General features: G+C 47.1%; 1 protein-coding gene and 1 long non-coding RNA gene across 15 annotated transcripts; one reads left to right on the top strand and one right to left on the bottom strand.

The window, feature by feature from the left end:
• Positions 1–29,614: 29,614 nt before the first annotated feature.
• BCAS1 (brain enriched myelin associated protein 1) lies at positions 29,615–130,140 on the top strand. 13 transcript variants are annotated; one of them, XM_061437996.1, is made up of 13 exons: positions 29,642–29,799; positions 41,747–41,823; positions 43,052–43,130; positions 62,511–63,082; positions 85,350–85,493; positions 86,720–86,764; positions 89,092–89,226; positions 96,203–96,367; positions 107,305–107,346; positions 114,334–114,507; positions 121,368–121,433; positions 127,408–127,677; positions 129,118–130,140. In XM_061437996.1, exons 2-13 carry the CDS (start codon positions 41,752–41,754, stop codon positions 129,190–129,192), a joined length of 1,839 nt encoding a protein of 612 aa, XP_061293980.1. In that variant the 5' UTR covers positions 29,642–29,799; positions 41,747–41,751; the 3' UTR covers positions 129,193–130,140. The 13 variants fall into 13 exon arrangements, with proteins under 13 accessions (XP_061293991.1, XP_061293986.1, XP_061293988.1 ...); XM_061437997.1 differs by lacking the exon at positions 29,642–29,799 and adding an exon at positions 39,460–39,693; XM_061438007.1 differs by lacking the exons at positions 127,408–127,677; positions 129,118–130,140 and adding an exon at positions 127,286–127,401 and having other exon boundaries at positions 29,615–29,799.
• On the bottom strand, positions 115,416–138,348 carry LOC133259922 (uncharacterized). Of its 2 annotated transcripts, none has more exons than XR_009740592.1 (3): positions 137,835–138,348; positions 116,618–116,713; positions 115,416–115,989 (listed from the first exon to the last, which is right to left on the bottom strand). It is a non-coding gene; the product is annotated as an uncharacterized LOC133259922 (long non-coding RNA). The 2 variants fall into 2 exon arrangements; XR_009740591.1 differs by lacking the exon at positions 137,835–138,348 and adding an exon at positions 118,807–119,962.
• Positions 138,349–143,591: the final 5,243 nt, after the last annotated feature.

The raw sequence follows: 143,591 nt of genomic DNA, 5'->3' as shown, positions 1-143,591 counted from the left end.
CCAATGATATTATGGCTACCATCTATTGACACCTATTAAGTGCTGAGTTAAATAGCTTAAATTATTACTGTAATTCTTATAGCCTGTGATCAATACCCCCATTTTATAGATGAACTAACAGAGGTTTAATAAGAAAACCAGCGGAGCAGGGACTTGCCTCTTTGAAAGCCCTGGTCCTTCTAATTATGGCAGTACACTAAAAAAAAATTCCATCTCAATTTACAGGTGCTGGAAAGACTCCGAGACAGAGTAAGCCAGTCTCAAGGTCTCACGAAAGTTGCAGGCACAGCCTGGCCCTTGCTCTAAACTTCTACTTTTCCAGCACAACAGGGAATGTCTGTGCCATCTACGCGGTCTCCCAGGCCGGTTTGTAGCATCCCAAGGGGGAAGCAACTCGGTTTTGGTGGCAGAGCTAGGCTCGCACCCCGGGGCCACCCCGGCCTGGTGAGGTGCCCCCAGGGACGTTAGGGATCCTTTCTGAGATGCGGTTTCCTTGTCTGCAAAGGGCACAGGTTGTGTGACGCTTGGCACACGACTGACCTTCAGCGAACGGCCGCTGTTTCCGCCGTGCCGCCCCTGGCGGTCCTCCCCCACTGGATCCCCCACGGCTGCCGCCGACAGCGTTCGGGCCCACTGACACGTGCCCCTCACCGCGTGGGCACCGCGGACGCAGGCGCCTCTTCAGTCCCTCGGTCTCGACCAGCTGCAGGCGGGGCGCTCCGCCACCTGTGCCCTCGGTGCCCACAGAGGCCTGACGAAAGGCGTGACTCAGACGCCCTCAGCGACCCCCCAGCCCGAGCTCACCCCAGCCCGAGCTCACCGCCGCGGCCTCCCGCCTGCGGAGGCGAGGCTGTCCGGCAGCTTCGGAAGATCGAGGCGAAGCTCAGCGGCCGGCCGGCGCTGATCCCGGGTCTTCGGGAGCCGCCCGCCTGGGATGTTCAAAGAATCCGCTCAGTCTCACGTTTTAACGTTGTCCGCCGTGTGAGACTGGTCCCCTGTGCTCTCAATTCACTCAGCCTAGAGCTTGGGACAAACAGCATCACGTTCATCACGTCTGCATCTTTAGGTGACACTTCACTCAGCTTTTGGGCTGTTAATTTTTTTTAATTTGTATTTTGTTTTTTAATTGAAGGATGATTGCTTTACAATGTTGTGTTGATTTCTGCCACACAACAATGCTAACCGGCCATAACTCTATATAAATAGAGAGCCATAACCACACACACACACACACACACACACACACACATCCCCTCCCTCTTGAGCCTCTCTTCCACCGCTGTCCCATCCCATCCCTCTAGGTCCACACAGAGCACCAGGCTGGGCTCCCTGTGTTATGTAACAGCTTTCCACCAGCTAGCTGTTTTACACACGGTGGGGTATATACGGGCTTCGCAGGTGGCGCTAGTGGTGAGGAATCCACCCGCCAATGCAGGAGACCTGAGAGATACGGTCCGATCCCTGGGTCAGGGAGACCCCCTGGGGGAGGGCATGGCAACAACTCCAGTATTCTTATCTGGAGAATCCCATGGACAGAGGGGCCTGGGGCGCTACAGTCCTGGGGGCACAAAGAGTTGGACACAACTGAAGTGACTACGCACGCATGCACGCACGGACTAAGCGCAGTGAATCCTCACATTCACTTATCAGGGCTTCTGCTCAGAGAAGTCAGGTAAGGTACCTAAGGACGCAGCTGGTCAGCAAGGCTCCTGGGGTTTGGATCCCGGTCCACATTATACAGAGCTTGAGCTCTTGAACCACATGGCACGGCCAGCAGCAGCGTCTCAGGGAGTCCATCATGGACTGGGCTCTCATGGTCTGTACTGATGAAACAGCACAATGGAACCCCATTAAATCATGGCCCATGCGGTTTAGTCCCAGAAAGCACTACAAGAAACACAGTCTGCTGTTAAAAATGAATTTCAGATTTTTACATAAATGTCTCTACTATAATTAGGGAGTTCAGTCAAGCAGGGAAGACAGATGTGAAGTTGAGTTTGGCCGCGTAGATGCTGCAGTGTGGAGCAGACAGGAACTGGCAGGCAGAGAGGAGGAAGAGATAAATCCCATGTGCCAGAGGCAGCAGACATTCCAGCAAGACCCTACCCATCTGCCCACTCCTCTCTACCTTGCTGACCTCACCACCGGCTTGCTTTCAATTCTTTTTATGTCCCGCTGCTAGATTCAAGTTCGCGGCAGAACACACACCCTCTCAACAGCATCCCAGCAGGGAGGCAGAGGAAGAGATTCTTCCTGTAAAAATAAGCACTCAGCAGACGTTCCCAACCATATACCCACTGGTCAGGCTGAGTCATCTGCCCATCCCCAGACCCCTGAGCGACTGCCTATAAGGACTTCAGGTACCCTGCATCCCCTGACCAGTTTCAGCCAATGGAGGACCACTGCAGAAGGTCCTTGTGAGAAAAGACAGTGATGGAGCAGGGGGATATCCCCCAGAGGATGTCTTCCCCAGGCGTGCCCTCAGGCTGACTGTGGGCTTCTCTCCTCTCAAGAGGGTCCCCCCCACTCGCATGCTAAGCTGCTTCCGTCATGTCCAACTCACTGCAATGCTAGGGACCGCAGCCCGCCAGGCTCCTCCGTCCAGGGGATTCTCCAGGCAAGAACACTGGAGTGGGTTGCATTTCCTTCCCCAGAGGATCTTCCTGACCCAGGGTCGAACCTGTGTGTCTTACATCTCCTGCTTGGCAGGTGGGTTCTTTACCACGAGTGTCACCTGGGAACTGCCCCCCCCCACCCACCGCCACTTGACTCTCCTAAATTCTGTGATGACTCTCCTGATGCCTTTAGCCTAGGGAAGGTACCGCTCTGTCGCTACTAGCCTGTAATTGCTTCACTATCCCTTGGAGTCACATATGTTCACACCTCTATAAATATTCTATTTGAAATAACCCCTCCTAAATCACTTTGTACCATCTGTTGCTTCTTGGGGTCCTGATTTTCTACAACTTGTCATTACCAAAAAAGAATCATGATTTAGACCAATCCTGTTTTGTTACTGAATCCAAGCTCGGTCTGCTTGCCACATAACAGCCAATAATCAGGTTATAAGGTATTGAGGCATGGAATAGTGACTTTATTTGGAAGACCAGCCATCTGAAAAGACAGTGGAGGAGTGTCCTAGAGTACCACCTCATGGGGGTCTGGATGCAAGGATCTTTTATAGAACAGAGACGGGGAGGAGGTGAGGAGGTAAAGTAAAAAGCCCGTAAGTCTTGTGGAATATCTCCTGGCTTGGCCAGCATCAGGAGGGGATGTGTTCATTTTTTTCTTCTCTGCATCTGTTCACAGGTGGGCAGGGTCAGAATGTCTCGCTCAGAGCTGAATAAAGGCACTTCAGTTGAACATTCCAGCAGAGAGGCCATTCAGAAGTTATAATAACAAAAGCTACGGAGAGCTAAGGTTAAAGAAAAAGAAGCAGACAGACGAGGAGTCAGATTCTGTCCTCTCCTGTCACAGCTTCACCCCCGGGTTCTTTTACTTGTTTGGCTGCGGGGTCTTCCTCGCTGCACAGGCGTTTCTCTCGCTGTGGCCAGTGGGGTGACTCTTTAGCTGTGGTGGGTGGGCTTCTCACTGCAGGTGGTTTCTGTCAGCGTGTTTCCCCTAACAGAAGTTGCAAGGTATTTTTTCTCTGTTTGTTGGTACTTTCCTTTCTTGACAGCTAGCATGATGGGGTGGGGGGTGGGGGGGTCATGGCTTCACGGTCAGAATTGCTGCAGGAAAAGGTAAGAAGTGGGACCAGCCAAAAGCAGAGGAGGGGGCGGAGATGGAAAAGGCAAGAGAGAGCGGCTGGGCAGAGCCTCTGGGTAACGTGCAGATCCTGGTCAGCAGGAGTGCCTGGGTCCTGAGACCGCACGTCTAACAGCTGCCTCACTGCGGTCCAAACTGGCGGTCCCCGGACTCAGCAAATGTCCTGTCTTGATCTACTCAGCTTCGAGTCAGAACCAAGACCTGGCCGTCCTGGGTGTTGCCTTGGCAGGGAGAGGCTCCCGCCCAAGTTCATGCAAATCACACATCACTGGACCCAAACACCCCCACACCCAGCTTTCTGACCCCAGCCCTGCTGGGGAACTTGCATTTCTAACAAGGCCCCCAGGTGCTACAAATGATGCCTGACATTTTGAGAACCAGAGCTCTTAATTAGTAGAACTTTTTCTCCGCTATAGCATTAAGTGGGGGCTTCCCAGGTGGCGCCAGTGGTAAAGAACCTGCCTGTCAATGCAAGAGACGTAAGAGATGCAGGTTATATCCCTGGGTCGAGAAGATCCCCTGGAGGAGGGCATGGCAACCCACTTCAGTACTCTTGCCTGGAGAACCCCATGGACAAAGGAGCCTGGTGAGCTACAGTCCATGGGGTCGCAAAGAGTCGGAAACAACTGAAGCGACTTAGCAGCAGCAGCAGCATTAAGTGACCAAGACCAGTGTTATTTATCCTAGATGCTAACGATTCAAAGTGTTGATAAAGAAAAAGACAAATATTGATTGTTTCCCAAAGCCCCCAGCTGAAGGCGCCCTAGGCCCTGACCATCTAAAATACAGTCTAACTCCACCACCTCCTGGCGATCTTAGGAAGTGCAAACCATGTCGTCCTATTTGAAAATGGCTCGCTGCAAATTAACCTTGGTAAACACATTAGATGGGAGACAGTAACCACCATCCTCCTCGCCTTTATTAAGGACATAAAGATGATTTGTGTAGTTAAGAAGTCGTCCCTCAGTTGACACCTAAATGGGGCCAGGCACACGAAGATAAAAGCAGCGATAGCTAAATATCGCTTGTACGGCGCAAAGCATCTGCGCTTCAGCAGTGCTTGGTTAGGACCTGTACTGTTCTGAGCTTCCTGTAGGAGCCGGGCGCGGGGAATTTAAGGAGCTTGCTCAAAGTCACTCAGCAAAATGTGGTGGAGACAGAATGCAAAGCAGGTAATGTGCCTCCCTAGTCGCCTGCCCTAAATCTCCATTCTATGCTCCCTCCCAAAAAACAGCTGGAGGAAGTCAGGGAAAGTCGCTCAGTCGTGTCCGACTCTTTGGGGCCCCATGGACTATACAGTTCATGGAATTCTCCAGGCCAGAACACTGGAGTGGAGTAAAGTCCCCAATAAATATGTTTTAGGTTAGTTAACTCACCCCTCCCAGAAAAGTAGCCCTGGAATATGCTTCAGGCACGTTTTCCATCCCTTTCATTTCACACACAGTAAACAGCCAGGGGCACAGACAGGTGAGGCGACGCCTGAGGCCACACAGCTCCTCGACAGGCCAGCAAGGCCACCTGAGCTTCTTCAGCCTTTCACCCTTGAGGGGGAATTGCCACATCTCTTGCACAGGTGGTGTCCCACGGGAAAAGCAGGACCGTGACTAGACCCCCAGTTTTGGACAATTAGGGGCTCTGATTATATTTGAGGACTATGATTCTAGGAATAAAAACTCATTAAAAATATAATCTAGGGACCACCACATTCTCCTCTACCTTTTAAAACATTATTTTGTAGCCATTCCAGCTATTAAAATTTTTGACATGCACTTGCTTGCTTGCTTACTAAGTCACTTCATCTATGTCCGACTCTGTGCGACCCCATAGACGGCAGCCCAGCAGGCACCCCCATCCCTGGGATTCTCCAGGCAAGAACACTGGAGTGGGTTTGACATGCACTAGCTGAAGCGACTTAGCAGCAACAGCAGCAGCTGGATGATTATTCAGGTAGTGATTTTCCTGTAACCCCTTTTCATTTGTCCTTGTCCAAAGTAATATCTGTCAAAGCATGTGTGTGGAGTTACTTGATAAATCTATTGTTTGATTTAGTTGTTTAGAATACACAGAATTTATATCTGTAAAGCCGAGAAGCATCTTTCTCTCCATCCCATCATATTTGGGGGATGTGACTGAGTCCTCAGGAGCCCTGGGACCTGATTCTTCTCCTGGCAGTGACACCTGCGTTTGTGTGATGGGGGGCAGGTGACTAACATTACTGAACCCGTTTTATCATCTGAAAAGTGGGGTTATCAATTCTCATCTCATATAATTATTGGGACTAAATGAGATAGTCCAGAATTTGACAAGATGCCCCATTCATAGGGGGCTTCCCAGGTGGCGCTAGTGGTAAAGACCCTGCCTGCCAGTTCAGGTACGTAAGAGACACAGGTTCGATCCCTGGGTGGGGAAGATCCCATGGAGGAGGGCACAGCAACCCACTCCAGGGTTCTTGCCTGAGGAATCCCATGGACAGAGGAGCCTGGTGGGCTACAGTCCATGGGGTTGCAAAGAGTTGGACACGACTGAGCAACTAGCATGCACCCATGCACCCATTCATAGCAAGTATCCAGTCAATGCCAACTATTATAAAAAGCCCTCAACACTGTTCTTAGGAGCATCATACGGCAGCTTTTCAAAACGAAGAACCGTGAATCTCAAGGCTAGTCATAAAATGTGGCATTTCATCGTTTTCTTTGAGAATATAGACCTTTCTTTGGAAGAGGGACTTGTTACCCATTTAACAGGTGGACACACGGAGACTCAAGAAAAAGTCATTCTCATCAATTCCCTACAGTGTTTACAGGACTCAGTCGGCAGAAGGGCCTTTCTAAATCTTGAAATTAGTAGGAGATTTTCATTTTTATTTTATAAATATGTAGCTTGGGAGTTTATGCTGTTAAAAAGGTGCATCCTTCTTCCATATCAGGAAATAAACAAGCCATGAATTCTTAATGCTGCGTCCTAAAAAGACTGAGAATGGTCTCCTCTGTGATTCATGGAGGACAGTCATGACTTCAAGAATAAATTGCTCGCATGGAGAACCCACTTAGAATTCATAAATTCATCCATCTTTTCAGGAGGAGGAAATTCAATTTGACCATATTCTTTGAGCTGCTTATGCTGTAGACATAAAAATAAAGCAGCTTTCCAATTTAGAGGGGGCCTTATTACCCAGAGTGTTCAAGTGATTATATGCAAACCGAAAAGCTGGAATTAGTAAAGCAGATTCAGATTCAAGCTCCAGATCCCGTTCAGTGGGGGACCTTGTTCTCTGGTTGAGAGAAGGTTGAGTGAAGGGGGTGCTTCCGGTCGAAACCAGGAGAGCACACTCCACTTCTTTCCTGCCCACAGCCGCTTATGCAGTGGCGTTCCAGACTTGCGAGCCCGCCGGAGGAAGAGGGAGACAATCGTGCAATTGACAGAATACTGTTCTGCACACACGTCTGATTTAACACCATACTCTGTGGTCTCTGCTTCTTCGTATTATTTGCTCTTCTCTGGTTAGAAACGCCCGGGCGAATGAATAAAGCTGCATGCTCGTTGTTGGTGGTGGGTCGCCAAGCTGTGTCAGCCTCCGCGCCCCAACAGAGGGCAGCTCGCCAGGCTCCCTAACATTGCAGGTGCCCAGGCGCTCTCAACCCCAGCAAAACAGGACAAGCCAGAGCCTACCAGGGCCCCCGACTCCAGGCTTACCCTGGATACAGGTTGAAAGTACTTGAGTAGCCCGAGAATAATACAAAGCTCCTCCTCGCAGCCTCACCCGGGACTTACGGCAACTTGGTTGCTGGGGAACCGCGGAGCCAGCAGGCGTGGTGGGGGATGCTCCCGGACCTCGGCCAAGCCATTGGTCTATTTCCAGTCTGACTCCAATTGCCTGCATTTCTTCAGGCCTTTTCTGTAACCTGCCCGAACTTTTCTGAACATACATTCTGTCAGCTGAGGAGAAGAAATCGTTCTACTAATGATTCTGAAAATCAATATTGTGGCTCACCAGAAATATTTTTTAATTGGGCCATGATAAAATACAGTAGAATATAATTGAAATAGAACATACCACATAGAGTAAGGAAGAGTGTTTGTTTGTTTGTTTTTCCCAGATGTGTGTGTATCTCAATGTTTGAGGTGTGCCATGGAAACACATCACTTTCACAGACACTGTTGGTTCCCCACCTCTTTGCAAACAGAACCCTGTTTGTTTTTCCAGACAGCAGTGCCTCCGGCCCCAGGGAGGGAGCCATGCTTGCCTCAAGCCAGTCACCACATGTGGCAACGCATTACAATTTGCCGGTGATCTGTCTGCAGGTGAGGGGCTCTTGGAACTAGTTTTCTCCCTGAGTCTGAATATTCATTGGAAGGACTGATGCTGACCCTGAAACTCCAATACTTTGGCCACCTGATTCGAAAACTGATTCATTTGAAAAGACCCTGATGCTGGGAAAGATTGGAGGCAGGAGGAGAAGGGGACGACAGAGGATGAGATGGTTGGATGGCATCACTGACTCAATGGACATGCGTTTGAGCAAGCTCTGGGAGATGGTAATGGACAGGGAAGCCTGGCGTGCTGCAGTCCATGGGGTCACAAAGAGCCAGACATGACTGAGCGACTAAACTGAGCTGAGTCTGAAAGAGCCACACAAAGATGTTGCCCTGTCCTACTGGAAGCTTCCATGAAGGAGGTGATGCTCAGATCAGGGTAACTGGAAGAGAGGCCAGGGGTGAAAGTCAGCATTTCAAGGACAGTTCAACGGAAAGTGAAACTTTCCTTGATGACTTTATTAAAGCAGTATCATCCCTGGGGATGCAAATCTGTGTACTTATGTCATAAACAAGTGTTGCTGCTGCTGCTGCTAAGTCGCTTCAGTCGTGTCCGACTCTGTGGGACCCCATAAACGGCAGCCCACCAGGCTCCCCCGTCCCTGGGATTCTCCAGGCAAGAACACTGGAGTGGGGTGCCATTTCCTTCTCCAATGCATGAAAGTGAAAAGTGAAAGTGAAGTCGCTCAGTTGTGTCCGACTCTTGGTGACCCCATGGACTGCAGCCTACCAGGCTCCTCTGTCCATGGGATTTTCCAGGCAAGAAAATCCCACCCCACTGGAGTGGGGCGCCATTGCCTTCTCCAATCAACAAGTGTACTTAGGGTCTAAGCACTGTTTATTGGACATTCTGCTTCTTGTGGATAAAACGGTTTCCTGCAGAAACATGAACCATTCAGGCAAAGGGGAGAAATAAGTCATGAGAAAAACCTGAACAGACTCTAGAGTACCAGCTTCCTTGACTTGACAGTGCTGCAATCTTTTCTGCCTTTGCTGAAATTACCAGACTAGATCTTCCAGAAGCTTGGTCCCCGAAGCTCCTTCAGGTTTAAAGAGCTGGGATCATATGTTATCACCTAGAAATGCATGTCTTTGCCTCTTTGTGTCTCTGATAACTCTTCACAAACTTTTAAGATTATTCCACAAGCATTTGTTTTCCTGAGGGTCCTGGATGATGGGGCATGGGATGTCAGGATGCCCGAGACACAGTCCCAACCCTCACGGGGCTCACGGTCTAGTGGAGAGATGGGCATGGAAAGAAAAAGCCGCAAATATAGCCTGGCAAGTGCAGAAAGTCCCAGCTGAGCAGAGAGATGGGCTGCTCTTAATTCAGTTGCCTCAAGAATTTTGGTATAAAGCAGAAATTGTCAGAAGTGAAGGGCTTGTTACACTTCAGTTCCCATTATCAAGTCCCATTCTTGATAATGTTAAGAGATGAATGAAGACATTTTTCCAGGTGACTTTGAGGTTCAAAAGGGGGAGAAGAATAAGCAAAGTATTTGGATAAAAGGAAAAGGATGTTGGAGATTTCAGGAAATTATCAAGGCTTTAACAAGTGACTTCAGAGCAAAAGTTTTTGCTCTTTAAAAAAAAAAAAAAAATCCCTCAAGGCAAGAATATCTAAAGTCTGGCTATTAGCTTGAATTGAGGGCCAAGGGGAAATCTGAGATTGGCAACCACAAATTACAAATAGATCCTTCCAGATTCTTGTTTTGCCCTTATCATTCATTCACTTGTCCGTGCCCTTATCATAAACAAGTTGCCTTGTTCACTAGTTTGACAAGCAGATTTTTTTTAAGCTGTCTTTTGCTAAGGCTTTCCCCCATCCCCCACCCAAAGAAATTTAACTAAATTTTCACTGAAGCACCAACTCCCTTTATTTTCATCCTGACGTGTGGGCTAAATCACTTCAGTCGTGTGTTTTTCCCTTTGTGACCTTATGGACTGTAGCCCCCCAGGCTCCTCTGTCCATGGGGCTCTCCAGGCAGGAACACTGGAGTGGGCTGCCATGCCCCCTCCAGAAATTGTCATGAAATGCCATGTCAGAAATGCCATGCCCCCATTCCAGAGCCAGGGATGAACCCACACCCCTTTCATCTTCTGCATTGTCCAGTGGGCTCTCTACCACTGGCGCCACCTGGGAGACCCCTGATCCCGCTAGTTTACTGAATTATTTATCATTTATGTCAGTGATCACTAACAGGTACTACTCGTGTCAGCAGGTGTGGGGACAAACGTAATTGAGTCCTATAAATGTAAAATCCAGCAGGAAGAAGAACAGGAAACCCCCGGACCATGAAATAACCAACTCCCACGAGCCCTGGGATGCGGAGGGCATCTGAGTGTGTTTTCTAGGCTCTGTGTGTGCAATAAAAGAACCATTTATTTACAGAGGCAATGGAGGAAAAGTTAATCCAGAGGTAAATAACAAGATATATTTTGCTTTGGTCAATCATTCTGTTATCTGGGCTTTGAAAAATACTACCCTGAAACAGATATGGTGGTTTGTGGACTGGAATGCAGCTTGATATTCTTGTTTTAAAAGACTTGCCTGACTTTAATCGGTACCTTCCGTCACTAGCCCAGTAGCTGACCAGCGATACCATTGGTCTTCAGGGCTACCTTCTCCAGAAACGTCTCATCCAGGCCATTCAGGGGCCTGACCTCTCCTGGGGCATCTCTTCCGTTTCCGCCCCTCCACCCGCACGCTGCCTCCAAGGCCAGCCTGTGTGGGTGATGTTCACACATGGTGGGCGTGGTGCTGTGTGCGCCTTGGCGCCCCGCTGAGTGTGGCCAACAGGGACTCATTCATGTGTGCTCGTCGTGACCGACTCTATGTGATCCTGTGGACTGTAGCCCTCCAGGCTCCTCTGCCCTTGGGATTTTCCAGGAAAGAATACTGGAGTGGATTGTCACTTCCTCCTCCAGGAGAATCTTCCAGACCCAGGGATTGAACCCACGTCTCTGGTGTCTCCTGCGTTGGCAGGCGGATTCTTTACCGCTGAGCCACCTGGGAAGCCCTCAGTGGGATACCAGCCAGGACATTAGGGACAAGGGACAGATGAGGTGGCCTCAGGCTGGGCATGTCCCTCAGGAGGAAGTCACTGTTCTTCTTAAAGCCACCAGCTTTCTCCCGCCATCTCTTTCTTTCTGGGCCCAGGGCTGCTACCCCTTGGGTTTCCAGGCTGAGACCCACCCACACCTTGGGGATGAATCTCTCGGGAGATACAGTTCCCCTGAATCGTCCTCATTTGACCGTGCCAGCTGGAGCCTTCCGACCCTGACTGGTGCCCCCGTGGAGGGCTCCTGGATTCTGGCCATGGCCGTAAGATTCCAAAGACATGCGAAGACAGTCGGTGGAGGGGAGACCCAGTTACTGACACACCTGCCTTTTAGGAGGAGCAATTGCCAGGACTGGCAAGCTGCTCTTCCCAACAGCAACTTGGTGGCAAGGGTGTGGGATTGTTTGAGAAACTCCCGACAACACATGCTCTCCAAACAGCTGTTCCTGGCTTTTAAACAAGGCAGTGTCCTTTTATGAGAGTTTGCACACTGTAACTTAGGGAAAAAACAGGATTCCCAGGAAATCGGCAGCAATAAACGATAACACGAGAGGGCGGGGAAAACTGTAGGTTCCGGTTTTCAAAACTTCTCTTCTTTTGGAAACTTGGAGCCGCGTTTCCAGCGTGCTGAATCATGAGAGTAGCACCAACGGCAGTAAATTAACCATTGCAAACCTCCATGCAGTGCTTCCTGGGCCCCAGGCAGGAGCACCAAGCTCCCTGGGCTCTTAATCTTCACCAACTGCCCCGAGAGTCGCTGTGACCGATCTTCGTACTTTAGAGATGAGGAATTTGCAGGCAATAGGAGAGCAGTGAGACACAGTCCGTCCTATGGCTGGCAAAAGGCAAAGTGGATTCAAACCCAAGTCTGTCTGATTCCAGCACTGCCCGGGGCTGCCAAGGACTGGTGGGGAGGCAGACACCGGCTCAAATGCTGTCTTTGCTACTGAGTGCTTCGGTTGCCTCGGGCAAGTCACCAAGACCCAGGATCCATGTTTATACAATAAAGCCAATATTATCTGCATCCCAGGACTGCTGTCTAGATGGACCCAGGTCCTTTCTGCCCCCTACAGAGACCCCTGCCACATAGTGGACACTCTAGAACCTGCAGGAGAAGGGCAGGGAGTTGGAATTGCAAGGTCATCTCTTGGCAAATTTGCTTTTGTGAGTTTTCATTTGGCCAACTCACCTAGGGCTCCAGTTGGGGAATAATGATGCAGGTGGCTCCAGTGCTGAAGAATCTGCCTGCAATGCAGGAGACACAAGTTCGATCCCTGGGTCAGGAAGATCCCCTGGAGGAGGAAATGACAACTACTCTCGTGTTCTTGCCTGGGAAATCCCATGGACAGAAGAGTCTGGCGGGCCACAGTCCATGGGGTCACAGAGAGTTGGACATGACTGCGCACGCGCACACACACGCGTGAGCATTTATTTTGGAGGTCTGTGCCAAGAATGCTGTGTGCACGATCTCGTTTCAACCCCACCTAGTCCTAAGAGGGAGGAACGATCATTACCCGCATTTGAGCAGTGAATAAACTGAGCACCAGAGACGTGAAGTCACTGCCCAGGGCCGCACGGCAAGGAGGTGGCAGAACCCACACTGGCTCCCACGTCCGCCTGGCTCAGACACCTCTGCTCTAACGCCCTGTCCTAAGCCGCACACCTTTCTTTATTGCATTTGACAAACATTTCTTTGCTCACTCTGTGCCAGGAACTGTTCCGAACACTTCAAATATTAACTTGTTTCGTCCTCATAAAAACTGCGGGAGGCAGGTGCTAGCAGCGGCTCGTTTCCACAGGCGGACAAAACGGGAGCCAGAGCAGTTAAGCCACTTGCCCAAGGCCACAGCCTTTCCAATTCCAAAGCCACTTTTCCTCAAGTTTGCAAATGAAACCAACGTCAGGCGCTGTAGCATTTTGGAACTGACAAGTGTGAGTTGCCCATTGACTTAGCGATATGTACTCCTAGGTCACAAACGTGTCTTTTGCAAAGCAGTGAAGGAAGCAGACACTGGCTTTCAACCCGTAGCCTAACTATAGAACAGCTGGATGTGGGTACAGGGCGGCGGGGATCATGGCCTCAGAGGGGATGCTAAAACAGCAAGCCCTGTACTGGCTTAACCTCCAAGATCGGAGAGAACTTCTAAGCCATTTGTCTGCAGGCAAAATAATTCTGCATTAAATGCTCCCAACAGGCAGCCCTGAGCTGCCAGGAGAAATGAGCAAGGGAAACGCCCATTATCTTGTTGGACAGACATGCAGTGGATACCCCGGGCTGAACACTAAAGGTTAATTGCTCTGAGTAATATTGTAGCATTTAATCCTGGTGCCAAAGGAACTGAGACAATATTGACCGTGATTCAGCCAACATCAGAATGCAAATACGAATGGAAACCTGAATCCTCAGCAGAGAAAGTCCAGGAAAGAATCTGAGTGTCCAGGACGAGCAGCAGGGGCTGAGGGGGGTCCCCTTGAACTGAAATGGGGGGCCTTTCACACACCAACTCTGTGCCAGGAGCGACCTCCCGCGCCCACCAGAGCCCTGGCCTTCTCCTGATCGGTGCCGCTTTGCGGGTCCACCCTCTTGTACACGCTGCTTCCCGCGGGAGCCGATCTCCCCGCTGAGGCTGAGCCAGGGTCTCCTCCTCAGTCTGTGTTGTCACTTTTCTGACTGCTGTGTGAACACTGTTTCTACTTTACGCACACGCATAACATGTGTTTCTCCCTGTTCGGCTGTGGCTCGGATAAAACTGCACGTTTTGTATCTTTGTATCCTCTTGTAATCTTAGCGCTCGGTACAAAGCCTTCCCATGACAAGCGCTCAATCAATGTTGAAAGGAAAGAGGATAGACGGAAGGATGGACGGCTAGCTGGCTGAATGGATGGGCGGTGGCCAGAGGGAGGGGTGAATAAGTGGGAGAGTGGATGGTAGGCATTTGGTTGGATGGGCAGGTGGGTAGGTAGGTGAATGGGGGATTGAGGGGGTGGTTGGATGGATGGATGAGTGGACAGGTGTTTAGATGCTTCTAGGAGGCAGCTAATGAAGGAATGACAGAGATCGTCTTCTCCACCTATAACTGATCCATAAAGTGTCAGCTGCTCAGTCATGTCTGACTCTTTGCGACCCTATGGACATGAGCTTGCCAGGCTCTTCTGTCCATGGAATTCTCCAGGCAAGACTGCTGGAGTGGGTAGTCATTCCCTTCTTCAGGGGCTCTTCCTGATCCAGGGATCAAAACTGCGTCTCCTGCATTGCAGGCTGATTCTTTACCACTGAGCCACTGGGGAGGGCACTCAGTGTAGTGAGGTTGGTGGTTGATCTGAAGGGTTGGCGATGCCAAGTTATTACAAGTAGCATCAGGTCCAGGTTTGAATTTCAACTCTGTCACTTCCAGCTGTGAGAAAACTTGGTAAATTTAACTTCTCTAAGCCTGCCTTTTCTCATCTATAAAACGGGCAGTAGGAATGATTGAAAAATAGCGTGAAAGACGATCTGAAAGAGTTTTGTCAGGATTTGAGAAAAACAGCACAGTGCAGTAACTGTTCAGTCAGTAATAGGTGGACATAGTAGCTGGTAGGTGGAAGTAAACCAGGTGCTAATACAAATATTTTGAATTCAATTAATAAATGATTAATAGTGCACTAGGGTAGAGTTTCACAAATTATGGCATACTCACCAGGGGGGATAGAGAAAAAAGTTTCCCTTTAAATAAAATGAGCTTTAAATAATATTAACTCACCAAGTAAGGAAGTGGGAAAGTTATTCTCCATGCAATTTTATCTCAGGTGTGAATTACTGCTTCTAATTGTGCCAAGAAGGAAATCTTAGTCTGATGCTGGAATTTCTTGAACATCTTTTAACAGAACAAGGAGGTATGGATCTTCCGCAGGCAACAGCATCTATATATTCAGTTCAGTTCAGTTCAGTCGCTCAGTCGTGTCCGACTCTTTGCGACCCCATGAACCGCAGCGCGCCAGGCCGCCCTGTCCATCACCAGCTCCCGGAGTCCACCCAAACCCACGTGCATTGAGTCGGTGATGGCATCCAACCATCTCATCCTCTATAATCTAGCTGTTAGTAAAGGGTAAAAGCCTTCCTTTCACTTGTCTCGCGTTTATTTTTGAATGTTGCCTTTTCCCAGGGTTCTTTATTCATATACTTGCTTTCCTTTCTGCCGGCGCCGGCCTTGACGGCTGCGCAGGCTTGTCTGCAGTCGCGGTGGGCGGGGCCGCTCTCTGCTCGCGTGTGCGGGCTGCGGGCTGCTCGCTGCGGCCGCTTCTCTCCGGGAGCGGGGACTGTGGGGTTGAGGTCCTCAGTGGTTGCAGCTCGTGGCTCAGTAGTTTCGGCCCCTAGACTGCAGAACACGGGCCCACCAGCTTTAGCGCACCGGCTTAGTTGCTCCGCGGCATGTGTGATCTTCCTGGATCGGGGATCAAACCCGTGCCTCCTGCATTGGCAGGCACCAGGAAAGCTGAGCCACCAGGAAAGCTCTTAATGTTACGTTTTAATTGTGGGAAGTAATATTGGTTTTCCTTTTATGGTAGTCATATCTAATGAATCGATTTAAAAGAAATAGGTAAGTAAGAGTGTAGGTGGCAGGGGAGGCCTGGCACAAACCGAAAGTGAGCAACAGGAATGATTTTTTTCATCCAATACATAGCTACCATTTAAAAAAAAAAAAACTGAAAAGAATGCCTAGGCATCAAGCTGTTTTTAGATGGAGAGTTTATACCAACATGTGTATTACATACCCTGGTATCTCCGAACCTGCCCTATGAAGCAGCCCTATGAATTTTGGAAACCCTGTCATAGAAGGAAGAAAATATAAATGTGGCCATATGGATAATGTTAAATCTCCCTATGAAAAATTTGCCATCTCTTTGCCTACAGTATCTGTTTTAACCTGTCAGAGCAGTGTACGTTATAGGTCCTTAGAGATAGCTTTTCTCAGTTTCTCAGCTCTGACTCTTTAGAGAGGCTAAGATAACCCAGATGTCTAAACAGTGCATGGGGTGAACTGGGAAATGTCCTTCTCCTGAGGGAGAGAAAACACTCACAACACTTGACTTAGAGCTTCTACCTAAATGCAAGAGAAAGACGGATGGCCATCATTTGAGAGTCTTGTTGAGAGTCAAAAACTCAAGTGTCTACAGGTTCAGAGATACCAGGGTATGCAATACACATGTGGGTGTAAACTCTCCATCTAAAAACAGCTTGATGCCTAGGCATTCTTTTCAGTTTTGTTTTAATGGTAGTAATGTATTGGATGAAAAAAATCATTCCTGTTGCTTTAAACACACACACTTTGTGTACTAAATATACACAACTAAACGTTTCTATACATTTAATATATATTATGGGCTTTCCTGGAGGCTCAGTGTAAAGAACTCGCCTGCCAGTGCATGAGACACAGGTTTGATCCCTGGGCTGGGAAGATCTCCTGGAGAAGGAAATGGCAACCCACTCCAGTAGTCTTGCCTGGGAAATCCCACGGACAGAGAAGCCTGGTGGCCTACAATGCATAGGGTCCCGAAAGAGTCAGACATGACTTAGTGACCTTACAACAACAAATATGTATTATACATCACATTAAGTGCATTGCATTATAATGTAGTATATCAAGTCACATTAAACATGTATCCTATGAAATGTATGTAATTTCATTTTCACAAGGATACGTACACATTTTCATGGAAACAATGGAGTCTCCTACTCTTCTTTTTGGTACTCTTGATAGAAACTTGCCCAGAAGAAACAGTTCTGTTTCTTTTAAATTTACCCTCAGAAAAATGGCAGCACGCGGTGAGGACAAATGGAAAATGATGTGAGGAGGAGAGGAGGGGAGAGGCTGGGCGTCGGGGGAGCTCAGGGCCAGAGGAGGAGAGGAGGGGAGAGGCTGGGCGTCGGGGGAGCTCAGGGCCAGAGGAGAGGAGGGGAGAGGCTGGGCGCGAGGGGCGGGGCAGATGGGTCGGAACCTGAACAAGGAACACGGCTCTTTCTTTCTTTCTCTTTCCATTTCATTGTTCTGATTATGAAAGTATGGTAACACATTTACAGGAGACTTGGGAAATACAGAACAAAGTTACATACAGTTCCACTGTATATCACAATTATTTTTTAAGTAAGTAAATTAAGATTCCTATCAATAACAATATCAAACTCTCAAAAATTGATAGAATGAATATACAGAAATGTAGGATATAAAAGACCTGAAAAACACCATGAACCAATTCAGCATAATTAAGATTTATTCAATTTTCAGACAACAGTGGGATAAAAATTCTATTCAAGTTCCCATAGACTTTAAACTAGGAGACACCGGAACATATCCAGGGACATAAAACAAGGTGCAAAAATCTCATGGTCTAAAGGTGTTGAAATCATACAGAGTCTGTTCACTGTGGAATTATGTTAGAAATCAATATCAAAAGATATTTGAAAATAACCCGCATATTTTCAATGTGATGTGACATTTACCAAGAGAGGTCTTTGACTTAGCCACGGAAAGCCTCAATAAAGTTAGAAGACGGAAAAAGACACAGAGGGTGATTGCAGAGAAGAAAGCATGTAAATGAGAAATTAATATCAAAATGAGAAATTAATATCAGAGGTACTTGTAAAAACCCCATGTATCTGGAAATTAAATGCACACTTTTAAATGATGGGTGAACCTAAGAAGCCATACAAGGGAAATTTCAAAATGTTTGTATCAGAGTAAAAATGAGAAAAGAATTTACCAGAATTGTTGCATGCTGCTAAAATGGTCAGTAAAACTAAATACAACGTGGGATTTTGAATAAGGTGTGAAAGCAAAAAATGGCCACTAGCATAAATTTTTGTGAAATTTGAACACACTCTATAGTTAGTAACACCAGAACATGGCTCTTTAAAAAGGCACAGCCAGTTCCAGTCCATTCCAACAGCGATGAGAGGCTACTTTCAAGCCCTATCCCAATTTGAACCGTGAATTCTCATTTGAGGTTCCCTGATTGTTAAATTAATTCCTGCTTTTAAAAACTCTCTTCCCTTTAGCCATTCCTCTGCCGATGGACATCCAGGTGGCTTCCATGTCCTGGCTGCTGTAAACAGCGCTGCTGTGAACGCTGGGGTGCGTGTGTCTTTTCAAATTATGGGTTTCTCTAAATGTATGTCCAGGAGTGGGGTTGCTGGGTCATATGGATAAAGACATAGCTTCTCAGGTGGCTCAACGGGTAATGAATCTGTTTACAATGCAGGAAACACAAGAGGCGCAGGTTTGATCCCTCTGTTGGTTGGGAAGATCCCATGGAGAAGGAAATGACAACCCACTCCAGTATTCTTGCCTGGGAAAATCCAACGGACAGAGGAGTCTGGAAGGCTACAGTTCATAGGGTTGGAAAGAGTCGGACACGACCGAAGTGACTGAGCATGCCTGCATGCACATGTGGATAGAGATGTGACACACACATGTAGTGGAATATTACTCAGCCACTAAAGGGAGCGAAGTAACTCCATTCACAGCAGCGTGGCTGGACCTAGAGACTGTCGTTCTGACGTCAGATAGAGAAAGACAGGTGTCATATGACGCTGCTTATACGTGGAGTCTCAAGTAAGTAACAGTGATGTCGTTCTGACATCAGATAGAGAAAGACAGATGTCATATGACGTTGCTTATACATGGAGTCTCAAGTAAGTAAAAGTGATGTCGTACTGACGTCAGATAGAGAAAGACAAGTGTCATATGACGCTGCTTCTATGTGGAGTCTCAAATAAGTAAAAGTGAGCTTATCGGCAAAACAGAAATAGAGATACAGGCGTAGAAAGCAAACTTACGGTCACCTAGTGGGGAAGAGCGAGAGGGATACATTGGGAGATTGGGATTGGCATGTATACACTGCTATAGATAAAATGGAGAAGTAATAAGGACCTACTGTACCACACAGGGAACTCTACTCAGTATTCTGAAATAGTCTATATGGCTGCTGCTGCTGCTGCTGCTAAGTCACTTCAGTCGTGTCCGACTCTGTGGGACCCCATAGACGGCAGCCCACCAGGCTCCCCCGTCCCTGGGATTCTCCAGGCAAGAACACTGGAGTGGGTCGCCATTTCCTTCTCCAATGCATGAAAGTGAAAAGTGAAAGTGAAGTCGCTCAGTCGTGTCTGACCCTCAGTGACCCATGGACTGCGGCCTTCCAGGGTCCTCCGTCCATGGGGTTTTCCAGGCAAGAGTACTGGAGTGGGGTGCCATTGCCTTCTCCGAGCCTGTATGGGGAAAGAATCTAAAAAAGAGTGGATACCTGTGTATGTATAACTGATTCACTTGCACTTTGCTGTATGGCTGAAACTAACACAACAGTGTAAATCAACTATTTCCCCAAAAAAATTTTTTTAAAAAACACTCTTCTCTCTAACATCAGGGAGATGAATCACTAAGATCATGGCCCTCACATCACTTATTTCCACCTCTGCCCTGGTTGTGTAATGAAAGCTGATCAGGAAGGAAGCCAAATCCTAGAAAATAAAAGGAACTGGGTATTAAGAGTCAATTGTTTTGGCAGTTGACAAAAAATAAAGACACATGTCCAATAAACATGTGACAACATTTTCACCCTCGTGTTCACTGAGGAAAAATTACGAGGTGAAGTACTGACCTGAGGTCATCCTTTTTCACTAGGAAAATGTAAAGTAATTTTTAACTATGAATGTCCAAATTTAACCTGGACACAAAGAATCTGTCCCTCTCACACACTGCTTCATGCATCCCTTCATCTGTAGAAATACAGAATATAATCACGAGTGATGGAGAACCAGTCCCCGGCCTCACGGAAGCCTGTCTAGTGGAGAGGGATTTGACCATGTGTACCAGATGCCTTTAAAGCAGGACTACGCTTTGATTCCCCACTTCAACATCTGTGAAATGCTTCTCAGAGGAAAATCTAGGAGGTGACTTCGGGAATGTTGCCGTAAGGATATCCATCTCTGTCATGTTTATAAGAGTGGAAAATGTCACACTTAAATGTATAACGCAGCTAGTACTTCCCATCTGGGACACAGCCACACAAAGAAACCCCCACACTCTTTTGAATGACATATTTGGCAGGGTGTACAGTGATAAAAACAAAAACATGATGTCTTAGCTTCAAAACAGTATTTCAGAATCAGTAATATTTGTGACTGGAGAAGGAAATGGCCACCCACTCCACCATCCTTGCCTGAAAAAACTCCATGGACGGAGGAGCCTGGCAGCTTACAGTCCATGGGGTCGCGAAGAATCAGACACAGCTTAGTGACTGAACAGTATTTGTGAATTGACAGGGAGTGAGACAAACTCCAAAGAGAGTGCTTCCCAGTGACAAGATTGTAGATTATTATTTCTTTTATGCTTGTTCTCTGTATATTTTATCATGAACATCTATTCCTTCTGTCACGAGGGGGAAAGGGAGCAGTTTTTGAAGCTCTGTTCTCTTTTTTAAACTGTTAAAAATTGTTGAGGAATCCCAGAGTGCTTTTATTGATGCATATTAGAGCTACAGAAATTTGCTTTAGTAGAAATTAAAACTAAGGCTTTTAAGAACAATTATTTATAAATTCATTTTTTTAAAAAATGGTAAAGCCATACCATGTTAATAAAATTAACATTTTATGAAAAATAGCTCTGTTTCTAAAAGCTTCCGACAAAACGATTCGGTTTGTTCCAAAACTGAAACAAAAGGCAAAAGAAATGGTTTGCTTTTTCGTGTTTGCTAATCGTTTTAATTTCCGCCTTCAGAGGAGACGGCTGGATTCTCAAATATGCTCCGCGTCCGATGTGTCTCCATATGTTGCTTTGGTTAAAATACAGGAAGAAAATCCAGCCCCACACATTTCATAGTTGGAAAAGGAAAGCGTATTTCAACACCCCCTTCAGACAGTCAGAAGTTGTGTGCTCTGAAGCTGCACCAAAACTTGGCAAGGGAGTAGTTCCTTAAGGCTAGGTGTGGTGTGAGATCTAAAAGCACACTATGACATTTCTTCTCGCTATACCTGCAGGCAGATGAGCAAGAAAAAGGCACGGAGCGTCTGAGGGATAATCCGAACCCTGGGTAACCTCGTGGGCACCTGGAAGGCCGGAGAGGCCCCGCGGCCTGGACCGCGCCTGGAGGACCACCATCGTGAAGGCCCCGAAGGGAAGTGTGTCGCTCTGGGGCGCCAGCCCAGGAGAGCTGGAGGGAGGGCGCCACTTTTTCGTGTGTTTACTTTTGTTTGAACAACCTTTTGAATTATTTATTTCACTCTCCCCCAGGTGCATTTCAATTTAAAAAATCAACTTTCCTAAGGTCATTGGCATAGATCAGTTCCTTGAGAGGCAGACTCTGAGATGGAGACTTGCCTCCGGGGAGTTTAGTGGGCTGCACGCTCATAGCCATTGCTAGGGCGCTGGGGGCACAAATGGGGCGAGGCTGGGCAGAGGGAGGAGGGCACTCCTGTCCACCCGATGGGGAGCTGGGTCCGCCTCTCAGGGCTGCCCCACGGGGGCCAGGCGACCCGGTCTGTGTATCTGTACACCCCTCATGTGACGCGGACTGCCCAAGGAACATGCTGATCCGTGCTGGGTGAGTTCCAGAGAAAGAGACAGAGAGCGCCATCACAGCCAAGCCTCCAGAAGCTGGGATGAAGCCCTCAGTCCTGCAGGGGCAGTCTGAGCGGGCACTGCAGCACCCCCTACTTCAGTGTCAGAGCTGGGGTTGAACCCCGTCCCTCCAGTTGACTCTGGAGCCTCTGTAAAGGGACTCTGAACACTTTCTTCCTGCGATGCAGACTCTGTCTGCCCAGCCCTGTGGGTGGTGACCATCGCAGCTCACCCCTAAGTTCATGGCGCAAGATGCAGGGCGGGCTCTGTCCCCCAGCCTGTCCGGCGAGGATGCTGGCTCCCTGCCCCCTGCTCCTATCGTGGCGGGGACTCGCCCCGCTCCCCAATCACAAACACGACAAGCAGGGCAACCTGCAGTTCGCGCCGGGCTCTCAGGGGCTGGCTTCTGCGAAAGTGGAGGCCTTTTTCAGCAGGTTCACGCACTTCCCCATGGTGACGGGAATAAGCTAACAGACCAGGAAGGGGAAAGGAAACTGTAGAGACTGTGCCTTGAAAGACTCCAAAGCGCTCATGTTGATACAGTGAAATAATTGATGTAGAAATATCCATGTGTGTATATGCATGCGTGCGCATGCTCAGTCACATCTGACTCTTTGTGACCCCACAGACTGTAGCCCACCAGGCCCCTCTGTCCATGGGGATTCTCCAGGCAAGAACACTGGGGTGGGTTGCCCTTTCCTTTTCCAGGGGATCTCCCTGACCCAGGGATCAAGCCCTTGTCTCCTGCATCGGCAGGCGAATTCTTTACCACGGTGGCACCTGGGAGGCCCAGAAATATCCGTGTCCATCTCTAAAAGACCGTGGGTGGTGTCCCCGGCTACGGGGGCCACAGACGCGTCTTACGCCACGTGGCCGTGAGGAACGCCGTGCCGGCCCGCGCCTGTCTTTTCTCTGTTCCGGAAGCCCCCACAGAAAGAGATCCCTAGTTGGCCTCCCAGTCGTGGCTCACGTTCGCTGTCATGCAGACAGAGCTGAGGTGGTTTTCTGACATTCCTGCTCAGGAAACCCCATCCGCCTTCCTGAAAGCAGGAAAAGAAAACAAAGGAAACCCCTGCCTGCCCTGGAGTCTATATTTTCTGCCTCTTCTTTCATTCACTGCGAGCAGGAAAACCCTGTGAGAATTCACACGAGGAGGGAAAATTATTAGCCCCTCATAATACCATATTTCCAGCTAATTTGCCGAAGTATTTACAGATGCTTCTAATGTAAAACAGCTTTCTGACTGAAATCTCGTACGCAGAGCACGCTGACAGCAGTGCAATATCTAGGCAGCTTTAGCCCACGTTCGCAGTAACGAAGTCTTGGAACCAGCGAGAAAGACGGGAGAAAGTCAAATCCTATCATCCCCAAGAACAGGGGCTAACCGGGAAGCCGTTACTTCCGACGATGAGAAGGAAGATCCGGATGACCGAAGCTGGGGATCCTGCGAGGCGTGAGGTGTCCAGGGCAGTCCAGTGGATCTGCGCCCCTTCTCGGCGGCCTCCCTGAGCTGTGCGGTTCCTCCTGCAGCCTGTGTGTCCCTGAAGATTCTGAACAAGCAGGTGGAAACCACTGTGGAGCTGGTGTTGGAGACTGGTGTGCAAAACCAGGTAGGCCAGATTGTGAGGGCCCCCTTACCCCGTCCACACTCAAAATCGAATCCCCAGATCCAGAGTAGGATCCGTGAGGTCATGATTTCCCTTCTCATCAGCACTGTCACGTAGAAGATGATATCATCCCTTTCTCAGCCGTGCCCTACTCTCTGTGACCCCATGGACTGTAGCCCGCCAGGCTCTTCTGTCCGTGGGCTTTCCCAGGCAAGAATGCTGGAGTGGGCTGCCATTTCCTGCTCCAGGGGATCTTCCCGGCCTCCAGACCAAGACCGAAACTCTGTGCCAGGCACTGGGACAAAGTCTCTCTGTGAATGATCCCATTTGACTCCAGCAACAAGTCTATGGCGTGGGTGCTGCCAATACCCCCATTTCACAGACGGTAAAACTGAAGCACAGAAAGGGCAGGCCACCTCCTCAAGGTCGCACAGCTAGTCAGCCACTAACGCAGGATTCTTTTTCAGACTGCATGGCTCTAGAGCCTGGGTTTCTCTGCAAGACTGGGCCCTGGGTTTTGCCTTTTGCTATCTCCAGAATCAGTCCATGGTTTAATTTGGAGCAAGACGTGTGTCTTCTTTGAAACTCTGTTTCCTCCTTACCCAAGTGGGCACTTCTTCTTGTGTCGTGGGATTTTACGAAGGAGCATATCAGGTACCGTGGGCTTCCCAGGTGGCACTGGTAGTAAAGAACCTGCCTGCCAGCGCAGGAGACACAGGTTCGGCCCCTGGGTCAGGGAGATCCCCTGGAGGAGGAAACGACACCCCACTCCAGCATTCCTGCCTGGAGAATCCCATGGACAGAGGAGCCTGGCGGGCTACAGTCCATGGGGTCGCAAAAGTCAGACACGACTGAGGCAACTCAGCACACACACACATATATCAGGTAGAGGAAAGTGACCTGAAAATGCCAAGCAAGAGTGGACACAGAACGGCAGGGTTAGATTTACTCTCAGCCCAAGCAGGACGGGGCACGCGTGACTACACCGTGATGTCTGGGTCAGTCCCCCTCTCCGGGGCAGTGATCAAAAGCATGACTGAAATTGACTCGGAGTGAGTCGGGAGAGGTCTTCGTGTAGAAAGAAGTGTCTGCCACTCTGGCCCGGGGACGCCTGGAAAAAGTGTCAAAGAGACTTCAGATTTCCAGTGACTCTTCAACACGGGGACCACCCCCTGTCCACATTCCAGGGAAGCAGTCTGATAAGAGGAGCTGACAGCTTCATGAGTGTGTCAATATTTGAGGAGGGGTGGAGAGCATAAAGAAAGATTAGGAGGAGAAACCGGGTCATGAGATGTGATGATGAGCGCCAGCTGAAGCACGCATGACCGGGAGCGACTCCCGCCAGGTGGACAGCCAGAAGCAGACTCTTCCCCCAGAAGTCTGTGGACTTGCTGCCGCCTCCAGCCAGGGCCCTGAGCTTGGTTTAACGCTCTGCAGTCACCCTCTTGAGCTCACTAACCGTTTTATCATTGAACTTGTGTTGTGGCCGCAAAACAGCCTATAAGAAAAGTCAAGTCAGAGCACTGACGACATCAAATGCTGGGGAGCGCTCACAGGTGGTCGCGGGGACGGCCGCGGGGATGGAAGACGTTATGACCACTTTGGAAGACGGTCTGGCGGTTTCATATAAAATGAAACATGCTCATACCATGTGATGCAACAGTCACACGCCTTGGCATTTTCCCAAAGGAATGGAAAACTTATGTTCATACAAATACCTGCATGTGGATGTTTACAGCAGTTTTATCCATAATGGCCAAAACCTGAAAGTCGCTAAGATGTCCTTCAGAAGCTGAATGGATAAATAAACTGGCGTATCCAGACAATGGAATATTATCCAGAGCTAAAAAAGAAATGAGCTAGCAAGCCATGAAAAGACATGGAGGAAACTTACATGCGTATTTCAAAGGGAAGGAAGCCCGTCTGAAAAAGGCTGCAAACTGTACGATCCAACCATGTGACGTCCTGGGAAAAGGAAAACTGTGGAGACGTTAAAAAGATGAACAACTTCCCAAGGTTTAGGGGGAAGGAAGGATGAAGAGGCGGAACACAGAAGACCTTTAGGACAGTGACCTCATCCCGTGTGACACTTCAGTGGCAGACATGTATCACTGTGCATTTGCCAAACCCATAGAGTATGTACCATCACGAGTGGACTGTAACATGGAGAGAGGGCCTGTGGACGCAGCAGGGGAGGGAGAGGGTGGAGGGACTGAGAGAGTGGCCTTGACATATACGCCACCGTGTGTAAAGTAGACAGCTAGTGGGAAGCTGCTCCGTAAGGCAGGGAGCCCAGCCCGGCGCTCTGTGATGACTTAGAGGGTGGGATGGGGCTGGGTGGGAGGGAGGCTCTCCAGGGAGGGGAGAGGAGGTGTATGCGTAGATATATATAGAGAGAGGTCTATTTATGACTGGTGCATGCTGTTGTACAGAGGAGATCAGCACAACACTGTAAAGCAATTGTCCTCTAGTTTAAAAAAATTAGTTAATTTAAAAAAAATTCTAGAAGAGAGTGAACACAGAAGATCTTTAGGACAGTGACCTTATCCTGTATGATACTATCATTATCCCATATGATACGTCAATTCATCAAAACTGTGGATTTTAAGTAATTATAATGTAGGTTCATTGACTGTAAAAAATGTCCCGTTCTGGAGTGGGCTGCTGATAGTGGGGTAGAGCGTACACGTGTGGAAGCAGCTGGTGTACAGGGAATCCCCATACCTCCCTCTCAGTTTTGCTGTGAAGCTAAAAAATAAGAGTCTTAAAAAACCTGATGGAAAGGGGTGGGTGTGTGAACACAGGAAGGACACGCCATCACACGTCCACTGTCTGTTGCTGCCCGTTCACGGGTCTCCATGGTGCCCACAGGCAGGAAATCCCCGTGGACCCTGGTGGGCGGGTGTCTAGCAAGCCTCAAGGCAAGTAGAAGTGAAGTGTGTTACAGCTACAAGCGAGTTTGTAGGGGCACTGGAAGCCCTGAGCAGCCTCGGTTTCCACTCATAATCAGAAATGGGCTCAGAGCAGAAAGAAGGCCACGCATTCTAAGCACAGACAGCAGAAGGACCCGCGGTACCTCTTCCCCTTCATGCCCGCTCCCTGCAGGGATGGCTAAGAGGAGGAAAGATGCAGCAGCCAGTGGCTTCTTTCCCCTCAACCTGCGCTTCCTCCTCAGTCAGCTGAAGGCAGACAGTGCGGGTACAACGCGTGAGCGCCTCGAAGCAATGTCTACAATCGAGTCAGTGTGTGTGGCACTTACTCTGTTTTAGTAAAAGAGGGAATATAAGTTGTGTGAGTTGGGGTATCCCAAGAAGGAGTTCATTGCATTTAAAACCGATATTGCATGCTAGAAAATTGAATGGGAAAACTCATGCTAATAACTGAAATTTTCAATTTTTCTTTACTTAGAATGACTTAGAATAGTAAGTAAAATATATAACACGTAGTGAGAGGCTGTGGAAGAAAGGAAAATGCTTTCTGTTTTAGAACCTCTGCATGTGTGCTTATGCGTGCTCTGCTGCTGCTGCTGCTGCTGCTAAGTCGCTTCTCTGTGTGACCCCATAGACAGCAGCCCACCAGGCTCCCCCGTCCCTGGGATTCTCCAGGTAAGAACACTGGAGTATGTTGCCATTTCCTTCTCCAATGCCTGAAAGTGAAAAGTGAAAGTCAAGTTGCTCAGTCGTGTCCGACTCTTTGCGACCCCATGGACTACAGCCTACCAGGCTCCTCCGTCCATGGGATTCCCCAGACAAGAATACTGGAGTGGCTTGACATTTCGTCCTCCAGGTGATCTCTCCAGGGACCCAGGGATGAAGCCCTAGTCTCTTGTGTCTACTGCACCGGCAGGTGGATCCGTTACCACCGCACTATCTGGGAAGCCCTCCAGGACCTCTCCCAGCACTATTTCCTGCTTTCAGAACAAGGGTCTCTGGATTTCCCTCTTGCACGAGGTCCTGCCCATCACTGAGCAAGCCCTGCCCATGGGACCACTCCTCAGTAACACTCGGGGAGGGTCTGTGATAGACCAGACAAGCTCCCTGCCCAGACGATGTTTCTTCATGCTAAGACGCCATCCAAGGGTACTGCCTGTCACACATACTGACGGGGGAGCCGGTGCATTCAGGGAGGGCTTGCTGAGCCCTCCTCTACAGCAGGGAGAGGCCGTCCTGCTCTGCAGGGTGCTGGGCGTCAGAGACACAAAACCCAGCACACAAAAAACACAGAAGCCCCCGCAGCCAAGAGGGGCGACAGAGACTGAGGGCTGGGGAGAGCAAACCGCTGGCTCCCACTCAGCAGCTGGTCAGCCATGGGGTGAGCCTGGGGTCCGCTGTGAGCCTGGTGTCTGCTGTGAGCCTGGGGTCCAGGAGCCTGGGGTCCTCTGTGAGCCTGGGGTCTGCTGTGAGCCTGTGGTCCTCTGTGAGCCTGGGGTCCAGGAGCCTGGGGTCTGCTGTGAACCTAGGGTCCGCTGTGGGCCTGGGGTCCGCTGTGGGCCTGGAGTCGTCTGAGCCTGGGGTCCGCTGTGAGCCTGGGGTCCGGGAGCCTGGGGTCCGCTGTGGGCCTGGGGTCCGCTGTGGGCCTGGAGTCGTCTGTGAGCCTGGGGTCTGCTGTGAGCCTGGGGTCCGGGAGCCTGGGGTCGGCTGTGAACCTGGGGTCCGGGAGCCTGGGGTCCGGGAGCCTGGGGTCCGCTGTGGGCCTGGGGTCCGCTGAGGGCCGGGGTCTACTGAGGGCCGGGGTCCGGGCGCCCAGGCCCTCTTCCTGCTGGCCGCCTGACCCCGTGCCTATGTCTGTGTTGGCACGCTGTGCACGCCTGACGGGTGGAGTCCAGCTTATGGACCTAATTGCGGTGCATCCAGTTGTGAGTTGAGTGTTTATTTCAGCAGCACGTCTGCTCCTCACATAGGCCTTTCTCAAAGGGGCCTCTCTAGCTCCCCCTGCTTCTCCCTCCTAGCAGCCTCAGCTTTTGTTTCATAATGAGGATCCCACTCTGTGACTCTGTTTATCTGCAGTACTCTGTGTTTAATTGTAGTGAGCCTGGGCAGGGTGGGGCAGGGCCTCTAAGCATAGGCCTGTATACAGCTGGTGCTTGACAAGTATTCATGACGGTGCTGGGATGCATATATTAATGAACAAAGCCACGTAATTACTAGTTTTATTTCTCTGGAGTGTTTTCTCAAGAACACTGAATAACATAACTCACCATGTTTCCCTTTTTGCACTGGCTGTTAGGAAGCTCAAAGCCACATCTGAGCAAGTTTATAAGCCCAGACATACACTCGCCAGTGCTCTTACTCCCATTCAACGTACCCACTCTCATATTTCTATCTTCTTTTGTTCAGTTCAGTTCAGTTCAGTTGCTCAGTTGTGTCTGACTCTTTGAGACCCCACGGATTGCAGCACGCCAGGCTTCCCTGTCCATCACCAACTCCGGGAGCTTGCTCAAACTCATGTCCATTGAGTTGGTGATGCCTTCTTTGGTTATCTTTTTAAAAAATTTAAAAATTGACTTATAACTTACATACCATACAATTCACTTGCCTTACTTGCATAATTCAGTGATTTTTGGTATATTTACAGAGTTGTGTAACTATCAGCTTAGCATTTTGTTTTTGTTTGGCCGTGTGGCCTATGGGATCTTAGTTCCTGGACCAGGGATCAAACCTGTGCCCCTTCCTTGGGAGGGTGGAGTCCTAACCACTGGACCGCCGAGGAAGTCCCTGGTTATCTTTCTGTTTATGCTCTCCTGTTGTAGTGCATGTGTCTTTCCAAGATGTTGTAGTAAATATCCTTGCTGGAATTAAGTACATCGAATGGCCTGTCTTGAATTTCTAGCTTGCAGAAAAGAAGAATGCCCTTTCCAGTGCCAGGCCTTGTCTCCAGAGCAGTAAACCACCCTTATGTTACCCGCTTTCCAGTACCCACAGGCCTTTGGGAGGGATGTTTACATGACTGGAGGCTGTGGGGGGTGAGATGGTGTTTCCTCCCCCTTCCGTGGTGTCCCAGAAAGAATGAAGGTGAAAGGCAAGCAGAGCAGCAAAACCTCACAGGACGTGTTTTCCCGGCTTTCCCCAGGCCCCGTGGTCACTGGGGAAGGGAGCCAGCTGCCCGGGTCAGCCTGAGTGGACGCGGCCGGTGAGGACAGGACTCGTGGGGCCAGGCAGGTGTCAGCACAAGAGCAATCGGGGGCTCAGGTTCTCTGGGAGAGGCGAGGCCAGCCCCCGAGCCAGGAAGAGAACCTGCTCCTGCAGGGCGGTCCGGGAGAGGCGAGCTCCACCCAGGCTTGTGTTTGCCCTGCTCTGTGTATTCAGCCAGCAGGCTCCGGACGAGGAAGCAAAGGGCAAGAAGCTGGGCTCAGCTGACAGCCTGGCACTGGGCAGCACCAGCTGGACACACAGCACTCCACGCAGAAGCAGCTCCAGGAGATACCCGAGGACAGAAGACACTCCCACCGGGGGCTTGCAGGTAACTGCTTCCAGATCTTTTCAGCGTGGCCGGAGAGTTTGTTCTTTTTGTTATTTGCAGGCGATGAATTGTGGAAGCCAGAGGCCAGAGAGGGTTGAGCTTGACCCTGGCTCTGCCAGTAAGTCACTGTGTGGTGTTGGGTCTGCGAGGGCCTCAGTTTCACCATCTGTGAAATGGACCCAAAGATAGCCCTTTCTAAAAGGATACAAGGACTACATGATAATGTGGGTAGTGTTGAGTTCAAAACAGCAGGAATAACTCCTATTTGCATGGACCCATTGCGTGTCATTTCAAGTGTAAACCTTAGGGGGAGAGTCAAGTGGATGGAGGGGCATGCTGTGTGCTTGGGGGACCGCCATCAGAACTACAGTCCCCCAGTGCAGAGCCAACATTGAGTCTGTGTCTAGGGGAAGTCTAAGGAGGTGAAGGAGACGGGGAGAAGGACTTCCCCAGGGACTTTTGTGAATCTGGCTCTTGACATAAATTCTTATTTGACATTCAAGACCTCCCCTGGAGGCACCTGCAGGATTCAGATCCCAACAACAGACTCCAGAAATCTGCACTGCCTTCAGAAACTCCATTTACTGCCTTGAACAGCCATGGTGATGAGAGAGCAGGTGGTCTGGAGCCCGACTGATGCCCAATCCAGTCTCAATCCCACCACTGACCGGCTGGGTGCCCTGGGGTGGGTGACTTCATTCTCTGAGCTTTAGTGTCTTCATCTGTAAAACAGGAAGTTAATAGTCTCGAGATCTAAGTGACGTCCACGAGGGCTGAGGGACCAAGGCAGGGAACACCTACCGATGTGCTTAATGAGCATTAACTGTTATTTTTATTGTTGTCATCATCTCCATGTGATATTAGGAAAATGAGGTTGCGGAGGGGTGGGCAGGGACTCCTAGATCTCACGGAAGGGAAGCTGTGAAACTGGGCTCCTGTCAAAGCCGACTTCAGTGAGATGAGTTGCCGGGGTCCAGCCCCGGCTGATCCAGGGTATTCGAAGCGGGGATGGCATCGGCGACCTATTTATTTAAATATTTTATCAAAGATATAAAGAGTAATAGAATGAGGATAGCTCAGTAGGAAAATTCAGTGGAGAAAAGAGGCTGAGTAGCTTGGTTTATGCGGGAGACCAATAAAACTTCAAGACAAGAAGTTTGCACCACTTACGTAGGCCACAGGCATCCTTCCATTCTCCCGAAGGAGAGGAGACACTGAGGCCTCCTCGGTCGGATCTTAGAAGCCCAGGCAAAATTAGTAAGCATGGCGGGTTCCGCGCTCCAGATGGAGACTCAGCCAGAGTGAGAGAGAGAGCGACATGGGGAGACCAGTATTTCGAGAAACTGATCCCAATTCTTTATTTTCCATGGTCTACTTTTATACACTGAGATGTTATGCAAAAGTCACGCGGGGTCAGCAGTTCTGACTTTTATCAAAGTCAGGTGCTTCATACAAATGTATACAGAGGTCTTAGGGGTGTTACATCATCTTCTGGCCAAGGGGGCCTGCTGACAATTTATGACCCTCTCCTTGTGACAGCGGTCAGTCAACCAGGACACTTATTTCTCCAGGGGTGATTATTCTTAAAACAGACGCCACCCAAATAAAGTTACATTCCTATAGGGTGAGGGTGTAGTGGGTTTTAGTTAAGGAAAGAATTTACTTAGCCTAAGGTCTAACGTGATTAATATCAAAGGTTAATACTTATTTCTTCTATATATTCATTAACGTGTGTAAGGGCAGGGGATGTGGAGACTTAGCAACAAACATTGGCTCAACAAGTGAAAAACCCTTCACCAATACAGTTTCTAATCAGCCCACTATACTTATACTAATAGTTTTCTAACTTTTCTAAGGAACCTGTTTTTAGAAGGTTTAAAGCATCTCGTGCCTCTCACGGTTGGGAGGCTGTGAGCAATCACATGTGGCCGGACAAGCCTGTCAGGCAGGCCAGAGAACCTTCAGAGGAGTTTGTAGGTTAAAACACTCTTGTCACGCCCAGGAGTTTTTATTAACTGGAGCTCTAGGTTAACTCCTTCTCCGAAAGAGGTGGTGGGGGACAGCCCCCCCGTAAAGTCAGAGGTGTAGGTGAGAGCACAAAGTAGTAAAGTAGGCAGGCTCTGGTTATGGGGGTAGATGCTCGAGGATTTCCAGGGGGACTCCTGAGGCTTGATCCCGCCTTTGCGTATGTCGAGCCTCCTTCCTCATGACCTTTGCCATGGGCGGAGTACCTCACTCTGGCCCCCAACAATGAGTGAGGCTCTGTCCTCTCCTTGGGGGCAGAATTTAAGAGACACCAAAAAACTCCATCTTTGAGATAAATTATATTTTAAAGCAATATTTTTAAATTTCTCAATGAATGTGAAAACATCCACAATGAACCAAGTAACCACACATTTTGTAAAGAACCACTCCCAGCATTAATTCTGTTTTTTTAAGATAATATATTATTGAAATGTATATATGTACTATTTAATCTTGATGGCTGAGTTTTCTGGAATCCCCTTAAATTTTTCACCAGGAGGCATCTGACCCCACTCTCATCATGCCCTGCTAGAGCTGAGCTGCCTTAGAGGCCAGGAGTGTATAGATCCTGGGGGGGCGGTGTGTGTGTGTGCACAGGTGCACACACATGCTCCATCACTCAGTCCTGTCCGACTCTTTGTGACCCCATGGACTGTACCCCGCCAGGCTCCTCTGTCCATGAGATTTCCCAGGCAAGAATACTGGAGTGGGTTGCCATTTCCTTCTCCAGGGGAATCTCTCAGACCCAGGGATTGAACCTGTGTCTCCTGCGTTGGTAAGCAGATTCTTTACCAATGAGCCACCTGGGAAGCCATCTAGATCCTTGCTCTGCCCCTAAATTAAAACCAAGGGAGGGCCCTGCCAACATGGATTTCAACTGAAGGAGTCCCAAATCAGGGTGGCTGTTTTTTCCCAAAGGGTTCTGAAACTCGGGAAGGGTTGTCTTTGTAGGGAAAGGCATGTGCTTCAGGAGAGAACTGGGCCTGGCTGAACCCATCCTGTCTGGCTTCTGGTGGCGACGGGGACGCACAGGGAGGTTTGGGAAAGGCCCGGGAGGGCGGGCCCGCTCCTGCAGGCCCGCCCAAGCCGCTGGCGGCTCAAACATTGGTGGAGAGTCACCGTGTCAGCAGCCTCTCCTGCTGCCCAGAGCTGGGCTGGGCAGCCTGAAGGGTCTGAATGCCTTAGTCCTGTGGAACCAGGTTCAACCTTAGCTCTGCCTCACCAGAGCTTCCTATCTGATCAGGGTTACTTTACTCTCCTTTATCCATTAAATCAGCAGATATAACTTGAGGGCACACTCGTGCAAGCAGGATAAGTGGGGTACCTGCCCCCACGGAGTTTACATTCTCAGGGTGAGGGGCTTGCATCATTAAGCCTCAGTCTCTTCATCTGTGTAATGGGGGGATAACGGGCTGCTGTAAGAGAAAACGCAAACAGTGGAAGTCAAGTGCCCGGTGCTGGGCTCCTTGCAGGGGCAACGCGGGGAGGCACTCACTCTGAGGTGCCCACGGTACCTGCCCAACCTTGAAGGGGTCGCCTCCTTGCATTTTGCGCCCTGACGCCTCTCCTGCCCCACCCTACTCCTGACCCTGCCAAGCTCATAGTAAGGCTGCGGCTAATGTTACCTGCCATCACTATTAGCCTAAAGATGTTTGGGGCAACACTCAGGATAAGATACTGAGCTCCGAGGCTTCTAGGAACCGCGATGGGTAAAGGGATGCAAACACAAGAAAGCATTCCAGTAGCAGGATCTCAATTCCCAGATCTCCTCAAACACTCAGCAGTGCTTTGATAAGGAGGCCCTCGCCCTGAACCCACACGTACCAGGGCTCTGGGCGCAGGGCTGGGGGCGCAGAGAGGAACAGCTTTCAGCCCTGTCTGCACACAGCGGCCCGCCTCACGGTGCAGGACCACGGGGCCCTGCACGTCTGTTCTCGTCACTCACCTTGAGGCTGTCTTTGGAGCTGGGGGCAGAGGGCTTGTTCTGCTGGGCATGCCAGCCTGCTCCTGTTGGCACCGCCCTCAGTGGGTGGTGAGAAGGGTCGCCAGTTTACCTACGTTCCACTGCACTGATCAAATGTGTTCCCGTTTACCCAGTGACTAACTCTGTCACCAGCGCACCCTTTGAGGACTTCCTCCTCCATCTGACAGTGGCCGCTGCAGAAACGCTCTTTCTCTAGGGCAGCTGGTACCATGTTTGGTGTTTGATCTGTTTGGAGAAGGAGGACATATCATTAACTTGTAACTCAATGAAGAGTCAGTGGTGGGAGGGGTGGGCGGGGATAAGAGGAAAGGTGTTTAAGGGAAGGAACTTGTAAGGAGTAGTAGAGACTGAAGGCACAGGAAATGAATATAGACATTTAATTGCATCATATGGTTAATATCATTGTATTGGCAACCATATTACAATATATAAATGTATCAAAGTAAAACATGTTGCGCCTTAAACTTATAAATGTTACTTGTCAAAGTCATTCAGTTAAAACCCTTTAAAATTGATTAATTGACTAAGGACATTAAAGAAGGCCCCATGAACACCAATCCCTGGAGTAAAGGAGGAGAGATGCAAAAGAAACTTCCCTGAATGGCCAATTCACTTGTGGGTCAAAACAGAGCTAGAGGGATTACAACACTAATAAGTGAAATAAACAGTGAGAACTGTTTTCTCATCCGACTGCTGCCAAGCCCTTGGGCTAAATCTTTCCGAAGATTATTGATGACTTTTCAATTTTTTATTCACTTTAGGTCTGGCTATGTTCCTTGACTAGTTATGATTTTGATTTCTCATTGCAAAAACAGATATGCGATAAATATTTTATAGTCTATGCTGTATTACATTATATGCAAATACTTAATAAAATTTAGCATAACTTATATGGTAGAGGAGATAGTAAGAGTAAGAAAAAGTTTAGAGCTTGAACTGTGGAGCCAGGCTGCTAAGGGTTAAGTCCTGATGCTCCCTCTTACTAGGTGATGATCTGTATTAGTCAACTCAAGCAGTGTAACAAAAAAAAACAAACAAGCAACCCACAGACTGGGTGACTTGAACAACAGATATTTGTTTCCCCGCAACCCTAGAGGCTAATAAATCCAAGATGAAGATCCTTACTAATTCTGGTTTTGGTGGAAGTTCTTTCCCTCACTTGCAGCCCTCACACCTCTGACCTCTTGTGGGGTCCTCACATGGTAGAGAAAGCAAGCTCTTGGGTGTTTTCTCTTATAAGGCTGCTAATCCTTAGGATTAGAGCCCCACCCTTATAACTTCCTCTAGTCTGTCTCTAAATACAGTCATGCTGGGTTAGGGTTTCTACATGTGAATTTGGAGGGGAGCATAATTCAGCTCATAGCCTGGTCTTAGGCAAGGAATTCAGGCTCTCTGGACCCACGTGATGCATCCGTAAAGTGGGGACAACAAGAACACCCAGCTCAGGAGTTCCCTGCTGGCCTAGTGCTTGGGATTTGTCACCATCGCTGCCGCGGCCTGGGTCAGATCCTTGGTCAGGAAACTGAAATCCTGCATGCCATGTGGACAGTTTGGCCAAAAAAAAAAAAAAGTGCTTTGAAAGGGTTGCAAACATCTTCAGACTTGCTGAGATGGCTGTGATTTGTGGACGTTGAAAGCCAGTGCCCTTCCTCTCTCTGACAATCCGGTCCTTGGTTCTATGTACCAGGGGAGCCAGCATCTGGGGGAGTCCCTGGCCCAAAATGTCCAGGATGGCACCTCTCAGCCCTCGCCATCATGGAAGTCACCCGGAGATCCTGAAAATATTCTGATGCCCGGGCCCAGCCAGGAGTTCCGATGGGATGGGTCTGGTGGGGCCTGGACACAGGGACTGAAATCTCCCATGGGGTTGGAATGTGTAACAGTGTGAAGACTGGCCTCAGTAACAGAGCTGGGAAATGGAGAAGTAGGGAGACTTTCTCATCTGAATGACCCCCAGCCAAAGACCTAGCCCACGTTCTCCAAATGCTAGGCCCTTGAGTCTAATTTCAAAAACAAGCCTCTCTGCCATATGGAGACTCGTGCTTAATATCAGATTAAAGAACATTCATAAGAACAAAACTATGCACACCATCAGGTCATTAAAGGGCGTTTTGATACCACCTTCAATTTTTTTTTTCCAAAATAAAAACTGAGCTCTTTCAAAGAATATGTTTTTCTTGATGGATAAAACTCATCATCTGATTTATTCTTCTCCTCTGTTGGAGACTGGAGGAAGCTTCATCACAGACAGGAATGGTCCAGTCTGGACCACCTGCACCTCAGCTTTGCCATCTGCTAAATGGGGATAAAAAGGGTTCCTGCCACACAGAGTCCCTGACACGGCTTTCAGGGTGATGGACTCATGCTGGCTTGCCTAGGACTTCCCTGGCTGTAGCAGGAAAGGCCCGCCTCCCCAGAATGTCCTCATGCCCAGGACATCCTGGGGGCTGCTCTCTGTCACAGCCCCCATGCCTGTGTGCACTTGCTGAAAATACAGATCCAGGATCCCGGCCTGACCGTGAGGTGATCACGGGAATCAGAAGTGCTGCCCAGTTCTTCAGTTGCTTGTATCAGACAACTCTGGGAGTATCAGTGATGATCAAGGTGATACTTCTAATCATGAAGAACCTTCAGGGCGCCCCTTCACCACGTGCCACACCCTGTTTGCGGCACCTTCTATGTATTAGTGCCTTGAACTCTCACAGCGACCTCTAGAGTGTGTGCGCTGATGATCCCAATTTTACAGAAGAGGAAGCTGAGGCCCCGGGAGGCCCGGTAACTTGCCGGTGTCACTCATTGAGTAGGTGGCTGAGTGGGGACTCGCACCTGGGTGTTTAGTCCCCAGAGCCCACAGCCTTATTTGACGGCACTGCTCTCCACCTAGAGGTCTCAGCACTGGCACATCCCCAGTCAGCTGTGATCAACGTTACGACCTTATTAGTTGTACCGTCTTTGGGGTGGGTGTCCCTGGTGGCTCAGCCGGTAAAGAATCTGCAGTGTGGGAGACGCAGGTTCGATCCCTGGATCAGGAAGATCCCCTGGAGGAGGGCATGGCAGCCCACTCCAGTATCTTGCCTGGAGAATCCCATGGACAGAGGAGCCTGGTGGGCTACAGTCCATGGGGTCGCAAGAGTCGGACACGACTGAGCGACTGAAAACAGCAGCAACATCTTTGGGGTACAAAAGGACTTGCCGTGCTCGTGCAAACCTTGAACGAAAGGTTTAATTGCTGAACGTGAAAGCATTTCCTTTGATGTCCCCAGACATTTTGGCCTTACTGGCGGGCTGCGGTCGATGGGGTCGCGGAGTCCGACAGGACTGAGCACATGCACCGCAGGCCCAAAGCGTTTGCTTCGGCCAATACTGACGTTGACCGATAGGTGGCAGTCACCGCCTGTTTTCGTCTCATGGAAATCTGGCCCCTTGCAAAATTTGAAAGGCAGAAGCAAGTTCACAACACATATTCTGTAACTGCTGGCGGAAACCAATGTTATCTGAGTCCAAGTTGTCCCTGCAAAAGACGTGCAAATGGATTTTCCTTCTTTCAGGCCATTTGGCCTCGACACTGCCGGAGAGGCGCCTTAAAACCTGCAACGGTTGGGATATGGAATTCAGACGCTTTCGGGTTGAAAGTTTCTGTCCTGTCTGCACACACCTCTCTCAGGGCAAAGATTTTTCATAATCTCAAACATTTTAATTGAAGTTACCTCTCAAGTTGGATTAAATGTAAATTGAATAATAGAGCTTTGAAAGTTTATAAGCCCATTAGTAAATTATTTTTACTTTTGAAAAAGCTAGATTTAGATGGAGACATCATCTACTGTGTATCCATTTTTGCAAATGGCCTTGGTCAGCTGAGGCGTTTCACCTGCGAGTTCCAGTTTTCTCATCTGTAAAACTGGAGCGATGATGCCTCTGCCTTGTGGGTTTGTTGTGAGGAGTAAATTCATTTACGGCACGTGGAACTCTCAGGACAGTTTCCCAGCAGGTGATGAGCACTCACCAAGTTTGTTGTTATTATTATATCAGGGCGTCCTTGGTGGCTCAGAAGTAAAGGATCCGCCTGCCAAAGCAGAAGACACAGGTTCGATCCCTGGGTCGGGAAGATCCCCTGGAGAAGGGCATGGCTACCCACTCCAGTGTTCTTGCCTGGAGAATCCCATGGACAGAGGAGCCTGGCGGGCTACAGTCCATGGGGTTACAAAGAGTCAGACATGACTGAGCGACTAACACATGACTTAGCAACTAAACTACATTATTTTTATTAATATTACTATCGTTCAAACGTAACATTATTTATTGAAGCTGTGCCAGGTGTCTCTTGCTGTGCGAAGCTTTTCTCAGGTTGCCTGAGGGGCCTGCTCTCCAGATGCGGCGCAGGCGCTTCTCGCAGCGGAGGCTCTCGGGGTGAGGGCTCCAGTCGCTGCAGCTCATGGGCCCAGGAGTTGCTGCTCCCCGGCTCTAAAGCCCACGCCGAAGCAGCGGTGGCGCACAGGCTTAACTGCTCCGAGGCACGTGGGATCTTCCTGGACCAGGGATCAGATCCGTGTCTCCTGTACCGGCAGGCGGGTTCTTTACCACTGAGCCACCAGAGAAGCCCCTACTATTACTGTCTCATCATTACTATGGTTGTTAGAGTTGTTATTATTTTTATACACGGTGGGTTCAGTTCCTGGTCAGTCTTAATTTGGGCAACACTTAATCTCTCAGCTGCTTCAATCTCATTATTTGTAAAATGAGTATATGTTACCGAGGCTGATGTTGAGCAAAACCTAGAAAGTTTCTAGAAAAGGCCAGGCAGTAAATATCTTAGGCTTTGCAGCCATATGGTCTCTGTTGAAATGCCTCAACTCTGCCTCAGTACATGAAGCAGCTGTAGGTAGACTATAGATAAATGAATGGGCATGGCTGTCTTCCAATAGAATTTTATTTATGGATATCACAATTTGAATTTCATATAATTCTCATGTGTCACAATCTATGATTCTTCTGATTTTTTCCCCCAACCCTTTATAAGTGTAAAATCCATTCTCAGCACACAGGCCAGCCTAAAACAGGCGGTGGACTGGATTTGTTCCCCAGCTGTCATTTGGTGACCCTGGCCTTGAATATTCAATATTATTTTCGTAGTATCCCATTTATAGATGAAGCAATGGCCTATTGGGAGTATGGATATCTTGGATTCTATAAACAGAAAATATTGCAACATAACTGGGGTCCTGTACGTTTTAGCACTGTCCAGCTTTATTACCTGTTGTAATGATCTGTGGTTAATACATAAAATCCCAATTCTGATATCTACCAGGTTCCCCCAAGAAAGCCCTTTTATGGCCTCCCAAATTTCTGATTACTCAAGTCTCCTTCCATGGAAATCCTTGGAGATGCATTGGCTGCGTTTGGCCAGGAATTAAAATCCCTGGCTGTTATTCCAAAAGCCAGCAGGCTGATGAGTCAGCAGCCAGGTCTTTGGAGAAGGGCTACGTTGGAATCACTGTGGGTGTGAAAAAGCGGCTTTCACTAGTCAGGCAGCAGAGGGACTGGAGGAGCCCCGCCTCCAGAAGAGACGTCCTCCGGGTCAAGACCTCACGCGGCCCTTCTCTGGATGTGCGTCCTGGGCGCGTTCGGGAGACTCAGTGCCCTCCTTTCCAGGGGAAGGGAATTCTGCAGGGAACATCCCAGAGGCTGGAGCAGAGGCAGCCTGTGCAGGAATCTCCCTCTGCCGTCTTTAACCAGCTGATCTTTGGAAGGTGATTTCACCTCCTCGTGACTCAGCTTCCTCTCGGCTAGAGTGACATGACGGTGACACCTGTTCACGCGGGCATGCAGGGCCACGCGAGACGCCGCGGGATGCGCTCTGGGAAAGCAGCACTTGGAGCTGAGGACGTGTGAACAGTTGTGAACTCTCGTCATTAGTGTTGTCATGAGGCTCTTGAAGGGCTTAGGGATAACGTGGGTTAGGGCCTAGTTCAGTGCTTCGGGGTGAGAGATTGTTACTAATAATTATTCCCTCCACTCAACTAATAAGTTATAATTTGACACCTGATCAGTGCAGACGCACTGCTGAGCTATAATGGTGGGTAACGAGAGACAGTCCCTGCCCTCACGGTGCTTACAGCTACTGGGGACGGGAGATGGAAGTCAAGTGTTCTGTATTGCCCTCAGAGTTAAGTCTGGATCAGTTGTACTTCATTCAGAACCATCCTACCCAGTGTTGCCGCTTCCTGCCCTCTTCTGTGCCCCCGTTAATGTTCATATATAATAATAGATATGTTACCTATTACCTTCTTGTTCATAGCATTGAACCATAGGTGTTTGGATTAGCAAACACTTCTATATTGCTTACAAAGAACCATGCATTGTTCTAACCACCTTACAAGCATTAACTCATTGTGTACTTGTAGCAGCCCTGTGAGGCACAGAGAGGCTAATTAACTCATCCAAGGACACGCAGCAGCAAGGGGCAGGGAGAGCGTTCAAGCCCAGGTTGTCCTGTTTCTGGTCTGTGCTCACCACCACTGCACGTCCTGCCTTGAGCTATCAGATGTGGCCTGATGTGTGGATTTACTGTCTGTTACTGACTGTCCACCCAACAGATTTCAACTCCATGAAGTCAAAGGGGCTCATCTGTTTAATTCACAGCTGCAACCCTGGTGTCTGCTTCAGCATATGGTGCAAAGCTGGTGCTCAGCGTACATTTGGTGAATCAGTAAATGAATGAAAATATAGCCAAATAGATATATATAAATATAGGTATCTATCATATATGATAGATACATATGTAACACGTAGTGCTAAGTGCCATGAAAAAATGCCTGTGCTACAAGAGGTTTTAACAGAGGACTTAATTTAGTTTGAGGATCAGAGAATATTAAAAATTAGAAGTATCATTTTAACTGTCTGCATTCTAAAATCTCCTTGATCTAATAGCTGTGACTGGCTAAGAAGGACGAAAATGATACCTATGTGGAATATGTTTTTCATGATGATAATAATCCCCCAGAAATGAAACACAGTTGAAAATTGGGACTGCATTTTAAAGAAATCTTAGGGATCTTCCCTAGTGGCTCAGTGGTAAAGAACCTGCCTGCCAATGCAGGAAACATAAGTTCCATCCCTGGTCCAGGAAGATCCCACACGCTCCAGAGCAGCTGAGCCCGTGTGCCACAACTACTGAGCCCGGGCCCCAGAGACAGGGAGCTGAAAGTACCGAGCCCATGAGCCACAGCTGCCGAAGCCTGCATGCCCCAGAGCCCACGCTTTGCCCCAGAGAAGTCACTGCAGGGAGAAGCCACAACTAGAGGAAAGCCTGTGCAGCAACAGAGACCCAGCACAGCCAAAAACAAATCGATTTTGAGAAAATTTATGGGCGTATAGTTGGTTTACAATGTTGCGTTACCTCCTGCTGTACAGCAAAGTGAATCAGTTATACATACACATGTATCCACTCTTTATTAGGTTCCCAAACTCTTTATTCTGGAGAAGGAAATGGCAACCCACTCCAATATTCTTGCCTGGAGAATCCCATGGACAGAGGAGCCTGGCGGGCTACAATCCATAAGGTCACAAGAGTCAGACACGACTTAGCGACTAAACCACCAAACTCTTTATTACACTTTTTTTTTTTTTAGCCACGCCACACAGCTTGTGGGATCTTAGTTCCCCGACCAGGGACAGAACCTGTGCTCCCTGCAGCTCAAGTGTGGAGTTCTAACTGCTGCACCAGCAGTGAAGCTCCTGCATTTGACTTTAATTCTGTTGAATTCACGAGCCTCAAATCTTCCCTCATTCCTCAAAACAGACATGAGCAATTGGTCTCCCTGCGCTTGTGATAATACGCCCACAGATGCAGGTCTCTGCATCTTAGTTTTGTATGCAGAAGTGAGGCTCCCGTTTCTCTTGGGTTTTAATTTTCTGAGTCCCTCTTTTTCTCTGTTGCAGGAACAATGGGTAACCAAATGAGTGTTCCCCAAAGAGTGGAAGACCAAGAGAAGGACCCGGAAGCAGACACTCACAAGGTGGTGTTGTTACGCTCTCTGCGTTGTTAGCTATTGGTCGGGAGGGTCGGGGTGACGGCAGAAGGAGGAGCCTGCACAAGGCTCTCGGGGCGAGCGGTGCGGCGGTTGCTGCTCTCGGGGGTTGCTCAGTGGGACGCAAACCTCGAGAACCCATCGGGGAGCTGTTAAAAGTGCAGGCTCTTAGGGCCCCACTCAAGGCCCAGGGATCCAGAAATCGCAGGGAAGGGGCCCATGGAACCTGAGTCTCCGTGGTGACTGATTCCCATCCATCGGTGCACAGGTGCAAGTGGGTCTGGACCAGTGGTTCTCAACTGTGAGTGGTTCTGCCTCGCCACTGGCAGTGTCTGGAGACGTTTCTTGGTTGTCACAACTCCAGTATCCAGGAAACTTCCAAACACAAGCTTCTTTTAAACAAAACTGCTACAAAAATATAAAGTCTTCCAAAAGATGCGTATTTCGTCTTTTAGCTTTTTTTCCCTCTCTACACTTATTAACATATATTACACTATTAATAGTGTTAGCAAAATAAGACAATATATGCAAAGTACTTAGCATATAATCAATATTCAGTTAATGCCAACTATGAGTGAGATCATTTATTACGAAAATGACATCGGGTAACAAATATTTTTTTTGCAATCTTTTTTTCTTTCCATGTGAGTATATCTGTATGTGTATATATGTGTAACCTTTTTAAATGTCAGCAATAAATAACAGAAGAGAAAAAAATAATTCAGCAGTGACCTAAAATTGGAAAGGGGTTGCAACAGCTCGATGAAGGGAGTGGGCATGGAGCAGAAAAGTAGCAACGGGCGACTTCCTGAATCTGAGGAGAGTGTGGCCTGGAGGCTGTGCTTGTGTGCGGGACCCTGGGGTGTGGTTAACCTCCCAGCCCGTCCTGCTCTTGTCCCCTCACCAGGCGCACCAGCGCCCCCCCCTGCCCCCCGCTTTGCCCGGGAGTCCCATCTGTACGGAGGGGTCTGTCCTGCCTGGGCTCACGGGGCTTGCTGAGAACAGGCATAGACTGTGCAAAGCTCTTGTCAACCCGGGCATCCTGTCCTTTAGATCGGGGTATTGGTTTCTCTGAGGCGTCACAGAAATCAGGGTGGTTTCTAGAAGTGGAGACTTTAATTTGTGAGGCGCCCTTGTAGCCTTGAGTTTCTTTCCTGAGTTTTTCTGATTTTTCTCATCCAAGACTTGGCTAATACTGCCACACATTCTGTTCCAGGTCACGTCTGGGGACGCGTGTGGTCAAAACGGCCTGCCGGTCATCACGTCCGCCCGCACTGTTCAACTCTACGATGAAGGTGAGTGTCCCGGCGGGCTGCTCGTCCTGAGGGTGGGGATGAGGATGGGGAAGGGCTACTGGCCCTGCTCACGGTGAGGCAGATGCCGGGGCTGAAGCCGCGCGGAAGGCACGTGTGTCGCTCCTGGGGCTGCAAACACAGCGCCACACAGTGGACGGCTCAAGCAACAGCAGTGTATTGTTTCTGTGCTGGGGCTGGAAGGGAATTCAGGGCGTGGGCAAGGTCAGGATCTTCTGAGAGACCTGTGTGTGAAAAAATCTGTTCCCTGGGGACTTCCCTGGTGGTCCAGCAGTTAAGACTTCGCCTTCCAACGCAGGCGTGGCAGGTTCAATCCCTGGTCAGGGAGCTAAGACTCCCCCATGCCTCATGACCAAAAAACCAAAACAAAAAACAGAAGCAATACTGTAACAAATTCAATAAAGACTTAAAAAATTGGTCCACATCAAACAAACAAGAAATAGTCTTGAAAAAAAGGACTGTCCCCTGCCTCTGCTTTGACTCCCGGGGGCCTCAGACTCTTTGGCTTCGACACAGTGCTCCTCTTTGGTTTTCCCAGCATCTTCCTTCTATGAGCATCTGTCTCTGGGTCCAAGCCTCTCTCTTCTGTACAGACACAGGCACGTGGGGCTGTGCACAGCCCCGGCCTCTTCTTGACTTGATCCTCAGCAGAGACCCTACTTCCAAATGGGGCCGTAGGAACTGGGGTTAGGACTCCGTCATCTCAGCAATTCAACTCTTAACAGCACTCTCTGGGGTGTGTATGATGTCTGCAAGAGTCTGAGGATTTACAGCAATAAGTGAAAACCAACAGAATAGAAACACTGGGAGGCTGGGTTCTTTGGAGTCCAACAGACCAAAGTTAAAACCCCTGCCCTGGAACTTACTGGCTGTGGGACCTGGAGTGAGCCACGTGGCTTTCTAAGCCTCAGTTTTCTCATCTGTAAAGTGGGGATAATGATACCTATCTCGTAGAACTGATGAGAGAACTCGAGGAGATCAAGCATCTTACTTATTACCCAGCACTTAGGAATTCCAAACAGACAAGTGAAATACAGAAGACAGCGGAGGGCGGTGTTGAAACTGGACAATGTGCTTATCTATTTGATTTTATTCTGGAGTATAAGGCTATAACGGGGGAGCCTGGTGGGTTGCCGTCTATGGGGTCACACAGAGTCGGACACGACTGAAGTGACTTAGCAGCAGCAGCAGCATAAGGCTATAAGGGCTTCCCTGGTGACTCAGTGGTAAAGAATCTGCCAATGCAGGAGAGGCAGGAGATGCAGGTTTGATCCCTGGGTCAGGAAGATCCCTGGAGAAGGAAATGGCAATCCACTCCAATATTCTTGCCTGGGAAATTCTATAGACAGGAGGCTGGTAGGCTACAGTCCATAGGGTCACAAAGAGTTGGACACAACTTAGCACCTAAACAACAGCAAGGCTATAAATTCCAAGCATCAAAATTGACTGAGTTCTACTATGTGAAAATTATCAGTAAATCATATGAGAGCAGGGTGTCCCAGTGGTTGAGGGTAAGAACTCTGGAATCAGACTGCTGGTTTTGCCACCTGCCAGCTGTGTGACCTTGAGCCAGTTACTTAACCTCTCTGAACCTCAGCCTCCTTGTCAATGAAGTGGGATAATAACAGTACCTAAGCATAAGTATCAGATGTAATAAAAGCACACGTTTCAGGGCACGTAATAAGTGCCCTGTGCGTGTTGGCTGTGTGACTGTATGATGGTTACGGTCCCTGTCACTTGCACGAGAGTTTCTGGGCTTCAGTGCCCTTCCCTGCACAGTGAGGAGATGAATCACAGCACTGGTCCAGAAGCTCTAGAATTTCCCAGTGTAAGAGAAGACGCTGCTCTCTGTTTCCCCCGTCTACGCTCTGCTGCTCACAGCACATCTGACAGCAGTTATGTGGGTTTTCCATACCAAGGGGATCTGTGACACCAGCTGGGTGTCCCGCAGTTCAGTTCAGTTCTGACACCGTTTACCAAGAGTTAGCATCGGCTCGCACTGCTTATGGGCTCGGTATCATAAGACTACCTCCCACTAAAGTTGCCAATGGCAAGTGGGGAGTCCCCGGCTTACCCACAACTTCTCTCCTGCTCGGCTACAGAGCAGAGGTTCCCACGACTTCCCCCTCAGGTTCAATCATTTGCCAGAACAGCTCACAGAGCACAGGAGAGCTGTGTGCTTGCTAGATGGTTGCTGTTCAATCACTCAGTCATGTCCAATCCTTCTGCGACCCCCTGGACTGTAGCCCCCCAGGCTCCTCTGTCCATGGCATTTCCCAGGCAAAAATACTGGACTGGGTTGCCAGTCTCTTCTCCAGGGGATCTTCCTGACCCAGGGATTGCACCCATGTCCTCTGCATTGGCAGGCAGATTCTTTATGCTCAGGTACCAGGGAAGCCCCTTAGCAGGTCACCAGTTCATTCTAAGCAGATCCAACTCGGCGATGACGGCCGATGGAGGAGGTGATGGGAGAGGTGATGGGAGGGACCCTGGGGTGGGGAGCGTCGATGCTTTCTCTGGACAAGCCGCCCGTCCAGAACCTCCACGTGCTTATCAACCCAGAAGCAATCTGAACCCTGTTCTTCAGAGACGTTTGTGAAGGTTTCACTACGTAGGCATGATTGATTAGATCGCTGGCTATTGATGGTAGACCTCAATTTTCAGCTGCTCTCCCCTCCTGGAAGATTGGCCGGGGTGGTGAAGCTGAAATCCTAGCCGTCTGATCACATGTCTTGTTTCTCTGGCAACCGGGAACCCCATCCTTAGAGGGGCTTTTCCAAAATCACCTCATTAACATAAACTCAAATGTGGTTAAAAGGGGCTGGCTTGTTATCAATAACAAAGGTCATCTTCTTGACTCTTAAAGGTAAGTTTTAGGAGCTCTGTGCCAGGAACAGGGATGAAGGCCAAGCATATATTTCTTATTATATGATGTCCCAGGATCTTACCTTGGTTGCTTATTAAAAGCGTAGATGCCCAGGTCCCATCTTTCCAGAATACCCTCCAGTTGAGCCCTGGGGGTCTGAACTGCTGAACGTTTTCTAGAGGGTTCAGAGGCACAGGCAGGATTGGCAACCACAGGATGAGATTAAAGTCACAAGTCTCTTCCTGCCTTTCAACCTGTGAGTCAGATTTCTGCTCTGATGTGGGTGGAATGGACTGAACTGGCGGCAGCAGCTTTGGTGAGAGCGGCGTAAAGCTGGCGGCTGAGACGCACCCACTTGGACATGAGCTCGTGTCGTTTTTATCATTTGCAAACTGTCGACATTCTCGACTGATCTAGAGGCCCTGACAACCTAATGTGTCTTTCAGAAGTGGTTCTTTGTCGTCTTTCCATCACTGTTGTTGCTGAGGTTATGCCCCTATTTTTAACATGGGGCACAGGGTGAGGAGAGCGTCGGAAGCAGAACATGGGAGCAAAACGGTGGAAATCGAGACGGCCCCTCGTCTTCTCCCTCTCCTTGTTTCTCCCCCTTTCCGTACTTTCCTCTCTGCTCCCAGCGATTATATATATAGTATATACATACGTAATGTGTGTATATATTACATGTAACGTGTGTGTGTATATATGTAATTGGCAGGTCTTCCTGTAAAGAGGAAAACAGGTAACGAAATACAGGGTGACAATCTGGGACAGTGTGTTGCTGTGGGTACCTACATACCCGGGGAAAAAAAATCTCGTTTGAGTGACCCGTGCTTGGTTGTACCAGCTTATGTGCGACGCAGCCTTGCGTCAGCACCGCTGAAGGATCTGTAGCAAGTTTAAGTTAATCCTCTGAGGCCAAAACCTCCGCCTGCGTCCACTGACACTGTGCCCTCTGCAGCTCTCTTTGGACTGATGATCCCTTTGAATGGGGAAAGCAGCTTATCATCCTTGAGCTGTTTTCTCCAGGTTATTTATCACTTTCAGTGCAGTTTTTAGAGGGCTACACAAGTGGGATCCTGGGTGATTTTTTTTTTTTTAATCCTTTGGACAGAATTCTTTGGCCATGTCTTTTGGTGCATGTTTGGTTCATTTGGTGTATGCGTGTGTGTATGCACAGAGAGAAAGTCAGGCTTCCCTGCTGGCTCAGTGGTAAAGAATCCGCTTGCCAATGCAAGAGACACAGCTTCGATCCCTGGGTCGGGAAGATCCCCTGGAGGAGGGCATGGCATCCCGCCCAGTGCTCTTCCCTGAAAAATCCCGTGGACAGAGAGCCTGGTGGGCTACAGTCCACGGGGTCACAAAGAGCTGGGCATGACTGAGTGACTGAACAAAAACAGAGAAAAGTGACTAGAAAAATAGATATATGGGCCCTTGGGTGACTGTTTTCCTTCTTTTTATCTATACTTTTCCTCTCCTTTTTTCTCCTATTGAAGACGTTCACTGCCAGGCGGGAACATCTCCCATGAAGACCTACTGAGAAGCAGCGCCTGAGCACACAGCCTAGGGAGCAGGGTCCTAAACTCACGTCGTGGCTTTGCTGCGTGACCTTAGGCCAGTTGCTGAGCCTCTCTGGTCTCACATCTGTAAAATGGGAATCGTAGTAACAGTAGGACAAAGCTTTGAAGATTGTTGGGAAGCTTAAGTGAGTTGATACACCTGCAGTACTTGGAAGAGTATCTAACATGTGGTCAACATGTGAGGAAAGTTTATTTTTCTGTTTTGGATTTAATGTTAATAAAGGCCATCATTCGGGTATGAAGTTAACTGATTAGCTCATCTAGATAGCTCTTGCAAATTTAAAATATAACCTTGAAACTTTTTTCCCCCTGCATCCCTTATACTTTTTCAGTGTTTTATTTTTTGTCTTCCGGACACACTGTGGGAGAGATCAATCAGGCACAACCTTCTTTACAATCGATCCATGAAATTACATTCTATTTCCTTGTAGAAATAAATTTATCTTGCATAGTATTTTTTCTTGGTGAGGGTAAGAGACTAGGGATCTTGATATCAAACCAACATCAAGTAGTACAACTCATGTAGATGAGGGCTTTCTCTCCAAAGCTTAGCATTATACTTCATCTTCAAAAACAGTATCTCAGAAAATCAAAATGTCTGATGTTTATTTCCATATTATATTTCTAACTTCAGTTGCCAATTTCAGATGCCGTTTGAAAGTCTTGTTTCAGGGAAGCTGGTAATGGTGCCAACGCCACGGGCAGTGTGACTTACTGCTGTGCACAACCCCGTTTCTTGCACCTTTGGGTCAGAGGCTAATGTGTTTGCTCTGTCAAAAGGTGGTTGTTTAAATTCGTTTCTTCAGTTCTTCCCTTTCTTTTTCCAATACATGTTGATTTGAAATCCAGAGTAGCCGGGGAAGTACTTCCCAAAGAGCTACATGTCCATCAGGAGGGTGGCTGCATCAGTTAGAGCAGATTCACACGATGCTATACCCCTGTGCAGAGATAGGAATGAACCACCCCCGACTACAAAACTATCATGCCAGAACAGGAGGCCAGATGTCCACGTCCGAATCTCCAGGGCCTGGGAATGTCACTTCACATGTCAAAAGCAGGTTTTGTGATGGGATTAAATTAAGGATCTTGAGGTGGGGAGCTGAGCCTGGATTATTCAGGTAGACCCAATAAAAGGACCATAGGGTCCTTTTAAGAGGGGTATTACCAAATTGGTTGTAGGCAAAGAGATGTATAGTCATCATTTTGTGGACAAAGGTCCATCTAGTCAAGGCTATGGTTTTTCCAGTAGTCACATATGGATGTGAGAGTTGAACCATAAAGAAGGCTGAGTGCTGAAAAATTGCTGCTTTTGAACTGTGGTGTTGGAGAAGACTCTTGAGAGTCCCTTGGACAGCAAGGAGATCCAACCCGTCCATCCTAAAGGAAATCAGTCCTGAATATTCATTGGAAGGACTGATGCTGAAGCTGAAACTCCAATACTTTGGCCACCTGATGCAAAGAAAAGACCCCGATGCTGGGAAAGATTGAAGGCGGGAGGAGAAGGGGAAGGGGACGACAGAGGATGAAATGGTTGGATGTCATCACCGACTCAATGGACATGAATTAGAGCAAACTCTGGAAGACAGTGAAGGACAGAGGAGCCTGCGGTTCTTGGGGTTACAAAAAGTCAGACACGACTTAGCAACTGAGCAGCAGCATCTCCACTTAGGTCCTAGCCAGACTGAAGCCCTCTTCCTCGGTGGGGAAGGTTCTTTTTTAATTCAGATTCACACAATCAGAAAAGAAACTTATGCTGAGCCTAAAACAGCACAAGCTTTACTCAACGGCCAGAGAATGGAAAAGCGGGGACTTAGTTCGAAAATCAACTTCTCACCCTGACTTGGCCTGGGACACAATGTATATACGGAAGGTCAAGGCAAAAGGGCAGGGGCTGAGTGAAGAGAGGGAGGGGTATTCATGACTCACCTGCGCACAGGGGTATGCTACGCCCGGGGCTGGGCGGGCACCCCTTTTCAGTCCTTGTAGACAGTCTTTCAGCTGTTGCCATGGCAGTTGTCAACGGTCATGGCGCTGGTGGTTGTGATATGATACTTGTGTTGTTTTAAGGCACAGAAGTGGGGGTAGTTTGTTAGAATGGCAACAAGAAACTAATACGAGTGCCCTGAAGACCTGGAGGCTCGCAGACCGCGTGCTGGCTCTGTCACGCGTGCGCGCTAAGCCGCTTCCGTCCTGTCTGACTCTGTGTGACCCCGTGGACCATAGCCTGCCAGGCTCCTCTGTGCATGGGACTCTCCAGGCAAGGATACTGGAGTGGGTTGCTGTGCCCTCCTCCGAGGGATCTTCCCAACCCAGGGATCGAACCTACGTCTCTTACGTCCCTTGCATTTACAGGCACATCCTTTATCGCTTGTGCCTCCTGGGAATCCCGGCTCTGTGACTCAGTAGCTATGTAACCTTGGCAAGAAATGTGTCCTCTCAGAGACTCTCCTGGAAAGTGGAAATAATAATAACACGAGCTGTATAGAGCGACTGGCACAGGATAAGTGAAGAAATAAACACGACAGGGGAAAACCACACCGGGGTCCACAGTGACGAGTGTCCTTTACCAATGGCCTCTCCCCTGCTGTATGGCCTGACCAAACTTTCCACCTGTGTATACACCTAAAACCTCACCAGTTTTTAGGGAAATAAAAGTACCTCGTTTTCCTCCTTCTTTGATTTCTATCAAATTTATCACAATTGTTCACCCTTTTAAGAAAGCTGTTCTCACTGCTAATGAATGGCAGAGACTAAAGCATGATTTATCTGTCAGAAAACATCATTTTTCAGAAACAGAAGACCTGTTTCTGTTTCACCTGGATAAGAAGTTTCTAAAAAATTTGTCTTTCATTTTTGTTTGTAGTCAATTTTTTCCTAAAAAGAAAAACTGCCTAATTTTGATTTTTTTTAAAAAGAAGTAAGTGGAATAATTTTTGGACTGAAAATCCTGACTTGCATAAACGATCCGCCTGCCAATGCTGTGCCATAACAAGTGAGAAGAGAAGCCAGTCAGGATGCCTGGGCAAAGTGTGCTGGGAGACCCAACCCGAGACTCAGCCGCCTGATAGAGGGACAACCTGGGACCAGCGTCGCTGGCTGGGAAGGGGCAAATAGGTCTGTGCGCTTGGCACTCACGGTCTTCCCCCAGTTGGCTGGCTTTTAAAATGTTTCCCCTACTTGGATAAAAGTTCCTGAGAACAAAACATTTTGTTTGTTGTTGCAGTAACCCCAGAGTTTAGCACAGGCTCCGAGATGCACAGAAAGCTTGCTGAGGACAGATAGATTAATGAGCCGGGACACATCAGACCAGCGGCAGTAGAGGGGCAAGAGAAGCAGCTGAAGAGCAAGTCCTAGATCCTGATGGACCCTCTGCAAGTAATGCAGCCCTAAGTGAAGGCACTTTTAGTTATGAAAGGGAGTGTGGGGGTCAGCCCTTCCAAGTGCGGTGCGGCGGCTCGCCAGCATTGTCAGATACCAGGTGCGTGTTGTAAATACGCACCGCGGCTCCAAGCTGGCCCTACCCACGCGTCCCGTCCTCGGGCGATGGGACCCAAGAGCAGGAAAGGCCACCGTGCGCCGCTGTTTTTTCTCCCTTTATTGGGAACGAAAGGAGGGTCCTCGCCGGAAGCCCATGCCCCAAGCAGGCGTCCGCTTAGACCTCACGGGCCAGCAGGAGGGCACGAGCCCACGCTAGTGGCGGGGCTTCTGGGAGGTCGGGGGCCGCTCTGGGCGAAGAGGAGGCGCGGGCCGGGCCCTGGACTGGCCTGGTGTCCGCCAGCGCGGGCTCCCAAGGACGCAGCTGGACCGCAGAGAGCAGCGCGCGTTTCCCCGGGCGCTGGCGCCTCTCCTGGGCGCTGCCCTCTCTGCCCTTCCGCGCTCCCTGGATACACCTCCCTCAGTAGACAGTCTCCGGACCCTCAGCTCTGCGCCCTGCGGCCCCGCTGGACACGCCACCCACACAGACCCTGCGGCTCCAGCCCGCTGCTTCAGGCTGTTACAGACGGTTCTGAAAACGGGCCGCCAGGGGGCCCAGCTCCGTGCCCCTCCTTGCGGCAGGCTCCGTGCCCCTCCTTGCGGCAGGCTCCGTGCCCCTCCTTGCGGCAGGCTCCGTGCCCCTCCTTGCGGCAGGCTCCGTGCCCCTCCTTGCGGCAGGCACGTCCTCTGTGAAATCTCATACTTCTCCAGCTCTTAGCGCTTTTTCTCGTTAGAAATTCTCCTGGAGAATTTCCGTTTGATAGACGTAGCCCATCCATTTCTTCTCGTTGGCTTGAAAGTCACCTGCCCTGACTGTGAATCCTCTGTTCATCTCAGCGTTCACGCGCCGCCCAGAGCTGCGCTGGTTTGTTAGCACAGGGTCTTCATTTTGAAAACTGAGCTATAACTCACATACCGTATAATTCGCCCTTTTCAAGTGTATTATGCGATGTAGTCCTCTTTACTATATTCACAAGGTACTACAGCCGTCTCCTCTGTCTGATTCCACATTTCATCAAAGAAATTTCATCAAACAAATCCCTTGAGCAGTTAATCTCTACTCCCCTCCCCCACCCAGGCCACCGTGAACGTGCTTCCTGCCTTTGGATTCGCCTGCCCTGGACAGTTTATACACAGAGAGTCATACCATAGGTGGCATTTTGTATTTGGATCCTTTCACCGAGCGTAACGTTTTCAAGGTTCACCTGGGTTGGAGTGTCTTTGATTATGGTTATCTTGGTGGGTGTGAGGTGGTCACACGGTGTGGTTTTGATTGCCTTTCCCTGATGACTGAGCATAATGAACATCTTCTATCGTGCTCATTGATCGTTTGCATCTCCCACTCTGGAGAATACGTCGTCTTTTTTAAAGAATTTATTCATGCACTTGGCTGTGCTGGATCTTACCTGTGCCACAAGGGGTCTGGGTCGCATCGTGTGGGATCCTTCCGTGCAGCCTCCGGACCCTCTAGTTGGGGCGCTCGGGTTCAGTGGTTGCAGCAGATGGGCTCAGTGGTTGTGGCACGTGGGCTCAGTGGCTCCACGTGTGTGGGATCTTAGCTCCCCAACCAGGGATCGAACCCATGGCCTCTGCATTGCAAGGTGGATTCTTTACCGCTGGGCCACCGGAGAAGCCCCTGTAGCGTCTTCCCGACCTGGCTCTTTTCCCCGCCCTTTTCCTCTGAGCCCCTTGTCTCCTATTGCTTTCTGGCTAGCTGTTCTCAGTGTCCACACGAGTACTTGCCGCTGTTCAGCAGTGTTCAGCGTGGGCTGAATTCAACCTGCTCCCACCTGCCATCTCCAGAGTTTAGCCTTCCTGTCCTGACAGCTGAGAGCATCAAGGGAACGCTGTGTGATTTTCGCTGGTAAGTCTCTTTCTTTTTGCATTTAAAGGTGTTTAATACTGTGTGCGTGATCCGCGTTCCTGCTACGTATCTTCCCTGCCACCCTTGGGGGTGAGAGACACTTACCATATTGCTGTCGGAAATGTGAATCTCTGGAGCCTCTTTTCAGGAATTAATCTGGCAGTGTCTATTTTTAAAAATTAAATGCACATTAATTTGGGTGCAGCGATTCTACATCTGTAACTCTATTCTATAGAAATAAAGCACTGGCTTAGGACCTTCGATCATAGTTTTCCCCAGCACTGTTTGTAATGAACGTGGAAAAAAAATTATTTGGAAACTATCATAATGTTCATTGATCAGCCAGTGACATAAATCTCTTTTGGTATATTCATATTAAGGAATGTTTTACAGCTATTTTTAAAAGATAAGATAGATTCGGGATGTATTGATTGAGGAAGGGGAGAACTGAGGTTATCTCAGTCCATTTGGGCAGCTATCCAACCAGTCCATTCTGACGGAGATCATCCCTGGGATTTCTTTAGAAGGAATGATGCTAAAGCTGACACTCCAGTACTTTGGCCACCTCGTGCGAAGAGTTGACTCATTGGAAAAGACTCTGATGCTGGGAGGGATTGTGGGCAGGAGGAGAAGGGGACAACAGAGGATGAGATGGTTGGATGGCATCACTGACTCGATGGACGTGAGTCTGAGAGAACTCCGGGAGTTGGTGATGGACAGGGAGGCCTGGCGTGCTGTGATTCATTGGGTCACAAAGAGTTGGACATGACTGAGTGACTGAACTGAACTGAACTGAACAAAAATACCAGGGACCTGGAGGCTTAAACAATACCCGTTTATTTCTCATGATTCTAGAGGCTGAGAAGTCCAAGCTCAAGGTGCCAGTGGACTCCTTGCCTGGGGAGGGACCAGGTCCTGGTTCACAGTCAGTCATCTCTTCACTGTATCCTCACATGGTGGAGGCGGGACCTCCTTTATAAGGACACTAATCCCATTGATGAGGGCTCCATCCTCATAACCTAGTTCAGTTCAGTTCAGTCACTCAGTCATGTCCGACTCTTTGCAATGCCATGAATCACAGCACGCCAGGCCTCCCTGTCCATCACCAACTCCCAGAGTTTACTCAGACTCATGTCCATCGAGTCAGTGATGCCATCCAGCCATCTCATCCTCTGTTGTCCCCTTCTCCTCCTGCCCACAATCCCTCCCAGCATCAGAGTCTTTTCCAATGAGTCAACTCTTCGCATGAGGTGGCCAAAGTACTGGAGTTTTAGTGTTAGCATCATTCCTTCCAAAGAAATCCCAGGGCTGATGTCCTTCAGAATGGACTGGTTGGATCTCTTTGCAGTCCAAGGGACTCTCAAGAGTCTTCTCCAACACCACAGTTTAAAAGCATCAATTCTTCAGCGCTCAGCCTTCTTCACAGTCCAATTCTCACATCCATACATGACCACAGGAAAAACCATAGCCTTGAGTAGACAGACCTTTGTTGGCAAAGTAATGTCTCTGCTTTTGAATATGTTATCTAGGTTGGTCATAACTTTCCTTCCAACGAGTAAGTGTCTTTTAATTTCATGGCTGCAGTCACTATCTGCAGTGATTTTGGAGCCCAAAAAAATAAAGTCTGACACTGCTTCCACTGTTTCCCCATCTATTTCCCATGAAGTGATGGGACCAGATGCCATGATCTTAGTTTTCTGAATGTTGAGCTTTAAGCCAACTTTTTCACTCTCCACTTTCACTTTCATCAAGAGGCTTTTTAGTTCGTCTTCACTTTCTGTCATAACGGTGGTGTCATCTGCATATCTGAGGTTATTGATATTTCTCCTGGCAATCTTGATTCCAGCTTGTGGTTCTTCCAGCCCAGCATTTCTCATGATGTACTCTACATATAAGTTAAATAAGCAGGGTGACAATATACAGCCTTGATGTACTCCTTTTCCTATTTGGAACCAGTCTGTTGTTCCATGTCCAGTTCTAACTGTTGCTTCCTGACCTGCATACAGATTTCTCAAGAGGCAGGTCAGGTGGTCTGGTATTCCCATCTCTTTCAGAATTGTCCACAGTTTATTGTGATCCACACAGTCAGAGGCTTTGGCATAGTCAATAAAGCAGAAATAGATGTTTTTCTGGAACTCTCTTGCTGTTTCCATGATTCAGCGGATGTTGGCAATTTGATCTCTGGTTCCTCTGCCTTTTACTAAAACCAGCTTGAACATCTGGAAGTTCACGGTTCACATATTGCTGAAGTCTGGCTTGGAGAATTTTGAGCCTTACTTTACTAGCATGTGAGATGACTGCAATTGTGCGGTAGTTTGAGCATTCTTTGGCATTGCCTTTCTTTGGGATTGGAATGAAAACTGACCTTTTCCAGTCCTGTGGCCACTGCTGAGTTTTCCAACTTTGCTGGCATATTGAGTGCAGCACTTTCACAGCATCATCTTTCAGGATTTGAAACCTAATCCCCTCCCAAAAGCTCCACCTCCTAATACCATCACAGTGGAAGTTAGGATTTCAGCATATGAACTGTGGGGGACACAAACATTCAATCCATAACAATGATACATAAAAGCAATTAAAAATGATATCTAATATCAATCTATTTTTGTAAAAACCAACAAGGACAAATACAGCCTCCTAGAACTTGTATCTGGGATGCTTGTATATATTTGTCTGAGCATGAACGAAGTCTGATAAGGTACACCAGGCTGAAAGACTCGTTCTACTGCAGTGAAGGTGAGGGACAGTGGCGGGGAAAGGGAAGCACTGGGAGGCTGACCATACGGGAGGTAAGACGCGTTACGCACGTGCTACTAGTAAATTGAGAGACAATGAAAACATCTGTCTTTGAGTGACAGTATCTGCTCATGTTGGAGCAAAGACTGGTTCTGCAATAGGTAATCTTTGCGTGTTCCAGACTTTTATAAGCGTATGACTGACAGGAGATGCATGCAAAGGCGGGAGGGAGGCTCCCCTGGTGGGACAGTGGTGAAGAATCCGCCTGCCAGTGCAGGAGACACGGGTTTGATCTGCGATCCAGGAATATCCCACATGCCTCGGGACGACTAAGCCCGTGCCCCGCAATTGCTCTGGAGCGCAGACTCCGCAATGAGAGAAGCTCGGGCGCTGCAAGTAGGGAGTCGCCCCCGCTCAGCACAACTGTAGAAAAGCCCAACAGCCAAAATAAACAAAAGAATAGAGGGAGGGAAAATCCTGAGAGCCGCTGGTGCAGTCTGGCCCCTACAGCGACTAACAGAGATGGCTGGCTTCAGAGGATGCTTTCGAGAGAGAGTGTGGGGTAAGTCAGCTTTTGCCCACGTAACGCTGAACCCAGCATTTTTGTCACCAAATGTTCAGACACATCGTATTCAGCTGAGAGTTCAGAGTTCTTCCCTCCTGCCCCCCAAACCTATCCCTTTCTTTTACTTTTGCTGCACTCTTGGAGAGGACATCCTGCCCTGTTAATATGGAGATGGAAAGCATGAAATCTGATCATTCGGTGAAGGTTTCAAATCTAACATCTTCCTTCAAGCCACAAGCAGCTGACCCGTGAATCCTTATTTCAAGATCTTTAAAACAACAAACGCATTTACACAACACATAAAGCCTCGGTTGTTTGAAGTGTCATTTGACTCCCGCAGCCTGACCGCAGAGGGGTCATTTTTGCAAAACTGAGGTCTTCATCTGTCTGCCCCAGGGTCCGTGGTAATCCTTTGATATTCGACTAGAGCTCGCCTTTGAAGACTTAGTGTGCCATCATCTACTTTTCCTTCTCCTTTGGTGAGCTATTCCAACTCCCTCGGGTCCTCATCCAACAATAACCATGTGTGTGATCTTTACACGGCTCTGTGAACTCCACCATCGTTGGCAATTTCCCTTTGCGATTCGTGTGCATTGTATTTCCTCTTAGCTTTTGTCCTGACTGGTCACCGTAGTGACGCATATGACCGTGTAGGAGTGGGGAGTTGTAAGTGGATGCTTCGTTCATGAATAAAATTATGACGACAGTTTCTAGTTCCCTCTTTAACCTTCAGCCCTAGAAATGTTTGGATATTGAGTTCTTAAGAGAAAAGAATTCTAGGGACTGCCCTGGTGGCCCAGTGGCAAATAACTCAAGCTCCCAACGCAGGGCCCTGGGGTTCAACCCCTGCTCGGGGAACCAGACCCACACGCCCCAACCAAGACCTGGTGCAGCCAAATATTTTTTAAAAAGTGACTTTATTCTCAGAGCTGCAGTTTCTACGCCTGTAAAATGGGAGGGACCATGGTACCTGGCATGGATTGCTGTAATACAGAAACAAAACATTTCTTGTCACATTCAGCATTTCCTTTACCGCCTGACATGCAGGAAGCATTCAGTGAATATCAGCTATTGTGTTTACAGCTGTATCACGTGAAGATTGTAGGCTTGGCTCACGAAAAAGGCAAATAAAAGGTAGCCCTTACTCAGAGATTCTGAATAGTGCCATATGAGCTTGTACGTGTGTGTGTTAAATAGGTAACAGATTGCTGACGAAGCAGCTTGTCTTGACTAAGAATACTTGGTGCTTGGAAAAAGCATCCTTGAACCTTCCATGGCCCAGGTTCTCAGATTTCTGAAGATCAGTGAATTCGTATCATTGCCCTTTAAAGTGCATTTATTGGTTTGGGCTGTGCGGGGTCTTCACTGCTGCTCAGGCTTTTCCCTGGCTGCCGCCCATGGGGCTGCTGTCCAGCTGGGGTGTGTGGGCCCCCAGTGCCGCGGCTCCTCTTGTTGCGGAGCCTGGGCTGGATGGCGCTCAGGCTTCAGTGGCCGTGGCTCCCGGGCTCCAGAGCACAGGCTCAGTAGTTGTGACAGGCGGGCTTTGTTGCCGCTCAGCATGTGGGATCTTCCTGAATCGGGGACCGAACCCATGTCTCCTCCACTGGTAGGCGGATTCTTCACCATTGAGCCACCAGGGAAGCCCATATCGTTACTCTTTTAAAGTCTTTCCAGACCCCCCAAGTGTATAGGTTAAACCATTGGAATAATTCCTTTCCTTAGGCTTCTATTTAGGAAATGACACGGTCATTAGATTAATAACATATAAATGTCACAAAACAACTAATGTTTATCAAATACCCACCTGTGTTAAGTACCTTGTAGGAAGCATTTTGCTTAGTCCTCACAATTACCTTTTGAAGAGGACAATTATTTTCCTGTCCATTTTTTTTAATTAAAGAAAATTGAGGAAACATGATATAAAGGAACTTATCCGGGTCACATATTTCATTTTTAGAGTTAACCAGGTTCCTCTGATCCACAATCTAAGTACTTTTCAGTGACACTAAGGTGCCACCAGAAGTGAGTTCTGCATCACGTGTCTAGATAAAATGACTTTCTTAAGTAAGACACACACACATACACACGCACACAATACAAAATGTCTTTTCTGCACTAAAGAGATCAACATTTTCGGCTCTCCTAAATAGTTGGGAGCCACCATTTGCAGTCTTACTTGATTTCTTCTTGTTTTCCTTAAACTCTTACGCATTTATTGCAGGGGAAGTAAAAGCTCTTTGCTATGTCATCTGTCTGCTTTGTGAGAAAACTTTTTATTGAAACCAGATTCCAGATGGACTTTCCCCAAGGTTTTCATAGGAATGAAAAGCTTCGTTCCGGTCACCCAGAAGGAACTTTTTATTCTTTCCATAATAATGTGAGGAAGGCGTGGAGGTCATCCCCATGTTTGCAAGACTATAAACCCTGGAACTCCAGTGGGTTTTCTTCCTAGTCGTTCACAAGGATTGTGCATGTGTAAGTTACTGTTTCAGAATATAATTTATTTGCTTTTTAATGCTTATCCAAGGTCTCAAGTGACTGTAATATTTTTCCCCACGTGAATTTTTTTCCTTCCTTTTTACTGAGAAAGCAAAATGTTGGAGGGTTTGTTTTGTTTTTCTGTTTGTATCTATCCAGCTCCTTACGACTCACTTTCTTGCATTTCATTTTCTTTCCTCTCCTTCATCCTGTATTAAATGCCTCCTAGATATATTTGAAGAGCCTGGGGACAACTTCTCAAGGAGAAGGTTGATTGCTATTAATTAACAAGTGAAATAGGTAGTGACTAAGTCGCTGAAATTCTCTCCAAGTCACAGAGTATGTACTTAATTTAAAACTGGCATAAGTGGAAAAACAAAACAAAAAAACGAAGCTCTACTGGCTGTGGAATGGTAAACCAGCTTCAGGGACAGCTGGATCCAGGTGTCCAAATGCAACCACGGATCTCGTAGGGCTTTTATCTGTGTTGATTCTCAGGCAAGCGCTCTCGAATGTGATAGCCGAGGCCACCAACTCCAGATGTACCCCCTTACTGGCTTGACTACTGCAGCACAAAGATCACAACTCTGTTCTAGTAGGCTCAGCAAAAATCATAAGATTTACTTTTGTTAGTCCAGCTTAGGTCATGTGGCCACCTGAGAGGTGAGCATCTTAGCAAGAGAAGTAGAAGCTGCAAGTGATGGGACTGGACATGTGCTTACCCCAGTTTGGGGGGTGGGCGGAGCTTCATAGTTACGGGCTGCCCTGTCTAAGAAGCCCTCAGTCCCACAAGTCACCGAAACACTCAGCCCACCCTCTGATACCAGCACTTGTGGCTGGCGTCTGCTGTAGCCCTCGGTGCCTTGAAGTTCACTCTAGGTTCTTGGTGTAAGGATGGATCCTTTATCAAAGCAATGCACTGGCACTTTTTAAAAGTCTGTCCCGGCAAAGGTTTTTTCCAAACACTTTTTCTCCGACCAAAATGCTCTTACTTAGCACTAGCTGCTTTGGTTCCCGGCCAGAGAGTAAGGAAGACAGGCAAAAGACTCAGAGGTCCGTCCACGTTCTCGGCGTTTGAAAAGCCCTCCGTTGTTCTGACTCTTCGGCTCCCCTTTCTCGTCAGCTGTGTCCTCTTTTCCTGGCATGGGGCGTCCCCACAAGTCATTCACATTCACTCTGACACTTGGGCTGCTTGACGTGCGTACTTGGCATCCTGACACGTCCCTCCGTCACTTCCTCGTTCCCTCTCCCTCCCTCCCTCTTCCCTTCTGAGTATAATGTTTACCACAGTTATGAAGTCCAGAACCACAGAAAAATGATAAACACGAGCTGGAAGACAAATCCAGTGTTCACGCCAAGTGGTGTCCCTGCACCCCGAGTTTATGGCGGCCCCTAGTGCTTGGCGGAGAAGGCAGTGGCACCCCACTCCAGTGCTCGTGCCTGGAGCATCCCATGGACGGAGGGGCCTGGTGGGCTGCAGTCCATGGGGTCGCTGGGAGTTGGACACGACTGAGCGACTTCACTTTCACTTTTCACTTTCATGCATTGGAGAAGGAGATGGCAACCCACTCCAGTGTTCTTGGCTGGAGAATCCCAGGGATGGGGGAGCCTGGTGGGCTGCCGTCTATGGGGTCGCAGAGTCGGACAGGACTGAAGCGACTTAGCAGTAGCAGCAGCAGCTAGTGCTTGGCACTGGTCCTCTGGCCGTTTCTTCTCTGCTCTCAAAGCTTGAAGAGGAGGCCACCATCTGCCCAGGAGTCCGGTGTGCACGCTCACTCTCTGTTTCTGTCTCTCTCTCTCCTTTACTGTTTGTTCCTGACTTTAGACGCTGGGAGATACTAGAGTTTGGCAAAAATAATTGCTAAATGTATGTATCTCTCACTAATTATGAGCAATGTATGACCTAAAGAAACCTCAGTGCTCTTCTTTTTAAAAAATAACTTACTTATTTGGCTGCTCCAGGTCTTAGTTGCAATGTGTGGGATCTTTGACCTTTGTTGGGTCATTATGTAGTTAAACATGTGAGAATCTTTTCACTGTGGCATGTGGCATCTGGTTCCCTGACCAGGGATTGAACCCGGCCTCCCTGCAGTGGGAACATGGAGTCTTAGCCACTGGACCACCAGGGAAGTCTGTAGCTTCTCTTCTTTCTCTTTTCCTACAGATATTAAGACGAGTTGACTCCAAACTACACAATCACAGCTATCTGTCAATTATTAAGCAGCTGCTATGGAAAGGCAGGGTTCCCGATACTTTGTATGAATTTTGTCCTTGAAACATCACAACTGCACTACATGTGAGCTTCTGTTTCTCCCATTTTACATATAAAGAAACTCAGAGATTTGCAGTGACTTGCCCAAGGTCACTCAGCTTGTGGGTAGAGAATCCTGATCTTTTAAAATACGCTTGATTGATTTTGGCTGCCCTACATCTTTGCATGCACACTCGTGCCTCCCCTGGTTGTGGCGGGCAGGGGCTGCTGCCTCCGTGCGGGGCTCAGCCTCGCTGCCAGGGCCTTTCTTGTTGCTGAGCACGGGCTCTAGGGTGCACGGGCTTCAGTAGCTGCAGCCTGAGGGTTGCCTTGTGGCCTGTGGGATCTTCCCAGGTCAGGGGTTGAACCTGCGTCCCCCGCGCCGGCAGGTGGGCTCTCCACCCCTGGACCTCCAGGGCAGCCCGAGGAGCTTGGTCTTCACCTGTGATACCCAGTTTTGCAGTGTATCTTTCTCCTGAATATCACACTGCTTTATAACAGCGACCCAGAAGGTGAGGCGGTTCAGTGAGGTCTGTGCAGAGTTCAAAGCAGAAACAGGTGGATTGTGGGAGCAGAGCCCCTCCCTGAAGGAGGCAGAACCCATGTGCAGTCTTGTGGCTGGGGGTCTAACCCACCTGCTTGTGTAGACGCCTGCCCTTCCAGATGTCAGAATGGCAGCATCTGAGTAGTCCTTTTTAAAATCTGCCTGTATTCTCGGCAGCTGACGCTAGTGCAGGAGAGACGGAGAGCGAGTGACCTCTGGAATAAGCTGTGCTCTCTGGGCGGCCGGGAGAGGCTGCCCCAGCTTCCCTGGCTGTCACTTCTCTCCCTCAGCAGCAACGATGATGACTTATGTTTCTGCTGTTCATTGAGCACTTGCTATATTCCAGGCACCGCTTGATGTGCTTTGAGAATATTAACCCATGGAATCTCCGTAACAAAATTACAGGGGTAGGTTCCACTGTTTTCCTCACTTTACCAGAAAACTGAGGCAGAGAAAAGCTCAGTAACTCAGAGTCAAATAGACAGTCCAGCTTTGCACTTCTCAAATGCATGTTTTGGCAACACCCAGAGATATTTCTGGGGTCCCCAGTCAGGGTGCTCTGGGGTGTTGGGGCATTCTGGGGTGCTCAGTGTCTCGTGGGGTGCTACCCAATACCCTGTGGGGCACAAGGTGGACCCGACAAAGAATTCTCCCGACCCAGACAGGGGGCCGAGGTCGGGAGATTGTTCCCCTAAGCCTGTGGCAGCTGGCCTGCCTCCCAGGTGAAATCGCGATGCCCTGCTTCTTGCAGGATCCCTGGGGATAAAGCTGAGAGTCGGTGTGTCCCTCACACGGCCCCGGCAGGTGCTTTCCTGCTTGGCTTCCTCCCCCTCGCCTCGGTCGGAAGACGCCTGGACAGCTGACCTCTGCCCCGCAGAGGGGTCAGGGCCCAGTAGGGTCCCCAGCCCATCTCCCCCGCCTCTGCGTGTGAAATGCGGGGAGTCCGTCCGCGACCCTCGGATGTCCTCTCTGGGGTGAATGACCGCTGCTCATGTTTGCCTTTACAGTCGATCTGGGAATCAGCATCCAGGAGGATAATGTGGCCGCTTCTTCCCCCAAGACAATGGAGACCAGTGCGGCTGCGGAGGCCAACGGCGAGAGTCTTGGGAAGGACGCCAAACCCCAGGCACCAGCTGCTAAATCTCGTTTTTTCTTGACACTCTCTCGGCCTGTACCAGGGCGTACCGGAGACCAAGCCACGGATTCATCCAGTGGATCCGTGAGGCTTGATGTCAGCTCCGATAAAGCTCCAGGAAACAAAGACCCGAGTGAGCCCATGGCCCTTCCGGTGGCAGCTGCACCCGGGCATGGCCCGGATAAAACCCCCGGGCAGACCCCGGCCCAGGCGGAGGGCCTCGCTGCCACCCCTGGGTCGGAGCACCCTCCGTCTGAGCCCGGGGCAGCAGCCCCCGCCAAGCCCAAGGACTCCAGCTTCTTTGACAAACTCTTCAAGCTGGACAAGGGACGGGACAAAGCCCCCGTGGACCTCCCGCTGGAGGCTGAGAGCACAGAGCATCCTCACCCGGCCACCGAAGCTCCTGGGTTATCCACGCAGTCCGAGGATGGCCCTGCAGAGAGGGTGAGACGATCTGCTTTGCTCTTGTTGCAGGCTCGGGGTGGGGTGCGGGGGGCGCTTGTGGGGCAGGACGATCGCGCGTCTTGCTCTGCCATCACTGAGGGGTCCTTGTGGGGCAGGACGATCGCGCGGGTCTTGCTCTGCCATCACTGAGGGGTCCTTGTGGGGCAGGACGATCGCGCGTCTTGCTCTGGCATCACTGAGGGGTCCTTGTGGGGCAGGACGATCGTGCGTGTCTTGCTCTGCCATCACTGAGGGGTCCTGACGAGGTGACGGGCCATAGGTCCCTCTAGAACAACCAGCACATTGGAGCCCGGTGCCTGCCCGTGTTTCTGTGGCAGAAACATCTGTTGCCAGAACAATAACAGCTGTGGCATCTGTTTTATGTAACAGAAAAGAGGAGGTGACTAACATACGGATGAATCCGTCCTTCCATTTATCAAAGGCAGAGCTGGACAGGTTGCATTTATGATCAGTGGAGTCTGGAGGAAAGGCATGAGCAGAATAAAGACGGTTTCCAAAAGACTGAAATGTCTGCCTGTCTCAGTAGCTGGCTTCGTATGCAGTGTGTCTATGGGCTTTTTTTTGAAATGCATTGCATTTCTTACTTTTAATAGCCTGGGCTAATCTTTAACTATCTTTTGCACTAAAGTGTGTATAAAGGGCTTTTACAGCTCTGGGCCAACTCTTTTGTGTACAAATTATTTTCCAACAAGCTGGGGTAATCCCTTTGTAAAAACAAGATTTTTTTTTTTTCTTTTAAGAGGCATCCAAATCAGTTGCTTTCTTTCCTGTGCAGAAAAAGGCAAGTTCTTTTGATCTTAAAAAAGAGCATTTGCTTTTAACTTTGAGAGTTTGTTTGTATTGGGGACCCAGAAAAGAACTCTTTGAGTGAAGAAGGAAATAAAAGTAGATACATTGTATTTTAAGGCACTTATTCCTGTAGTTAATGGATTTTTAAGCAACAGTATTTTTCAAAATTTGGGAGTCAAGAATCTCTAGTTGAGATTAGAGCCAGGAAAAAATTAGGTGGGCTGATTATTATTACATGGTTGTCAATATAATTGTCTTAATGACAGCTAGCTTCCCTGCCAAGTTGCTAATAGTAACTCTGACTGTCGTTTATTTAGCATTTACAATGTGCCAGGCACTGTCCGGATGTTATTTTTATTCAGGAAAATAAGTATCGCATTAATCTGACACCAACAGGTGGTGTCAGGAATGATATTGTAAATACTAGACAATAGCTGAAAATTCTAGACAGAGTTGGGGAAAAGATCATAAGGTTCGTATGTTAAGGCTCATGCTATCAGCGTTCTTGTCCTTTCTGTAATTTTTTATTCCAAGAACTGCTTTTTCAATTTTCTTTCGAAAGTTAGAAAAATTGCCCTTTAAATGCCCCTTCCCTAAATGCAACAGTTCAGGAGCCTACTGAATAAACTTTCTGTTTAATTCAAAGTGAGTCTTCAAATGTATGCTGGCATCAAATCTTTGGCCTTTCCTGGTGGCTCAGATGGTAAAAGAATCTGCCTGCAGATTAGGAAGTTGAAAACTTCCCTAAAATGGGGAAGGAAATAATCACCCAAGTCCAAGAAACCCAGAGAGTCCCAAACAGGATAAACCCAAGGAGAAACACCCCAAGACACATATTAATCAAATTAACAAAGATCAAACACAAAGAACAAATATTAAAAGCAGCAAGGGAAAAACAACAAATAACACACAAGGGAATTCCCATAAGGATAACAGCTGATCTTTCAATAGAAACTCTTCAAGCCAGGAGGGAATGGCAAGACATACTTAAAATGATGAAAGAAAATAACCTACAGCCCAGATTATTGTACCCAGCAAGGATCTCATTCAAGTATGAAGGAGAAATCAAAAGCTTTTCAGACAAGCAAAAGCTGAGAGAATTCTGCACCACCAAACCAGCTCTCCAACAAATACTAAAGGATATTCTCTAGACAGGAAACACAAAAATGGTGTATAAACTCGAACCCAAAACAACAAAGTAAATGGCAACGGGATCATACTTATTAGTAATTACCTTAAACGTAAATGGGTTGAATGCCCCAACCAAAAGACAAAGACTGGCTGAATGGATACAAAAACAAGACCCCTACATATGTTGTCTACAAGAGACCCACCTCAAAACAGGGGACACATACAGACTGAAAGTGAAGGGCTGGAAAAAGATTTTCCATGCAAATTGGGACCAAAAGAAAGCAGGAGTCACAATACTCGTATCAGATAAATTAGACTTTAAAACAAAGGCTGTGAAAAGAGACAAAGAAGGTCACTACATAATGATCAAAGGATCAATCCAAGAAGAAGATGTAACAATTATAAATATATATCCACCCAACATGGGAGCACCGCAGTATGTAAGACAAATCCTAACAAGTAATATCATAAAAAACAAAGAAAGGCTGTAAAAGTGTTCCAGATTAAAAGAGACTTTATCAACATGACAATGAAATGCAATATCTGATCCTGGACTAGATCTTGTACTAGAAGGAAAAAGTGCTAAAAAGGACACTGAGGGTCAGTTAACAGTATTAGAATACAGACAGTAGATTTAATAAAAGTATTTTATCCATGTTAAATTACTGAAGTTGACAACTGTACTATTACAGTTATTAACTGAATATCCCTATTCTTAGGAAATTCAGAAATATGTACTGAAGTATGTGGGATACTTCATGGGAATAAAAACCATGATATCTGCAGCAGGCCTTCCAAGAGTTTAGAAAAAAACTTTTTGGGTGGGGAGCAGACAAATAATAAAGAAATGGGGTGAAATGATAAGAACAAGTGAAAAATCTGGGCAGAGGTTATATGGATATTATTTGTATTATTTTTGGAACTTTTCTTTAAGCTTGACATTAAAAATTAAAAATGCGCAAAAAAAAATAAATAAAAAAAATAAATAAATAAAAGAAACCTAAAAAAAAAAAAAAGAAGGTTTTTAAATACAGTCAAATATTCTTTAATATAAATATTATTGTTATATTCATATCATATCCTCTTTTCTTTTATAATCAATGAAATCAAAGAACAAAAATATTTATCTTAAAAAGTACAAAACAATAAACTACAGTTGTCTTCTCAAAATTTTACAACAATAGTTTCCAGTGAGGAACATTAACAGTTGGAACTTAAATTGTGCTAAGCAATGACTTTATAAGAAAGAGGGATCAAAAGCCTAAGGAATTGTGCTGTGAAAAAAAATACACTAAGAGTTAATTATGTTCATCTAAATCTTCCTTAAGAAGACATAAAAGCAAAAAAAAAAAAAAAAAAGAATCTGCCTGCAGTTCAGGAGACTCAGGTTCAACCTCTGGGTTGGAAAGGTCCCCTGGAGAAGGGAATGGCTCCCACTCCAGTGTTCCTGCCTGGAGAATCCCACGGACAGAGGAGGCTGGCGGGCTACCGTCCATGGGGTCAGCAGAGTCGCATATGGCAGAAGCAACTTAGCGTGCATGCACACATCAGATCTTTACTGAGTGTGACGCTACCAGACGCAGGTGAGGCACGACCACGGTGGTGGACAGCATAAGGTCGCTGGCCTCAGGGAGTCTGTGGTCTAGCAAGAGAAGAGGTACAAAAAATCCACAGTTACGATGCAAGCACCCAGGGCTCTGGTGGGGGAGGCCAAGTATTGGAGAAGTTGTCCAGACTCAAGGAGAATCAGTCTAGGTGGCCCAGGAAAGCGTCCATCAAATATTTGCACCCGGAGCCCAGAGTCCTTGTCTTGGGTCAAGGACATCAATATTCATGAGTATTTGAAAAACTACTGACTGTTTTACTTGAGCCTTGTGGCTTCCTGTTATTGGCCATGGGCTCCCCAGGCCATTCTGAGTTTTGCATGGTCACGTTTCATTTCCAGGGGCGTCCAAAGCCAGCCCATTGCCCGAATTGAGAAAAGACTTCGTTATTTATGGGAAGAGAATGAAGGACTGAGTATCCCATCTCTGAATAGAAGTCTCTTGACACATCCAAACCCCCAAAGTAGTCAAGTAAACCAGTTCCGTCTCTGATAACCGACCCTTGAACATATTTAACCATAAAAACTTAAGGCAGTCAATCCGTTCCTATCCTAAAAAATGGGCAGGAAGGTTTAAGAATTGTGCTTTATCAACTCTATTTTTTTTAATTGCACGCTCTTTGGGACAGCACCTCAGCTGGAGTGGAATGAGTTCCAAAATCAAGTTTGATCCAGGAGGTGGGGGTCTGTGTTGGCAACATGGCAGGTATTTAATATAGCCAGGCCCGTGGGTGATATTTGGAAGTTACAGTAACCTCTCAGAAGATCTAAAAATCGCCACTCATCGTCAATGTGGAATTAAGTGCATTTGTTTCCTTAGACTCAGCCACGAAATTTGCATCTGTGTTTGTTACACAGAAAATTTCCATTTTTGGTTGGTTGTATCACTGGAATTTGAAATATGGAGTGCCCGCTCTGCCTGTCTGCCTGCGTGCGTGCTCAGTCCTGTCCTTTGCGACCCCATGGACTGTAGCCCGCCAGGCTCCTCTGTCCATGGATTCTCCAGGCAAGAATGCTGGAGTGGGTTGCCATGCCCTCCTCCAGGGGATCTTCCCGACCCAGGGATCAAACCTGCACTGGCCTATGTGCTGATAAAAATGGAAAAGTTATGAAAGAGCTGCTGATGTCTCTGCTAGTCCGTTAACTTGTGGATATTCAGATACATATGTTTGCAAAGATTTTTAACAACAACAGAACAGCCTTATTATTAAGAGTTCTGACCTGCTCTCTGGCTATACAGCCTGTATTTAGGGGGAAAAATCAATTGTCTTGGAAGTGGAATGAAAGAGGATGGCCCTCAGAAAGTAACAGGAATAAAACTTCTCAATCAATGGCTTTCTTGGTGGGAAGAGCACATTATGCATCCGCGGCCATCAATGTATCGATTCAGAATTCTGAGGGTAAATTATGCCCTGGGCTCAGCTGTCCCTCCCCGCCAGCCCACACAAACCCTTCCCCCCAGTTTCACTGCTGTGTCCCTTGCTGGATTGGAATTCCAACCACAAACCCACAGAGCTGTGAACTGGGAAAAAGATACCACCATTTCATTCTAGGGGAAACACACAAATCTTCTGTGTTTTCAGAACGACAATCTTATTTTTGTGCCTCATAAAACTACATTCAGAGCATAGCATAATTAAAACAAGGCCAGAATTCATGAACAAATGAAGCATTTACTACATAGGCCAAAGAAAAGATAAATTATATGCCTGAAAGGTTTCACTGAGCTGTGATTCAACAAACCAATGTGTTGGCAGGGGGGCATTTTTTTTTCTCCTCTCCCCAACAATTGGACCAGAACTTTAAGATAAGCATTTATTTAGGAACTTCATTCCCCTGAAAACTGATCACATCATGGAAACTTTTTTGGTTAAAAAAAGAAAAACACTAAATTTCTGTTGTCACTGGCAATTCCAGAGGTGTCTTTGTGTGGGGGGTAAAGGGGTGTTTTAAGTGTTAAGCCAAACACAGATGCAGATTGAAACAAGGATATTCTTTTTCTTTTAAAGTTGAAGTAAATTTTCCGATTGTTATTTAAACACCAAATTTGTGCAAGGCATCTAAATGAAAAATTATGGTCCTGGACCCTCAAAGACTGTATAATCTAGTAGGAGACACACATTTTTAAGGGAGGCTGTGATAAAGGCACTGATCCACAAATTTGTTCAGGCTACAGATATTAAGAGAGCGTCGGATATTAAGCTACAGATAATAAGAGATGCGCTGATCATCTCAGTCTCAATATGCCCCAAACTGAACTGTTCATCCACACCCCACAGCGATTACAGCAAAATGCCCACTCATTTAATCCATAGGCGTCTCGTCTCAGGTGATGGCAACTCCATCTCACAGCACCGCTCTTTAGTGGTGGGGTTGGAACGGAAGAACCAAGGTCCCCGGAGTCCTCTGTGTGGCATAAAGCAGTGAACTAACACATACGCGTTCCCGTCAGGCGAGTCACACAACTGCTCTGAGCCTCAGTCTCTTCATCTGTACAATGGGGATAATGATCCTATCAGGCACATTTTTACAGTTTTCACACCTATGAGAGCTAAGTCTTTGAGGTACTTAACACAGAGATATTGCATTTTGAGAAAAATAAAAATTTAACTACTATCATGGTTTTTCTTCCTGTTACTTCACAATTTTAGTCTTTTTACTCTTCCCTTCCATAGTCTTCAACTAAAACTTGCAGAGATAGCACAATTGAATCCGACTTGAAAACTGCATACGCTGAGGCCTATGTCCTAATCTGGGTTGGAAAAAAAAGATGCAGAAGTGGTGAAATTATTTTAGAAAGAATAGAACTTCAGTGCTTATACACACGAGCCTCAGCTTCCTAGTCTGACACTCGAGGTCTCTACCAGCTCTCTTCTGTCTGTCTTCCTAACCGTATTTTCTCCTATTCCCTTAAATCCATCTGGTCAAAATTGCCAACATGTGACCTGAGCAGACACCATCTGCTCCCCAGGCCTCTCTCTGCCTTCATCTCCTTCTCTCTCTATCAGAAATTAACTTTACCTTCAAGGGCCAAATTCTCCATGAAGCTGACCAGATGTCCCCCATCCTGGGTGGTTTCTGAGGACATGAATTTCTCTAGTATTCTGGGGGTATTCTATATATTCAGTGAAATTCTGCGATAAAATCTCTTTGAAGGAATCATCTCATTGAAACATCAAAATGTCCAAGAGAATTTTAATATCTTTATCATTTTACAGATTAAGAAATCAAAACTTTAGTGAAACCAAGCCACTTACCCCAATTATGCAGCAAAAAACAATTGTCCATCTCCAAAACCCATGCTTCTCATTCTCAATGTTATATTTTTACCAATTATTGGAAACTGCAATAACACTGTGAGTATGGAAAACTGAATGATAATGAGAGGAAGTGCTGTTCAAAAATGTTAGTACATGCAAATATGGAAATTCCAAGTTAACCTCAAATCAAAAGCAAACAAACAAGAAAACCCCACCTATCTCCAACATTAGAAAGGCCAAGTAAATTATGAGGTGTGTTTTTATTTCATGCTGTTTACCTCTGGTGATAAGGTCATGACTTAAGAGAAGTATCTAACCAAAAGACTTTGTCAAAACAGAGGGAAAACTCATCTTTAATTACCAAGTTATGAAATAAGCAAGTCTTTTAGCTGCGGTTGTTCAGTTGCTAAGTCATGTCCGACTCCGACCCCATGGACTGCAGCACGCCAGGCTTTCCTGTCCTTCACTATCTCATGGAGTTTTCTCAGACTCATGTCCATGGAGTCAGAGATGCCACCCGACCATCTCATCCTCTGTTGCCCCCTTTCCCAGCATCAGGGTCTTTTCCAATGAGTTGGCTTTTTTGCATCAGGTGGCCAAAGTATTGGAACTTCAGTTTCAGCTTCAGCAGCCGTCCTTCCAATGAATATTCAGGGTTGATTTCCTTTAGGAGTCACTGGTTGAATCCTTGCTGTTCAAGGGCCTCTCAAGAGTCTTCTACAGCACCACAATTCAAATTTTAGCTATAGCACTGTAATTTTATGAACTTTATAAATTAGCACTAAGAAACATTTGATATGAAACATTTATAGTAGCCAAGGTGATGTGTAAGTGATAGGAGCCTGAATGGATATGGAAATGAGTTCAGATTCTACCACTTACTAGCTGTTTGGTAAAGTTAAATAATAGCAGTTGCCCCAGTTTTTAATAGCTTGTTATTCCTAGGCCAGACAGTAAGCATTTGGCACACCTTATCTGCTTTGATTCTTTTAACAACACCACAAGGTAGACGTTTTTGTTGCCTTTTAACAAATGAGGAAACAGGCTCAGAGAAGTCAAGTTACTGGTTCAAGGCCACACGAGTGAATTGCAGGCAGAGCTGGAATTAAGACCCGGCAGTGAGCAAAGCCTGTGCCACTCTGTCATTTCAGAACCTGTGTTTCATCCACAAGAGGAAGACTCTGCCTGCCCTCGAGGCTGCTGAGAGGACAGAGGTGACATAAGCTGTCAGCAGTCAGGAGGCCAACAGAAGGGTGGTATTTGCTAAATGGTCAGAAGCTTAGAGATAAAGAATCATGAGCTGGAGCAAACGGTCTTCCAGCATGATGGAGTTGGAGTAGTAGATAATCTAGGGTAACTTTGGCTGCAATTAAAAAAAAAAAAAAATAAAACTGTGGACTCGACAGTAGCTTAGTTCATGTGGAAAATGTACATTTCTTGTACAAAATAAATAAGAATTCGAGAAGTGAAGGGTTCCGTCCAGTTGAGCATCTTCATGGCCCCAGGAAGCATCTGTCTCCAGCACCCTCTGGGTATCAACTTGGTTCACAGGCTTGATCCCTTGTGGGTGTTCGTTTTCTTTCTTTGTGGTATAGTTAATGTACAATATCCTATCACTTTCAGGCATACAACGCAGTGATTCACAATTTTTAAAGGTTATACTCCATTTACAGTTGCTATAAAATACTGGTTTTGTGGTTTTAAGAAGGCTGCCATAGTTCTAAGCAGTGTGTAGAGTCATAATGTCCTACCAGATGAAAGATGAGTTTCCTAAAATTTACCCATTGGAGGAGCTGAGTCACATGTTTGGTTGGAGGTGCAAGGTGGGGGAAGGGTGGAAAGTTCCTTCAACAGAAAGCAGGCTCTGCCAGCAAAGGTGATAAGCCACAGGTAGAAAGCAGATACATTATTTTCTATCCAACGTCATGTCAGAAACTCACTAAGTGGATGAGATGCTGCAGTATCTCCCGACGGTCATTTATTTAAATACACTCGTTGCACTGGCTCTTTAACTTGACTGTGACCCACAGAAAAAGATGGATGAGATGAAGAATCCACAGAAAGTGCCATTCTTACAGCAAGTAGCATGGGCTGGTATATTCTACTCTTTCTAGCCTATTTCATTTGATAGTTTTTAATGCTAATTTTGGGCTTCCCTGGTGTCTCAGCAGTAAGGAATCCACCTGCCAATGCAGGAGATGCAGGTTCCATCCCTGGGTCAGGAAGATCCCCTGGAGGAGGGCCAGGCAACCCACTCCAGTTTTCTTTCCTGGGGAATCCGTGGACACAGGAGCCTGGCGGGCCACAGTCCATGGGGTTGCAAAGACTCAGACACAATTTAGTAATTACACAGCAACAATGCTGGTTTTGACCCACTGACTTGTGTTCCATTCCCCACATAGTCACAATCTGAAGTTGGAAGGACTCTTCTATCACCATCGTCCTTTTCACACAGGGAGACAGTGATCCTGAAGGGTGTGACTGCTTCCTATGCAACTGGGTGTCTGCAGGTGGTCCTGCCTGGCACACCTCGGCAGGCAGTAATGTTCCTTAGATGAATCTGACAAGGATAAAGACGGTACCCATCATGTTCCAATTTCTCAAAGCGTGTTAGAGGATGTTGCTGTAATCTCATGATAGCTCTGCTGAACACAACCTTCAAGAAAAATGGTTTCAAAACATTTATATGCTGTGTTGTTGTTGTATTTAGTTGCTGAGTCATGTCCGACTCTTTTGTGACTGTGATCCGCCAGGCCCTTCTGTCCTTGGGATTTCCCAGGCAAGAGTACTGGAGCCGGCTGCCATTTCCTTCTCCAACCCAGGGACTGAATCGACATCCCAGGCATTGGCAGGCAGATTCTTTACCACTGAGCCACCGAGTCCCCTGGACTGCAGGAGATCCACCAGTCCATCCTAAAGGAAATCCATCCTGACTATTCGTTGGAAGAACTGTGCTGAAGCTGAAGCTCCAATACTTTGGCCACCTGATGCAAAGAGCTAACTCATTGGAAAAGACCCTGATGCTGGGAGGGATTGGGGGCAGGAGGAGAAGGGGACCACAGAGGATGAGATGGCTGGATGGCATCACCAATGCAATGGACATGAGTTTGAGCAAGCTCCGGGAGTTGGTGATGGACAGGGAGGCCTGGCGTGCTGCAGTCCATGGGATCACAAAGAGTCAGACATGACTGAGCGACTGAACTGAACTGAGCCACTAGGGGAGCAATATGTATGCTACAGATGCTTTAACAAACTGCAGAATCATATATCTCTCCTATTTATTTGATATTTTCATTCAGTCTTTAACATGTTATGGTGCTAATCCCCATGGTTGAATATTAATTGAATTGTATTTTGCAATGAACTTGCAAACTACGTTTTGAGTTTGCTTACCCTTTGGCATTATCCAGTCTGATTCTCTTCTTCAAGGCTATCAGAGCAGCCCTGATTCGGTGAGCATTTACTAACTCAGAAGAGCCAGAGGGAACTGACTGACTCACACAGCAGCAGCACTCAGAGGTGTGAAACAACTTGGCTGAGATCACACGGCTGGAAAGTGGCGGATTCCGGTCTGTCAGCTACGTGGTTGACCACTGCGTACATGAGCTCAAAAAGAGGGAACATTTCGGACTTTTAGAAACATCTTATATCTTGTTTAAATTCCTGAAGCTAGCATTTCCCAAACTGATGTTCTGTAGACTCATCCGTTCAGTGGGATCAGCCTGGAAATAGAGTACCAGCATCAAACAGTTTTGGGAAATAGCAGTTGGTCTGTCCTCTCTCGAGAAGGTTCTCAGTGGACATCGGCCACTAAAGGCTCTGAGAAGTCCTCAGCAGGCACCCCTGCTCTGCTTTGTTTATCTGAGTGTTTCTCAGGCTTCAGTCTGCATAGAGCGATCATTTGTCCAGCCAGTTGGGTATATCTCCCAAGGAATGGTTCTTCTAGAAGATGCTGAGCTAGGCACATAGACCAAAGTTGAAAAATGGGCTCTCATGGGATGTATGAAGCTGCACACAGGTTTTATTTGACCTCTGTCCACGGAATTCTCCAGGCCAGAATACTGGAGTGGTAGCCCTTCTCTTCTCCAGGGGACCTTCGCGACCCAGGGATGGAACCCAGGTCTCCTGCATTGCAGGCAGATTCTTCACTGTCTGAGCCACCAGGGAAGCCCATTTGGCATATACAGTGTTTTATAATAATATTTTAGTCCATTGATAACATTTTGCAATTGACAAAGTTGACCGCAGTTTTGAAGTGTGAGATTTCAGTAGAATCCCTATTTCGCGTGTTTCTGAAAGTAGGAACGTCCCTCGGCGGTCGGGTATGCGCTGTGCCTGCCCTCCGGAGGGGCGCTCCTCCAGTTTGCCCGCACACCCGCCTCCCCCGTCGGCCCCCAGAGTGCAGCTCCTGAGCTGCTCTTTGCGCTGCTCTGTTCTCATGGCAGAGTTGGGAGTACAGAAAAAATCCCCAACAGAGACCATTTTTCATCCTTCGTAGCCTGTAAGACAATTTGAAGCAATGTAGGCTAATAATAAATCCAGCCTTAGGGTCAGTTCGTAAGCAGGTGTTGAACAGTGAATCGGAAGGATCAGTACTTTTCGTTTATTCATTCATCAAACATCTGAGTGCTTTCTTTGTGCCAGGAATGATTTTAGGATGAACAGAATGTTATACCCCGTGCGAGCTTTCATTATAGCATAAAGATCAACAATTTTGTTGTTGTTCATTCATTCGCTCAGTCGTATCCGACTCTTTACAACCCCATGGACCTCAGCACACCAGGCCTCCCTGTCCATCACCATCTCCCAGAGTTTACTCAGATTCATGTCCATTAAGTTAATGATGCCATCCAGCCATCTCATCCTCTGCTGCCCTCTTCTCCTTTTGCCCCCAATCTTTCCCAGCATCAGGGTCTTTTCCAGTGAGTCTCCTCTTCGCATTAGGTGGCCAAAGAATTGGAGCTTCAGCTGCAGCATCAATCCTTCCAATGAATATTCAGGGTTCATTTCCTTTAGGATTGACTGGTTTGATCTCCTTGCAGTCCAAGGGACTCTCAAGCATCTTCTCCAGCACCAAATTCAAAGGCACCAAGTCTTCGGCGGTCAGCCTTCTTTATGGTCCAACTCTCATATCTGTACATGACTACTGGAAAAACCATAGCTTTGACAGTACGGACCTTTGTTGGCAAAGTGATGTCTCTGCTTTTTATGCTGTCAAGGCTATGATCCATGAAGGAGAAGACCAATAACCAAGAAAATAAGCAGTTCCAGTGTATGAAAAGGGTCACGAATGAAATAAACAGAGTTTTGAGATAGAAAGCAGAGGAGAGAGGAAGCTGATAATTAGGATTGGATAGAGGGTGGGGTCAGGAAAGATTCGGTCTAATGCAAAAATTCAGGAAAAAAGATGTCATTTTTCTTTTCCTGAATAAGTCCAAACAATTCTTAGAAAATATGCAGCCTAATTTTGCAGCATTCAAAACCGTTTTCTCACTTTCGGGAAGTGTTTGTTAAACAGATGACGAACTTGTTCCAGGCTATGGGTTATCTGTTTTTGTATTTTAAAGTTTTTTTTTTTAATGTTGGATCTTTTTTCTCTCTAATAAATGTAAAATATCGTTATCAGCCTGGGGGTTGTCCATGTTGGAACTAATCACAGGACAGAAGCGCCTTCCACAGATTCTTTTTTGCCCGACATGACCTGGAATTACTCTGTGCCCACTCTTTACCCACTGTAATCGTATTTTTCAATTTTATATCATACATAGCGGACTTTATTTAAGGATATGCCAACTCCTGTGTCCTTAGGAATATCCCCAAAGTAATTACTGCTGCCAGAAAAAGAAGCAAGGAAAGAACGTTTTATTGCTTAATTCTCTACCCGCATTTCACTTGCCATCGGAAATCAAGTTGAAAAATTCACTTACCCCTCAAGTGGAGGAGTTGCTGAGAGAGAAAATGGAAAACCCTTATTTATAGGAGGAAAGTGTGAATTGCTTTCTCTGATAGATTTCTTTCCACCTTCCACCTATGACTAATATGGACAGCTGGTTTATTTAATCTCATAAATATAACATCTCTGCCTCGGTCAATACCATGGGCTAACGAGGCTGTATCATGTCAAGGTGCTGTGTTACACTTCTGCTGCCAAAGGTATAAGATGAGCTATTAATAACCTGAGGTTATGTCTACAGAGTATTAAAACAGGTGGTGAGCTTGTGATTTGTAATAAAGTATATCATACGGGATAATTGGTCCAACCTGGCTTGATTCAATCAGGTTAAGCAGCTAAAATGAACAGGGTTGCCTCTCTCCTTCCAAAAAAAAAGAGAAAATGGGTCAGTGGAGCATTTTTAGATCTGTGTCATGAAGATTCTCCCACCTAGAAAACACGCCAGAAGACAATGAAAAGTCTAGATTTCAGGAACTTCCCTGGTGGTCCAGTGGTTAAGAGCCTGCCTTCCAGTACAGGGGACAGAGGCTCAGTCCCTGGTTGGGGAACTAAGATCCCACATCCGATGCTGCAGAGCAGCTAAGCCCACATGCCATCCTGGAGGGCCTGAGTACAGCAACAAAGACCCTACGAGACACGGCGAAGGTCGCGTGTGCTGCAACTAAGTCCTAAATACATTTTACAAATACGTAAACTTTTTAAAGTTACCAATGTGAGTTTTTTTTAATCTAGATTTTACACTTCAATATTTTTATGTTATTTTATTGCCCTCTGAAGTGTCTGGTAATTTCTTAATCAACTACTTGGCTCACTAGGAAGTTTATTTCAACTGTGGCACTCTGGCAGTACACAATTTTTAAGTCTTACGAAATTTGAAAGGACGATATGACATCTGGGAATTTATTGAGAAAATGTGTAACATTTATCCATAAGGTTTTGTGTTTTTTGAAGTCCCACATTATTTGTAAGAGAAAAGTTCAGTTCAGTCACTCAGTCATGTCCCACTCTTTGTGACCCCGTGGACTGCAGCACGCCAGGCCTCCCTGTCCATCACCATCTCCCAGAGTTTACTCAAACCCATGTCTATTGAGTCAGTGATTCCATCCAACCATCTCATCCTCTGTCATCCCCTTCTCCTCTTGCCATCAATCTTTCCCAGTATCAGGGTCTTTTCCAATGAGTCAGTATTTGGCCAATACTTGTCATGTGGCCAAAGTATTGGAGTTTCAGCTTCAGCATCAGTCCTTCCAGTGAACACCCAGGACTTTAGGATGGAGGGGTTGGATCTCCTTGCAGTCCAAGGGACTCTCAAGAGTCCTCTCCAACACCACAGTTCAAAAGCATCAAAGCTCAGCTTTCTTTATAGTCCAACTCTCACATCCATACATGATCACTGGAGAAACCATAGCCTTGACAAGACAGACCTTTGTCAGCAAAGTAATGTCTCTGCTTTTTAATACGCTGTCTGGGTTGGTCTTAGTTTTGCAAGTTGGGAAGATCTAAAAGATCTAGTTAGACTTTGCACTGACTCTGGTATACCCTTACACTGGAGATCATGAACAAGATGACATAGAAATAGCATTATTGATTGTGAAGATAGCTATAACATAACATTAAATAAGAAAATCAAGTTTCAAAGTAGTGTATACTTTGTAGTGTATTTATCCCTTTAGGATAAACGTTTGCCCTGCCTGTCCACATGTACATTCATCCTTCTACCCAAAGAGGGACTTGAAATGCAAAACTGCAGATTGTTGGCAGTAGTTATTTGCTGTCATGGGATAATGGGTGCAGTTAATACTTTTATTCTGTGCTCATGTAAATTTTCTCTTTTTTATGCATGAAGCAAGCACCGAGTACTGCCTACGTATAAGGAAAATATTGCAATCTAGGTAGTTTCCCAGTTCCTCCACTAGACGGCGCTATGGAGCTTGCGCCGTCCTGAGCTGTATTAGAAACTGCAGCAGTAACCAGAGGTTTAACAGGGGTTATTTTCACTTACAGTCATTCTGGAACTGTGCAATCCAGAGGTTGCGTGGCAATTTCTTGTTCAGAAATAATACTGGCTTTTAAAACGCACAGCCAATGTGTGTTTTGGAAAGAGAAAACGCTGCGGATGGGCAGTTTTCCAAGTCCTTTCGTAACTGTATTTTACGGTTGTTCTATTTCTTTCCTTATTTTTGCCATGAGCTTAAAAGATGTGAATGCATTTCTATCCGTTGATGTGAACTGGGCAAGAATAGTGGTAAAGGGCTTCCCTGGTAGTCCGGTGGTTGAGAATCCAGAATACAGGGGACACAGGTTTGAGCCCTGGTCCAGGAAGATCGCACATGCCTCAGAGCAAGAAAGCCTGGGGGCCACAGTTACTGAAGCCCGGCCACGCTGGAGCCTGAGCTCTGCAGCAAGAGAAGCCACTGCAGTGAGAAGCCCTGCTCCACAAAACCGGAGAAAGCTTGCCCAGAGCAGCCAAAAATACACATATAAATAAATCTTAGAATAGAGGAAAAAAAGTAAAAATACAAAATAAACTCCCGGGATAGATCCTCCTTCGGTGGTTTTGAGCTTTGTAGTAAAACGAGGTGTTAAAGAAAAATTCCCAAATTACTTCAGAAATGTTAAATTTCCACTGAACATTTTTAGTAGACTTTGGTCTTGGAATCCCTTCCTGCTTATTTGATTGATTTCTTGCCCTTCTAAGAAAACTGAAGGATGCGTGTTTAGCTTTGAGCGTGCACGGATCCCATTTTTCACCGTCGGTGTGACGGTGGGCGTGTGCAGGCGGTGTGCTGCTGGAGGGAGAAGAGAGAGGCCTGGGCGTTTGTCTGGAGCCCGCTGTTGCTGAGCCGGTGATGGCCTTGTGCGTCTGGGGCAACCGCGTGGGAGAGGAAGCGGAGCTCTCCCTTTTATCCCAGACAGCATGTGGCTCGAATTTCTAACAGATGGAAGAGAGTCGGGTAATGGGTTTCTGTACCAGTCGACATTGCTTAGACAAATCTTCCCGTGTTAAGCTGCGTGTTGGACCGTGATTCTTGGTACAAAAATTCACAACGAACCCAGTGCTGCCCGATCGGTGGGGACCTCTAGATGAGGTAGACGTTCATTACAAGTAGTTCCAGGCGAGGCTTTTTTTTTAGCCTTGATCATCCTGCCTTCACGTATATTCTCACTTGGACAATGCAGACCTTGCTTTGAGGGAGAAGGAACCCAGCTGACAATTTACAGTGGGAGGAAGGTGCCAGAAGCCCCATGTGGGTTTGATCATAGACAATCAAGGTATGATAAGGCAGCACGGTTTTTCAACATGACAAATTGTGGTCCGGTAACTACTGTTTCAATCTGTCTGCCCTTTGAAGCCGACTGAAAGGGAAAGAATATATGTAGGCCTCTTCCGCACAGATGAAAAACACGCTGACCCCATGCACACCTGTTTGCTTAAAAAGAAGTTTCCAGGTAGTTCCTGGAGAGTGCCTGTGTTTCTGTCTGAAATTTCTGTTTGCTCAGAATGATCCGGAGGCCTGATGAAAATAGCGAAGATGTATTTGTAGTTAAGGACAAAGCTCCTACAAATAACCCAGTAGTCCAGGCACAGGCCACACGCTGGTGGCCGTGGGCCGGATCGCCTTCCCCCGCGTGCCGTTTGGCTCTCTGGACGGCTTCTGTGAATCTGGAGTCAGTCGTCCCCATTTTGTTGTATTTGTTCAGTTTGTTCGTGCTGGGTCTTCGTTGCTGTGCTGGCTCTTCTGTAGCTGTGGTGTCTCCCCTTGGAGCGGGGCTCCAGGACGCACGGGCTCAGTCCTGTGGCTCCCAGCTCCGGAACGCCGGCTCGGTAGTTGGAGCCCACGGCCTTAGCTGCTTCTCGGGTGTGGGATCTTCCCAGACGGGAGTCGAAACTGCGTCCCCTGCAGGCGGACTCTTCACCACTGAGCCAGCAGGGAAGCCACACATTTTGTTTTCATTTTAATTTTTAATACAGAATGCGTTCACATGACTCAAAATAAGAAATTATTAAACGGCGTACTTGTCTAGCAATTCCGCTCCCGCCAGATAATCACTGTTTGTATTTTTAAATGAATCTTTCCTGAGCATATGCAAGCAGAAGACAAGCATAAACTCAAGCTCCTTCTTGTTTATTCAAATGCTAATCTACTCTGCACTATGTTCTGGCCTGTGCTTTCTTTCCCCAGCTGACACTACTGTCTTTATCTGTACAGCGTCCAAATCTGGAACACACAGTTTTCCAGTGAATGGATGTACCATGAGTTATTTACCCAGGACTTTATTAATGACGTTTGGCATGTTTCCCAGCATTTGCTATGACCTCACTGTAGTAAGTAAGCTTGTGCATTTGTTATTTCACACTTACGTGAACTCAGCTCTTGAGAGCGGAGTCGCTGGTAAAGGCATGTATGCTTCTACGGTGCCCTTCACCCGCCATCCGCTTGGCTGCAGCACGCAGGGTCTGCATCACGGGGCTCGGCCTCGCTGGTTTCCGCTCAAGGAGTTTAGTTGCTCCACAGTGTTTGGGATCTCAAGTTCCCCAATCAGGGATCGACCCACATCCCCTGCATTGCAAGACGGATTCTTAACCACTGGACCACCAGGGACTCCTTGAAAGAATATACGTGTTTTTAATTTTAGTTGGTAGTGCCAAAATTCCAACCCTCCCTCCATCGGGACTGAAGTTACTTGACTTCACTCAGTAAAACACGAGGGCGCCTGCTTCTCACCCCAGCCTCCTCACAGAACGTCTTCAAACATTCAGACTTTTTGACTTTCGACCATTCCTTTCACGACTTCTGGAGTTTCAGTCAAAGTTACAAAAGCTCTGTCAATCCAAAATTATGGAAGCGTTTCCTGAGTGCTCTACTAGTGTGTTTATCCATTTAGATTTTCCCCGGAGTAGGATTACGGCACTGGAGAAGGGACTGGCAACCCGCTCCAGTATTCTTGCCTGGAGAATCCCACGGACAACGGAGCCTGGTGGGCTACAGTCCACGGGGTCGCAAAGAGTCGAACATGACTGAGCAACTAACACACACACACAGTATCATGGTGCTGTGTTAACTTTTTAGATGGCCACCCCTGTCCCTACGTCTTCAATATAAAAAGCCCTTTAATATAAAAAACCTGTATCACACACTAAACTCGCACATGTCTTTGGTCGAAATGTGTTACATGTGGTTCTTCTGTGTGCTCAGTCGTGCCTGACTCTTTGTGACCCCATGGACTCCATCCCGCCAGGCTCCTCTGTCCGGGAGATTTCCCAGGCAAGAACACTGGAGTGGGTTGCCATTTCCTACTCCAGGGGATCTTCCCAGACCCAGGGATCGAACCTGTGTTATATGTGAATGATGACAAATGTGGGGAGAATAGCAGGGAAGAGGAATAGAGACAAGGGAAATTGAAACAGGGTAACTCTTTGTACAAAGTTGATATTTGGGTAAACCCCTGAAGGAAGGCAGGTGTGAGGCAGTGTACTTAAAAGCTTTTTGCTGCTGAAATCATTTGGGCCTAGGGTCAAATCCTAGCTTTAGTCTAAGATCAAAGGCAAGTTATTTATTCTTTTCATGAATCAATTTATTTATCAGTAAAAATGGTGTGACAAATCGTTATAAGAACTAAATGAGATCTTTTTAACTAGCTTAGCATTGGGCTTGACATATAAGGGTTGATCATTATCATTATATGATATTACCATGGACATTTTTCCTTCTCATCCACATTCCTCAAAGAATGTATGGCTGCAAAATACCCCATCACGTGGTCCACAGGTGAATCCCACATGTTACTATGACATGCTGCTTCATTGTTCTAGGATTGTGGGGACTTTTGAGTGGTTCTTCATTCCTACTTTTTCAGCCCTCTCCGGTAATGCTTGTATAAACTTTATAGTCTTTTTAAACTTTTTGTTCATTTATTTTATTCCTGCCGCTCGGGGTCTTCACTGCTGCGTGCAGGCCTCCTCTAGTTGTGGCGAGCGGGGGCGCCTCTAGTTCTGGTTCCCGGGCTCCTCACTGCGGCGGCTTCTCTTGTTGCCGAGCGCGGGGCTCTGGCACACAGGCTCAGTGTTTGTGGCGCGTGGGGTCTTCCTGGACCAGCAGTCAAACCCGTACCTTCTGTTCAGCAGGTGGATTCTTAACCACTGGACCACCAGTGAAAGAAAGTGAAAGTCACTCAGTCGTGCCCGACTCTTTGCAGCCCCAGGGACTGTATAGAATTCTCCAGGCCAGAATACTGGAGTGGGTAGCCTATCCTTTTTCCAGCAGATCTTCCCAGCCCAGGAATTGAACTGGGGTCTCCTGCATTGCAGGCGGGTTCTTTACCATTGAGCTGCCTGGGAAGCCTGTCTTGCCCCCTGGATCTCAGTCGAACTGAATAACCTGCCCCTGAAGCCCTTCCCACCTGGGTTCCCACCTCATCCTTTCCTTTCATGTCCTTCCTGCCGTCTGAAACTCCTCTCCACCCTAGCCCTCCCCACCCCACGTGTCCACCCGCAGCTCAGGCTCCAGGGCCGAGGGCAGATGCTGCTCCATCTTCAACCCTTCCTCGTCCCTCTAGCTCAGCTGTTCTCATCCTTGACGCACACTGGAATCACCCAGAGGCTCTAAGAATGATGATGCCTGAGCCTCACCTCCAGACATTCGATCAGATTGGTTCAGGGAGTGTCTGGGTGTTAACGCCGGTGTAAAATGCTGCCCATCGGATTCTGCACGGCAGCTAAGTGGGCTCGTGGGACTCGTGTTTCCTTGTACCCAAGTTCTTCTTCTTTGCCAGCCTTTATCCACGGTGGGACTGGAAGCACTTCGAGACAGGAACGTCTCTGGTTCAACTTTGTCAGTCTCACCAGGCTCAAGATGAGCTCAGTAACCTAACAGTGATGACGACAGCAACAGCGTTTATTGACTGTTTGCTGTGTGCTTGATGCTTTCAAACTGTGGTGTTGGAGAACATTCTTGAGAGCCCCTTGGACTGCAGGGAGATCCAACCAGTCCATCCTAAAGGAAATCATTCCTGAATGTTCATCAGGAAGACTGATGTTGAAGCTGACACTCCAATACTTTGGCCACCTGATGCAAAGAATTGACTTATTTGAGAAAACCCTGATGCTGGGAAAGATTGAGGGCAGGAGGAGAAGGGGACAACAGAGGATGAGATGGTTGGATGGCATCACCGACTCAATGGACATGCGTTTGAGCAATAGTGGAGGACAGGGGAGCCTGGCGGGCTGCGTCCGTGGGGTCACGAAGAGTCAGACACGACTTGGCAACTAAACAGCAAAACGACACTGTGTGCTACAGACGCGGTAAACCCTTTGGACGGACCATCCCACTGTCACCCCAGCGACCCTCAGAGGCAGGTGCTGCTCTTTCGGCCCATGAACACTCTAGACACAGACATCAGGGAACACGAAAAGGCAGGGGTGTGAACGGAGAAGAGGGCAGAGCCTGGGCGGGCTGGCTCCGGGCGGCACTCACACCGTGGGGCTGCTCTACAGTTTGCAAGTGCTCAGGATTCCCCCACCACGTTACTGAACGAAGGTGAATGAGTGAGCAGGTGGAAATAAGAACTCTCTCCAAGGATCAGCTCCAGCAGCCTCGTGGGCACTTCATCAGATTTAGTGCTGGTGTCACATCCATGCTGGCTCATCTTACACACACCTGTTGATGATTTATGTAACTTTTTTGATTTAATATTTCATCTAAAGTTTTTCTACTCAACTCTACCCAAGCAAAACTGTTCATTGTACCAAAGAAGTATCTTTCCAAACAGACACTCCTAAAGAATAACTTCATGCATCTGTATGTGTCCATGTGTATGCACCACCTAAAATCAGATCATCGCCCACACAGGCGCACCACATGCTAAGCGCCACGGTGCTTCAGTCGTGTTCGCCTCTTTGAGACCTCGTGGACTGTAGCTCGCCAGGCTCCCTGTCCATGGGTTTTCCGAGGCACGAATACTGGAGTGGGTTGCCATTACCTTTTCCAGGGGATCTTCCTGACCCAGGGATTGAACCCACATCTCCTGCATTGGCAGGTGGGTTCCTCACCACTAGCATCTGCGAAGCCACTCATCCGCTAGACACAAAATTTTCAACCATCCTCTTTATCAACCTACTTCACAACCTGGATCCGAATTACACCTTGGAATTAGCAAAAAATTCAACTCATATTAGACTTCGAATATGAACAAAGGGCTTCCCAGGTGGCACTAATGGTAAATAACCCCGCTGCCAATGCAGGAGATGTAAGAGACCCAGGTCCGTGGGGTCTCAAAGAGTCGGACACGACTGAAGGGACTTAGCAGAGCACAGCACACAGCATGAACAAGAAGTTATATTAGAACCTGTTTAAAGGGGCATCTCTCGCCAGGTAAAACTCGTTCTGCCTGGGATGAACTAGAAAAGCTGAGAACTCATCGCTGTGGCTCTGGTCTGAGTTGGGTTTTATGAAGTTGCAGCTCTTTCAGAGGCATTTCACAAGAAGTGCTGCTCCATTTAGAGAGAGCTCTGGAACTGAGGAAAACTCTGTGGAATACACACATTATTATTACCTTTTAAAATATTCACCAAAATGTGTTTATATATTTTCATAGCTGTTCAAAAAAAAGCAGCCCCATTCTTTCTTTGGCCATGCCATGCAGCATGTGGGATCTTAGTTCCCCAACCAGGAATCGAACCCACGCCCCCTGTGTTGGAAGTGCTGAGTCTTAACCACTGGGCCACCAGGGAAGTTCCAAAGAAAGCCCCATTTCTGATGCAGACTCTTCTGGCTTGGTCCTTGGCACTAGGCTAACCTCTATGCCAAGTGATTCGGCATGGGGAGGTGATCTAGAAACCCAAAGAAGGGAACAGGTCCTGTGGGTGCTGTGACCCAGAGAGATTTCAGCGAAGGATAAAACTTGAGCCCAAGCCTGCAGAATGCATGGGTTGGAAGTAACCTGGCTTGGCCCAAGGTCGTGGGAGTGAAGAAAACAAAAAAGGCCGCTTTGGCAAGCATCCTGCCATCCTGGGTGGGTTAGAAGAGGACGTCCATCCCTGTGCCCCAGCTTTTCACCAACAAACTCCCAGATCCTGAAGTCGGAATTATGATTCTAAAACATCAGTGCGTTTCTTAGTTGATACAATCCACCACCATGGGGACGGTGGGAAACCGCATAGAAGGATCTCCCACAATCAGACCGGGGGAGCACAGGGCACTGGCGTCCTGCACAGCCTTTCTGCAGAGCTGGGAGAAAAGGGGTTTTGTTTGGGACGCGCCCTGCCGTGTTTGCTCGCCTCTGGCTCCGGACAGTGTCCCTCCGACTGACTGCAGATGCTGATTCTGTTAGAAGAGGGGGCGGGGAAGGAAGAGCGACTCTCATAAGCCCCTGATTGTTCTGCATCCCCGTGGGCAGAAGAAGTATGGCTGGAATTAGCGGGTAAGGGAGAAAGAGGCGGGAAGCAAAAATATTGCTTTGAGAGTCCACATTCAACAAGTTGCAACCGTGAAAACTCTGTCTCGATCCTAGGACTTAGTTGACGGCAAGGGAAAGGGAGGACAGGAAGTCCCAACTGTTAGCTGCTCTGTCCCCGGGGACCCTGAGCAACTGGAGATTGCAAAGGAGGACGCCCAGGCAGAGAACAGTTCCATCATGAGCTTCTTTAAAACCCTGGTAAGTAATTTCAACTCCTTTTCTACTCTATTCCTAAGTCTTATTGTGAGAAAGTTTTGCTAGCTCTAAGAATGACGGGCTTGAATGGCACTGCTCTAAACGGGGTGTCATCTTGGTGTAGCCGGACCCTGGAGAACAGGGAAGGGTGTTTCGTAAGGGAGTTGACTTTCAGCGAAGGAGCCTTTACTGCTGGCAACTGTGAGAAGCATGGCAGGTGACCAAACCATAGCCACGCTGTTGTTCAGCGGCGAAGTCGTGTCCAACTTACGTGTGGCCCCGTGGACTGCAGGGTGCCAGGCTCCCTGTCCTTCACTGTCTCCTGGGGTTTGCTCAGATTCACCTCCGTGGAGTCAGTGATGCTATTTAGCCATCTCATCCTCGGCTGCCCCTCTCCTTTTGCTTTCAGTACACGTGAGCCATGTGGTCATGGAACTCTACCGCAGTTGGTGTCATTATGGTCATTGACTATAAAAATAATTGGAAAAAACTTCCCTGAGTTGCTGACCTGTCAAAGCGTTTTTGCCACTCAAATGGCAAATTGAACTGTAGAAGTCACTTTCTATCTTGTTACGTCTAAAGCTCTCATCGGGTTGAGGCAGGGACCCACGCCTTCCATTGCTTGCTCATCTCTGACTCTTCAGGACCCACAGCTTGGCACGTGCCAGACACTCAGAAAAGGGCTGAGTGAGTGCATGCATAATTAAACAGAGAGCTTCAAGCATTTGGGCTATTTCCAAAGACAAAGACCAGCTTTGAAAGATAAAACAGAAAAAAATCAACAGAGTGTGCGACAAACACCAAAGGGCTGTATGTTTGTTTGGATCAGTGGGAGCCTTGCTGGAAAGTCTGGCCTTCCAGGAGACACACTTGAATGCAGTCAAGCTCTGGGTGAATGTATAAGATCTGATGCATTTCACTATAAAATATTAACTTCATTAACTTTTCTATACCTAGGCATTAACAGGATTTCTTATTATATTCCTTACCTGTAGAGTAAACTGGACTGTGTTAAAGAAAAATATGAAATAAGGACTTCCCTGGGGGCCCAGCGTTTAGGACTTGATGCTTTCACTGTGGGCCCCTGGGTTCAGTACCTGGTTGGGGAACTATGATTCTGCAGCAAGGCCAAAAAAAGAAAGGAAAGAGAGAGAGAGAGAGAAAATAAATAAATAAAATCACCCTAAAGAGCTGTGGTTTGTAACATCTGTTTTTTTCAAACTTTTAAGGTTTCGCCTCACAAAGCCGAAACTAAAAAAGATCCAGAAGACACGGTAGGTAGCCTGAAGTGTGTTTATATTTGGGTTTGTGTGTGGAACTGGATTTGGGTTTCTGTCCTCTTTGTTTTTTGAATTTTGTGTGTGTGTGTAGATACATATATACATATTTAGCAATTTAATACTGCCGTTAGGTCGTCCTTAAAATGTTCCATTTATGTTAATGGTATTTGAATGAAAATTTTGGTGGAAAACTTGAAATATGTGCCAATTGTGGCTAAATAATGTCACAAAAACCAGTTTCTTGCACAGAATTAGAACAGACTACTAATAATTATATAGCATCTTAGACTTTTTCGTCGTGTGTGGAGAGACCCAGGGAATAGAGTAAAAGCCACTGGAAATGAGAAAGCGGTGGGACTCAATTTAAAGCAGATGTAAGCCTCTGGGCTTTTGGTTTTCAAAAACTATGTCCTGCTTGGTTTTTCATGTCATTTGAAAAAAAAAATAATCTCTACTGCCATGGCAATTGCTTGGTGGCACGAAACAGCCACGAGTTGACATTTGCCAAATGGAGGGGTTAGGATGCCCTGGAGAGCATGCCCTTTTTCACTGTCATCCTAGAAATTCAGCTGGTTCCTCTCAAAGTACATTTTGTCTGCAACGGCGACTTTCTAGAGATGTTTTCCCTTTACACTGGACAGAGCCGGTTTTCTTCAGTAGGACACATGGTTTGAATTTCCCGGGAATCACGAGGATAACTGACCCTGGTGACAGAGAGGTGTCTTCTGTCCTCCTTTTGGTGACTGAAAGTGCTTTGAAAGCCACTGGGACCAAACAAACGGCTTGGCCAACTTGGTCCATCTGCTTCCCATATTTGAAGGGGCTGAGCTATGAAAAAGATCCTAGAATTTGTCTCAGAAGACCTGTGTTCAAGCCACAGTCCTGCTACTTGAAGGCTGTGTGATCCTAACCTGTCTGAACCCAAATTTCCACATCTGTAAAACCGAGGCAATAAAACTTCTATCTCCCCACCCCCAGGAGTGAATGTGTGACCATGCCTGCTAAACCCAGGGAGTTCTATTCAAATGTAGGTGATCCCTATTTCCCTAATCCCTGCAGGACAGATTGAACACCAGGATTACATTTGCCTTGTATTGATTGGTTCCTCTAGAATTTTCTTTTTCCATTGGAAAAAAAAAGATATATCTGAGGCATCTACGTGCATTTTCCTATAAAGTTATTTATTTGCTACAAGGCTGCTAGGGTCAAGTTCAGTGAATGGTTGGGTCCACGGGTTTCTCTTTGGGTTCTGCGTCTTGCATTGTTTGAAACAGTAAGGTGTGTGGGTGTGACATGTGGCTTTCTGAGTGACCTGGGGCCCTCCCTCTCATCAGCTGCTCCTGCCTCACCTAGAATGTGGTCCCAGCAGAAAGTACCTAGAGATAAAAATCTCATGCTTCTGTCCAGAGAGGGCTGGGTTCATTACTGAGGCAACTGGATCTCAAAAGAGGGTTTTGTGAATGTAGGTTGCTTGTGACACCCACAAACAGACTTTCCAACCTGATTCTCACGCTTGCCTCCTGGACATGTTTTCTACTGAAGTTCTTAGATTTATGCCTTTGAAACCTTTGTCCATCTTCTCATTTGGCCCTGGGCAATTTTTAGCACACTCAAAATCCCCCAGCATTTGTGACTTGAGTCAGCAATTCTGAATAATTGTAGCTGGGCTATTTTAGTCCCAATTTTGTCTCATTTTGGCTCAGAGGACTGGCTCATTCTAGAAACATCTTTTGCCTAGGAGATCTGCCCATCTAGAAGTCAGTTGAATCTTTGTGGATAATACTGTTCCCCTGAGGTTTCTAATACCAAAAAAGGGGAGATCAGTTTGAGAATGAAGGCCACTCAGTGGCAGGATTTGCCTTGAGTCCAGGATGCAAAAATAAGTTGCTTACCTTCAGGTATATATATATATATATTTTTTTTTTTCACATGACAATAGCGTTTAGATATTTAAAGCCATCCAGTAGGGACTGCATTCTCTTCTTCATTTTTAAAGTTTTTTCACCTGGTTATTTCATGACCTATAGACAAAGCTTAAAAATCTTGTCATTGTCTTTAGCAGATAGAGTTGCGCTAATCTGGGTCATTTAAATAGGTTACCGTGTTGAAAATCAACGTGTAACAAAAATAGACGGTGACAATGCTCTTTAACCATGTCTGAGAGTTTGACAGAGTGTTCACATGATTCCTTGTGATTGGAAGATGAGAGTGATGTATCAGTAGATAATTGACAACCAGGAGTACCGCACTTTAAAACAAAAGAGAAAAATGGATTTTGTTTAAAAACAAAGTTCTGAGCTGTGACTGCTGTTGCCCGAAAGGCGTCTAAGGGAGAAAGTGTCTCTGATGGACAAGCCGGGCAGAAGACATCCGAGGTCCAGGCTAAAGGCGCCAAGAAAAAGCACCTGCATAGCCCCAGGCTAGGACTCGCCTTCAGAAAATTCTTTAGGCATAAGGTCTGTATCTCGTTAAACTAGGAGGGAAAAAAGCAGAACCCTGGTCTTCATTCTGTGGCTTACCTGCACATCCTGTGTCCACCCAGCTCCTCTTCAGTGAAGAAAGAGCCTTGGGTGGTGGGTCTCATTAGAGGGAAATTAAATATTATGTGAGACAATTTTCAGTGATTTTTTTTAAGTCCTCATAGTTTTAAATGTCTCAGATTACTAGTGTGGACCAGGGTTCTAAGATTCTTCTAACCCAGTGTTTCCCAAATGTTGAATGTTTGCGTACCTGCTCCATCATTTTTGAGATATATCACTATTTACTTGGGGCTTCCCTGGTGGCTCAGCTGGTAAAGAATCCACCTGCAATGTGGGAGACCTGGGTTTGATCCTTGGGTTGGGAAGATCCCCTGAAGAAGGGAATGGCTACCCACTCCAGTGTTCTAGCCTGGAGAATTCCATGGGCCATATAGTCCATGGGGTTGCAAAGAGTCAGACACGACTGAAAGACTTTCATATTTATTAAATATTTCTATATTGAAATTGACTTACTCCTTATTTAAGGTTATCTTGAAAAGAAACTTGACATTACATCACACTTGTAAAGCAGAATCACTTTTCATAAGAAGAAGGTACCATTATATAAGCAATAAAAAAGATATTACCTTCTAGCTACCTGGCTCATGTTAAGCTCTGAACTGTTGGCCTTTCTAGCTTTATGGAAAGGCACTTAGCCAACGGTAGGGAAATGTTAAAGATTTCTCTACCAAAACCAGACTGAGATTTCCTCCTGAATTGTCTTACAAAGATGAGAATTGAAAAAGGATGAGTATTTTCACGGTTTTAATATTATTTAATATCATATCTTGGCTCAACCCAAAGCCATCTCTCATCCCACCAATGGTCTGCTTTCTGCACTTTGGGAAACACTTTTCTAACCTCAAGATTTTATCGCCTTGTGCTCTGCTCCATCTCTTCCCTGTATTAACTAAACTTATACTGAACCCAAACGGAAGCTCAGGCACCGCAAAACAATGAATGAAGGCGGAACAAACTCTGCCTCCACGTTCTTGACAAGCAAAGACAACAGAGAAGTCAGTTTCAGAGATTTCATTCTTCTCGTGTCTAAGAAATAGCCAGTATTTGTCTAAAACCATCATCAATTAAAAGGACCCCTGACTTGGGCCAGCATGCTTCTAAAGTTGCTCGAAATGTCCACCATTCTCCACTAAGTTGAATGAACTTATTTTAAAAACATCCCCAGCTGGGTATGAGAGTCCCTGGACTGTGTATGCAAATAAAAGCTCCACAGAAAGCTCTCCTGGCTGAATCTATATTTGCATAAACAAACTATTATGGAGCCACCCTTTGATTTCCCTACAGAGTTATTTTGTTCTGCAAAGAGAGAAGGGGCGGATGAGAGATTCTGCAGTGGGGGAGGGGAAATTAAAAGGCGGTTCTACCCGATGCAGTAGACGATTTGGTAACTGCTGGTGGAAGGGGTCAGAGACTGGGGCAAAGGAGTCTAGCAGAATTCCCGAACAGGGAGCTCCTGTGAGGAGGGAGCTTTGGAAGTTTACGACGCGTATGACCGCCCACCACTGGCAGATCTGCATGTCTCATGACATTCATTTCATGCTAAGTTCCAGAGTCTCTTCCCCTCCCACAAGTGGACCACCCAAGTTCCGTATTCCCAGGGCTTCCCCAAACCTTGGTCTCGCTTCCTGCCCCTCAGGTGCCTGTGGGGAAAGGAGAGGACTCTGGGACTCCTGGGTGATGTGGAAGTGACCCTTCCTGGGGTTCTGTATAGCAGACCAAAGGTTTTGCCTTGAGTCATATTCTGTCTCTTGTTTTATGTCATTTAAGGGGACAAGTCCCAGATATTCTTTACTCTCATTTATACAGCAGTTTGGTGGGCCTCGTTGGCTTTTACCTTCCTGCCTCGGAAAGTGTTCATCTTTTCTTCAATTGATTGTTCGGTCGTCCAAAAAGATAGGAAAAAAGGGCCATTAAAACAGACCAGCCAGAGTCTATCAGTGAACCTTGGTGCCTGATTCTGGGAGTTGTGATATTCCTCCTCCTTGAGTTCGTTGTGACCCAGGACCGAAAAGGAGACCTCATCCAAGCAAATTCAAGGATAAAACATTGTCTTCTAGTTTTGCTCTAAAAGAATATAAGGGCTACCAATCCTGGTTAACTCCTAGGTTCGTTTCTTTATAGATCAATTTTCCTTCTTATAAAAAGGATTTTCTTAGTGTAAAAGAATGGAGAATCCTGGAGTTAATCAATGGAATACGTTTATTGTTATAAATAATAAGGAGGTCAGCATTTCTTTGCTGAATCTGAATCTTTTTTCTCTTGGCTTAACCACACATGATGCTTCAGCATAAAATGTTGTCACACATCCTGCAGACATTGAACGCAAAGGATGTGGATTTAGAGTGTCTTTGCTACACCCAGAAATGCTCCCTTCCCCACTCTGGTTTGCTCAGTGCCTCCTCTGTGGGTTAGACAGTAAAATATCAGCAGCTACCTCACGGGATTCATAAGCTTCTGCCACACATTCATTGTTTTTTGGTTCTTGGTACAGTGTTTACATCTTACTAACACTTCCCCTCTTCCACACCCAAATGTGAAAAGAAGATGAAAACTTACTGCGGAGGAAGGTAAGATCCTCTGATACGCAACCTCCAATTCTAATACACTAGACTTTCACGGGTAGGTTTGTCAGATAAATAACAGGTACCCAGTTCAACTCAGTTTCATATAAATGGCAACTAATTTTTTAGTATAAAAATAAGTATGTCCCAGGCAATATTTGGGACATCCTTAGGCAAAAAAATTGTCCTTTGTTGATCTGAAATTCAGATTTAACAGGACATCCTGTGGTCTCACTGTTATTTGCTAAATCTGGCAACCCTACTCAGGAGATTTTCTCCAAAAAACATGGATAGAACTTGCATAGTCTCCACCGTAACACAAACAAAGAGTATGAATTCAGTTGATGCTGGCAGAACACCATTTGGAACGCTTCTCTGGGAAGCAAGGAGGTGTGTAGGCAGGGAGAGGACGACTCATGGCAATCTGTGAGTCCACAGCCCTGCACGAGGGGGTGGATGGGCAGAAACACGACACGGCAGCATCCTGCGTGGGTCTCTCCCTGTGGTCTCCATCATCAATTAATTTGGTATTTATTTAATACCCGTTTTGAGCCACACACAGGATCTAATGGGATATAGGGATGTAATGATGACAAAGACATAACAGCTCGTACCTTCACAGAGCTCATTCTGGCCAGAGAGACGCATAGTCAACAATTGCATCAATACATTAGTTATATTTCTATGCACCTCTTATGAGCTTCCCTGGTGGCTCAGTGGTAAAGAACCTGTCTACAATGCAGGAGACACGGGACTGAATGTCCAGGTTTGAGTATCACCCACCCTGGATTCAGAAGTCAACTCTGTCCCCTTATCAGTGGAATTGCAAGCACCTTGTTTAACCAGCCGGGACCAAAACTTCCCTAACTGTAACGCATGCGTGCTCATTGCTTAGTCACGCCCAGCTGTTGCAGCCCTATGGACTGTAGCCCCCCAGCCTCCTCTGTCCATGGAATTTCCCAGGCAAGAATATTGGAGTGGGTTGCCATTTCCTTTTCCAGGGGATCTTCCTGACTCAGGGATCGAACCTGCGTCTCCTGTGTCTCCCACATCAGCAAGCGGATTCTTTACCACTTGTATGGACACAGTCATTCATTCCGTCCTCATCAGACCGTTGTTACAACATTCAGTGGCTTACAGTGGTGCTGGGCACTGGTGCCTTCTATCGCTGTTACATCAGAGTTAAAAGGTAGACGTCTCTTTGCCCAGTTCCCTAGGACCATAGTCCCCTCTTCAAGGGGCTGAGGAAGACAGGAGGCTGAGGGGAGGAGGCAAAACCAGCCAAACCAGAGGTGTCTTGTGGGCTTGGCAACTGGACCTGCCCTGGTGGAAGGCTAGAACTCCAGAACCAAGCTTCTTCTTGTAACTCCCATGCAGCTTTGACTGAGCAGGCTGAGCACCTGTGAAGGGACAGCCCTGAGCTGGTAACACAGCCTCTCAGGAGAGGAAGCAAAGCAGCAGAATTTAAATGAAAACAGTGTGGGACCCAGTGAGTAATGGAGCATTTCCTGTAATGACGTGAGCAGGACCGATGACTTACTTAAGCCAAGAACAGTGCTTGCTAAGAGATGGGAGTGAGGTCAGCCCCGCCCCCAGCCCAGATTCCTGGTCTAAAACGGACCCCTTGAGCAAATGGGGATTTTCCTGGGAGAGCAGAAGTGAAGCTGATGTTGGGGACCGCGCCCGGCCACTCCTGCTGTTCCTGCTTCTGTCCTGGCCTCTGGCGCTTGCTGAGGGCTCTGGGCATACGCCATTCCCTGGGCCAGGGGCCTCTTCCCCTCTCCCCCAGTTAACTTCTAGTTGCCCTTCAGATCACAGCACAGTCTCCTTCCTCTGTCAAGCCTTCCTGACTGTCATGGTAGATCTAGTTTAGCACCCCCTCCTTTTTTTTAGCACCAAATCCTCCGCTCTACCCTGGAGCACTTATCATAGCTGGAATTTGCGTTCGCCTGTGGAATTATTTGTTTGGTGTCTCTGTCTCTTTATGAGAACGCGTCACCCCAGCACTCAGTATCCGTCACAGGTCATGGAAGGCAGTTGATCGCATTTTTCACAAGTAAATGCATACATCATCATACCTCCCTCCTATTTTCTGAAAAAGACAGCAAGCTAGTTGGTGGAGGGCACTTCCCCTTCAACCAGTCCTCTTTAATTTAATTGCCATTTAGAGTTAAAACAGCACCAAGTGTCCCAGACCGTTAGGAACATGCATAAATGCAGAACCCAACCAGTTTGATCGCGCTGTTGATACAAGGCAGAGGTTATTTTAAACCCCAGCATTATGCGGTTTTATACATTTTTAAATGGAACTGGGATTATTCCAGGATCACCTGTCACAGAAGTCATGTCTATACATTGGCCCTTTAGCTCCTGATTCAAATGTAGAATCTGCTCCGTAAATGATTCCCTTTTAGTATCAAAAAAGTCAGCACAGAAGATACTGTGTCTTGCATCAGACAGTAAAGTTCAGTGATCCGTGAGCTTCCTTCAGAGAGGTAATGTGCAGTGTAGGGAGAGCGCCAGGTCGGAGAGGAGAGTCCGGGTCTGAGGCCAGGCTGTGCCCCTGGCTAGTGTCGGCGGGTCACAGACCTCAGTGTCCCCCTTCGTGAAAATTCAGGCATGGGGCTAGACGGCCTCTAAGACTCTTTCCAACATCAGAAATACTCTGAAAGGTTTGAGTGTTTCCACACTGTTTTCACTCTCAGACTTTTTTTCCCTTTTAATCAGAAAATGTAGTCAAAGATCCGACATCCCTGGGGATTTAAAGGGCTGTGTCACGAGTCCCTGGACCAAGGATCGTTAAAATGGAGACACGTAAGATGACGAGGTTAGGCCAGACGAGCCCAGTGTTAGAATTTTCCACACGGCGCTCACTTGTGTAGAGACCCAGAGAGACTGCAGGTCTCCCAGCTCCTCCCCTGCCCGGCGAGAGCCTGGGAGGAGCAGCGCAGTCGCCGAGGAGGACCGATGGCCCCGCGCTGCTCGGCCTGGCTGCTCAGAGTGCGGGGAGGAGGAGGAGGGCTGGGGAGACGAGGAGGCAGGGGGCCCAGCCTGAGTGAGCGGCGTGTGCGCTTCGTGCCAGTGTCCGTCCACTCACCCGCATCTACTTTAGACGAGGAGGCTGCGTCTACAAGTGGAGACGTGGGGCTTGTGGATGGCTCGTCAGACCCAAACCTCTGTCCCGAGTGCCTCACGCAAAGTCTAGAGATGTTAGATCTTTAGATCTCTGTAGACTGCAGATCCCCGTAGTCAGGGGTCCCTAGCCGCCAGGCCGAGGGCCGGGACCCGTCCGTGCCCTGTTAAGAACCGAGCCACACAACAGGAGGTGGGCGGCGGCGGGCGAGTGAAGCTTCACCTGTACTTACAGCGGCTCCCGTCGCATGCACAGCTGCCTGAGCTCTGCCTCTTCTCAGCTCAGCAGCGGCACGAGACTCGCATGAAAGCTAGAGCCCTGCTGTGAACCGAGCCCGCGAGGGTCCAGGTGGGGTGCTCCTTGTGAGAGAGAGCCTAATGCCCGATGGCCTGAGGAGGGGCTGAGCCAGGGAGCTGAGCCAGCGGAGCAGCTGCAGATATCCACGATCCTTAACAGAGAGGTCTGGCTGTGCAGCGACCGCAACAGATCAGTTACTTGCAGACTCATATCAAAACCCTGTGAGTGAGTAACAAGCGAGCTGTATAATTATTTCATCATATATCACAATATAATAACAATAGAAATGAAGCACAGAGTAAATGTAACGCACCGGAACCATCCCAAAACCCTTCCCTCAACCCCGGTCTACGGGAAAATTGTCTTCCACGAACCAGTGCGTGGGGCCCACGAGGTTGGGAGCCACTGACTGCAGTGACCTCTCAGGCAGAGTGAGAGCAGATCGTCAGCCCTTCTCTTCTAAAGCAGATGTATTAGAACCCATCTTTGATTGCAGATTTTGGATCAGTAAAACAGTACATCTTTATCATGTTAACAAACACGAGTGTGTTGGAGATGCACGTTCAGAACACTTTTCTGTGGAGACCACAGTCTAAAGAAGACCCATGGCCTCAGCACAAACTAACGTTCTAACAGCCAAGTGCCCCTTTCTGTCACCTTGAGCCCTAATGTGTTCCTTACATAAATATGATACATAATGCTTCTATATATTTTTGCAAAAGAAGTATCTGGACTTCTCCCAAGATTTTAACATAAATCCACAACCACACAGTATATTTGGAAAATATAGAAAGTTGTAAAAGGAAAACTTAACATGCATAATCTCAGCCCACATGTGTAAAGAAGAGCCCTTTCGCTTTTGAAATCCTGCGATGATTAACATTTTTTGTGACTTTTATAGGGCGAGGAAAAGTCAGCCGCCCCTTCAGCCAACCTCAAGTCAGACAAAGCCAACGTTACGCTCCAGGAGCCCCAGGGGGCCGCCAAGAATTCTACACCCACTGAAACAGCCAAGGAAAAAGGGGGCCCCAGCTCTCTGCCTCTGGGCAAACTGTTCTGGAAAAAGGTAAGTCCTAGTCTCCAGATTTGGAGAGTCCCTGGGGCCAGGATGACTTGAGAAATGGTTTCTGGTGGGCCAGCCACGGTATTCAATGATGCATGGAGTTTCTTCTTCAAGCTGACTCAACTCACCACTGAGCTGAAGACTTGTAACTCACCCCGTGAGAAAAATGCAATGTCTGTTGTGTTGCAAGCATGTGTTTTGTGGGAAAGAAAGGAAATGAACAAGTGGAATTTTCCTTTGTGGAATTACTCTGGTTCAGGACAGAGGGCGGTGGTGTCCCATGAGTCGTCTGCTTTCTACACGGCGGGGGGGTCCTCGGGTTCCTCCCACCCTGGCGCTGTGGACCGCCTCGGGCTGCTCTGTCCCTCCTCCCCCAGCCGCAGAGGCTCGGCGGCAGCAGCCCTGAGACCTCGCTCTCCTGGTGGAGAACCACAGCCGTCAACCAGTTCACCACCAGGGCAGCACACAGCGCGCCATGTGAGGGGAACACGCAAACCGCTGAGTTTTCCCTGTAGAGTGAAGGTGCCGAGCGAAGAAGCAAGGTGGGCACGCTGACTGACACTGAGAGCTATTCCATGATCCTCCTGCCGAGCAAACCTCAGCTGCCACACGTGTTTAGACCTCTTGCCTGCTTTAAATGTGGCCAAAGACGAGCAAGAAGTCAGGGGAGGGGGAGTGTAAAATAGAGCTGGTAGCGCCAATTGAGCAATTCCAGCGGCACATCCGTGCGTCTTGGTGCACGGTGCCAGGAAGGCGGTAGACACAGATGCCGCGGATGTTCGGTTTCTTCTCCTGTCCAGAATCCAGCAGGATTTCTGAAACCTTTTCCTGTTTATTTTCCATTGCACAGAAATCTCCCTTCTGGGTTCTTCCTGGAACACAAGCACTAATACTTAATGAAAACCTTGGGCGATGTCACTTGGCAGATCCATCCTAATTCTCCTTCCTCATCCATTTCTCTCTTTTTTTTCTTTAACAAAATATTTTATTAGCACTATAATGAAGGGAACAGTTTCCAAGTAAGTTACATCCATATACTGGTGGCAAGGGATAGATTTAAGTGGCTCATATTCAAACATTTTTACTTCAATAATCGTATGTGTTATTCAAAATGTATTAGGAAAATAAAACTAGCACATTAAATAAGCTCAAGATTTAACATATATTTTTCTCAAGGTGAGGTTACATGTATTTAGTTTAAAAAAGTAATCCAAGGAGGGGGCCCTCTCTGGCGCCCAGCGGTTAAGACTCTGCACTTCCAGTTGCAGGGGTGAGGGTTCAATACCTGGTCAGGGAATAAAGATCCCACGTGCCACGGGCTGCAGCTGGGGGAAAAAAAGTTATCCAAGGAAACAGTTATGTAGATAATGGTACTAATGCTAATAAGGAAATCAACCCTGAATATTATTTGGAAGGACTGATGCTGAAGCTCCAATACTTTGGCCACCTGATGGGAAGAGCCAACTCTGGAAAGAAAAACCCTGATGCTGGGAAAGATTGAAGGCAGGAGGAGAAGGGGATAACAGAGGATGAGATGGTTGGATGGCATCACCGACTTGATGGACATGAGTTTGAGCAAGCTCCGGGAGATGGTGACGGACAGGGAGGCCTGGCGTGCTGCAGTCCGTGGGGTCACAGAGATGGACATGACTTAGCGACTGAACAGCTAACAGTGCTGAGTAAACAGTGGTAAACTGGGGTCCCCCCAGGAGGCTGACATGAAGACAGAGCTGATGTGTAGAATATCTCTTGGAGGAAAACCACTGTGGAGGATAAAGGGCATGGGGAGGTGTGGGAGGGGAAAGGCTACGGGGCCTGGGAGGGGCAGAGCGGCACGAGGGCCTCTGGCTGGGGGTGCTGCTGAGCGGGGCCCAAGCAGAGCTCGCACAGGGGGTCCTGTGTCAGGCTCCCAGCGCTCTGCACTCGGTCACCGCCAAGGAGCAGCGGGGGAGTGCAGAGGTCGTGGGCACTGAAGTCGTGACACTCAGAGGCTGCCCCGCGCACAGGGAGACGGGAGCCGCTCTCGGCCACAGCTGCCACCGGTGGGGCGTTGTTCAGTAGCTCAGTCGTGTCCGACTCTTGTGACCCAGGGGACTGTAGCCCGCCAGGCTCCTCTGTCCGTGAGATTTCCCAGGGAAGAATACAGGAGTGGGATGCCATTTCCTCCTCCAGGGGATCTTCCCAGACCCAGGGATCGAACCTGCATCTCCTGCCCTGGGAGGCAGCTTCTTTACCGCTGAGCCACCAGGGAAGCCCCACAGGGTACGTGCAATGTGGCTGAAACTACACAGGAGGTTGGCAAACATTGGAAGTTTGAGGAGCACTGACGTACAGGTTGAAATCTGGAGTCAGATCAGACTCTGAGTCCCGGTCCACCTCCATGAGCCTCGGCTTCCTCATCTGTGAAATGCAGACAGTAATAGTCCCGTGTCATGGAAATGAGTGAGGACTAAGGAACGTGGGTGAAACCCCTGCCCTGTGGGTCACACAGCAGCGGCCGAGGCGCCTGCGTCTCGCACACGTGCTCGGAGGGGTGCGGCGTGAGTCAGGCCACTGTGACATCTCTCTGTGCCAGCCAGTCTGGGGAAGCTTCTAAATGTAAAAACCTCCCGTGCTTTATCTTTCCTGATCATCAGCATCTATGACAGATGTGTCAGTTCCTCTTTGAAATTTCGGCTCTTCCTGTTGAAAATAGAAGTCAGGAGCACTTGGTGCTCAGGTACTCACTTATTTTAGTCTCGCTGGTTCTTTCACCAGCGTCTGCTTTATTTCTCTAGGAGGTCACACAAACAATGAAGTTAAGAGAAACTGAAAACCAGTCACCTCTAATCCTGTCTTGTCTTCTTGCATGCAGAGAAAACAGATCTGTATGGAAGTGAGGGGGAGGTTCACTCATCCCACAGCAGTTTTAATCACTCTGTTTGTGCTAAGTATTTTTTTTTAATGTGTGTGTGTGTGTGTGTGTGTGTGTGTGTGTGCAGGTCCTAGGCACTGAAAAAATATCAGGGAACAGATCGCTGCCCTCTAGCAGCTTCCATTCTCTTGGAGGAGCTTATTTCTTCTAGGAAGCAAAATGGCAGTCTTTGTCTTTTTTAAATTAGAATAAGATTTGGTTATAAAACCATTCTTGTAAAATTTTTGAGAGCAAAGAGAAACACTAGAAAATTCTGATATTTTCACTAACTCTAAGCTCGCTTTCTTTTAATTGAGAAGCTCTTAAATAAACAAATTTCGAAGTCTCTGAGTCTGCAATTAGGAACATCAGAAATGAAGTTTTCCCCTACAGGCTGTCAATATGAAATTATACATTATTTTGATTTATAGTCTTGATTGCGAAAGTAGTTCTTATTATAAACAACAATAACCTTTGAGAAAATTAATTTCACATTTTGTTATGCTTGCCAAAAAGATGTTTAAGCCCAGTTATGTGGACTAACTGCACCCTTTCAGAGTAATTGGGATACCATTTGCTCTGTGACCTCGCAAAAGTTACTTACTCTGTTTGGGTTTCTTTTTCCTCATTTGTTGAGTGAAAAGATCAGAATAGCTGATCTTAAAAAACCTTGGGGATGGCAAGTTGGCATAACAGCCAGAATCAGAAAGATGGGGTTCTGTAACTTTAGGCAAATGATTTGGCCCCTCCGAGCGTTTATTTTCTTACCTGTAGTATACGGACCATGTCTGTCTCATGCTGTTGTTACGAGAGGCCGTCATTTACACGGAGAGCATCTGAGACGTAGTAAGTGCTCAGTGAACAGTGCTCCTCTCATTTCTTCAAGTAGGACATCGCTGGTTACAATCTAAATATCCAAGTGCAGCTTCTGGAGCCCACAGCACGTGAGGTGCTAAGGGAACGTCAGGCTCATCTGCTGCCATGGAGAGACTGAAATCCACTGGGAGAGACAGCGTATGTCTGAACACATGCACGCCTGTGTGTGTGCGTGCCTATGCGGTTGGTAAATGATGCATTTATTTGGAGTATCTTCAAAATGGCTCTTTTCCTACTTTCCTTTGGGGGAGACAAATGATGAAGTAGAAAAACAATGTGAGCTCTGAAGCCAAAGAGACACATAATCAAATCTCAGCTCTGACAGTGACTGTCTATTTGAATGTGAGCAAAGAATTTAAACCCTCTAAGCCTCACTTTCCTCAACTCTGAAAATAGGAAGTGATACCTACCTTTCATGACCTGGGAGAGGAGTCGGAAAATGGGTACAAAGTGGCTGGCATTTGAGGAGTGACAGCTTCGTTCCCAAATAGTCAAGTGTGGAGTCTGACATTAATCCGTGGAGCGCAGGTTACCAGTGCCGCGGGTGCTTAGACGAGGGAGCAGCCAGTTTATTTATGGTGCAGCCACAAAATACGTAAGTAAACCAGGAAAAGGCTGGCCAGGTATCTGGATAACTATGGGAGCACTTGAACGACGGGCTTAAGCGTTCAGACCTGATAGAAAAGGTCTTCCTTAAGATCCACGGTGAAGTCAGTGAACGCAGAGCAGCTGCCACATGATCCAGCTGGTGCTTCTGGAAGACCCGGTAGCAACAGGGTGTCTGCTGGCTGAAGGGCTGCCATGTGACAGCATTTTAAAGAAACATTCCTTTAAGAACTGCACTGCCCTTTAAAGGAGAGGTGCTCTTGTAAATCGAGTTTATATGAGAAGTACATGTGCCATTTAGATCGGTATTCTCAGCAATATAAATGTCCAAACCAGATCCTTTAGATTTCAAACTGGGTATTTGTCGTTGTTAACAAAGCTGGACAACTTTAAACTCACTAGATAACAGCCAGATGTCCAGTTGGTTGAAGAGGATTGAAGCGTTTCTGGTTTTGAGGTTTGAATGAGAATCCCATCCTCAGTGTGTGTGCTTGCCACACCTTATCGTGTTCCTCTGACTGAGGGACTTGACAATCCTGCTGTGCCAAGATCAACCTTCCATTCTAGAATCATTCTGTCTTCTTTCCTTTTGAAGTGAGTTGTGGTGCCCTCCGATTCTCCTTCCTATCTGAATTCCCTCCCCGCACCTATTCCCAATGTGGAAGAGTTAGTCGTCTCTCCTCTTCCTCAAAGATTAGCCACCAGAGCGTACTCCCTGGCAATGGAAATGATGAATTGGAATCTGGTCCTGCTGCGTGCTCAGCTCGTGGGCTTTTGCCATGTGGGAAAGAGGAGGAGAAAAAGCAGAAGTTGTTGGATGACTTTGTCATCGTGTATTCAGCACGGAAACCATGCTGGTAACAGATATACATTAAATGTGAGCTCCGGGATGTCAGCTTTGAAGGAGAATTAGAGACACACCTCAAACTTCAAAGGGAGGCACGGTTTTAGAATAAAAGCTACAGTTTAATGGGTATTGGAACAGAGACCTATAAATTACAAGGGGTCTGTGTCCGCTTTGCAAACTGACATGGAATACTAATGTAAAAAAATATATATTAGCCTGCTGCCTAACACATAGCCCAATAATGTGGGGTTTTATTATTATCTTTGTTAGTATTACTATTTTTCTCCAGTTCTGTAGAGTTGCATCTGAGGCATGTTCACAAGATGGGGAGAAGCAGGCCGACAAAGAATGTTTATTAGAGGATGAGAACCACACGCAAGAAGCTGTCTTTGGGGCGGCGTCTGGATCTGGCCTCAGGCCTGTTTATTCAGAGTTTTTATTTGCAACTTGGTCAATAAACTGTGAAGCACATTGATCAAGTTTATGAGCTGGATGGGCTCATTAATGCAATCTAAAATATAAGCAATAAGGATCTCAAAATACTGGCACGAGGGGCGGAAGTTAGGATGTCCTGGGCTTTTTGTTTAATGCAGTTCAATGTGCCACCGTCCTGATGGGAGCAGGTCGTCACATATTTTAACAGAGCCACGCCATCCGGTTACCCATTCCAGCGCCAGAACTTAGTATAACCCAAGAGCAGTGTTAGAAATGTCTCTTCCAAAGGGATTCAGGAACAACCATGTGTCTGGACCAGATACAAGGGAGTTTTAAAAGCAACATGATATTAATCAAGAAACGTTTTTTTAAATGTATTTTATTAAAGTTAATTTCTGCTAAATGGCAAAGTCCTTGGTGGCTCAGATGGTAAAGAATCTGCCTACAATGTGGAAGACCCAGGTTCAATCCCTGGGTCAGAAAGATCCCCTGGGGAAGGGAATGCAGCCCACCCCAGTATTCTTGCCTGGAGAATCCCATGGACCAAGGAGCCTGGTGGGCTATAGTCCGTGGGTTGCAAGGAGCTGGACGCAGCTGAGCGACTAACATTTTCACTTTCACGTTATACATTCTGTATCGTATTCTTTTCTGGTACAGTTCATCACAGGACATAGAACATAGTCCCCTGTGCTATACGGTAGGACCTCATTGCTTGTCTGTTCTCTGTGTGATCGTTTCCGTCTGCTAATCCCAAACTTCTTCTCCGTCCCTCCCCACCCCTCTTCGCTCTCGGCGACCACAGACTGTTCTCTGTGTCTGTGAGTCTGTCTGTTTCACTGACAAGTTCGTTTGTGTCATATTCAGATTCCACGTGTAAGTGACGTCATGTGATGTTATCAAGTGACTCCCTTCACTTAGTGTGGTCATCTCCACGTGTGAGTGACGTCATGTGATGTTTATCCTCGTCTGCCTCCTTCACTTAGTGTGGTCATCTCCACGTGTAAGTCATATCATGTGATGTTTATCCTCGTCTGCCTCCCTCACTTAGTCGCTCATCTCTAGGTCCATCTATCTTGTTGCACATGGCGGTATTTCATTCTTTTTATGACTGAGTGGCATTTCAGCATGGATGTGTGTGTGTGTGTACTGCATCTTCTTTATCCATTCGTCTGTTGATGGACATTTAGATTTCTTCCACGTCTGGACTATTGTGAATACTGCTTCTGTGAATATAGGGTGCACGTATGCTTTTGAATTAGAATTTTGTCTGCATATATGCCCAGGAGCGGGATTCCTGGATCATACAGCAACCCTGTTTTTAGTTTTTGAGGGAGCTCCGCACTATCTGCCATAATGGCTGCGCCAGTAACCAGTATACATTCCCATCAACCATGTAGGGGGTTCCCTAAGAAAAGCCTTAAGTAGGTCAGACAGGCTGAGATGATGCCACTTCTCCCCAGCATGTGCAAAAATCCCTTCCATTCATTGAGCGCATACTCTGTGCAAGCGCTGTGCTAGGCGCCTCACACACCTCACCGTCACACCAGCCATTTCCACACACTGAAGCACGTAAATCCGCACGCCTACTCACCCATTCAGATAGTTCTAGGACTGTAAGAAAGGTGATCATGACTCAGCTGAGGCCTCTTCTGTGCTCCTCCTGGTGATCACTCACTAACCGCACCACTGCCCCCAAAGCCACCAAGGAGAAGGTCCACGCCAACTGACCCGATGCTTTGCTGATGTCCTCGGAGCCTGCCGCCGCCCCCCTGCCACTCGAGAGGCAGTGGAGAAAACTCTCTGTGTGAAGCTCAGCTCCAGGAGCAGCTGCTCAGGGAAGAGAGAGACCCTTGGCACCCATGCAGCCTGCTTCTCCCCAGGGCACACCCAGCTCGAGGGCAGCTGAGCTGGGTTGGGTAAGGGGCTCTCCAACCACCGGCGTCCTCCCCAAAACTACTCCTGCAGGACGCTGGCTCCCCCAGAGTCCTTACTTCCACAGATGAGTTCTCTTCCCATTTCTGAAAATTTTTATTTCTGCTCCTCCCGTACCCCCTGACTTCTAGAAAAGACTGCACACACCTGAACCCTCATTGCAACATAGTTCGAGTTGTTCTTACCGCCCTACATGCACCTCGTGGCATCTCCTTCACCCGCGGAAAGGAAGGTCCCGACATCTGCACTGGGAGGAGCTGCCCTGTGGCCGGACCCCAGCCCGCAGACGCAGATGAGTCTCAGCTCTGCCTCGGGCATGACTCTCCCTTCACAGGCTTTATTGTGTGTTTCCTCAGAACAACCGTATAATCGCCCACTTTTGGTGTGTGAACTGAGGTTCAGAGAGACGCGGTTGACTTGCCCGAGGCTGCACAGCTGCAGCAGTGAATTTGAACCTGACCCCACCGTCCAAGACGCTCAGGACTTGGGTTCTGAGCAGGTTGCCGTACGTGTGTCAAACCCTAAAGGGCAACAAGACCCTCGTGTCTCATTACCCGATTTGGGGTCCTTCTAACCGGATATTTCAACTTTCCCCATCTTTAAGGTTATGCCCGTAAGCCAGTGTGCAAATGGAGAGTGCAAGATGGTTTTGAATGGCTCCGGGAGACAACTCTAAACATTTAATCCATCATGGGATGCAAAGTTATCTTCTTTCCATTCTACTCCATTTCCTCTGGTGACATTAATTATAAGATCTCTTCTTGGTATTAAGAAGCATTTTTAAACTGCGTTTACACTTGATGATCTCTCTTTTTAACAAAGACTTAAAAATAATTAGAATTTGATGAGCACCGTTACACATTGCAGTGGTTTTAATACGTTCTTCTGGTTACGGGGAGGACGTTCATATGATGTTCATGTTAAGCTGTTTTCTTTTTAAATACATTTGTTTAAATGAAAAGATAGTCAACTTAAAGAAAAATATCAAGTAAATATAGATGGTACATGGACAGGTCAAGAATTGTGAAAACAGTATGCAGATTACTTTGAGAAATGGTCCACTGGACTAATTCCCAACATAAGGAGTGTTTTCCTGGGTAGTATAGCTTTAAAGTAGGAGACAGCCATATCTTTAGGAACAGACGATACTTACAACGCCAACTCCCGAAACATTAGCAGGATCGGGAGGAGCGGAGCCGTGATGAAGATGACGAAAGCCTCGCTGTCTGGAGGCGTCCCTTCGCATCTCAGCCTCACCTGCACTCAGCTTTCAGCTTCCTCTGGAAAACAGTGAGCCGTCAACGGCCAAGAACTTTCCCAACACAGGATCCCAGCGCACAAACCAGTCTCCTTCCACCCCCTCGCACAGCAGAGAGCGCCTGGAAAGCCAGCAGGGCCGTTCTCAAGTGGTGGGAGGGTTTTTTCAGCTCAGTGTGCACAGTATGTTGACTCTTGAAACTTTTGTGGGTCAGCTTTAAGGCAGTCTGCTTAAAATATCATATAATTCTTTGCCTTTCCATAGGATTAAACAGTACCCGAGTGGTCTCGGGAAGAAGGGGTGTGGTTCCAAGACAGCTACACTACTTGCAATTGCTTCTGAATGTTCTATGATTTTCCAACAATCAGAAGCTTCCAGAAAACCCACAATCCATTTTAGGGATATTTGTCTGTGCTCAGGTAAGCTTCAGTGTGAGAAGAAGATAAGTAGAAATTAGTGGTCAAATCTGAAGATCTCATCTAGAGAGAAAGCTGTGGTAGAAGAGAAGCTCACACAGTTACCAAAAAATGTCTGATCCTTCAAATCATCATGACAGGGGGAAAAACTGGCTTCTGGAACCATTTCCATCATTTTCTAGTTTTATCTTCTAAACAAGTGACTCCAGCTCTCCGTACTTTGTTTCTTGCTGTGTAAGTGAAGATCAGCATACTGACCGCTTGGGACTGCTTTAAGTCAGATGATGTTTACAAAGCGCCAGATAAAGAGGATATGTTTGTAAATGTCAGGTCCCTTCTCTCTTGCACGCTGCATGTTTTCTAGGTAAAAATAAAGGCAGGGCTTGGGACAAAATCGACATAGATGGGGCTTCCTTGATGGCTCAGTGGTAAAGAATCCTCCTGCCAATGCAGGAGACAGGGGTTCAATCCCTGAAGATCTCACATGCCTCGGAGCAACTAAGCCCGTGCGTCTCAACTGTTGAGCCTGTGATCTAGAGCCCAGGAGCCAAGCCTCTGAGCCCACGTCCCACAGCTGCTGAAGCTCACGATCCGCAACAAGAGAAGCCACCGCAGTGAGAAGTCCTGGCCCCACAACTCGAGAGCAGCCCCTGCTCGCCACGACTGGAGAGAAGCTGGGGGCAGCAACAGAGACCCAGCAAAGGCAAAGAGAAATCAATAAATAAACACCGACATAGAAAGAGTTCTTGCCCTGGCGTCCAAGAGAAGAGATGCAAGGGTCTATGAACACCCTGGAGTTATTTGTAAAATATTTTGTTCAAGCTTACTTTTCTGGGAAGAGAATCCAGCTCTGACAAGTGAGTCTCGCAGTGGCCTGTAACCACCACCCGCCCACCTCAATGCGTCAGAACAACTGCAAGCAGTACGCAAAGACAAACTCTCAGGTTGGAGCTTGTCAAACCGATAGGATGATTGTGACATTGACCTTGGAGAGAATTTGGTAATACCTCTCCTATCTGGGGCAGGACTGAGATGCTAGAATTACTGCAGGGATTAACAGGGTTTGAAGCTCAATATGTTGGACCCCAGCCCTCTGGCCTTCCATAGAAATATTTTAACCAGATTGTTCTTTGGCGCAATGACCTTGGCCCACATCGAAGGCTGGTAAGAAGCAGCTTCAGATGCTGGCCACCGCCCGACCATCAGGATAAGGCTGAGGACCCTGCTAATGACATCAGCGCCTAATTCCTCTCAGAGGATCATGGGATGGATTGCTCTGGACATATTACCAGAATTTTCCGGAGCAGCTCATGCATCTTACCCAACAGTGACTATCTCGTGTGACAGATCGTAGGTCCCTCTTTTCAACAGCTACCAGGAACTGTCAAGGCACGCGTGTTATTAAAACTGGCCCTCAGCCAAGGCCGCCGTTTGTGTTTTCTGTAGCATCCCCTCGTCACTCCATTTGTAGTCAGGCTGCGTCTGTATGTTTATTGTTCCTTCATTGCATTTTAAAATACATCCTTTAATTTACGCTGTTTATATTTGTATTAGCCTCGTTTGAGTTCTTCTTGGAACAAGGTGTGCACAAGCAGTACCCAAAAATGGCACCAGAAAGCCGTTGGCCCTGTTTTGGTAACATCCTAACTCTTGCTTTTGTTTTTATCTTCCCTTTAGTCAGTTAAAGAGGATTCAGTCCCCACAGGTGCAGAGGAGAATGTAAGTTACACACGAAATGACAGAATCATTCCATGTTCACATCTGGCATGAGGGACCCCTGGGCACGTCAGCTCTGGGGTTGTGGGTTCTCGCTTGCTCCAAGTGTGATTCATCCGCTGTAGACTCTTTCACCCTTTCACGTGATTAGTGACTATGGGGGAATGACTTTGGATCAATAGTTGTAATGCCCATTGAATCAATGCAGATAAAATGCAGAATCAGAGCACGCATTTAGCATTTGTTACCATTTAGGGGCTGAAAGAGTCTACTCAAGCCAAGAACATCTTGCTCCTTCCTTAAGGGACATGATACTGCACCCTCTGCTTCATTTTACTTGGATTGCTCTTTCGCTTTTATTTCCATGGCAACCTAGATTCTCTACTAACCGTGGGTGGTACCCAGGACAGGTACCCAGGCATCAGAGCATACTGCTGCACTAGATGCTGTGAGACATTCTCTCGGGCAGGAGAGCTGACTCCATGGGTCTACACTTGACAGACACAAGTTGAGCCTCACTCTCTTTGGGGGCTTTAATTTCCAAGAGTGATGGTCAAGACTTTCAAGACAGTGCATTCATGTCTAAGAAGATGGCTCCGTGTAAGCCATCACACAAATGTATCATTCCAAAACATGTTCCAGGGAGATGAACAAATTGGCCTCGGGAGTGTCAGACCCAAAGCAGCAGCTGTCTGCTCTAAAAGAAGTGCAGTCTTTGGAAAAAATGTTAAAAGTGGGCTCACAACTCCTTAAGATAGAAACTGATTGTTACCATTTTGCCAAAGCAAAATATGTTTGGCTCTTCCGAGATGTCTCTTGTTTGCTTGCCATGGACGGGGCTTGTGTTTTCACTTTTATTTAATTGCTGGAACTGAGCAGAAGTCGGAAATCCAAATATGTCCAGAAATGTTGTCTGTGGTGTGGAGTAAAAATTGGAATGGCTGTGTCGTAATTCTTGCTGGGAGAGAGCGCTTTGGAATCTGCTTTGTCCTGTTGTTGCTTCTTTCTCTTTCCTCCCTCCTTCCTGTCTTCCTTCTTCCTTCCTTCTCTCTCCCTCTCTTCCCCTTCTCCCTCCCCCTTTTTGGAGCCAAACTTACTAGCTTGTAAACCTCAGGACTCTTGTAACTCCAGAAAATTCTCATGAGTATTACTGGCTATTTTCTAGAGAATCTAACTCTCCATTTCAGCACCCTACAAGGGGGAACTCTTTGAGTCTTCTTCCCAGGAACTTTAAATTTAAAAGCTGCATGTTAAATCCAAAGCATCTGTTAGCTTCCAAGTTCCATGTTTTTTGAAGTGGAACGTCTTTTTGTATGCCTGTGTGTAGGAATCCTGAGGAATCCCGTGTCTCTTGCAGCTTGCATATGCAAGTGCAGAGCAGATCTCTAACTGGCAAATATAAAGCTTCTTATTTTCTACTGTGAAATTTAGAACACAAAAATAACATGAATTAGAGTTAAATGATTGATACCAAAAGATAACACAAAATCAGATCGAGATGCAAGCAAACGCAAAATATTTTGTCAAGAAAATAAAGAAGCATTTTAAAATGCTTTAAATTGCTTAGCCCTACCCGTAATGTTCTCATTGTAAGATTCCACATTTCATCTCCTAATTGACAACTAGTTGAAAAGAATACGGTAAGTGCGTTGTGATCTTGGCCCCATCACCCCAGGGCTGTGCCACCTTTCGGACCTCAGTTTCCTCATCTCTTAAATGGCCGTAATAATATGACTTACCGCTTGTAAGAATCCTTATTCTTGTGAGAATTACATGAATAATGCCTGAAACACAAAAGAACTCAGTAATTCAGGGGTTGGCAAACTGCAGTTCACGGGCCAAATCTAGCCCATCACCTGTGTTTGTGTGACCCACAGGCTAAGAAAGAATGGGTCTTACATTTTGAATGGTTGGGAAAAAAAATCAAAAGAAGAATAATATTTTGTGATATATGAAGATTATACAAAATTCAAATTTCAGCGTTTATAGATAAAGTTTTATTAGAACACGGACACCTTCCTTCCTTTGCCCAGCCTATGGCTGCTGCCGCGAGGGCAGAGTGGAGTCCGCTCAGGGCCTTTTGCAGGAAGTCTACCGCCCCCTGCAGGAACGTCAGTGCACATGCGGTGTAACACCAGGAAGTGGGCGCTTCCCAGGGATCAGGGTTTCTACTTCCTTGGGAAATTACACACCTCCCAGCTGACTCAGTGTCTACATGGAGTGAAGATGTATGAAAAACAATTAATCAGTTTAATTTCCTTCTCCTGAGCAAAAGAGGTGGTGGTAGTCAAAGCAATGGACTGTACTCTAAACTTTCAGAACGGGACAAATAGGTGTCGTTAACCACATTACAAGAGCCCTTTCACTCGCAACTTCTTATGGCTAAAATGTGGTTGAATTTACTTTAAAAAAATATCTCTACCATGAGTTCCCCAAACTGACCTATCAACCAGCCCAAATCAAAGAGCAGAGTGATTTCAAATTTTTTCATGAAAAGAAAAGTAAGGTTTTTTAAACCAATGAACTCTTTTCATAGAATAAACCTCTGGTTCTATCAGGGGCAAGTTTTTATTTATCCCAATTACAGAGAATATTGAATCCTTTCATTATAATCTGAAAACATCTGGAACACTGGTTAACCTGAGGTCGTGTTCTAACTCATGAGGGGAGAAGAGCTTTCCTTCCCAAGAAGCTCTGCCATCAGGGGAACAGGTAGTTCGGTTGTTTTTCTTAGTGAGGAAGTTGTCAGTTGCAAGTGAGAGAACACCCAGCTCTACCTGGAGAAAAAGAAAGTGAAATCTGTTGGCCCTCACGCTCTCCCTTGGCTTAGCCTTCTGGCCTGGCTACTTTCTCAGATTTTCAACAGCACGTCAGTCAGTGCAGAATAAAGGAGAGACCCGTCCAGCAGCAACCCTACATGGCCTGGAATTTGTTCTTTTTCATTGACTTAAATGGGTTTGCATGCTTTATTAGTCAGCATCGGCCGGGTTGTATTGCAGTAACAACCAAGCCCCAGCCCCAGGGGTTTTCAGTAGCAAAAATCCTTTTTCCCCCTTCACTTATGCTGTGTATCAGCTGTGAGTTGGATATAAAAGTAAAATCACTACAATATCTTTGCGGTCAAGTAACAGGTTATAAATGACAGGTTATAAATCAAATCAGAAAGAATCTAAAAAAATTCTAAAATAAAAATTGTCAATATTATCATGGCATAGGTGAAGTTTAAGTGGAGGAAACCTATTTTGCTATAAATCACTTTCTGAAACTCATAGCTCTAGTAAAAACTATATAAACCAAATTTCAAGAGTAAATATGGTATAATATTAGAGGCAAAAGTGAAGCGTTTTGCTGAAATGTGTATTGTCGGTGTGAACTGCACTAGCCATCTTCCTGCAACATATAACATGCCCTACTGAAACCAAGGGCCTCCCTGGTAGCTCAGTGGTGAAGAATCCACCTGCCAATGCAGATGATGAGGGTTCAGTCCCTGGTCTGGGAAGATCCCGTGCAGAAGGAAATGGCAACCCACACCAGTATGCCTGCCTGGACATGACCCTATGGACAGAGAAGCCTGGTGAGCTACAGACTATGGGGTTGCAAAACATTGGACATGACTTAGCAACTGAAAGACAGTTGAAATCAAGCAAAAGAGATTTAATTCTAAAATAGAGTGCAAATCTGGGTTTCACTATGCCCATCACACCCAGTTAAAATGTTCAGAGGCAGTCATATATTCTGAATAAGGAATAGCATTTTTTCCAAAGCCCTGGCCTGGAAAGAAATCAGAAAACTATCCAAATAAAAATCAAATTCTCATGTCTGTATATGTAAATAAGATCCTCACTTAGCTCAAATCCTTCTAGATTTCCACACTGGATGTTAATGGATCTTTTTTTTCCCCTTGGCTGCTGCAAGCCAACTTCTTGGCCTGACTTCAAAGCTAATGAGAGTCTCCAGAAGTCTCTTTTTTTTCCCTATTGAAACAGTTGTGTTTCAAAGAATGGACTGTGGGCTAGGATTTATAAGGTGACACCTCTTGACATTTGGAAAGGCCCAGCAAGAAACCATTGCCACTCAAAGTTGATTTACAAAGTTATTGCCATACGGTCATTTTATCATATGAGTAATTGCCCTCTTGTCCCTACACCACACACACACACACACACACACACACACACACACACACAGAGGTAACTTGCTGGTTCAACCACACAAAAATTCTAAACCCAGACAGTGAGTTAGTCTCTGTTCATTACCTACCTAACGGCCATTTCTCATTCCTGCACCCTTTTCCCCTTGATCTTAGGTAAGCTTGGTCACTACCACAGCCCCAAGTATTTGGTTGTGATTTGTCTAAACCAAATCCCATTTTCTTCAGCAATAATTAATCTAGGGATAAGAATGTGACCTACGTTTGGCCAATGAGATGTACTCTGAGTTAGAGGATCAAAATACAGAAATTCACTTGGAGAAAATTTTTGGTTGTGACCTTCCTTCCTTCTTAGGACACTGGGTTTAGGATGTGATACCTGAGGCTGTGGCAGCTACTTTATGCCCATAAGGTAGCAAATAAAAGGGTGGAAAGCCAAGAATGGCAGAGTCGGAGGGTAGCAAGAGCCCGGGTTCTTAGAAACTTTGTGGAGCCACCAAGCCAACCCCATAACGTCCTGTTCCATACTGTTATTTGTTAAGACACTATTAGATATTTGGTTACTGGTAAACAGCTCCATCCTCATTGAAATGGCTAATTACCTGTTGGTATGTCATTCGCTCATTCAGATGCTTCATCTGTAGACTAGACTGAGCTTGCTTGAGTAACTCAGTAGTCCTTTACTGAGGTAACATATTAAAAATACCTTGCGCATCTGACATAATAAGACATAGTTGTTGATATCTTTCCTAAACAGTGGAGTCGTGCATGGTGGGCGATTCCAGATAATTCATGCCCACACTCTCAAAGTGACAACCACTGGTATTAACTGAATGCTTCCTGTGTGTCAGGCACAGTTCTAAGAACTTTAAATATGTTGCCTGATGTAATTCTCAAAACAACTTTCTGATGTGTCATACTATCCCCATCAAGAAATGAGAAAACCAAGGTGCAGGGACGTTGAGTGGGGACCTTGGCTTAGAGCCCCTGGGAGGGGCAGAGTCTGGATTTAGGCCCAGGCTGGCTGGCGCTGGACGCCGCACTCACAGTCACTGTAGCAGACTGCCAACTCTTCGGCTGGAATTTATTTTACAGAAATGAAATTGAATTAAGTCAGTCCCGGATGTAGAAATCCAGGACCACACTTGACCGCCAATCCAGTCTCTTAGTTGGCCCTAGTCAATGCCTGGTTTCCTAAAGACAGGCCTGGGTCAAAGTTCAGCATCCCAGCAGCAGAAACCTCATTACAAACATGCTTTGTTGGCCAGTGCAGTACTTTCAGCCTCTTCACATCTTCTGATGGGACAACTTACTTTTGTTTGCCACAGTCCCCTCCTTTTTTGTCTTAGGCCTGGTCAGTCCATGCTGACGCCACCTACCTTGCATTCTGGGACTTTTGACTTTATAATTCCCCAACCTAGATCTTAGATTACGAAGGGGAAATGCTGGAACTCGTCAATACCCTAAGAAACGGAACGTGGGGAGACAGTGCTATGATTTAATTGCCGTATTTTAGGATGTGTGTATGTTGGTTTGTTGATGGATGCCTTCTTGCTTCAACTGACAGTATAGAATGAAGGGTCCTTCTCAATTCAGATCATTTGGGTTATTTACAAACCAGTGATATTTTCTGCATGAAGAAAGGAAAATATTTTCTCCACAATCATGCTGTGTTTCTGGAAATGACTCTGTTCCCCTCCCCTCAACTCTAACAGCAAGAAAAGAATTTGGAGGAGGCTAGGGGTCTGGTACCAGCCAAAACAAACGCAGAGATGTCATTGACTCTAGAGACTTCTCTCTGAGGCAGAGATGGCAAGCGTTTGTGGAAATGGCCAGATAGTGAATGTTTCAGATTTTGCTGGCTACATAGGGTTTCTGTTGCCAATTTTTCCATCTTTTTAAACAATTTTTCCAACCCTTTAAAAATGTAGAATCTATTCTTAGCTCAGGGGCCATCCCCAAGCAGACTCTGGAAAGAATTTGGTAGAAGTTTGCCAACCCCTGCCTGCGGAAACAAAAAGGAAGCTATAAAACTCTCTCCAGGCCAGATGTCCTGTTGCCAGGACAAATGCAAACACAAAAGCCGCCCCAGGTGTAGCGAGCACAGCGCAGAGGGAGTGAGGCGATGCAGACAGACAGGTCTGGAGTCGGGGCTCAGGTGAGTTGTCTAAGGGCAGGGCTCCTGTCTCAGCCCCGCGTCAGCAACCGCTCAGACAGCTCACTGAGGACCGTGCGGGGCTTAGCGTGCCTTTGCCGAGTTCTCCCTGCTTCTGAGAGCAGGGACTCCAGTGAAGCAACAGGAGCAAGTGGCTCGTCTGAGGAGTGGGAAGTGGTACTGAGGGAGTCGAGGCCATGGAAGAGAGGGCGTCCCGCCGTCCTTTCCGCGAGGGGGGGTTTCTCTCCGCCGTGGGGAGCTAGGCTGTGCGGTGGGAACCGTCCTGCCACCGTCTCAGCTTCGGACTCTCAAGCCAGTGGTGACGCCCCATTTTCCCGTAAGCCGAGTGTGACTCTCCTCTACGGGAGCCCAAATCTAATAGGGTCTAATAGCGTCTAATAGAGTGCAAAGGTACCGAATGCGCGGTGACGCGCCTTTCCTAAAAGGGCGTCCTCAGCCGGAGCGTGTGGCGTCACCGCGCAGGACGTTTGCCTCTTCTGAATCCGTCTTTGGAGAGCACGTGGTGCGGCGGGTACTTGCTGACGACGTGCCCGTGTAGAAAGGGCTCCAGGCTCCAAACTGCAGCAACCATGTGGGTGCGGGGACAGCCAGGACCCACTGTATAAAGCATGTCTGGGGATGGTTTCTTTCCCCCACTGTCTTATCACCTGGCCGAACAATCCAGGTGGTGTGTGAGTCACCAGTAGAGGCTGTAAAGTCTGAGGAAGTAGAGTCAGCCTTACAAACAGTGGATCTCGGCGAAGAAGGAGAGCGCACACCCGAGCCGGCAGAAGAAGCACCCGGGAGAGAAGAACGCAAAGCCCCGAGGCCCTCCCTGATGGCGCTCCTCAGACAGATGGTAAGCTCTGCTTCCGGTTCAGGGCGGCTGAGATGCCCGTGCCAGCTTCTGAGACCCAAGAGCCCAAGGCAGGTGGTCAGCCAGGGCTCTAGGTAGCATGGAAGGAATACCAACTAAACACCAAAAATCCCTTTCATCCTGCTGATTCAATCACAGAGAATGTCTCCTCGTTGTTTATTTTCCTTAACCCTTCAGTTCAGTTCAGTTCGGTCGCTCAGTCACGTCCAACTCTTTGCAACCCCATGAATCGCAGCACGCCAGGCCTCCCTGTCCATCACCAACTCCCGGAGTTCACTCAGACTCACGTCCATCGAGTCAGTGATGCCATCCAGTAACCCTTAACCCCTGCTAACTTCCTTCTCAACAAAGGAAGAGGTCGCCTAGGCTCCTGAGCCGTGGCAGCCAACAGTAACCACCTGGAAATTGTGTTATTTAGTTTTAATTTTATTTATTTTTAAAAGTTTCCTTCTGTTTTTGGCAAGCGGTTCTGCTTTCCTCGTTATGGTAATAATATGCAGTTTCCTTTGAAAATACGCTTCCTTCCATAAAGAACATAAGGCGTTTTTAAAGGATTGAGTAATAAATGGTTCAATTTATATTTTGATGTTGGAAAACTTTTGAAGGGGATGTGTGGGTGACACAAATTTGGGCAAAGCCTGTTTAAAGACAATTCCAGACAGGATATGATATGAAAGGAAATGACAATTTCCTAATAGCGTGTGTAATTTAGCTGGTGAATTTGCCCTTCTTAACTTCTATAGCATTGAAAGAATGTGGGCAGACATCTTTGGGTATCTATGAAGAGTTATGTATATTAAATATTTAAACATCCGGGAACTTAAATAATATAATGCAATCAAACCCCAATCGTTTGGAATACAAAACAAAAACCAAAAAACAAAAACATGTAAAAGGTCATTGGTTTAATTCTCTTTTAATGAAAAGCAAGAATTTCATTATAGTGTGCCTTTATTTCCAGGAGTATTTGGGAATTTAATCCTTTGAGAAAACAACTCTCTAATTTCACAAGCTCAACCTGTTAAGGAATTCTTTCTAGTCCACAAAACAAAACAGAACAAAACCCTTGCCAGTGGGAGATGAGGCATATTAAAAATCACTGTCAGAGATTGTTGATGGGAATCATTTTCTTTTATTGCTGAATCCTCATGGAGTAAGAAGCGGTGGGCAGTCTGCATGACCGGGACCCCATCCATCTTCCTGGCCAGTCATTCTGCAGTTTGGCATTGAAAACAGGCCTCGAGATTTGAGATTTTTAAATCAATTTTTACGTCAGGAAGGAAAAGAACATTTGGCCTCTCTCTGGCAACCCATCTGAATTACAAATGGGATCCCCAAATAACTCATCACAACGCTGAGGGTGATCCAGCTTTCTCATTTCTGGATGGAGCTGAGAGATACAAAAAAAAAGAAAAGGCAAACAGAATGACTTTGTCTTCCAAATAATTGACATGAGACTTCTTCCTTTAAAAGAGAGAAAGATATGAGAGACTCCAGATAAAGCATGGAAAGGCCTCTCAACCACCCACTGCATCCATTCCAAACACATCCTTGAATTCAAGTGAGGTCCCTGTTTAAACTCATCCTCCAGAGTCATCCACTGGGTGATGTTTGGGGATGTTTTACAGCAGTAGAAACTGTAAGTCTGAACTGTTAGGCCAACAAATTGGAAATAAGAGTCCCTTAGAATCGATTTTCTGCAGGATACAGATGAGGTAGAAAAGGACATAATTTCCCCCAAGTAACCCGCAGTCAATTCACAGCATCAGGTCTCACAGTGTCCATTACTCTTATTTCCTCTTTCCCATTAAAAAGGTTAGACCTGGAATTTGAATATTAGTACCTCCTATTAATGTTCAAACCCCTACACTTCCATGATGGTTGGGGTTTCCCCTAAAATTCCAGATATCCTAATTATTCATTGACATTACTGAATTATCCTGATTATACTGAATATATATAAACATGCTGACTTATCATTACATAGAAATATACTAAATTATCATTACATTATCATGTTCTGATGAACCTTTGCTCTACTGATGGACGTTTGGTTTGTTTCCGACTTTCTGCATTTCATTTACTCACTTACTCAACAAATATCACTAAGCTCCCACTATGTTGCAGGCAGCAGAGATGAACGATGAGCATAAACAGATGTGGTCCCCGTCCTCATGGAGAACAAAACCTAGCAAAGAAAACAGATTTGTTTTGAAGTCTATGCCACATTCAGTGAGCACACACCATGTATCTTTGACTCACAACCTCAGCTGCTTCACCAAACTGCATGAACCTCTTTATAACCTATTTTCTGCACAGGTGTTAATATCCCCATGGAGTACACTCCTGCAAGATGGCAATTAGCAATTAATTTCAGGAAACACTTCCAGTTAACATTTCATGGCTTCCAAACAAAGTCTTTGGATTTTTGTAGGAAAAATAAAAATCTTGTCTAAGAGCTTGAAGATAGACAGCATCTAGCCCATCACTATGGGGTTTTTCTTTTTTCTTTTTTGAGTATGTGCTTAAGCATTATAATTGTATAAGTAAATATTTTAAACTGACTTCAGATATTTTTAGCAGAATATAGTTTTTAATATTAATTGACTTTAGTAATGAGCCAATATTGTAATGAGCCAATATTATAAAATACACAATATTGTAAAGTTTTACAATATTGTATATTGTAAAACAGTATATTTTTATTTAGTAATGAGCCAATATTGTAAATTTAATTTAATTTAATCATCCCTTTAATTACAAATAAATAAATTTTTAAAAATAATTGACTTTAATAGAAGAGAAAACTCAATTGCAAATACATCACCCTCATTTTGTAATCAGGGTTTCAATTCATCTGACCATTGATTTTCTACTTTCTAGTCTTCACTTCCCTTAAATTTCTTTCAGATAGCGTATTTTACTATCTCATGGCAAAGTACCTCTTGGCTGAATTTTTTTTTTAATAAATGCATTGCCCAGTTGATTTCTAAAGAGATCTTTTTTCCCAGAAATTATTCTTTCATAAAAATCATTTTTCAAATAATTATATTTCCAGGAAAAGAAAGCAGAGTCATATAAGTCCTAGGATCACATTGACCACGTGTAGATGTAGCACTTTACAAACATCCCATGGGCTCCTGCAGACTTTGGAAACAGTTACGAGGAATGGCTAAGACATCTGTCCACCCTAAATAGAAAGCGATACCTACGAGTATTCATTCAACGGTGTGTCAGAAATTGGCTGTTTGAAGCACTCATGTCTTTTTACAAAGTGAGTGGGTAGAGACCTGTATTCGGGTACCCACAAACCAGGTGGGCAGATGAAAGCAGAAAGGTGGTGGATGGAGGCATAAAGGCGTAGATTTTCACTCTGTCAATATTAATAACACCTTACTCTTGAGAAGTGCTTTCTCCTGCAAACTGTTGCACAGCGCTTCCTTTAATCCTCCTCCTGTCTCTTTCTTCGGACCGTTGATTTTGTAAGAAACTCTTTGTTGGAATAACCATCTCAGGCTTAGATAAGAAAGACTCTTAAACTTTAATACTGGGGAAATTAAATGCCCAAATGAGACAGCCATGAAATCAGAGGGGTTTTGTTAATTGCATCAATCTAGTAAGTCCAAGAAAACCTGCTGACATGGACTGTCTCATGGAAAAAAAGAGACTTGTTTGTAAGGTTAACTCTTAAACAAAACACGGGAGTCTTTTAGCCAAAGTTTTTAATCTTGGATTCCTCCCGAGTATTAAAATATGAATACCAAGTTGTTCTTTAAGGAAAGGCTTTTTAAAGTAGCATTTGTTTGGGGCAATTCCTGGCTTCACCAGAGACTTGGCATTCCTTCCCACCCTGAAAGGGGACTCTATAGTCATTTGGCGGGTCTCAGCTATTAATAGTAATAATAATAGCTACCGTTTGTTTATCGCATGCAAATTACGTGGCCAGTCCTGTGCCGAGCACAGCGCGTGCATCAACTCGTTTATAACCCAAAGTCCCCGCCCGCAAACCCTCTTACTGCCCCACTGTGCAAATGCGGGTTTAAGTGACCTGCCCAAGGTCACGGAGTTGCGACCAGCAGAGGCAGAACGCACACTCGGGCTTTCGTTGCCTCTAAAGCTCACCCTGGCACTCGCGTGTTAGTGATGCTTCCTGTGCTTCCGGGAGCTGTTTAATTTAAAAGCAGATAGAACAGCCAAAGGTCCACTTTTGTGATTTTCTTATTCATGTTCTCTGTGGAAACATCATGTTTATGTGTTGGGCTTACCTGAAATGACACTTACCTGAAAATACGACCAAGCAAAAGATAGGAGAATTAATCCATGACTTTCGTAAAGCTTGGACACAAGTTTTCTGAATGTACTTGCCACTAAAATAAGATTTATGTTGGCTGTTTCATTTTGTCTGAATTGTCCAATTCCGTTTCAAGTGAGCCTCTTGGTAAAACACAAAGGTTGGACTCAAAACCTTTGTTTATCTTGGAGCTTTCTAGCAGATCCAGTTCCTGGAATCTGTTGTAATGAGGCTGATTTAGTAAACAATCAGGCTATTGTACTCGCTAAAATAAAATGTCATCCCAATTCTTCTTTTAAATATCAACTTCAGTTGAAGTAGATCTCTATCAAAATACATTTGCATTCCTTTCAAAGAGATGGGAACTGACCACCAAACATTTCCACTAGGATTTTGAATAAGTGATGTATATTGGAGATGCTTCAAACATTCTTTGGGAATGAAGCTATAGTCATGCATGGCACAATGAAAGACATTTAAAAAGTGATTTTATTAACATGCAAGGCTTGGTTGCGAATCCAAGCCCTGAGATGCTTCGTCTTTGATTCCCATGAATAAAAATAAACTCTGTAAAGAAAGTTGCTCAATAATATCACACTGGGAAATCTCCGAAATTACTTAATAGTCTTCAGACCGTTCTTTAAAGTACTAAATAGTCTCTGAAAGGATTTTTTCATCTCTTTAAACACCAAGTCTGTTATTTTTGACAGCTGGGGGAAAAATAAGCTGCTGTGGTTATAGTCCTTTGAGTACAAAGCCCAACAGGAACTATTTTAATTTATCACTGAAAGAGGGCTCTGCAGAGAGGAAAGAGAAGGGGTGGAAAGAATGTGAGAGAGAGGGAGAGAGGAAAGAAGAAGGGAGGGAGGAGGGAGCAGGGAAGTAACTGTCAGTACCTGCTGATGTTGAAGAGACAGCAGACAGACTTAACAAGACTCTGTCTAAACTCGCGTACAGTCACCTTTCCACAAGTGCAGCTTGGTAGCTCAGTCGATGAAGGAGACCCAGGTTTGATCCTTGGGTTGGGAAGACCCTCTGGAGAAGGAAATGGCAACCCACTCCAGTATTCTTGCCTGGGAAATCCCATGGACAGGTCGAAAGGCTCCAACACGACTTAGCAACTCAACTACTAAACTATACCTCAAAATGAACAGCAGAGAATAATCGTGAAAAAGCTCAAGGCAGTTACTAAACTATACCTCAAAACGAACAGCAATAATCACGAAAAAGCTCAAGGCAGTTACTAAACTATACCTCAAAACGAACAGCAGAGAATAATCGTGAAAAAGCTCAAGGCAGTCTCCTTGACTTTTTGTAAAGACTTTGAACTTCTTTGCAGTGATTTCCCTGGCATCCTGAGGGTCTCTTTTCAAGACTGTAGCCTAGATCCACTACTGCCCAGGGAATCTGCAGGTTCAATCCAAGCCGCCCTCCCCCAACTCCCACCAAAGGCTAGCAACAGAGGGAAGAGAGAAGAAGGCAGATCTCAGTCTTAAAGTGGCAGGTACCCAGCACTAGCAAATTGGAACAATTAAATTTAGGGAAGTTAAAAATCTCTGTCCGAGGGGGATGTAACATGACTCCTAATGTCCATTCGGCTTTTCCTTACAAAATCACTTTGGTTGGTTTCTGCCTTTCAGCATTCCCTAACGGCCAGCTCATGAGGGCAGGGCCCTGTGTTCTAAAGGACACTATAGAGCGTGTTTGAGTAGGAGAGTCAGTGACAACACAGCCCGAATTTTAGAGGCCCCAGGAACCCCAAAGAGGTCAAACTTTTAGGTGAGACCTGAAGGAGCTGGTTGTAGGGAACAAAATAATAACCAAGAACCCTTTTCCCTGCTAACTGTTCTCAAGAAGACGGGCCTTGTAGAGCAATGCAGGAAGCCTAGAGGGAGGAGAGAGCCAGTTTCCACCTGAACGGGTCTAACCTGCAGAGAACAGATCCTCGATTGCCTTTGGGCTGGACAGCTCTCAGGAGAGGCTAAAGCGGCTGGCGCCAGTATCACGCTGGTAGAGCCTCTAGCTTAGATTGTCAGTGTAAGGAGCCAAAGCTGTGACTTCAACCCCATTCAGCACGTCCTGATGCCACTGGCCACGGCGGGGGTGCTAAGCATCGGAAAAGAGAATGTTCAACATAACCCATCTCTCTACAAGGGGCAAAACGGACTACAACAAAACACCCACCACCTAAATGCTACCAGCGGTTTACTCTTCATTTACTAACTCATACATTCTGTGTGTTCTCTGATGTCCTGGTTCCAACATCAGTATTTTCATCATCACTTATTTACCCCAGAATAACATAATCTCAGGATTTAAGACCTTTATTGTTGTTTTTGGAAACCAACACTTGAATTTAGCCAGACTCTGGTTACAGACTGCATGGAAATTCTGTCTCATGAGCAGCGCGTTTCTCATTGGTCTTCCATTTATCTTGGCCTTGCACCTCAGCAGTGAATGACTGAGGTCATCCATTTCAGAACTTTCCTTGCATTTTCCCTGTTGCTGTGCTTCTGGTCGCTGAAAGGCCATTGTCTGTTTGTTATTTTAGTCAGTGAAAGGGGATGGAGGGATCACCCACTCTGAAGAAATAAATGAGAAAGACTCCAGCTACCAAGTAAGTGATCTGTAACCTCGGTTCGGTGGTGGGTTTAGCTGCTATGTTCTTGGTTCTTTCGAGCCTCATGTCCAGTCAGTTCTCAACCACAGCCAACACATCTGACATCTCTAGGTCGGGCACCTACTGTATACCAGGCACCGTCTTGGACTTGGAAGACGCAATAAATGTTCATTACTGTGTTTATCAGCATGAGCTACCGTACGGTACCATAGAGAGGAGAGAAAATGAGTGTTTTGATTTTTCTTCTTACAAAGACACTATTCCTACTAGTTGAGGGCCCCATCTTTATGACATTAATCAATCAGCCTTAAGTCTTTACTCCAAATACTCTCAAGGACAAGCTGGCTTTCCTCAGCTATTTCTTATTGTAAAGTCTCACACACGCTCTTCCCTCTCTGCACATGGATAATTCCTCCTCGTCCTTCACATCTTGGCTTAAACGTCACCTCCTCAAAAACCTGTTCCCTTCCCACCCATCGTCTCTGCACCCCGTTCTTTTACTCCATGGCACTCATCACACGTTGCAGGAAGTCGTCTGTCCGCTAGTCGTCTGTCTCCCTTCCCCTTCCCACCCCTGTCTGGGGCACTTGTGGAGCAAGGAAGGGACCAGGGACCTGTTCTATTTTTTTTTTATCACACTGCATGGTGCCTGGTACACAGTAGCAGCTACTTCTGGAATAGATGAGTGGAAGACGTGGGGTCATGCGGGCTGTTTCTATCATTTTCTCTATCCTGGAGAAACAGTTATGTTTGTATAACTGTACATATCCTTTTTTTCCCCAATGGGAATCATTTCATGCTCAACATCCTATTTTATAATCTGTACTCTTTCTTAACTTAGAAATATACCTCCAAAAAATGTCATCAATATTCTTCTTCTAATTTTGGTGATACGGAGACATGGTTAAGTGTATGGGCTGCAGGCTTCAGACTGCCTGGGTTTGAATCCTGGCTCAGCTGTTTTTTGGTTGTGTGACTAAAGGCAAGTTACCAATCCCTCCAGGCCTCAGTTTCCTCATCTGTATAATGGGGCTAGGAAACGCACTGCTTTACAGGGCTGTCATATTTGGATGGATCTATATGTGTGGAGCACGTAGAACATTCCTGGTGGAGAGGAGTCACTGGATTGTAGTTGCTGTAATATCTTACAGAAGAACCTGAACGAATGTTTGGCCAACCCAATTCTTCCTTACTCCACACACTTTCACACTGGTTAGGACTTCAGCTTATAAAGTCACACCCTCTGCTGCTGTTTCATTACTATTACGGCTTCTGACGATAAATTACTACCCTGTAATGTTGTTCATACACAAACACACATTCTAGCAATTACTAAATAATTTATTATTTATACTTCCATAATAGTTGGTTTCTCTTACACATTTCAACATGTAATATGTTGCCTTTTACAGCATTCACATTGTTTTTATCTTTCTTTTTTAACTGACTACTACACCCACCCTTCCTCCAAACCTATATTCTAGACCCCTTTGGAACTAAAAATCCCAAAGGGTACTGTCTTGGAAACATGATAAACTTCTGTTGTTCACTATGGAATATTTACATGTGTTTGTACATTTTGTCTGGAATCTGACAGTGAATCAGTTATGCCCATCATTTTGACTCTACAATCTGACTGTAGTCACTGGAGATCTGAACGAGCTGGAAATGTCATTCTATTTACACTCATCTAGGAATGTTTCGAGAGTTCTGTTTTCCAGGGTCTTGGATACAGACATGAGATTTGTGTGTAGTATTGGGAGATGACAAATGTTTAGTTTAATTTTAGGAGGAGGGGTAGACAGTCTCTGCTCCTTTTAGATTCTCCCTCTCTGAGGTATAAAAGCCTTAACTGATGCTTCCACAAAGAGAAAGCACAAGGAATTCCCAGCCTGGCTTGGCTTCCAGTGTCTGAATCAAATGGGACCTTCTGATGATCTTGTCCTCCAGCTTCCTGCCAACGTCCCTGGGTTCTAGGAGGGGACACACTCAGATGATTCAGATGTGAATAAGTTTTGTTATAAATTTTCAGAATGTATAGGGTCAAACCCCAAGCAAAGATTCTAAATCTTCTGCATTTCATGACAAAGCAATCATACACTGTTCAGACTCTTAGCTCATTTTGAAGGAAAGGACTCAGCCATGTATTGTTTCCAAATTTAGCTTCTAACCTATTTTTTTTTAATTAAGCTAATAGGGATGGCGTAACCATGTGGTAAATAGACATGACCCACTGAAGGCTCCTTTCTTAAAAAAAAAAACACACAGTGTCAAAGGAGAGCTGTTTGTGGGGACTCCCCACTTCACACCTGAGTGATGAGCTAAGGGAAATGTTTTGGAAACATTGGGAAGGCCAGTTGCTGGCCATTCATTCCAGACTTACCATGTGTCAGGCGAGGTGCTGGATATAGAGCGATGGAAGAAACTCAGAGGGGTCTTATCCTCTAGAGCTTCCCTTCCATCAGAGGGAGTCAGAACACTTCCACATGAGCAAAGAAATCCCAAACATAAAGAAAACTCAGCAGTGTTCCCCAAGAAGGGGGTCAGGCTTCCTCAGATTCTCTCAGCTGGGGCTGCGTCTCCAAGGAGCACAGCTAAGCTGAGACCTGATGGAAAAGACGCGGCCCCTGAAGCCCTGAGACACCCCGAGCAGCAGCGTAGCCAGGAGGAGGCTCCGCTTTCAGAGTCAGCTTCTGCAAGGGAGAAAAGCCCCCGGTGGCTGTAGCAGAATGAACAGGGCCAGGACGAGGCCAGTGAGGCACAGGGGCACCCGATCCAGCAAGTATTCCCTGAGCACCTCTTCCCTGAGCACCTCCTCTGTACCCGGCACTGGGACCTCCCATCCCTCAAAGCCACCAATGAGTGTTAAGCCAGGAGGACCAATTCGTCCCAGTTTGCCCAGGACTTTCCTGGTGTGGGGGCTTCCCAGGTGGAGCTAGCGGTAAAGAATCCACCTGCAACGAAGGAGACTCAAGAGACATGGGTTCGATCCCTGAGTCGGGAAGTTTCCCTGGAGGAGGAAATGGCAACCCACTCCAGTATTCCTGCCTGCAGAATCCCACGGACGGAGGAGCCCAGCGGGCTACAGTCCATGCGGTCGCAGAGTCGGACACAACCGAGCACACTTAACTTCCTGGTTTTAAAGCTGTAAGTTCCATGTCCTGGAACGCCCTCACGCCCAGAGAGGCCAAGACAGTTGCCCGCTTTGTGTTCGGCACCCAGGCACCACGTCCTCCGTGGGCTTTCCATCACCAGCTGCTGCAGTCCTCACAGCGTCATGAGGTACGATTCCGTTGCTCTATTGTTACTCTTATCCAGAAGAGGAAGCTGAGAGGTCACACCGTTTATTCCCAGTCACTCAGCAAGGATGTGATGAACCAGAGCCACGCCATGTTCTGTTGACTCCAGACACTGAGCTCTCAGTTACTCGCTGTGTCTTAAAATCCTCTGTGGGGCAAAGCCAGTTAACGGGGTGTGGGAACATGGGTGGCAGGGTTGCTGGTTTCTGCCTTTCTGCAGAGCAGCGTGCTGGGGGTGTCTGCCTCCTTGTAAGGCGAGTGTCTGCTCTGGGTGCCTGTCATACTTGACATCTGAGCATCTGCTACAACTTAGGCAGCTGGGATCCGACAGAAACGCTCAGGAGGTGTGCTGGTACAGCAGCTGCTTGGGGAGCCCTGGATGCCTGAGGCTTTGCTCCGAGGAATCCCTTCCTCCAGGGTGCTGCAGTCTGGGGAAGGCTTCAGGACCTGGAAATTTTTCTCTGTCTTCTTGCTCATGTCTAAGAGGTGTGTTTGATCGATCCACTGATGTGAAATGATTACTCTCTACCTTCTGAATCAAAACTCCCACATTGCCGTAGAAGCTCTGTGACCCAAGTTTTATGAGTCACAAGTTGTGAATGTGGACCCAGTGGGCCAAATGCAGCCGCAGCAATAATTGCGCTGTGGTTGTTTGCTGTCAACAGGGCTTTAAAGCTTCTGCTGTCAGTATTTTTAAATAAACATATTTTGCATTTACTGTAATTCAAGTTCAAGTTTCCACTGAAAAACAATAGAAGATCTGACAGTGCCGAGCTATAATCTAATCATATCTTTGGTGGATCTGAGCAGCTGTTGCCCTTTTAAACAAGGCATCTGACCTTCAGCTCACCACAGTCTCCCCTGCTCCGATCTGTCTCCCCAACATCTAGGCCAGCATTGCTTGAACTGTTTTTCTTACACTAGAGAAATATTTCTTTGGCCTTAGGTGGCTTTTCAGTTCAGTTCAGTCGCTCAGTTGTGTCTGACTCTTTGCGACCCCAAGAGCCGCAGCATGCCAGGCCTCCCTGTCCATCACCAACTCCCGGAGCTTGCTCAAACTCATGTCCATTGAGTCGGTGATGCCATCCAGCCATCTCATCCTGTGTCGTCCCCTTCCCCTCCTGCCGTCAATCTTTCCCAGTATCAGAGTCTTTTCCAGTGAGTCAGCTCTTCGAATCAGGTGGCCAAAGTAATGGAGTTTTAGCTTCAACATCAGTCCTTCCAATGAACACCCAGGACTGATCTCCTTTAGGATGGACTGGTTGGATCTCCTTGCAGTCCAAGGGACTCTCAAGAGTCTTCTCCAACACCACAGTTCAAAAGCATCAATTCTTCAGCACTCAGCTTTCTTTACAGTCCAACTCTCACATCCATACATGACCACAGGAAAAACCATAGCCTTGACTAGACGGACCTTTGTTGGCAAAGTAATGTCTCTGCTTTTTAATATGCTGTCTAGGTTGGTCATAACTTTCCTTCCAAGGAGTAAGCGTCTTTTAATTTCATGGCTGCAGTCACCATCTGCAGTGATTTTGGAGCCCCCAAAAATAAAGTCAGCCTTTTACAAGTGGGGAGATAAGGTCAGCACTGATTATCCCAACCCTTAGCCTCTTTCACATTTTTATTTTATCTGTATGGCCCCCCGTGTCATTTCAGTTCAAGTGAACTGTGGGGAAAAGGCTTTGACCTCCTAACAGATTTTTGGTCGTCTGTAATTTACCTAGAATTTTGGATTTTGCAGCCTCAGTCCTCCAAACCATAGGAACCAAGTAGGATTGCGAACATTGCGTTTTACCATGAAAATATGTCCATTCAAAACTACAAATAAAACAATTGCCTTCTTTTACTGCTGTTTTATGAAGTGGCAGTGTCACACCAGAGATTAAGGGAGACAATCATGTAGAGAAGAGGAGGCATACCCAAGGAAAGGCACACGTGGTGCAAGTGGGAGAAAGCCTCTCACAGCCGGCTCATGCGAAAAGGGGGCTTCAGGAACAGCTAGATCGGGGCATATGCGATGGCAGCGCTACGTGGGGTCTTTCTCCCTTTCTCGCTCTTCAGCTCTCATCTCTGCTTTTCCTCTGTGTCCCCGGGTTTCTTTTTCAAGCAGATTTTTTTCCTAGAAGTGTTGATGGTTCCTGAAGCTCCAGGCTTTTATCTTCACAGCTTCCGGCTCAAAGGAAAGGGAACAGACCTCTCTCTCGCTTGTTTTGGCAAAGCTTTGAGATCAGCTCAGGTTTAGCTGTGTTTGGCCAGTCCGAACCAATCCCAGCAGCTCCGTCATACACAATGCTCTGGTTGGCCAGGTCTGGGTCACGTGTCCTTGTCCAAGGATGAAATTAGGTGTGAAAACCACAGGGAATAAACCAGAGGGAAGAGTGGTTCTCCAAGGAAAACCCAGCTTGTAGTTCTAGAAGGAGTAAAAAATGCTTGCCAGGGAAGCATTCATCAGTGAATGAATGATCAGATTGGTAAATAAATGTCCCCTCTGTGATTTCATACCATGAAAGTATTTACACATCTTTTCTTATTTTTTTCCATCTCATCCAGGACTCACAAGTACACAGACACCATCCAACCTTTGAACATCTCTGTCTGAACGTATTTATTCACCTGCTCCTGAGTGTTGTCTTGCCGCCACTAAAAATGCACTTTGTTTGAACTTGCTCTAGACCTCGGACCCCACGGAGAAGGTGGTCGCTCCGCCACAGCCGGAAGCGGCAGCTGCAGCTGCAGGCCAGAAAGGCAAAGAGGGCCCGTCCAAGGACAAGAAGGCAGCCGCGGAGACCAACAAGCAGAAGGGCAACAGGCAGGAAGCCAAAGAGCCGGCCCTGGGCGTGGAGCCGGCTGCCGCGGAGGCGAACTCGCTGCCAAACGGGGACAAGCCCCAGAAGAGACCCGAGAAGCGGCGGCAGTCCCTCGGGGGCTTCTTCAAGGGCCTGGTGGGTAGTCGGGGCGCCTCCCCTCTCGGGGCTTTTGGGCCCCGGCTGTGGGTCCCGCCTCCAAAGGCGACCAGCTGGCTGGCCACCAGGTGGCCAGACCTTTGCCAGACAAACCCTGAGCGCCTGCTGGGGGCCAGGGGCAGAGAGCCCGGTGCGTGCAGGTGTGTGAGATGCTGGCGCAGGGTGGAAAACAGGAGCTCCGTTTCGGGCCGTGGGCAGCTCAGCCAGCTGTGCGGGCTGCGCAGAGTACTGGCCCGCTCCCACGTGAGCGGGAAAGCTATTCCAGCTGTTCAGCCAGGAAACGCTGGACCCTTGCTTATAGCCTTCCTGGGCTGGTTTGCTGCTACAGTGCAGAAATGGCCAAAGAGGGGCCGCAGCAGAAGAGATAGGCAGCACACTTCTCGGACCGCCTTGGAGCGCTGATGGCGCTTTGGCACCGTGATGCCCGCAGAGATGGTGAGCGGTGGGTAGACACTAAGTCTTGTTCACGCCACCGAGCCCTTTGTCTGAGGCCAGGCTTCCTTGCATTCGTCACCTCTTTAATGATGGCAACATCCCTTTGGGGTAGAAACGCTTCTTCCTTAATCCCTCCATCTTCCTGTTGTCACGAGACTCCAACAGTGGTGAAGAAGGGAGGGCTTTCCTGCCACTTTGCAAGGATCCAGTCCAGCCCCGAGGGCTTCCAGGCTGGGCACGTTTCCCCGGGGGTTGCCTGACCCCTCTCCTGAGAGGGCAGTGCTAGCAGCAGGCCCGTCACCAGTCAGGGAACCATTGCCACCTCGTCACCTACGGAAAAGGAGCCTCCAGCTGCCCTCGGCCCCGCCCAGCCCAGCCTCCCTCCCCAGAAGCTACAGCGCCAGCCGCTCCCCACGTGACCTTTGCCCTCCTGGTGGCAGCCTTCATTCTGGCCCCTCTCTCGTCCTTCTTTACCTGCTCGGATTCAGATAGAAAGCAGCCTGCTTGGTGTTACATGAGAACTTTGCAGAGATACGTTTTGTAAGCAAAGTAAACAGCCAATACGGTTAGAAAGTGAACAGAGGGTTGATGGAAATTAGATCTACCTGGGGACGGTTTTCTACACCACCCCCACATCCCCAGGTACTGTTCTTAGCACATCATAAGCCAGGACTCGCCTTGTCTTAGAACAGCTCTCTGAGATACATGTCATCACCTTCGTTGAGATAAATGTCATCCCTTTTATTCTAAAGATGAGGAAACTGAAGCACAGAGAGTTCAGTCATTTGTCCAAGATTTCACAAAGCTAGAAAGGAATATACACAGGCATGGAACTCGGGCAGCTCACCGGAGACCATTCTCTTACCCACCACCCACGAATACGGTGTATTTATTTAGGACAGCACCTGGCATAAAATGCTAAATAACTGGTGATTGCTATTGTTGACATGACAGATCTTCACGTTCTTTTGTTATTTCCTCCAGGGACCGAAGCGGATGTTGGATGCTCAAGTGCAAACAGACCCCGTGTCCATCGGACCAGCGGGCAAATCCAAGTAAACAAATCTTCACGGCTCCCATCAGGTTCCGCCACCGAGATGTCTCCTCCCGACTCTGTTTCCCCCCAAACCCTCTCCATCTGTATATTTTTTCTTCTGATGGCCATCCCATGAAAGTCTGTCTCCGAATTAAGCCTGAGCTGTTGTATATTGAGGTGTATTATTTACGTCTCTGGTCCAGTCTTCCCTGGTAAATAACTGAAAAGATGGCTTAGCAGGTTAACTAGCCAGGTCTGAAGATGGGTCCCAAGCAGGTTTGGGGAGGGGCAGAGAGGACTGCATTCTGGTTAAGTTATGAAAAATGGCGAGGGGCAAGTAAATTGCAGAAGGGAAAAGACTGCTGGAAGGAATTAAGCTTTGTAGTCAAGGCGTGCTCATCCTCTCGGCTGAAGAGGAGAGGCGAAAATCCGTTTGTTTAAGTTCACGTTTCAAGGAGGGAGACCGTGGGCTGTGTGTTGTTGGGAGGTTGCCAATTTTCTGGAATGGAATGTGTGGGGAATGACAAAGGAATGAATAAGAGTTGTTTTTCAAATAGGGTCCTTGAACGTTATGGACGAGAGGGAAAAGATTGACTGGAGAGGACTTGACATGATTTGGAAAAATAGTTGCTTTTTGAGGCTCAGCGACAAGGGCGAGGATTACAACTTCAAAAAAAAAAAAAAGAAAACCCAAACCAAACCAAATAAAATACGTTGCGAGTTTATTTTTACAACACTAGGGGGCGCCAAGGTCTCCGTTTTCCTCCTGCATCCGTGTCCCTAACAAAGATTTGGTCTCTGCAATCTTACATTATTAATGTTTCTCAGATGGCTGAGGGGCTTGCTTCATCTGTTCTGTCTGACACTTATCTCAAGTCTGTCTGTAATTTCCTAATGTTCTCAGGATGTGCTCTGATAAAACCCTCCCATAACCCCAGTTAATAATAAAAATTTACAGAAGATTATTCAAATACCTGAGTTTTTTTTAATACTTGTACAGAGGAGTACATAGGACCATGGTGTATTAAAATGTAGTTCAAAACCTAGCCATATGATTGACTGATATCATGTATACTGTATCTTTTTCTGATTTAATAAAAAAAATACGTTGACATCTGAACGATCTTTTAATGTTCAGCTTTTAAAGCAGGTCTCGTCTCTCTGTCTGAGATGGCTTTATCTTCCATGTCAGAAAATCGATGCTTCCCCGTCTTATTTCCTCTCCCAGATCTTCCTCGATTTCCTCATGCGTGGGCATGTGCACACAGATGTGTAACATATACACACTGCCTCTGGCCACACTGACAGAGCAGAGCCTGACACAGAGACTCAGTGCAGGTGCGAGCCTGAAGGCAGGCTCCCAGAGGAAAGGGAGGAAGAGGAAGACAGCGCAGGGTCTGGTCTCAGCTGGAGCGGAGTTTCGTTCGGTCTCCCAGGGGGCCCTGGAGTGTGACTCGTACCACAAAGTTGGTTCTACTACAGGCAAGGAGGCTGGCCTCTGTCCCCTTGTTGGAGAGCCATGGACCACCCTGGGAGGTGTTGGGCCGGGCACGCTCCTACAGTTGAGCTGAGAAGCTGGGATCCCTCGGGCTGGAGGTTAAGAGTCAGTCGGAGTGCCCACAAGTGACACATACAGCAGGTGTGTATTTACACGCACAGATGCACACACACACTCAGGGACGTGTTTCCATACAGGGATAGATGGACGCACGCACACGTTCAGTCTTACACAGGCAAACGGACACGCGTGACGGACCCACGGGCCCCGCGGCTCTGACAAGGCCACTGTGTGTACAGTCCACCGCACTGTGGCTAGAAATAGCATCAACACCTGCTCCTGAGAAGTCCGTACCTTAGGCAAAGAAAACTTTGGCTTGAGCAGAAAGGCTTTTGGAAAATGTGTTCAGGACAAAAATATTTCCCCCAAAAAAGTTTGGGAGGCCCTTGGCTCCTAGGACCCGCCGGCTACCAGCTTGGACTGGCTGCGCCTGAGAGCCCAGCTCCCAGAAAAGACCAGAGGCTTTTTCCTTGGGGTGGGTTTGGCTTCTCCAGCCCTCCCGCCTGAACCTGGAGATTCCTCTGTCTGTGACTCACCCAGCAGAGAATGACCTCATGCTGCTTCATGTCTGCATGCTTAACTTGGCCCAAATCAGGGGAAAAAACCCTCTGGGGAAGACCTCAGTGGGGGATGACTTTCCCTCCATCATCCCCATCACAGCACACGGGATGATTCAAGGCAAACAGGCAGCCGGTCACTGCTTTGTCTCTAAACACCGCGGGGGTTGCCTGGTATGACCTTTGAGCTCTGGCCATGCCAGTCTGTTGAGAAAGGTGGCAGTGTTATTTGCAAGTTTCACCTCACTGCACACAGGGGCTTTTTGCCCTGATGAGAAATGTCTCCAGGGCGAGACTGACTCACTAACGCCAAAGGAGCCCTCCCACCCTGGGAAAAAAGTTTCAAACTTTTAAAAAGAAGTTATCTGCTGAGAATCTTGCTGCAGAGCATGCCAACAGTTTCCGTAACTGGTTTCCCATCCTCCTGGCCAAAAAAAAGAAAGCCATCTTTGAATGAAATTGCTTGTTCTGTTTCTAAGAAAACTTAAGCCAGAGAGGACTCTAAAAATTATTGGGGAGATTCTAAAGCCAGTTGTAACCTGAAAAGCAAGTTAAAATTCCATTTTTTTAGTTTGGTGGGGTTTGTTTGGTTTTAATTGGAGAGCCCATTCCTGACACATTTGCAATAAATACTAATTTCCATGCTTCCTGTTGGGTTAGGGGTGAAAAGAGTGGCCACTCCCCAAGTGAGTGGGGAAAGCTCCGGGGACACAGATTCACAGAGGGGCTGAAGTTCTTAAAAGGGCAGCACCCAGGAATGCCCTTGGGATACCAAAACCACCCACAGTAAAATGTTAAGAACACCCCAAAATAGAAAGAAATTAACACCTGGGGGAGGGGCCACAGGTGCCTTTTTGAAGCTGACATGCTCGTTAACTTATTATTTATTTTCAGGGGTACATGGACGTGTCTTCTCCTGTGTCGAGGCGTGGCCTTTCCAAGACTTGGGCTGTTGAGCTGAACGGGCCACCATCAGGGAAAACCACCACCACCAACAGGGAAATGCTGCTTGCCAGCTCCAGCCAACGGCGACCTCCGGACTGATATCCGTAAAAGAATTCATTCAAACCACAGTTGTTCTCAGCAGCCCCTGAGGTCTCTCATGAATTCATGCTGGGGAGAGAGGCACATGCCACCCCAGGAAAATGCCAAAAAGGGAAGGAAAAGAGAGAGAGAGCGAAGTCCTTGTGGTTTTGTTGCGCCCCCTGCCCTTTAAACAAATCATCAGGGATTTGCACACACGCGCGCACACACACACACACACACACACACACACACAGACTCTCTAGCTGCATTGCTGTTGTTTGTGTGCAAACAGATGCACTGGGGTCCCATTTAATGAGACTCCAACAGGTTCGAATCTGCGCCTTGCTGGCTGCTTCTCAAAGTGCCTGGAAGACAGCAGGCCTGATGAGCAGCATTTCTTCTGTCAAAGAATCCCAAACTGATCTCAAGCCTTACAAACCAGAATCAGCTCCCCACGCTGCCTGAAAGAGGAGGAAAGGAAGGTGATTGCCAGTATTAACTCACCCAAGTTGCAAATGCAGGGAATGCGCTTTGCAGAAATCTAAAATGATCCTTACCAGCTTTTAACTATCCTCTCAAGCCCTCTCTCGGCCTTTTATTAATAAAAAGGCAGTTCGCACGGTGAGTAGAATTTAGCTCCTCTCTGGTCTAGACCTTGTTCATTCTATTAGTGGAAATCAAGTGACACCAGCCATCCCCTACCCCAATCCCGGAAATTACAGGCTCCATTAGGAAGAAAAGGAATTTACAGAGCAGCAAATTCTGTAAATTTGTAATTCAGATCTCTAGCACTGGCCTGAAAGCCTGTGAGAATCCAGTCCTTGGCATAAATTGGTTTTCAGAGGAGCTTAACTCTTTTGTTTCCCTCTCTTGGAAAGCCACTCACTGGAGCCTCTTCACCCCCTGGCCCTTAAACTAGCCATTGCCAGTGCCTGGATAGCAAATCAGGGCGATTTTATGAAAGTAAGGCTAACAGTTGGGCTTCCCTGGTGGCTCAAATGGCAAAGAATCAGCCTGAGATGCAGGAGACCTGAGTTCCATCCCTGGGTTGAGAAGATCCCCTGGAGAAGGGAAATGGCAACCCACTGCAGCATTCTTGCCTGAAGAATCCCATGGACAGAGGGGCCTGGCGGGCCATGGTCCATGGGGGCACAACTGAGCAGCTAACACTTTCACTTTTACCAAAGGCACACTGTCACACTTTATGGTTTGCAGGCTGCTTTTTGACTAAGTTATCTAAGTTAAAGCCGTGTGCCCTAACTGGACTTAACAGCATCCTCTGTTGTATTTCACTATGAGAGGGAATGGTGTGCACTCTATGGCTTCCTCCCCTCCCGAAGGTGCGCTCCTTAACAAAATGGCCCCCAGCAGGATCTGGCCATGATTGCATGCGATTTCTTCTCCTTGAAGGTTTTCTATTTAAATCTGGCCACAGGAGGGAGTTCCAAGACCTGGATCCCAGATCTCTAGCCTGGCCCTTTTCTCTGACCGCTGACCAGGAGGTTGGGCTGAAACAACTCTTAAGAGTGCGTTTGTTGGGTAACTCCTAGAAAGTGGTTAAGTTTCACGATGAGAACTAGGGTAGGAGGGCCAGCCTGCTGAGTCCGTTGCTCCCTGTGATTCTCAGTCCCCCGAACAAAGGGAAGGTTGGTTATTGGTTGGTTTTTCCATTTTTATCAGCTCAGACTTAGAAGAAGCTTGAGAAGGGTAGTGTGATTGTAAATAGTTAAGGGTAGTGTGATTGTAAACGGTTAAGTTGGTGTCACTGCCAAGCGTGAAGTCACCCTCACACCCAACGAGAGGAGACGGCAAGTGACTTACCCTGTCAGTTTCCTCCCTGAACAGGAGAGTAAAAACAGTGCATAACTCGTGGAGCTGCTGTGAGCATGCACTGCGATGCAGCTAGGCAAACCCTTTGTGCAATGGCTGGTACATTAGAAACAAAAAAACCAGTACCGGAGGGCTGTTAGAGCGCAGGGAATGTTAGCACCAAGTCCCTGAAAACTCGTCCTCAAGTTGGCTAGTTATAACGACAACAGCAGTAGGGATGTTTATCATTCTGTGTGACAGGTGTTTTGTTACAACCTGGCTCTGATCTTCTGGGACTCAGCTCTGCCATGTCCCAAATGAGTTGACTTCAGCAGTGCGAGACAAGGGAAGTACAGGATCAGCGTCATCAGTTTTGATTCACCATTTCCGTGAAAACTGATGTTGAGAAGGTGACTATGATGATGCAGTAAGCAATAAAGCAACTGTGGATATCAGGATTTTTAAAGTTAGCCATTCCCCAAGCCGGCCAGGCCCCTTCAAGCTCCTGATGGGACTTGAGCAATTATGACGCCTGCCCTGCAGACCGGGGTCGTTAGACTGTGAGCCCGTCAACATCAGGCACCTTCTTGTCTCATTCACTGCTCTATCATCAGTGAACAATACCTGGGCACAGTAAATACCAAATAAATAGCGCCTGCATGCGTAAGTTGACAGCTAAGTATTTTAAGGCCATGTCCATTGGAGAGAGGGTTGCCTTATGCTCTGGCTTGACTTTAACTCCAAGTGTTGGATCACTCTCATCAGTCTCCCCTCCTCAGGTGCCCAGCTGAGTGGTCCTCAAAGTGTGGTTCCATAACAATCAGCGGCAGCTGAGAACCAATTAGAAATGCAAATTGTCCAGCCCCCTCCAGACCCAGGATGGAGCCTCGCACCCTGTGCTCTCACAAGCCCTCCAGGTGGTTCTGATGCAGGGAAAATTAAAAACCACTGGTCAAGGTTGAACTCTAACTTCACTGAGTGTCAACCAAAAAAAGACCAGTTCTGAACATGCAAAGATAATCACAGCTAACCTTGGAATTTACTATACAGGTCAGGTATTGTGCTTCACAAGAAGTCCCTTGTTTACTGCCCATTTTACAGGTGAGGAAAACAAGGTTTAGAGAGGAGAAGCAACTTAGCCTGCGGACACACAGGTCAGAGCCAAGGTTGCAACCCAACTAAGCTCTTCTTACAGGCGTATTTTTGCGTCTGTGAGAGATACAGACAGACACAAAGACAACTGGAATATCAATAACGCAGGGCACGGTGGTGCTTAGAGGAAGACTCTGCCTCAGGACTAACGGGGACGGAGCTTGGCCGTTTCAGGAGGTGACGGTTGAACTCACTCATAAAGAATGGCCAAAGGGGCTCCCAACAGAACGGAAGTGCAAAAGGCCAGCGTTTACAGAGGGAGTGGCAAGTAGGTCAGCATGGCTGGAGTGAGGCTGTGGGGAAGACAGATGGTGAAGGCTGGAGAGGAGGCAAGACCACATCCACAGGGACACGCAGAAAGGAGCCCGCAGTGAGAAGCTTAAACCTTCTCCTGTGGGCAGCAAGGAGCCAGGGAAGAGCTCTGAGCTGGAGGGTTACAGAATCGGATGTGTACTTTGGTTGCAGGTGGATCTAATGCAAACTCAATTCAACTAATATTCCCTGGATCCCTTGAGTGACCTCAACTACCAGACACCATAAAGTGTCATCATTTTACTTTAAACCTCTTCACAGAGTATAAGAAATACTCAGACAAGACCTCTAAATGGCTTTGGTCCTTGAAAGGATGCTTGAATGCTTATTTCCAAGTGTCATATAAGTGAGTTTGGAATTTAGCCCCATCGTCCAGCTGATTACCCACATCTATGACCTTAGGCTGTGAGATCTTTAGTTACTTTACCCTAGCTTGCTTCTCTGTAGAATGCAAATAATCGGGGAACTTAGACTTGATGAGAAGAGTAATAAGACAACCATTTGTAGCTTGTTAGTATAGTGTGTTAGTTGCTCAGTTAGGTCCGACTCTCTGCGGCTCCGCTGACTGTAGTTCACCAAGCTCCTCTGTCCTTGGGATTCTCCAGGCAAGAATACTGGAGTGGGTTGCCATTTCCCTCTCCAGGGGATCTTCCTGACCCAGGAATGGAGCCCAGATCTCCTGCACTGCAGTCAGATTCTTTACTGTCTGAGCCACCAGGGAGATGAGACAACACATTCGTAGCTTGTCAGTAGAGTGCCTGGCAAATAAGCGCTCAGAAAGCACACTGATGAGGATGCCCAGGACACCTGCCTGAGGCAGAAGGCATGTCTTCTCTTTCAAGGGCTCCAAGTCCACCCAGTCCTTAGGACACCCTTAAGCTGCGTCCTTGTCTCTCCCTGTTCTGGTAACCTGATTGTCTGGCTCATCCAAGAAAAGAGAAAGAAGGGAGAGAAAACATGTTGATTTTCCCTGGTGTCCCTTCCATTCGAAAGTAAAGTAGAATTGAGGGGAGGGGACTCAGGTCTCCCTTTAATCTTCCTTGGTTGTATCTGCTTATTAGCCATGTTGCCATAGTAGCAGATGCTGTGGACGCCCCATTGGTCCTCAGCCCAGCTCTGAGTTCACCCACAGCCCTGATAACTTTCACGTCCATGGTCCCTCCATGATTTGCTTTTCTTCTTGATGGCTTCCTCCATGGGCTGTGGGAACTTGTTCAGTGCACATGCAGGATTCCTGGAAATGCCTGAAAGTTCACGTTTCCAGGGGCACCCTCAACCAAGGAGAGATGGAAGATGACACATAAATAGCTCAGCTTCTCCATATTTGGGGGGATCTTCTACATGTTTCCACAGAGGTCCCCAGCAAGAGCCCACAGTAGTAACACACTCATAAGTACACCCTCCCTCGTTCGTGCTCCCTGGGACCCATTCTCAAATAAACGACTTGCACGCAACCTCTCGTCTCGGGGTCTGTATCTAAGCACAAACATCTGTGTCTCCCTTAGGCTTTCGTCAGGGGATCTAGCTTTGCGCCAAGTAGTTTAACAGAAAGGGGGTTAATACGGCACTGGTTTCAAAGGTGCTGGAAGAGCTGACAAGGCAACCATGTGACAAGGAGACCACGCAGAGATGAGACCCAGAAGGAAGCCACAGCTACTAACTATTAGGGCCAGACAGATAACAGGGGGAGGTTTGGTTACCAGACCAGGGAACCTGTGGTCCTGTGGGAAACGGAGAGCCCTGTTGGGGGAGGGGAGGACTGCCTGAGGGCGGCTGGGTGGGAGGGGAGGGGAGGGGACGGGGTGGGGGGGGAGGGGAGGGGAGGGGGGGGGGGGAGGGGACGGGGTGGGGGGAGGGGAGGGGGTGGGGGGGGAGGGGACGGGGTGGGGGGGGAGGGGACGGGGTGGGGGGGGAGGGGGTGGAGCGTGCGAGGGGGAGGGGAGGGGCGGGAGAGCGTGGGAGGGGAGAGCAGGTTCGGAGGGCTGCTCTGCAGAGCCGCCGCTTTTGTGCTGATGGGAGGAAAAACTGTCTTGGTGCCAGGGCCTCCCACTGGCTGACCTGAGCGAGAAGCCACTTGGTTCTATGGATCCTGGGAAAGGTAGTTTGAAGGCAAGCCTGGAAGGAGGACGTAAGAGCGAACAGGCAAATGCCCAGCACAACCTGAGGTCCTGCTTTGAGAGAGAGAAAAAAAATCACCACCACCAGGGCGCGGCTTTGGCGAGGGCCCCACCCTCTCCCTGGACCTACATACGTGAACATGTATGTTGCGGTCCCTGTGACAACCCGGCCCTCTTCGTTACCTTCAGGACAGAGTCGACGTTAAGGATGCAGGCTCTGGGTCCAAAGGCCGGGTTGGAATGCAAAGGCACTTCCCTCCCCGCCTCGCTCCCCGCGCGTAGAGCGGGGCTGGCGGTGGAGGCCCCTCGCGGGTTGCGCGGGCTTTAAGGAGACACCCTCCCTGCAGATGCGCCTGGCGCGTCCTAAGGGCCTGATAAAGGTTCACACTTATCAGCACACTGCGAGTTTGAACTGGCGTTTGGGTATTTGGACACCCATTAAAATTCCTGCTCGAACTTGTTTCTTCTTCCCTTTACCACTCCAGCTCCCAGCTTTAAGTCTAGAATCCGAGACTCTGCCTCCAGTCTCGACTGCGCCGCCATTAAACGACAAAAATAAAACACCGAAAAACGTTTCCACTTTCACAGAAGTCCTGCCAGGACCGGGGAAGGAGCAGCCCTTCCCCACCCCTCTTGGCTCCCAACCCTCCCTCGCAGCCCCCGCCCCTCCCTCTCTCGGCCACTTGTTCACAAGTAGCTTAGCAGTTTTGAGGATACAAAAACAGGAAATTGTGCACCAGTCCTGACTAAAGCTAAAAACGCTTGAGCAAACCCTTCATCGCACTGATTTCTTCAGCTCTCAGAAAACGAGGGCCTTGAAAAAATCAGGCCCCCTGGCCGAGATCTCTGGATTTGCTTAATCATTTCCTTTGCAAATGTGTAACTTCTTTAGCCACGAAGAAGAGATGGTGAGAAAGAGGGAGGCGGGAGGTGAAATGTTTGAAGTCAACCACAAGACAAGACAGGAAATTCTGGAATGGGGGTGGTGGTGGTGACGTTTCTTTCATTCCTCGGTGCCACAGCAGTCTCCGAGAGCAACTCTGGAAAAATGACCAGAAAGGAGATTTTTATTTTTTTGCTGTTGACTCTGACTCAGAGGGAAATGCGGGCATCTTCATTCAGGGGATGAATGGAGATCATCAGAGCCAAGAAGACTCTGGGTTGTCCCCATCTGCCCTTTATTTGGAGTTTCCCAGGTGGCTTGGTTGTAAAGAATTTGCCTGCCCATGCAGGAGACTTGAGACGTGGGTTTGATCTCTGAGTCAGGAAGATCTCCTGGAGGAGGAAGTGGCAACTCCAGTATTGCCTGGGAAATCTCATGGACAGAGGAGCCTGGCGGGCTACAGTCCATAGAGTCTCAAAGACTAGGACATGCCTGAGCACACGTGCACGACCCTTGATGTGATCCAAGCAGCAGGCACTTGTTGAGAGCCTATTCTATCCTTGTCATTTACAGATATGAGGAGGAAGAACAATTTTAACTCTACACTCTTGCTAATATAGCTGTGATGTATATAAAGCAGAAACCCCCACATCTAGAAGGAGAAATAAATTCACAGTCGTAGTTGTAAGTTTCACCTTCCTTCTGTTAGTAACTAAAAAACAAACCAACAAAGGCAAGTTAGTAGCAATTTAAAAAAAATGGCCAGCACTCTTTATACACTTGGTTTAATCAGTTTATAGAACAAAGCAATCAATAACGGCAAAATATATATTCTTTTTAAAGTACACATGGAGTATTTACCAAAATTGACATGTGCTGGCCTATTGAGTAGGTCTCAGATTTAGAAGGAGGGGTGGGCAGGGTTTGCTGTTGGATTGGATGTGAAGATCAGAGAAAGGCTGGAGTCAGGGCTAACATGGAAGGATCGGCGTTCTGAAGTCAAGAATGACTGGTTCACGCATAATTAGCATTTTGGAAAGATAGGAGTGTGTGTGTGTGTAGCACTCATAAGATAGGAGTATTTCTATGTGTGAATCAAGGTGGGAATGAACCTGTGTCCACCTGAACATGAAGCAATTATTCAAACTTGGTTTCTGGAATATTCCCAGAGTGAAACAAGCCCCTGGTTTTATCACTGTCTTCTCAGTTTAAGTATTTGCTTGTCTTGTGAACTGAGTAGGCATTATCTGTTTCAGTTTGGAATGGTGGACACAAAGAAATAACTCTTTACAAGTTCCATGGTGTTGACAAACACTTCTGAAAAAAATGAAGTGGGTGACCCAATTCCTGGCCTCCTTTATCAAAGAGGGATTGGTTTATTCATTGACCAATTGAGTATCAGTTGTGAGTCTGGGTCTGGGAGAGTGGTAAGAAAAGCAGAGGCCACTCCAGGATGGCTGGGGAGGCAGCCCCTTGCAAGGCCAGATATCCAGGAACTCTCACGTGCCCAGTTGTGTTCCAGCCCCTTGTGGATAGGTTTGAAGTAGTCATCAAGGACACTCTGGGACTCAGTTCTCCTATGAACCATCTCTGAGACATTGGGCTTACATAAAACATCTTATCTCAGTCTCTTCACTGTAAAATGGCAGTGATGTCACTGATAATACCATCACTGTAGAAGTACCAGATCAAATTCACAGCCTGCTCAGGGCAGTGCCTGAGACTAAGTTAGCACAAAATCAGCGTTTTCAACTCTTATCATTATGCTGCTTCAAATATTTTTATCCTTTTAAAAAAAATACTGAAATCAAATATGCTTTAAAGATCCCCTGTGTTGCACAACATTTCCTTATAGCTCACTCTGTACGTAGTGGTTTGGAACTCTTACTCCCCACGCCTGGACGGCCCTCTGCCCTTCCCTCTCCCTGCTGGCAGTCACTGCCTTGTCCTCTGTTTCTCTGAGTCTGTTTCTTTTTTGCTAGGGTCACTAGTTTATTTCTAGATCCAAATATAGGTGGTGGTGTGTATATATGCGTATATATACAAATATGCCCTATGCACCATATATATTTGTCCTTCTCTGTCTGGCTTATTTCATTTAGCATAATGCTCTCTAAATCCGTCCATGTTGTTGCAGATGACAAAACTTCACGCTTTATCATGGCTGAGTAGTATTTCATTGTGTCTGTTTATGTCCTGCATCTTCTTTATCCACCTCTTTTGGACACTTAGTTTGCTTCCGTATCTTGGCATTTGTAAATCATGCTTGTCATTATAAATCTTGCACTGGGACTCATCTATCTTTTCAAACTAGTGTGTGTGTGTGTGTTTCAGATATACACCCAGGAGTGGGATTGCTGGTAACTCTACTTTTACTTTTTTGGGAAACTTCCATGCGCTTTCCATAGTGGCCACACCAATTTACGTTTCCGTTCCCACCACCGGTGTATGCGGGCTCCCTTTTCCCCATTTCCTTGCCAACGTTTGTTAATTCTGGTCTTTTTGATAACAGACACTCTGACAGGTAGGGGGTGATCTCTCGTGGTTTTGAGTCGCATTTTCTCTGATGATTAGTGAGTGTTTTTTCATGTGCCTCTTAGCCATGTGCATGTCTTCTTTAGAAAAATGTCTACTCAGGCCTTCTGCCCACTTTTAATATGGTTGTTTTTTTATGTTGAGTCACATGAGCCATTTATATATATTTTGGATATTAACCCCTTATCAATCATATCATTTGCAAATATTTTTTTCCCATTCAGGAAAAGTAGGTTGTCTTTTTGTTTTGTTGATGGTTTCCCTTGCTGTGCAAACTTCTAAGTTTAATAAGGCACCATTTGAAATCATATATGTTTCAATATTATGGGAGAATAAAGACAAAGAACCCATGATAATCCCATCTTCCTGACTCAGCCTTATTTTTACATACTCCCTTCAGATTTTTTTAATATAGATTATTTCATAGTTATGAAAGTACCTTGCAAACAGCAGGTGATTAATAAAATGCATATTGACTGCCTGACTATCCAGTTCAATGCAAACTATTTTGTATTACGCTTTGTTCATGTGGCCAAGTCACTTCAGTTGTGTCCAACTCTTTGTGACCCTGTGGACTGTAGCCCACGAGGCTCCTCTGTCCATGGGATTTATCCAGGCAAGAATACTGGAGTGGGTTGTCATTCCCTTCTCCAGGGAGTCTTCCCAACCCAGGGATTGAACTCACCTCTCTTATGTCTCCTGCATTGGCAGGCAGCTTCTCTAACGGGGAAGCCCACCGGGGAAGCCCATGCTTTGTACACGTAAGCTCTATGATATGATGTGATGTTATAATCATCGCGTGTACATTCCACTTATGTTTTTTCATAAGATGCGTGGCTCTAAGCTCTATGGCGCTAGGACTTCTCGTGTCAGTGTGCGAGCTTGGCTGAGCCACTTTTCTTTGCTGTACTGTCGTGCGTAGAATTACTACAGATCACTCTGCTTTGAACTCCACCACAGTGAGTCGTTGTATATATTGTGTTTTGCCTTTTTTGTAAATTTCCTAAAATGATCATAGACTATGGAATTAAACATCCCAAGCTAAACCTTCAAGCTAGCTGAGCAGGAAGCCCCAAAAGATTAAGCCAAAATGGGATTCCTTCTATAAGATCAGGTTGTAATAAAATGAACTGCACAAGATGATTAAACCATGTGTGATCCTATTTTCGTTTTGAGGTATTCGCTTTTCACTCTTTCAGAAAACATTGAAAACCCACAACTCCCTCCGCACAGATCAATAAAAGATATGAGTGTTTTGATGTATTTGTAAACAAAAGCAGCAGTACTTCCACTTTAAGCAGACACGTGTTTTTTTAAAAATGCTCATCAGACATCTGGTTAACCCAAAGGCTGGCTTTAAAAGGCTGCAGAGCAAGATTCTCGGCCATATAGTACGTTTCCTGAAGCAGAAGCCCCCTCAAATCTTAGGGTGTGTTGGGTGGGTGAATTTCTCTCTCGTTGCGCTGGTGGAACAGAGAGGAAGGAGCAATGACAGCAGTCTGCTTAAGTGAAGGCACTTCCCTAGCGATCAGAGACAGCCAGCTGCACTCGACGTCCGCTTGTCTCAGCAGTGAAGGGTGACGGGTGATGGGTGATGGGTGAAGGCGAGTCTGGTGTCCTCGGGGCCTGCAACCGGGGGCATGGAAAGCACCTTTGTCAGGGGCTACCTTGTGACTGAAGGTATGTTAGCAACTAACTGAGCAAGGCAGGATCCAGTCCCTGATTCCAGAGTCCCTGGGCCCCACTATGTAACAGTACTCTCTCTCCAGATTGGTTGTTCTCCTGTTCTGGTTGACTCCAAAGTTCACTGGAAATGGAAAGAATGCAAGAGGGGAGGCCAAGGAGAAGGCTCCTGCTGTGACTTCTTGGGAGAAGATGGTAGCTGAGACTAGCGTCATTGCTGAAGAGGTGGTGAGAAGTGGCTTATTCAAAGGACTTATTTGAATAAAACGTAACGGGATAATATCATCTATGTGGACGCCAGTCATATACCCATAAGAGGGCTCAAGCTCACTGCCTAGCAGGTGTTAGTCACTTAGTCGTGTCTGACTGTCTGCGACCCCATGGTCTGTAGCCCTCCAGACTACTCTGTCCATGGAATTTTCCAGACAAGAATACTGGAGTGGGTTGCCATTCCCTCCTCCAGGAGTTCTTCCCAGCCCAGGAATCAAACTCAGGCCTCCCACATTGCCTGAGGATTCTTTACCGCCTGAGCCATCAGGGAAGCCATCCTAGCAAGTAACAGTGCTCAGTAAATTGGTTCGTTGGCTGGAGCCAACCTGGCTACCAACAAGGATGCCAACCTGGAACTGGGAGGTTTCACTTTTCACAAGAAAATCTGCAGGTCACCAAGAGTATCTTTCTCCCCAAACCATCCTTTCTTATTTCATCCCATGAATGACGGCCCTAAGGTAGGGTGAGAAGAAAACAGGTAATCCGAGAATAAAAATCTACAGTCCATAGGGTTGCACAT

Source organism: Bos javanicus, chromosome 13 (assembly GCF_032452875.1).
Source record: "Bos javanicus breed banteng chromosome 13, ARS-OSU_banteng_1.0, whole genome shotgun sequence".
Lineage (NCBI taxonomy): Eukaryota > Metazoa > Chordata > Mammalia > Artiodactyla > Bovidae > Bos > Bos javanicus.
The sequence above is the reverse complement of the archived record's forward strand: the minus strand, read 5'-3'. Positions and strand labels throughout refer to the sequence as shown.

Bases quoted from the DNA above. Each gene is read 5' to 3' on its own strand.
- BCAS1 (XM_061437996.1), top strand. From the start codon at position 41,752: ATGGGTAACCAAATGAGTGTTCCCCAAAGAGTGGAAGACCAAGAGAAG. The intron at 96,368-107,304 runs GTAAGTCCTAGT...TCTTCCCTTTAG, and splicing joins GCAAACTGTTCTGGAAAAAG to TCAGTTAAAGAGGATTCAGT. The intron at 121,434-127,407 runs GTAAGTGATCTG...AACTTGCTCTAG, and splicing joins AGAAAGACTCCAGCTACCAA to ACCTCGGACCCCACGGAGAA.